Below are 102,520 nucleotides of genomic sequence, written 5' to 3' on the forward strand. Positions count from 1 at the left end.
AAAAAAAAAAAAAAATCCCTCACCAGGTTAAGAAGCACCTCTAGCACAGACTTCTTTTTATTATTTTTTTTAAAGATTGGCACCTGAGCTAACAACTGTTGCCAATTTTTTTTTTTCTGCTGCTTTTTCTCTCCAAATCCCCCCAGTACACAGTTGTATATTTTAGTTGTGGGTCCTTCTAGTTGTGGCATGTGGGACGCCACCTCAGCGTGGCCTAAGGAGTGGTGCCATGTCCGCGCCCAGGATCCGAACCCATAAAACCCTGTTCCACCAATGTGGAGGGTGTGAACTTAACCACTCAGCCACGGGACCGGCCCCCAGACTTCTTTTTTAGCTGCTTAGAAAAACATTTTTCTGTTTGTGTTTTTGTTTTTAATTTTCCAGGGCCCTCTCTTTCATGGGAATGAGTATCTGTCTGGCTCTGATGTTCATTTCTTCCTGGTATTATGCCATCGTAGCTATGGTAATAGCTGGTATGATCTACAAGTACATCGAGTACCAAGGGTGAGTCTGTGGAAATGACCTTGATCGCTGCTAAAAGTATCAAAACTGGCTAGTTTTTGTTAGAGCCAGCCCAATAAAAATTGCATGAAGGATCCAGATAACTTCATTCATTTGTACTAAGTTTTGCACAGGCCCTAATTCTCTTAACCTTCTTACAGACAAAAGCTTTTAATCACAAGGGGAACCTGTCAAGAAAGTATGAACAGATCAATGAGAAAATTACTAAAATGATGAGTATTAAACAAAGTATAACACAAATATAAATATTTTTGCTTATCTCTTCAGTCAAGAGATTGTCTCCAAAATGACATTTAGTCCTGAATAACTTTTTAACAACTAAGACATCACCAACAACCTCCAAAAATTAGGAATAAATAACATTCTGATTCAGAAGATTACATTGTTTTACTTTCTCCCCATCTTTTTCAAAATAACTTAAACTTTGGATCTGCAGTAATTTCCTAATCCAAATTGCTATTTTGCTTTATTGCTTTTGAGTAGTTACATAGAATGATGAGTAAGTGACTGTTCCAGGCTTTATTCTGAACTGTTGTGCAGTGCAGTCTCTTCTGCTTACAGCGGGTTCATTATGTTAGGAAAGAGGATTATATAAATAATTAATATGAGTTTTAATTTTCTACCTTGTGCATATGTTACTTTTAGGTAAAGAAAAAATAAACTTTCTTTTTTGTAATTGTACTTTCTATAGTTTAAATCTGTGTCTGCTCTTTTCTCCTTTTGTCACAGAGCTGAGAAAGAATGGGGTGACGGTATCCGTGGTCTGTCCCTAAGTGCAGCCCGGTTTGCTTTGCTTCGGCTGGAGGAAGGACCTCCACACACTAAAAACTGGAGGTAAAGAAATCTACCAAGCTTAGTGGTGGTTGGCACATAGTTGACACACAGAAATGTGTGCTTCATTGATTACAGGATAAGGAGATCTCGTGGCTCCGGAATTGGTGTAACGGACCTGCTTCGAATGGTCTCAAATCCTTGATCCTTTATTCCCTTTTCTTCATGTGATATATGATCTAGACTTCTACCATTTTTATTCCTCACTGAAGATTAATCAATTTGAGATAATATTGGGAAGATTCAAAATAACTCTATCCTCTCATCCTATCATTTCCTCTAATCTCCTCCTTCTGTCGGGTCATGTTTTTTACAGAGTTCCTGAACTAAAGGGTAGAATTGTGATTCTTTTTGCCAGACCCACAGTGTTTTCTCCCTTCCTCCCCTGCCAACCTCTTTACAGGCCTCAGTTGCTTGTATTACTGAAACTGGATGAAGACTTACACGTCAAGCATCCTCGCCTCCTCACCTTTGCTTCACAGCTTAAAGCAGGAAAGGGTCTTACTATCGTGGGCTCTGTCATCGTGGGGAACTTCCTGGAAAACTATGGTGAAGCTTTAGCTGCTGAGCAGGTAAGAGTCAAGGCTTATTGGCTTACTGGAATTTAGCTTATGGTTTTGTGATGTTAAAGAATAAGACCTCAGATTTCTAAGTTAATCCCTTTCCTGAGTGATGTAGGAGGTTTCCTTCTTAGTGCTGGCTTTTGAACAGTCATATTTTCCAAAATAATAAGAGGAACCAGAAGATGGTAATTTATTCCTTCTTTCATTTAAAAAGCATTTCTAAACTATAAGATAATCAAGGCTAAGCATTATTTCCAAATTGACTCTAAACATTTACTCAGCCATGAGAGAAGTCACGTACACAGATCCGTCCCTCGAGCTGTGGAGATGGTTCCTCTCAATCTTGTGACAAGGAGCAATGAGCAACTTTTCTTCCTCTTTACTAATCTATGTGGTATCGTGAGCAAGATTCCTTTGCTATTTCTGATTAGCTTACTGAATATTAAAGTTCTCCATGAAGAAGAAAGTAGTTTTCACTCTAATACTTATTATAAATGATAGAACTAACCCTGTTGTTTAGAGAAATTTTCAATTACATTTCAAAATTTTTACTGGATTGCATTTTGAAATGCTTTGAAACCCTAAAAACTAGAAATGCTGAAGAAACATTAGTCCAGAATAATGATAAACATAAATAAAAAGCTCAGGATTGGAAATCAAGAGACCTCACTTATTATCCTACCTGTGCCACTGACTTAATCTGTGCCTTTGGGAAAATCATACCCATTTTCCACATCATTTCCCAAGAGGGTGGAGTAAGAGTAAATGAAATATTATCTCCAAATTGGCCTGAATAAATGAAAGAATAGTAAATCAAATACAAGTGTCATCAATAATCACTAAATATCAAAAAGGATATGGAAATAGGAGAAACAAAAAAGAAAAACATACTGAGAAAATTCTAAAGTGAAACTGAATCATAGATTGAATTTCTAGCACTAGAAGTCTGGGCATGCCTGGGACTAAGGAAGGCAGGAGGTCATGTTCACCTTTGGTCAATGAAGAAAGAAATATTGAGTAGCCCCTTGAGGAAGGTCCCTGCTCTCAGTTTTTTTTGGTATGTTACAAGGAAAGAAAAGCAGAAGAGAGGAAAAGGCAGAGGAACTACACATAGACCCCCCAACTGTCTATGTTGTAAGTACTTAGAAAGCAAAAAAGACAAGGGATAATGCCATTTCACTGGGAAAATTTTAACTGTTTGAACTTTTCTTTAGGAGATAGGGTTTTATGCAGAGTTTGGAAAGAGGATGAGAATGTATTATAGGGATGGAGGAATAGGTTAAAAGGTCCAGTATGAAACAGTTCAGTGTGAGGTTCTGCTCTCTTTCAGACCATAAAGCACCTAATGGAGGGAGAGAAAGTGAAAGGATTCTGCCAGTTGGTGGTGGCCGCCAAGCTGAGAGAGGGCATTTCCCACCTCATCCAGTCATGTGGCCTTGGGGGCATGAAGCATAACACAGTGGTGATGGGATGGCCTAATGGCTGGCGCCAGAGTGAAGATGCTCGAGCTTGGAAGACTTTTATTGGTACAAAAACACTTTTCATATTATCCTGAGGGCCCAAATAAGGGATATAGTTAAATCTCTGTCACCCTAACCCCACCCCCTAGCCTCCTAAAATAGAGACTATGCCATTGCTGAAGCATGGTCTTATAACTGGTAGTCATAACCTGATTCTGCTCACCCCTCCAGCTATACATTATGTCCATAAATTGTTTGTCTCCGTCAAGTCCTATGTGAGGAGTTATCACTGAAATTGCCATGTCTTCATTTGTGGTCTCCCACATTGACATCTGTATAGGAATTGGAAGGATTGTCCTTCAGCATCAAAATCTCCCAAATTCATATATCCTCCCCTCAGAAATGTAGTAATCAGAATATATCCAGTAATGTAAATCATGGTTCTCGATCTAATTCTGTTAACTATTGGTTTTTCTCAATGATTTTTGTTACTTGATGTAACCTACGGTGTAATAGGACACTTTGCTCAAAGAAATGTAGAAGAGTGTTATCCTTGCTTTCCTGACATGGTAGGAAGTAAGGCAAGCCTAAGGATTCTTCTCTGCTTATCCTGATTCTGTTTTCTCCCTAGGCACAGTTCGAGTGACAACTGCTGCCCATCTGGCCCTGCTAGTGGCTAAAAACATCTCCTTCTTTCCCAGCAATTTGGAGCAGTTTTCTGAGGGCAACATTGATGTGTGGTGGATTGTGCATGATGGGGGGATGCTCATGTTATTACCATTTCTACTTAAACAGCACAAGGTATTTTAGACATCTATTTCAAAAAGTCTTTCCCCCTTAATGTCTGTCCTGGTTGACTAGACAAATTCTTCCTCTTTGATTCTGTAGTGTTGGGGCTTAGAATCAGAAGAGTTGGGGATTATTCTTGGCTCTTCAGTGATCTCAGTTTCAACCTTATGAGAAATAGTTTTCTTTGTAGTTGATACCTACCTATCTCCAGGTGAAATTCAGCAAATTAATAAAGTTCTATATGAGCCCTTGGAAAAAATATTAACAAATGAACACATCCTTTAAAAAAAAAAAGACCAAAGTCTCTCAAACACTGGAAACCTAAGGGTATGTATCTTACACATATGTATGTTCATCCTTTGGTAAGACTAACTAAACTGAAATTTAAAATAGCAAACATTATAGTCTGCAGGCTGTCATCAATATGCTATCTGCATAAAGCACCCTCTTAACGTATAACATGCCATCTTGCCCTTTTTCCCATTTTTTGTTATGAAATTAAAAACTCCTTAAAAACTGTATTTAATGTGTTTTTTAAATCATGCTTTTGCCCTAGTAAATAATATAATATAAAAAGCAGGAAGCTAGGAAGAAATACCCTGATAATATAGCAAGATTGCTTTAGGCAAAAATGCCTTGTGTTTTAGGAAATAACTCTCTTTTGCCTCCTTGCATCTAATTTTCCATGAATGTATGGTACTTTCTCAGGTGTGGCGAAAATGCAGCATACGGATCTTCACAGTTGCCCAACTGGAAGACAATAGTATTCAGATGAAGAAGGACCTGGCCACCTTCCTCTATCACCTGCGCATTGAGGCAGAGGTGGAAGTGGTGGAAATGGTGAGAAAGCTGAGTTTGAGATCAAGGAGACCACACCTCCCTCCACCCTGTCTTCCTAGACCCTTTTCTGGTTTGGGAAATTCTTCAGCTGCAAATGTGGATTAATCCGTTATTTCCAACAAAACCGTACCATACTGATCTAGATGAGTAGAATGTGTATATGATGAGTATTTGGTGGTGGTTTTTAATTTTGCTTTCTTGTTTGTTTTTTACACAGCCCTTATATTTCTGCCAGATTTTTTCCTGCTTAATATTCATGCTAAAATCACATATAGCTTTTTTTTGTTTTTTTAATAACCTGGCAGTATTAAAAAAATAGAGAGACTAGAGTTTGTGTTTTGTGATTCAAGGAAACACGTACGTAATGGTTAGATTATGAAAAAGACTCTCAGGGCTTCTGGATTTGACCTACAATCCACAGTATCGTATTTATGTAGCTCAACGACTAAATAAAATAGGAGTGAAACTTAGGTTGATATTGTGGTACTTTCTCTGGTTTAATTTAGTGAGTGGAAATGAAAATGTATGGTTTATCCTTTCTCCTTTGTGCTTATTGCCCACTCTGCATGATATCTTCGGCAGCACGACAGTGACATATCAGCTTATACTTATGAGCGCACCCTAATGATGGAACAAAGGTCCCAGATGCTCCGGCAAATGCGACTATCCAAAACAGAGCGGGACAGAGAGGTGAGACCTTACTGCATTGATCTAATCCTAGCCCTATGAAGTCTGTCACTGAAAGCAATGATACTGTATTGTTCTCATAGATGACAGATACTTTCCTTCTTGCTTTATCAGTTATTCCACTATAACCACATTATTGTTTCAAAATAATTAAAGATGAAGCATGAGAGAAAATTGGGTATAGAGTCATAGCATGTATTGGGCCTTCCTCAGGCACAGTTGGTGAAAGATCGGAACTCAATGCTACGATTGACCAGCATTGGCTCTGATGAGGATGAAGAGACAGAAACCTATCAGGAGAAGGTGCACATGACTTGGACGAAAGACAAGTACATGGCATCCCGGGGGCAAAAGGCTAAGTCAATGGAAGGATTCCAGGAACTGCTTAACATGCGTCCGTAAGTTTTCCAACTCACAAGCTTATCATATAACATAGTATCCTGGTCGGTGCCACAAATGTGACTTTGCCTGGATACACAGGATGGAGTCTGTTCTTCATTTCACCCCAAATCTGGCCACCTTTCTATGTTTGCTTATGCATATCAGCTACCAATTAGCATTCAACACGAACTAACCATCCTTCCTCTCCATACTGTGTTCCTGGTATAAAACAATGAGAAATTGTAGAGTGAGAAAACCCAGGATGTTAATATTACAAGGAAATAATTTGTTCATTACATTATTCATATTCAAAGCAAAACTCTCTATCTCAAGTTTTTTAAGGTTGACTCTATGCCTGGTTTTCTCTTTGCCTTAAACACCTCTATTTCTCTCCCCGACAGGGACCAGTCCAATGTGAGGCGGATGCATACAGCAGTGAAGCTCAACGAGGTTATAGTTAACAAGTCCCATGAAGCAAAGCTGGTTTTGTTGAATATGCCAGGGCCACCTCGAAACCCTGAGGGTGATGAGAACTGTATCCTTTCCAAGAGTGGAGCTACCAGTAGGGGAAATCTTAGTCAGTTTCTTGGATGAGACCAGTGGATAACTGTAAAAATCACTGTCTCTGCCCCCTTTCCCTCGTGAAGAGGAAAGACTGTTAAAAGTCTTAGGCAAAGGTTCTTACAGAATAGTGAAATTAATCTCCTTGTGGGGAGTTGGGGGTGTAATATGTTTTCTCTGAACCCTAAAGAGACTTTTTAGGTGGTACATTTGCAACATGACTTCTAATATTCAGTATATGGAACCCTTTATGACAATCCTAGAGACAAAATACCCACATTCTTTCTCCTTTTCAGGCTCTACCCACTTTGCAAAGCCTCTTTCTTTTGGATGGAGTTAGAGGAGAAGCAGTTGAAATGGAAGCTCCTCTAACTGAGGGGAAAAAAAGAGATAAGGGTTCTTCCTCATACCCTGTTCCCAGGATTCTTTTTATGGGACCCTTTAAGCACTGCAGTGGTGTAGACTGGCCTATTCCCACCAGTACCATTAAAGAAAAGAGGTTAAAAGAAAAAAGAAAAATCTGACTTGAGCAGCTTCTTATTTATTACTTGGGTTCTCTCTCGGACTCTTACAAGCTGCCGTGTTGTGGCTTTTTCTTTTTTTTTGGCTTATTTTACTATGTAGAGATAACACATTACTTGTAGGTTTCCCCTATTTTGTTATAACATTTAGAAAAAAATCTGACAAACGAGAAAGGAGTCATATATGCAAAAGTACTAGATCCCTGGATTACTTCACAGGGTTAAATTGAATTTAACACAGAGTTCAGACTTCTCCAGTTCTGAGTATATAATAATTAAGCATGTTGATTTTGCAGCTTTACAGTAAGATAAACTCAGATTATCATGATGCCAGGTTCTGAAGTATGCTCTTCTCCTACCTGTTTGTATCCTTGACAAATTCTGAAGACATGGAGTTCCTAGAAGTGCTCACTGAGGGACTAGAGCGAGTCCTCCTTGTCCGAGGTGGTGGCAGTGAAGTGATCACCATTTATTCCTAATCTACTCCTGAATGACTTTACATGACCTCACCTTTCCTAAAAGGCTTCTAACCTCCATGGAAGAGCCAGCTCTTTACCACCACTCCCATCAACTAGAGGCCTGTGTTCTGTATACATCACACCGAACTCTTGACAAGCTGAGCCTCAAGTACTTGTGCAAAAAAGTACAAATAGATTGCTCTTTGCTTCCACATGATCTGCTGTCCTTACAGAAGCAAATATTCCCTCAACATCAGAACAATGGTCAGGTCCTAAAAGCCATGTCTGTACCAGTTGAAGGCAAGTTAGGATTAACTAGCTAAATCAATAAAATGAATTGGCAAAAGGGATGCTAGAAATTCAACTCAAGACAAAAAGCAAGTACATATCCAGCATTAAAGACGAGTCTCAGAAGTCATGATTCAATAATGACACCATGGGGGTGACAGCCAGAGACACAGCCTCATCATAACTCATGACCAAGTATAGGGGACCTAGCATTCTTATGGAGGTAACCTGTGGCAAGCCAAGATGAAAAACTTTTTTAGCTAATTTTCTTTAGTGCATCCACTGCTCTCTAGAGCTCTAATTTTATATTAGGGTACTAATATAAAAAACTAAAACATGGCTGCAGCCTCTACTTCTTCCTCCAAAACAAGATTCCCCCAAAATACCAGGTTTAAGTACACATATTGTGTGGTGTATATTTCAGCTGTTTCTCAAAACCCATTCTGTGATTAAGATTGTAACATAGACAGTGTTACCATGGAAATTATTTTTTAAAAGGTGGAGTAAAAATAATTTCTTTCAGGTTCTTTTCAAATGGCCAAACTAAGGGAACTCCAAAAAGTAGCTATTAAGATTTACTGAAATACAGTCTGTGGTTACCTATGTGACATGGGCAAAACATACAAGCTGTTACTTAAGAAAAACAGATGCTGGTGCACAGTGACCAATAGGTTCTCCTTTCCTTCTCCCTTTTAATGCCCTCTGGGTTTGTAGGCACAAGTCCAAAATCATAGGAACAAACACTAGGAAGACTGGCTAAAATCCTTCCCTAAGAGCTTTAGACTGTCTTTTAAAGGGAGAATCCAGCAATGGAATTCAAAGTTCTAGAGCCATATTCCTTCCAGAGTACCAAAGTTACTGAGCTGCTGCTATTCTCCTTAACTATGTCACTTAACTAAGTGGCATACAGTTGGCATTGTCCTAATTCAAGAAAGTTTTCTTTCACTAAGAAACCTGTGGACTCGTTTCCAAAGCCATAGCAAAGACTTGAGGCACCCACCTAAATGCCCAGAGTATGAGCATTTTTCTTTTTCCTTCAATTTCATTCTTCATTCTGCCTGCAGAAGCTTGGCTCTGAACTAAGAAATTATCCAAGCCAATAGACTTCTGCTGTTTCAGTTTTGTTTTCTGAAAGCTCTAAATGTGTCAAGGAAATACTTGTGCCAGCTTAGCTTTTTATTTACTAATTTACTGATTACAAAACACCTGGCTTTCAAGCATAGGAAAAACTACCCTGTGTGGCAGAGTGGTAATTTCAAAGATGTGAAATCTTTCTTTTACAGGATAGCTATATAGAAAAACTATCTTGCCTGTATTCATGGCTGCTTTTCAATTTCACTATATTATTTATAAATAGTGCCACTCTTTTTTGATTACCCAACAGGATATGGGGCAAGCTGACCTGTGTGCCAGCAGACTGTTCATTTGACCCTTATGGACAAAGGAGAAATATGGCTTAAGAAATTGAGTTATTTTGATTTTGCTCTTCTTTCAACGTCCAGGCTCAGGGTAGCAAAGCAGACAAGATCTGTCAGTCTTTTTTTCCTGCTCCTTCCTGCAGAAGGTAGAAGCATTGTTTACAACTTCTATTGCAACACTCCATTGCTTAGTTGAGTCCAGCAGTAGTGGGACCGGTCCCCTATGACCCAAGATATCAAAGACCCATGCTCTAAAGGTCAGCCTGCCCAGGAATTCCTCTACATTCACACACACCCTCTGGCCCAAGTGATAATTATAGGTACATTTTCCTCCATATAGAAAAAATATGAGCAGAAAATAAAGTTAGTTTTACAAGAGATTTTTGTGGTAGGAGCTCTGTAAGAATCCTTTAAAGGGATAAAAGAATTAGTGGCTACTAACAGAGCCACTACTTCAGCCCCTAAAACACAAAATCACCATTACATTGGGAAAATGGTTGTTAGGCCAGACTTAAGGTCATCTTTGTCCTGAGCATTTCATGTTTGTGCTGCTTATGTCTGTCTTTAAAATGTCTTGTCTCTTAATCACTGCAAATAAAGCAATACCGAAAACCTGAGACAGAATGCACCTTAGGGGAAGGGGCTTTGTGTTTCAAGAGGGAAGAGAAAGGAAAGACTTCCTCCTGCCTTTTGAATAAGATCTAGCTTTTAAGTCTTGGCTATGACTTTACCAGGGCAGGTTATAATAATATCCATTCTCTAACTGCTGGCCCTCTGCCTTCTATAGCTATCTTAAAAGCTGACGTTTGGATTGTGCAGCATCTGTTTGACAGGTGCCAGGTTCCTCTTGGCAGGGGAAAGATCACTTTGTATCTTCCGTTGCCTCAGATTCCTGTGGTCCCAACAATCCCACCAATCTTCATTCCCCCTAAATGTGTTAAAAATCCATTATTGTGGATATTAAAGTAGCAGTTACGCTGTAAGCCTATTTTTGTGCTCTTTTTGTCTGGTTTATTTTTCTTTTCATCATGTATAATCTGAATCCAGCATTAGTTTCTCACATCTTCCACAAGTGTCTCCAACAGAATTTTTATGTCCCAGCTTATGTAAAATAGAAGTGAAATATTAAGGCAAAATAGATTTAAGGGAAACTTGTGCAACTTTTTTTTTAAGCATTATTCTCCATTTAATTTATTGAAAGGAGATGCTGCTGTAAATCTTGATTTAGCAGCAACCATTCTTTTGTTTACATAGAGTTGTGGTTTTATTTGTTGTTTTGCTCTGTACTGGAAACATAAATAAAGTTTTCTACATTATTTTCGGTCAAGGGTTGTGGTATAGTTTCTTTGTGTTTGTAGTGATATGTACATTGTCTTTCCAGGATTTGTCTCCTCACCATGGAGAAAAGAGAGCTTTTGGTTCTTTTCAGCATCAATGATAATGTTAAGGGTTAGTATGCTGAGGAGGAGCCCACTGGGCATAAAGAAGGTTGTAAATGAGACACCAAGTGCTGCTTTCTCAGGTTCACAAAAGTAGTCCTCCGCCACTGAACTCCATCCTCTGAAACAAGAGAAAGGTGAGTGGTGAATGAGTGTAGAAATAACTTCTTGAATCAAGTACTCAGTACTTTAATCACAAGATGTATTTTGCTTTATCCTTAAAAAATAACTTCCAAACTCCTAACAGTTCTTATTTCTTAAGAAAGGATCTCTAATACCAACCCTCATCCTCCACCATCAAATGGGCCTGCTATTTACTGTATATTACAACTGCCCAAAATTTAACTTTTCTTTTGCCTTACCTCTGGGGGCTCAATGAAGGCTAACCAATCTGATGCATGTGTAGGCAACAGTCCCATTGACTGGCACTTATAAACAGCCAATGCCAAACCCATGAGGTTCCCAATGAGATATACCAAACCCTGAAGAAACTTCTGGCTTGAACTTTCTAGCATCTTGAAAGCTGTTGGAGTAAGAGAAAAGTGTCAAAACCAAAACAACTTTTTTTTTCAATATGAGTCAGGCTATATATTAAAGTAATATAAATAATATGGACAGACCCATAGTAGGAGAGCAAATAAGATCATTAAAGGTGAACAAAAAACCATGATAAGCACTGCTTGCCCCTCCATGCCACCACCATTACCATGACCACCCTGCACACCCTCGCCCTGCAACTAACCAAAAGCTGTGCCAAAGATTTCTAATACAGGTTTTGCCTAAGAATTTGGCTTTAATTCTTAAAACTTAGGGAAAAGTTATTTCAAGAATCCTGGGAGCCGGCCCCGTGGCTGAGTGGTTATGTTCATGCACTTGGCTTTGGTGGCCCAGGGGTTAGCCGGTGTGGGTCCCAGGCGCATGGCACCACTCGTTAGGCCATGCTGAGGTGGCATCCCACATACCCCAACCAGATACACTCACAACTAGAATCTACAACTATATACTGGGGAGCTTTGGGGAGAAGAAGAAGGAAAAATAAAAGATTGGCAACAGATGTTAGCTCAGGTACCAATCTTTAATAATATAATAAAAAAGATACTTACTGGCTGAAATGGCCATAAGTGCCTGAATGGGTCGCCAGGCCATCATACACACCATCATAGTAGGGAAGATGGAGATGGTATTGCCTGCCATGTACATGATGAAGAGGTTCATGGGAATCTGTTTGAGGGGACCCAAGGCGATGTCCCAGCAGCGCTAAAACACAATTTTAACCTCTGATTATTATCTTCAGTCCCACATTTATCATATCACTGATGTCAAATGAACACAATTCCCAAATTTGTGCTTCTGACTGAGCTAACTCCTCAATTCCACCACCTTTGCCCTTCCCCATGTTACCAGCTGAAGCTTTTTCTACAAAAGAAAGATAAGGCATCCTCACCATTTGTTGTTTTTCTCTAACGGTTTTCCAGATGTCATTTTTCCCTATGATTTTGGCTAAAGACAAGATTTCCCGAGCCAGCCCTGACAGCCTAGCAGTTAAAGTGTGGCGCACTCTGCTTTGGTGGCCTGGGTTCGGTTCCCAGGTGTGGAACCAGACCACTCACCTGTCAGTAGCCATGCTCACATGGAAGAACCAGAAGAACTTGCAACTATACACAACTACATACTGGGGCTTCGAGGGGTAAAAAGGAAGGAAAAAGGAAGAAGACTGACAACAGATGTTAGCTTAGGGCAAAACTTCTCTGGAAAAAAAGCGACTTCCCTACTTTTGCTCTTCTACTTCTGTGTCTATCACTGTCCCATCTACATCTGAAGAAACAGATAAAACCACATAGTAGATTAACATACCTCAATAAGAGAACAACAGACAAATCAAGACACACAAGATTTGAATGACACTATTAACAAACTTAACCCAACTGACATAGAACATTACACCCAGCAGTTGCGGAATTCACCTTCTTTTCAAACATACATGGGACATTTACAAAAACTCACTACTTGCTGAGCCATGAAGAAAGTGTCAGTAACTCTCAACCCAAATCATACAAAGCATGTTCTTTGACTACAAGGCAATTAAGCCAGAAATCAGTAACAAAAAGGTAACTAGAAAATCCTCTATGTGTTGCAATTAACAAATGTACTCTAAATAACCCAAGAATCAAAGAAGAAATTACAAAAGAAAATAGAAATATCATTAACTGATAACAAAAAAGCACACATTGACACTTGTGGGACACAGAGCTTTGAGAAATTTATAACCTTTACAACCTTAAATACGTATTAGAAGACCAAAGTATCTAAGCATCTATTTCAAGAAGTTAGAATAAACCCAAGGAAATGAAAAGGAAACAAAAATGAGAGCAGAAATTAATGAAATTTTCTCTAAATCAACAAAGCCAAAGGAGTTTTGTTGAAAAGATTAATAAAATCAATACTGGTGAGTCTGATGAAGACAAAAGGACAGAAGATAAATACTCATCAGGAATGACAAAAGGGACATCTCTATAGGTCTTGCAGGTACTCAAGTGATCATATTATGACTTTTGGGAAATGCATAAATTCCTAGAAAAAATACAACACCTAAATAGCATAAGAAATTGGAAATTTAAATAGTCTTATAACTTTGAGAAATTAATTCTGTAATTAAGCTCAGATGCTTTCCTTTGGCAAATTCTAAACATTGAAGGAAAAAATAAAGCCAATCTTATATAAACTCTTTCAGAGAATAAAAAAATTAATATTCTACAACTCAGGGGGCCTCATAAATACCAAAACCTGACGAGGACATTAGAAGGAGAGTTTATAGACTGATGTTACTCATGAACTTAAGTGCAAAAATCCTCAACAAAATATTAACAAAGTAAATCTAGCTATAGAAAAAGAATGATATACCTCTATCCATTTGGGTTTATTCACGTTAAAAGAATAAATGGCCATATTTGTAAACAGTTCCCTAATTTGTCATTGACATAGAAGACCATTTATCTGGGAGTTTAAAAATCAAATCATCCATACAACAAAACTGTTCTAAAAGAAGTATTTTATGATAATGTACCTTTAAAATAAAGCCACTTTAATAAGATTTTACTATCATATTATTCATATTACACTTTGACGTACCAAGATGAAAAATGATAGGTTGATAATTATCAAAAAAAGCACTCATAATGGCTCTGTCATTTTCATGTTAAAAAAATCACTGCATTTTATGAAACAAAGATCATTTAGTATTGAACAATATTAAGGCTGAGAGGAAAGAAAGTGCTAGGCACTGTTCTAGGCACTTGGAAGACAAAATTCTGCTCTCATGGAGCTTACAAGAGCGAAAAGCCAGATAGGTAATAAAATAAGTAAACTATATCATATATATGAATGTTAGGGAGAAATATAAAGCAGGGAAACAGGATAGAGGGTGCCATGAGGGTTGGCTTCACTAAGAATGTAACATTTGAGAGACCTGAAGGAGGTGAGAGAGCAAGTCATACGGGGATCTTGGGGGAAGAGTATTCCAGGAAGACGGAAGAACATACAAAAAGCCTGAGATGGAAGCTTGCCTAGCATATTTAAGGAGCAGCAAGGAGGCCATTCTGACGAGAGTGGAGCAAACAAAGTGGAAAGTGGTAGGATATGAAGTGGCTTAGACTAAGACAATAGATGAAGGTAGTAAGTAGTAGCAATAAGTTAAGTAGTAAGATTTGAATCTATTTTGAAGGTAAAGCCAATAGAACATCCTGACAGATTAGTTGTGTGGGGCAAGAGAACTAGAGTAGAAATGGATGACTTCAACGGGAAGGCGTTGCACCAAGAGATAATTTTCAACCTACTTTCTTATGCCTTATGTTCAAACATCTTTTATTTTTCCAGTCATTAAGCCTTTGGGGAACTGATATGTAAATGACTGTAACACTAATCTCAAGCAACTTAGCTACCAAATATTCGGGATAAGGGCCATCCATAGTAAGATATTCATATGCTGCCTGGGAGAGGAGGGTGGATGTGTAGGTCAGGACTGGCCCAAGGACGACGGTGACACCAATACCTCTGTACCTTCTCCACCAGGATCCGGTCTGTCTCTTGCACGCTGGTATCAGGCACTTGCTTGTCCAAGTAACCAACTGGGTACAGCGAGTCTCCCTGGCCACCGCCCCGGTCACTTCGGCCCCTAAAGAACCAAATCAAGAAACTAAGGCTGCAGCCTGTCACACTTCCTATCCCACATTTCCTGTTCTACTAATCAGCAATAAAGATCGTCAGATGCGCCCAGCCAGATTAGAACCTCTCGTGGGTTCGTCAGACCCTGGCCTATTGGGAGGACTGAAATAAGCATCCTTCGGACACAGAAACCGACACGGCAAAGAAGCCCCCCGCTCCCCAGGAGACGTCTTTGTGCCACCCATCCTTTTCAGAGAGTTGTTCCTGAGGGCTCAGGTCCTATTCCTCTGGGGCAGATCTGGGGTGAAGGCTCTGCTGTCGAGCTTCGCCCAGTCTCCTCACCTGCTGCCTCCTCCAGGCCCGCTCAGCTCGATGGCCCACTTGAAGCGCCGGCCTCGGTTGGCCACCAGGCTCCCCTGGGCCGTCATTGCAACGGCCACGAACGAAACTGGCGAATCTCTTTACTCTACAGCTTAGCCGGGGCTCGAGCCCACAGCTCCCGCAGCTTCTTGGTGTCGCCCTGCAAGCCCACTTCCGGCGCGTTGTGCGTGCGTCACTTCCGCCCCGGAAATTGGCGGGTGGTGGACGGAAGAGAGGGTACTTGGAGCTAGAGAAGCAAGGAGGAGGCAAGAGCAGACGGGAGTTAGCTTCCTGAAGCGACTCCAGCGCGCTTCCCTCCTTTCTAAAGAGGCCAGTTGTGTGTTCCCTGACTTTATCCCCACGGGATAGAAGGAAAGTCTGTCCTGACTCTGCGTCAGGAGTTGAAGCAAGAAAAGCTTCTTGAGCTCCTGTGTGCTTACGGGAACGCAAGATTCAAATCTCTGTTTAGATCCTGGCTTCCCCAAGGATTGTGTGATCTTGAGCGAGTTATTTAGTAGCTTCTTTCTGTTGAATGTCCACCGTGTTCCAGGAGCTTTGTGTTTATTACTTCATTTAATTCTCACAGTAATCCCGCGAGGTAAATAGTTCTGTCCGGTGCTGCTCAAAAGCTGAGAGGCAGTGTGGGCATGGCAAGGTTCGTGGGCTGGAGATTCAAATGGCCTCCTTTTGAATCCTGGCTTTATTACTTAATAATTATGTGACCTTGGGTAAGTTAAATCCTTTGTGTGTAAACTTCATACGTAAAAGTTGGATAATCTACCTACTTTCAAGTCTTGTGAGATTAAATGGATGAATGCCCGCCACATATGCATGATGTGTTTTTAAATAATCTATATTATTTGTAGCGATTGGGTTTTGTATTCAGTTGTCTATCTATATAATAATTTAACCTATTATTGGATATTTGTTTCCTGTTTTTTTCTCCTTTATAACCACTATTGCTGTGAACATCCTTGTATGTCTTATTTTCCTAAATACCTAGAAGTGCAATTGCTGGATCAAAGAATATGCACGTTTTTAAGGAATTTTCATTTGAAATGCCCGCTAGGATAATTACACCCATTTACATTCCATAAGCTTTATAATTTTCTTAAATTGCCAGTTTGAAAATGGTACTGTATTGTTTTTAGTTCGAATTTCTTTGATTCCAAGTTATTTGATATGGCGGGAGTCGGGGGAGAGGAGAAGTGCTGTGACTGTGGTTAGGATGTAAGGTTGAAAAGGGCCAAGTAAAGAGTTTGGACGCTCGAATATGATGGTGATCTGGAGATTTCCAACCCCACTTTGTTTTCTGATTTTAGAAATATTATGTGTTCATAGTGGACTGTTTGAATAAGGCAGGAATGAAACAGGCTTTTCCCTTTCCAATCCGTTTTAAAGTGTACGTGTATCTGTCTGAGCATAGGAAAACCCAGCTTGTAGACTGCTTTCCTGCTTCTTTCTACTTTTCTGCCTTTATCACGTTGTCTCTCATGAACCTCTGAGATTCATCTCAAGCTTCACGAGGACCCTGGCCCTGTTTGGCATTCCTCTTTGGCCCACTGTATTCTGCATAATAGCACTTAACCACATTGCATTGTTTGTTGACATCCCCTGAACGCTTATTTCTACCGTGCCGCCCTCCCCCCACACCCTACCCTAAATTCCTTGAAGGTAGAAGCTGTGTGTTAATTGTGCTTAATTCCACAGCCTATTGCTTTGTACATAAAGCATTGAATAAATGTTTAGTGAATGTGAGTAAATTAATTAAAAATAAATATAATACAAAACTGTGACTATAATTAGGTTTATGTAAATAAGAAGTAAAAAGTAGAAGGAAATACATAAAAAATGTTAAATATTGTATCTGGGTAATGGTTTTCATCAGTTTTGTCTGATTTTCAAGCTATTCTTGTTACTCTTCTTTAATACGTTTTAAAGAACCACTTTTGAAAACATCAATTATTCAAATCATATATTCCTTCCCTTTTAAAGTACTCTCCTACTTGCTATAAAAAAATTTAAACCATAACTCAAAATCAGAGTTGCTTTGGCCTCAATAGGTTGCTCCAGGTCATTTTTCCTTTATCTTAGGAATCTTCAGTATTATTTGCTAAAACATGTTCCAAAGAACATAAGCTATTGGGACTGAACCGAGGAAGGGTTCCAAGGTCAAATAAATTTGAGAAATACTGCAGATCATATTCTGCACATGCACCGCAGAGATTCTCAATGGGGGCTGTTAGTATAACATTAAAGCCGTGAGAAATGATTCAGTAAAGACTTTCCTTTAATTTTGTTTCCCAGTCTACCTGAATAAGAAACCGTTTGTGGTTTTTTTTTCTTATCATACCTATTAACATCCAATAGAGTCAGTGTCCCATAGAATACGATGGAGGCAACTTGCTGTATGAATGCTAGAATTGTTCAGGAGAAAGATGAAGGCACTCCCCGTAAAGCTCTGCTTGTTTGTTACAATTATAGAATCTCATTAGAAATAATAGATCCTTTATGGAAATTGAGTTTCCAGGTGACATTCAACTTTTGAGGATTCAAGTTTTTGCACAAGTTATGTTTTGCAAGACAACTAAAGGGAAACCTAAATTCTAATCCTGACTCCAAATGAACTACCTAAGTTACTTTGAGTTAGGAACTCGACCTTAATTTCTTCATCTATAACATAAGGGACTTACACTAGATGACTTCTAAGGGTAACTCCTAGTTCTAAAAATGTTTCTTAAAACAACATTTTGCATATTATTCTTTCATATATATTCATAGAAAAAAGAAATGATAAACATAAAAAGGAGTAGTGGGATTTCAGATCATTTTTTTAAAATTGTGCTTTTCCATACTTTTCCTAGTTCTCTGCATTGTGCAGATACCAGTTTGGGATTCAGAAAAATATAAATGTTAGTAGTTATAACATGACATGATTTTAAATCTAGAAGTATAATGGTTCTCTGTCATGGATTCACAAGAGAATCACCTTGGGAGCTCTTGAAAAATACTGATGCCTGGGCCACACCTCCAGAGATTCTAATTCATCTGATTAGGGTGGAACATGGGCATCAGTACCTTGATGGCTCTCCAGGTGATTCTGCTGTGCAGCAAGGACTGAGAACCACTGACTTAGAGCATTTTGTTGTTCTAAAATAACAAGGTTTGAATTTACACAAAGTAATTTAAGCCATCAGTTTTCGAGAGCCTCCTTGTACCTCCCACTGGACTAAACTTAAATTAGAAAATAATGGGAATACTGAAATTGTAAAAATAAATATCCAACTTCCCTTACTTTATGCCTTTGAGTATATGTGATTTTCATTAAAGAAATTCTGAGAAGGCAAACTGATTCCATAAGTCATATGAGTTGCCTTGTTTGACTTTTATAATTTGTGCCACCTGCACAGTTTCGTATTTGTTTTTGTATCTCGCTCTCCCCACACACCTCTTTTTAGTCTAAAAAACTATTTCTAAGACTTCATGCCACTCTTCTGAGCAGTTGCATTTGGATTGAAACTTGAACAAAGAAATTTTCTATTCAAACAACCAGATTTATAAGAATGGATCCCTCTAAAGGAAAAAAGCTTTTATAAAGCATTGTCTTAAGATATGTCTTAAGTTTTTAGTCTATGCCATTTAACAATGTCTCTACAATAATTCTGTTTGACTGTCTTCCCTGGTCCAACCAGTTCCCCGAGTTGTCCTCTAAAAGCTCCTAAGCCTTTTGGCAGCTTCAACAAAATGGGCTTCCATTGCAAGTCCCCAGTTATTTGTTATTTAACTATAGTATCATTATTGCCTTCTGAAAAGGACCACCTTAGACTATTTTATTCATGATGCAAGTTAGTCCATGTCAGTAAAGGAGTCTTAACAAGAGGAAACTTTTCCTCCATTTTGTCTATTTACATTTTCAAACCCCTTGACTGAAAAAAAATTTTTTTTTTTTTGTAAAATCCTACCTTGCCCGTTATTGTTGGGTTTCTGCATCATTTCTATGCATATTACAAATTTTTTCTATTTCTGCTTTATGACTGCGGTGTCATGAAATGCTCTGTCAGCAGTGATATGAACTAGTAATTAGTAATACCATTCTTTCTTCGCAATTACCTTTTTTTTCATTTCAGCAGGCTGTTGTGCAATTCACATTTTAACAAGTTCCCATTATAGCACTTCCCGCCAGCACTTGCTTAGGAAGCTGGGAGGATTGCCATTCCCACAGATCCCATTAAAGGATAAGAATGACAACCACAGCATGAGTCACAATCAGACATCACTGATGGCCTAACATGTTTCTTCAAGCTGGATTACTCTGAATTCGTTCTCGTGACTAATTTCAGCTCTCTTGGAAGTGGGCTGATCTGTCTATACATCAAGTATCTGAATGACCAGTGGAGGCCCTTTGTGGCATTTTTTTCCTATGTGCTAATTTTAAAAAGCCTCAGTTGGTTCAGATATAAAGCATTGTTTTATAGCCTAAATTTTTTGGAAGGAGGATTGCTACACACTGAATGTTAGTGTCCTCCCGAAATTCATATGGTAAAGCCCTTACCCCCACTGTGATGGTATTTGGAGATGGGACCTTTGGAAGGTAATTAGAGTTAGATGAGGTCATGAAGGTGGGTTCTCATCATGCGATTAGTGTCCTTATAAGAAGAGACACGAGAGCTTGCTCTCTCACTCCACTATGTAACGACATAGTGAGAAGTTGGCTATCTACAAGCCAGGAAGAGAGCTCTCACCAGGAACCGAGTCAGCTGGAACCTTGATCTTGGACTTCCCAGCTTCCAGAACTGTGAGAAAATAAATTTCTTTTGTTTGAGCACCCAGTCTATGGTATTTTGTTATGGCAGCCCAAGCTGACTAATATGAGGATGAAGTGGGATTCAGAAGAATTAAAGGAGAACAATAGGTACTTTTGGTATTTGAAAGACAAACTCATCCCTTAAAACATATATATAAATGTAGGGTTGTTTAATTTTTAGGAGCTTATTATGTAAATGGAAACATACTAAACACTGTCCACTGACTTGTTTTTTTCACTTAATCTATCTTGGATGTCTTCCATGTCTGTCATTCAAATTACCTCATTCTTTTTAAAGAATATACATGGCATGGATGTATGATAACATACATTTAGTTAACCAGCCCCCAACTGATGGGTATTTAGGTTGTTACCACTTGTCACTATTACAGAAAATGTTGCTGTAAACATCCCCAGGTACCTCATCAACACAGTTCTATAGGAAAGTTACACAATTAGGATTGCTTACCACAGAGGTTATACAATTAAAATGTTGATAGGTTCAAATACATCCTCCAAAATGTGCTAATTTACACTTTTAAGAGTTTGTGAACTAAATATTTCTAGAGTCTTGTAGTGAGTTGAATAGGGTCCCCCCAAAATTCACATCTACTCAGAACCTCAAAATCTAACCTTATATGGAAGTAGGGGTTTTGCAGATCTATTAGTTAAGATGAGGCCGTATGGGATTACGGTGGGTCCCAAATCCAATGACTGCTGTCCTTATAAGAAGAGGAGAGGATGCACAGATACACAGCAAAGAAGTCCATGCGACAATGGGGGCAGAGATGGGAGTGATGCAGCTACAAGCCAATGATTGCCAGAGCCACCAAAAGCTAGGAAGAGGTAATGAACAGTTCCCTAGAGCCTGCAGAGAAAGCGTGGCCCTGCCAACACCTGAATTTTGGTCTTCTCACCTCCAGAAGTGAAATGGATTACATTTCTGTTGTTTTAAGCCACCCAGTTTCTGGTACTTTGTTACATCAACCCTAGGAAAATAATATATTTATTTCAAAAAGAGGTGCCATTCAAAGGAATTAAGCTAAGGTTAGTTTAAGCCAGAAAAAATAACAACTAACAAAATAATATTGTGAAACCTGCCAAATCAAACCCTAAACTTTCAAAAATTTGCATGAAAAGTTTTAATTTCCTAGTTGCTATGATTGGTTCCTTTAGTAAAGTGATTTTTCTTTTTTTTTTGAGGAAGATTAGCCCTGAGCTAACATCCGTGCCCATCTTCCTCTACTTTATATGTGGGACACCTACCACAGCATGGCTTGCCAAGCGGTGCTATGTCTGCACCCAGGATCCGAACTGGCAAACCCTGGGCCGCCAAAGCAGAACATGCAAACTTAACTGCTGTACCACCGGGCCAGCTCCCTAGTAAAGTGATTTTTAAAAATTACTTTAATTACAAAAGATGGACATTCATTGTATAAATGGAAAATACAAATAAGTAAAAAAGAAGTTAATCAACAAATCCTACCATGCAAAAAAAAAATCTCCATGGACATTTTGATTTAGACTTCCAGACATTTTTTATTTATATTTAGACTTATTTAACATACAATTTTATAACATGCTATTTCATGAAGAGCCATATTTTTATTTTTAAAAATGACAGAGAAAAAAGTATAGCTAAATCTTTATTTCAGTTTTTAAAAATATGTATTGACTAATATCCAACAAGGGACTAATCTCCAAAATATATAAGGAACTCATACAACTCAACAACAACTCAAAAACAAATAACCTGAACAAAAAATGGGCAGAGGATATGAACAGACATTTTTCCAAATAATATATACAGACGGCCAATAGGCACATGAAAAGATATTCAACATCACTCGTCATTAGGAAATGCAAATCAAAACTATAATGAGATATCATCTTACACCCATTAGAATGGCTATAATTACCAAGACAAAAAATAACAAGTGTTGGAGAGGATGTGGAGAGAAGGGAACTCTCATACACTGCTGATGGGAATGCAAACTGGTGCAGCCACTATGGAAAACAGTATGGGGATTTCTCAAAAAATTAAACATAGATTACCATACTACCGAGGTATCCCACTACTGGGTATTTATCTAAAGAACTTGAAATCAACAATTCAAAGAGACTTATGTACCCCTGTGTTCATTGCAGCATTATTCACAATAGCCAAGATGTGGAAGCAACCTGAGTGCCCACTGACTGAGAAATGGATAAAGAAGATGTGGTCTATATATATATATATATATATACAATGGAATGTTACTCAGCTATAAAAAAGCAGCAAAATCGTCTCATTTGCAAACAACATGGATGGACCTTGAGGGTATGTGAAATAAGCCAGACAGAAAGACAAACGCCGTATGATTTCACTCATATGTGGAAGATAAACCCATGGACAAAGAGAACAGATTAGTGGTTACCAGAGGGGAATGGGGTTGGGGGTGGGCATTCGGGGTAAAGGGGCACATTTATATGGTGACTGACAAATAATGTACAACTGAAATTTCACAATGTTATAAACTATTATGCTCCCAATAAAATAATTTTTTAAAAAGTATGTCTCTTCTAGCTCTGCCAGATGTTCAGGCTATGTGGCTTTCATCCAGCCCTGGCCAAGGTCATGATGCACCCCCCCCCACCCCCACCACCACCACAACTTTCACACTCCTTCCCACCGAACCTGCAGCTGGAGACCACCCCACTTCCCAGGACCTGGACAGTCCTGCTGCTCTTTAGATAAGAATAATTCTTCAGACTATTTGTGCTCTCCCCTTGAAAGGATTCAGAGTTCAGGTAAGTTTAGGCAGCACCACATAGATCTTTCTTTTAGAGATTCACAATTAATGTTAATATTGTAAAGGCTCTGAGAAGTGATATGGTAAAGAAATATTTGTTTAATCGAGCCATTACCAAACTTCTGTGGCCAAGGAAGCCTTTTCTTTTTTTCTTTTTCTCTTTTCCCCTTTTTTCAATCTATCAACATCTTGAAGAACTGCTGTTTTGAAGAACCCAGCTAATTTGGGGTAGGAATTTGAGAGAGTTTAGCTTCAGATTCAATTTTGTTGCTGCGAGGGTGGTTTGCCTTTACGTCCAGCTCCATAAAGTGGACTCCAGTCTAGGTAATTGTGCTACTGCTTCCATCTCTCGAGTCTGGGGACCTGCTGTGCTCCTTCAAGTCCCCTTCCCAAGGACATCATCCTGCTTCTGATGATTGTTGCCCTGCCCATTTCATTTCTTTCCTACCTGCCCCCCGCCCTTGAACTCCTCTCCACGTTGCCAGTTTGTTATGAGGCCCCAGTAGTAGCGAGCCCCCTAAGCAACTGCATGATTGGACATGTTTTGCATATGGTCATAGCTTTCAGATGCCCTGTACTGACTCCCAGGCCATCAGCACTGCTGTGGGTCTGTCTCTCCAGCATGGGCCCCCCTCCGCAAGCTGGTCTAATCCCAGGACTCCTGCTTTTCCAAGGCAGCAGTCAACCACATTGTGTTCTTTTCTCTCTTGGAAAAATCACTGAACAGGTAAAATTAGGGGTGGGGATGTTTTGCAGAGAGAGACACAATCACTGTGCGAATTACTAGTGTAGTGTTTTACGAGGTTATCCTATTTCCTAACATCTCCCAAGAAAATAGTATTATTATCCCCACTGTGCAGGTAAGGTAAAAATGGTGCAGAAAAGGCCCAAAGGCAATGCTCTAGGCTTCTGATAGAAATGAGTCTTGCTCCAAAGCTAGTGTTCTTTCCACTCTAACATGCTGCCCTCTACTTTCTTCCGCTTGGTGACAGTGTACCGTAATTGCAGGAAATCTACTTGGGGGTGGAGGGAAATGGTCTCCTAGGATTCAGATTTGAAAATCTATAAATATCAAATATTGTCACCTGTTTCCCAGCTGTTGAGGTGTGACAGCTGCATCAGAAACAAACTATCTTAACAGGAGGCTCCCCTACCACTCAACACCCTCCACCACTCCCACCCTCTACCCCCCCAAAAAGCCCCAAACAAAACTGCTGCTTCTGCCACCAAGGAGGGCGCCAGTACTGTGGTGGTGTTTGAAACAATCGTGAACCTTGTAAACTAGGAGTGAGATTAGCTCATTCCCACCACTACTGCCTTATCTGAAATGTCCCCCCTGCCATTACTTCCTTCCACAGACTGCACAGGAAGGTAGGGAAGGCTAGGAGCAAAAAAAAAGTGATTGACTTCTCACGTGGATTGTCAAAGTCAACTGCCTGGAGCTTTCCAAAGGTTCTGAGGCTGAGTAGGGGATGTAGTTACCTTTAGAGTGGATGAGCTGTTGCTGTCTCTTAGGTCTCTTCAAGCATCCTCTTCAAGCATTGTCCAGCATCAGTCTGAGTCGATGAGAATGACAGACGGCACAGAAAATGCTACGGCTCCCTGAACCTCCGGCCTGAACTACAACACTTTCACACCTAAGTTCTTGCCATCAGGCCTCCCCCCCTCCCCCTCGCCATCCTGTATCCTGGTGACAGATTAATCCTTCTAAAGTACTGATTTAACTCTGTCACTCCCCGCTCAATAGTCTTTACTGTCTCCTCACTGATTATAGGATAAACTCCAGACACCTTTGCTGGATCATTCCAGATCTTCACAACCTGTCAGGTGACTACATACCTTTACAGTCTTCACTCCTGCTACTCTCCAGAGCTCTCTCCACCCCACTCACACAGAGATAGACAGTGGTCCTGGAACTGACTTAGCACTTACCCCTTTGTTTGGAAAATGCTGCCTGTCAAATCCTGTCCAGCTTGTCAGGCCCGGCTCAAAGCTTCCTCCATGATCCCTCCCCTGACTCTCCACTCAGAAGGGTACATATGACTATGCATGAGACTTCTTTTCTCGTCTGGGTGTTTATGGGTCCAGGTTACTCTACACACTGTCCCTAAATTATGTCCATACCCTTAAGAGAGGGGGATGTGGGGCAGAAAGGCTAACTCAGCTGTCTGTTCAGTCAGATGGAAGGAATATTTAAGGTAGTCAGATGGAATGAGGGAACGGCCAGAGGGGTAGAGCCCCTCAGAGACTGCCCACTATGAAGGCTAGCCAGGAACCACCTTTCTCTGCACAAGGACTGGTGCAGGGATGATAAAAATATGTACAGGCTACATTTTTAAAAATCCATTACAAAACAAAACTTGATTGAGCCCCAAGGGAAAAAAATTCAATTTCATCGACTGAAAAGTGTCAATGAAAAAAATTGACCTGCATTTTCATCAAGTGATATATATTGCAAAAGCAGCAATGGGAAGGCAAATTCCTTTATTTCCACCTTAAATTATGTTGACACTTGGCAGCCACATGAGATCTAAGGGCCAGGGCTGCTCATCACTGGTGTGAACCTCAGGACCTGAGTCTGGAGACGAACCTGCCTGAGACCCTGTGCCCCAATAAGCTCTAGAAATGAGAATATCACGACTTTCCGGCCGTCAGACAACCTGAGGCCTTGTTTTAGCTGAGATCCTTCTATGTGAACATAGCAGGTTCCCTGAGTGCTAGGACTCCGTTATTTGTCTGACCTCAGCATCCAGCCTCCCTTGAGGGTAAGTGCCATGTCTTGCACCCTTTCCACCCTTTCCTGCTGAGGGCCCAGCACAATGTCTTTTGCATAGTGGGTCATCAAGAAATTCCTGTTTACGATGATGGTGATGAAGAAACAGTTTGAGAGAAAGTGACTTCACCCATGTGTGTGGAATTTTTATTTTCTTTAAAACAATACACCTACTTAGTGGAAGTCATACTCAGGAATGTTCTACACTACACACCCCTGGAACCCAGGGCTCCTGCTCCCTTCACTCACTCACCCCGCTGGACTCCCTCAACTGTCCCACCTGTGAACAGGTGTGGCCCCACACAGAGGCATGTGCCTGCTTGTGCTTGGTATGATCTGAGAGGTTCTCAAACATATTGCTTGTGCAAAATATATCCTAAAAATATTTCTCCCACCGACCTAAAGTAGGGCTCAAAATTTTCACCATCACTTAATTTTTTGGAGTAAGCAAGTAAGAGCTCTGTACTAGGGAAGAAAGGTACATTGTTATTCTCACCTAATGACATCTTAGCTCTGATCAGTTTATCTGCCAGGACTTCCACAGCTCCGAACTCCCACGGCATTTAGGATAGACATTTTTTTTACAAGGTCAGAGTATATTTATTTTTACATATTACATCATTAGCTTTGATACAAATGGGATGTGTTAAAACATGATGAAAATACATTAAAAAATTCATATTGGGAGGGCCCACCTAGTGGCATAGTAGTTAAGTTTGTGTGCTCTGCTTTGGCAGCCCAGGGTTCGCCGGTTCGGATCCCAGGCACAGACCTACACACAGCTTATCAAACCATGCTGTGGTAGGCATCCCACATATAAAATAGAGGAAGATGGGCACAGATGTTAGCTCAGGGCCAATCTTCCTCAGCAAAAAGAGGAGGATTGGCAGTGGATGTTAGTTCGGGCTAATCTTCCTCAAAAAAAAAAAAAAACAAAACCCTATATTGGCAATAAGCAATTACATTTTAGAGTTAACATTTTTAAAATAAAATTTCCCAATATAGTACAAACATGTCATATTATTCAATATCTCTATTCTCATTGCATTCACTTTTCTTACTCTTGGGATTTAATCTCTAATGTCTTTCTCGGGTGTCTCATGTGCTTCCCTCCTTCATCTTTTCCATCCATCTCTCTGGTCTTCTTTTTCACAACTATATAACCTGTAACAAATATGGACATTTTTTCAATTTCTTGAACTACACCACGATAAGTCTTCCTGCAGACCCAGTGAGATCCCTAAACTCACAAGTTTGACTGATATAGTCAGCTGGCTCTGCAAATACTAAAAAGGACACTCTAGGCCTTGTTCCATGCATCTCCAGAAGAGCACAAGGCAGCAGGCCTGTCTGATCCACAGCTGAGTAGCATTGGGTCTTCTGGAATAGTACATCAGAGTCTGCACAAACCCATAGCATAAAGGAGAAGCGAACATACAGCCTGAAAAAGGTTGCAACCAGAGCCATCACAATGCACGGTTAGCCAACTCCATAGGCACATCTGTAAGCAAGTGCAGTCCACGAACCCTGTAAAATTATAAGCATGGTCTGTCGAGCATAAAGCCCCTTTATATGACTTTATATTGACCAGGCTCTGGAGGATAGACCTTTTATCACTGCACTCACCAAAGTGTTGTGGAATGATCTCTTTCTCTGTTTGTCCAAGCCACTGTGAGCTCCTCCAGGCTATCTCCAGCACCTGGTACAATGTCAGCCTGGCACATAGTGGGACTTCAAAAATACTGTTGAACCAAACTTGTTCCTTAGTCAGGCTCTGGAAAGTTCTGAAAGGAGTGCCTAACAAAGTAAGTCAAGACATATAGGCTTGCAGTACAGAAATGATCCAACAAATGCACTACTTGATTGGCGTCTGCAGAGGGTAAGAGGGCCACCAGAGACAAACTTGCTCCTGTCACCGTTTGGTTAACCTTGACCAGTGGCTTGCCTGTGAAGAGGCAGACTCTGGCTCCACTAAAACGAAGAGAGCTACCCTCAGTAATTAAGAACACTTCAGGGACAGACCCACCGCTAACCTCAGACTCTAATTTAGTGTTTCCCACCCCAAGGAGACTGAGCCTGCTTCCTGATGCCAGGGTCCGCATCACAGACATTTCTTGTGTTCATAAGAGTCTAGCACAGGGTCTGGTACATATTAGGAACTAGAAAATAATAGTTAACAATTATATAGTGCTCACCATGTGCCAGATACATTTCTCTAAGCATCTTATATGAATTAACTCATTTAACCCTCACAACTGTGAGGCAGATACTATTATCATCCCATTTTACAGATGGGGAAACCAAGGCACACACGAGTGTCTGCAACTTGCCCAAGGTCACATAGCTCCAGAGTCGAGGTTTTAAGTACTTTTCCTTAGTGCATTTAAATGGTAGCGAATGAAGAAATCTCACATTTTTACAGCAAATTGTTTGCACCTCCTGGTACAACACTTGAGGCACGGTCTCCCGCACTAGGCTGTCACGGGCGCAGGGTCCTTCTTTGACTTTTGTCCTCCCTCAGTTCTTTGCGCAGTATTACTTGCCTCGCCGCAGTAATGCTTCCGTGCGTCCCTATGGCCACCAGGGAGCGCTGCGACCACACGTCCTCTTTCTCCTCCCTCCGGCGCTTCGCGACCCGAGAGGGGCGGAGCCGGCGTGGGGCGGTGCCTGTGAGACGCCCACAGGGGAGCTATCCCAGCGGGCCGCGCGCGGTGGCGTTTGAATGGCCGGGACTGGGGCTCGGCCGGGGAGCCGAGGGACGTTCTAGGCTGCGGCGCGCACTTGGTCACCGCCGGGGCTGGGCGGAGGCGCCGCGGTACCATGAGGCGCCGGTAAGTGACGGCCGGGCCCGTGCGAGCCCCGCGCCCGCCGGGGCAGGGCTTCTCCTCGGGCCGGGCCGCGCCCTGGGCCCACCCGCAGGCCCCGCGGCGGCGTCTGCTGGGCCTGGCCCGCGGCGGGGCTCTCGGGGTCGAGGCGGCTCCGGGGTGGAGCGCCGGCCCGGCCGCGGTGAGGAAGGTCGGGGCAGCGGGCGCTGGGGGCAGCTCGGGCGGGCCGGAGGGTCCGGGCGGCAGAGGCGGGGACGGAGCCCGCTGTCACTTATTTACCTTCGGGTGGAGCCGCCGTCCGGGCCTCGCGGAGAGGGCAGGACGAGCGCGTCCGCGGCGAGCTGTCGAGGACAGGGTTTCCCGAGAGCCGCCTGGGCCCGGCCGTGGCATTTCCTTATTTTCTGACGGGTCCTGGTTCCCTGACAGACAGGCTTTTGTTTCGCAGCACAAAAACTTGACATAACTGCATAAGAATTGCTGGTTGCGACTTTAAAAACCTCATTGTATTTTCTGAAAAGTTGTTCTGTAACAGTACCTAGGCTTTTACCACGCCCTTAAATTGGCTTAAATATGAAGATAACAAAGAGTTGATTTGTTTTCTTGTGGTTTGTAAAGCTCCTTGAAAACAGAGGGTCTATGTCAATTTCTTTGCGGATTAAAAAAAAAGAACTGTAACAGAAATTCTGTAAGAATCACCAGTTTGGCGCTGGCAGAAATTCTGAGAATCTAGTCCACCTAATAGCTTAAACTTGTGTAAATAGTTTATCCTGCTTTTTTGTTTTAAATCAGCTTCAAACTTGAATCAGAACTTTATACATTGAGGGTTTTACTTGGCCAATAACTAGCTTTGTAATCATAACGATGGTTAGTATTTATTTTGTGCTTTCTGTATGCTAAGCACTGTTTTGAGAGCTTTGCTTTGGGACAGATACTGTTATTATCCCCATTTGGCACGGAGGAAACTGAGGCACAGAGAAGTTAAGTGACATGTACAAGGTTACCCAGCTAATATAATTTGGACCCAAGCAGACTGGCTCCATGCTTTGAACTATGCTATTCTGCCTTCTTTGTTCATGGCTCTTTTTAGTTTACCAAGTGCTTTCGTTTCATTTACTTTTCTCCCCTGGGGATATAATATATGTGTGAAGTGTGTTTGTGTACACACACATTCACGCACTGTTAGATCAGGTTGTCTGCTCTTGTTGGCCGTACTTAAGTTTTGTACACTAAGCAAAACAATCCATTGGACATTTTAAGATAAATGGAGTTCATAAAGTTCATGCTTGTGTTGTAGTTTATAGTTTTAATTCCTTTGTATCGTTACTTGAAAGTGTAGAGAACAATTCAAAACCTATATATTCCTTAAAATATACTATTATATATTAATGTTTTCACCCTGAAAACGTATCGACCCCTTACTCTGTACTTGAAATGATGACACTTAACTAATAGCTCCATGACACCAAAGCAAAACCATTTAGTAAGAAATCAGCAGTTTACACTTATTTACAGCAGAGTATTTAAATTTCGTTCATCAGTTATTAAGCTTTTGGTTGCCTCTATGCCCAGCACAGGGTTAGGCCCAGTTGGCTGTACAAAAGAAATGGGCCAGGGCAACAGGGCTTAGGAAGGTTAGTCTAGTTTGGGATATGAGATTAACAAAAATATACATGTATATGATATTCTTCATTAGTACAGTGGGTGTATGCTGAACTGAGTGGATCCATAAGCTTCTGCAAAGAACTGACAATTGAGGGATGGGTGTAGGCCTTTGAATAGAAGTATGAATGGGGAATTTTAGTGAGGAAACTGTGTTCAAAGACTTGGAATTGAGAATGAAGATGGATTTTCTAGGCAACAGTAAGTCTGGTCTTTTTAGAAAGTTCCTATTGAGAAAAATAAGATTTTATGGGTAAGACTGTGCGGAGTGTTGTATAAGACACATGTCAAAGAAGTTTAGTTTCTGATATATATGTATATGAGCAGAGACAGATATGATTTGGGGAGTTTTAGAATTTTTATTTATTTTAAATTTTTTAATTTAATATATTTTTTTTTTTTTGAGGAAGACCAGCTCTGAGCTAACATCTGCCACCAATCCTCCTCTTTTTGCTGAGGAAGACTGGCCCTGAGCTAATGTTTGTGCCCATCTTCCTCTACTTTATATGTGGGACGCCTTCCACAGCATGGCTTCACAAGCAGTGCATAGGTCCACACCTGGGATCTGAACCAGCGAATCCCGGGCTGACAAAGCGGAACGTGCGAACTTAACCACTGCACCACCAAGCCAGCCTCAGAACTTTTAAATCAGTGGTTCTCAACTGGAAGTAAATTTGCCCCCTCGGGGACATTTGCCAGTGTCACAACTAGAGACTGAGGGAGGCGCTACTGGCATCTAGTGGATAGGGGCTGGGAATGCTGCTAAACATCCTAGAGCAGGACAGCCCTCCATAAGAAATAATTACCCCAAATGTCAGTGGTGCCAGCCTTGAGAAACCCTGTTTTAAGTTGATTGTTTATACGGCCAGCCTCTGCTTCCATGTGCTGTAGATAAATATGAATGATAAATTTTAAGATCATAACTACAAACAATATTAAAGTTGGGGAGATGCTGGCTTAGAGCCCTCAAGAAGGAGGCTGTTGTTGGAGTGCTAGGGGAAGGGAGAGGCTGTAAGGAGAGAGTATGCGAGCACTGAGAATGGACAGGTAGCGGTAAAATGAGACAATTATTTAAATGGTATTTTTTCCAAGTTTGAAAATCATGCATGTTCACTGTAGGAAATTCAAGAAATATAAAGAAAGTGTGTGTGTGGGGGGATTATAAACATCCTCCCCAAGCAGAAAGAACAACTGCTAACGTTTTCATATGGTAGTTCCTTTCAAGACATTTTTTGTGCTGATAACTATTTTCCTTTTTTTTAAAACTAGGCGCATTCATTTTTCTCCCTATGGGGTTTTTTGTTTTTTGTCTTTTTGTGGGCTTTTTTTTGACTCAGCGTATCATGAGTATTTCTCATTCTTTGAAAAATATTCGTTTTAATGGTCAGAGTGTTCTTTGTTTTTTCTGTGTGTCCTTTTGAAATTGGGAATTTTGCTTTGCATTCAAAAGGGAAATTCTGAAGGAAGAAATATTAGAATATGATGACTGACTAACTGTAGAAGACAATGGGGGGCAAAGTCTATGTTATCTCCAAGGTTTTAAATCTGGGAAGCTAAAAGAAGGGTGGAGCTACTGAAATAAATTGGGATTCTCATAATAATTTTCATTTTAGGTATGTAAACTGCCATTCACAGAGACACCTAATGAGATTTTAATGAGGCCCCTGGATGCCTATCAGCTTACATTCTTCCCCAAACTCCTATGATTAATCGTCCTTTTCTTTCTTTCTTTTTCTTTTTGGTTTTTGTACTAAGCTTATTTTTCATTTCTTTCTTAGCCAGGCTTCCCTTTTCCCCTTCTTGGAAAGGTTTTTTAAAATGTATTTTCTATTAGATTACTAAATAAGGCTCAAGTTTGTTGGTCATGAGTCTGTATTTTGAGAGATTAAAGGACTAGGTTGAATTTCCTAAATGTATAGATTGCTACAGTTTATAAGCAAGAAGTGAACATAACTCTTTTTTTGGGAGAAGGAGGAATTATCTTTTAAAAATGCTTGCCCAGTGATGGGGTGCCTCATAACATCACACAGTCAATATTACATTGCTGTGTTATCAATCATTATGGTTATTGATCTATATCAGTTAATTTAGTGCTTTCTGGAAAATGTATTTAGGAAAGTAAATTTTTTTAAAAACTCTTAAACCAAATACACATGGTAGTTTCAGTGGGAGCATGCACTTTTCAAATTGAATAGGATATAAATCGACTTGGCTGGATTCAAATGCTGTGTTTACTACTTTGTGTTCATCTCCAAGTGTCTTCTCACTAATAGCTAATATACACCAACTTTGGAGAAATTTTCTGTTTCCTTGGGACATGATGGGGTAGAGATGGGAGAAAGGGTCTTCTGAAAGGTCCTCCCACTTTGCCTCCCTATGACCACCTCTCTCTCCTTCAGTTTTACACATTGCCTGAAACTCTTTTTGCCTTGAACAAGTCACCCAGGAACGTACCACCTATGTGTGGATCATGAATGCCCTTGCTAGCATCTCTTCTTCTTGCTAGTATAATCGTAAAACAGGCAGCTTGGTCTTATATGGGAAAGGCATTAACAATGGAAGTCATAGTTCTAAGCCTGGCTCTCCTACTAGTAACTGAGTGTTCTTGGGAAAATCCCTTAATCTCATCTGTAAATTGAAATTGTCTCCTAGGTCATTTCCAATTTAAGAGTCTGTGAATCTGTGAAGTATTTACTTTTCAAGATTAATTACCTCTGGGGAGACTGTTAGTTGGTCTTTCAATTCTTAGTGTGAATTAGTCATAGACAAATTTCTTCTACAGGGATTTGTAAAAGCTGCTTCCATATAGTAGGATTGGGGTAGGAATTATAGAATGGAATCTAAGTGCCACTAGAATATAAGCACCAGGAGGGCAGGGACCTTTGTTTTCCTCCTGATATTTCCCCAGTGCCCAGAATGGTAATTAGCCTGTCACATGTGCTTAATATTTGTTGAATGAGTGAAAGAATGAAGGAATGGGTTCTTGTTGAGGAAAGACAAGCTTTTTGCAGATGCTCTGAGTGCCTTGAAAGAACTCAGGATAGAAACCAACCTGATTACAGCCCAGTCATTCCTACAATATAAAAATACTTCCTAGTGGTAGTAAGTGTCCATTGTTCACTTGGGTGCCTTTCAGAACTGCTAAGTAGTTACTGCCCTAACTGCCGCTTATACTCACAAAGTAGTTTTGTCCGTCAGCAGATCTTACTTTAGTACCAGCTTGACTTTTCAGTGTGCCTTTTCTTCTTTCTTTTTTTTTTTTGTTTTTATTCGATTTATTTAAACTAGAAAAAAAGTAAAAAACCCAGTTCACCCATTTCTCCCACTGCCCTCCCCATCCCCTGTCTCTTGCAACCACCAGTCTACCGATCTATTCTCTAAATCTATGAGCTGGGGGTTTATTTATTTATTTATTTTAGATCTCACATAAAAGAGAGATCATACAGTATTTGCCTTTCTCTGTCTGACTTATTTCACTTAGTGTAATGTCCTTGAGGCCCACCCATCGCAAATGGCGATATTTCATTCTTTTTTGTGGCTGAATAATATTCCATTTTGTGTTTTTGTGTGTGTGTGTGTGTGTGTGTGTGTATCTCACAATTTGTTTCTTTCCAGTCATTGGTGGACACTTAAGTTGTTTCCATGTCTGCTGTGGTAAATAATGCTACAGTGAACATGAGGGTGCATATATCTTTTTGAATTAGTGTTTTTGTTTTCTTTGGATAAATATCCAGAAGTGGAATTGCTGGATCATATGGTAGTCCTACTTTTAATTTTTTGAGGAACGTCCATATTATTTTCCATAGTGGTTGCATCATTTTCAACATTTCCCACCCACAGGGTACAAGGGTTTCCTTTTCTCCACATCCTTGCCAGTACTTGTTATTTCTTCTTTTTTGGCTGAGGAAGATTCACCCTGAGCTAACATCTGTTGCCAAGTTACCAATCTTCCTCTTTTTGCTTGAGGAAGATTGACCCCGAGCTAACATCTGTGCCAATCTTCCTCTATTTTGTATACAGGTCGCTGCTACAGCATGGCCACCGACAAGTGGTATAGGTCCGTGCCCGGAAACTGAACCTCAGCCGCAGTGGTGGAGTGTGCCAGGGGGCCAGCTCCTATTTTTTCTCTTTTTGATAATAGCCGTTCTAACAGATGTGAGGTCATATCTCATTGTGGTTTTGATTCGCATGTCCCTGATGATTAATGATGTTGAGCATCTTTTCATGTACCTGTTGGCCATCTGTGTGTCTTCTTTGGAAAAATGTCTGTTGAGACCTTCTGCCCATTTTAAAATCAGATTGGTGTTTTTGCCATTGAGTTGTATAAATTCTTTATATATTTTGGATGTTAGCCCCTTATCAGATATATGATTTGCAATTATTTTCTCCCAGTCAGTAGATTGCCTTTTCATTTTGTTAATGCCTTTATTTGCTGTGCAGAAGCTTTTTAGTTTGATGTAGCCCCATTTGTTTATTTTTGCTTTTCTTGCTTTTGCTCTTGGTGTCAGATTTAAAAATCACAGGCCATGACCTGTTTCAAAGAGCTTCCTGCCTATGTTTTCTTCTAGGAGTTTTATGGTTTCAGGTTTTATGTTCAAGTTTTTAATCCATTTTGAGTTAATTTTTGTGCATGGTGTAAGATAGTGGTCCGGTTTCATTCTTTTGCATGTGGCTTCCCAATTTTCCCAACACCATTTATTGAAGAGACTATCCTTTCCCCATTGCATATTCTTGGCTCCTTTGTTGTAAATTAATTGACCATATATGTGTGGATTTATTTCTGGTCTCTCTTCTGTTCCATTGATCTATGTGTCTGTTTTTATGCCAATACTGTACTGTTTTAATTACTGTAACTTTGTAATATAATTTGAAATCAACAAGCCTGATGCTTCCAGCTTTGCTCTTTCTCAAAATTGCTTTGGCTATTTTAGGATTGTTTGTTCTATTTCCAATGGTTCCAAATACCATTGGAATTTTTATAGGGATTGCATTGAATCTGTATATTGTTTTGGGTTGTATGGACATTTTAACAATATTCTTTCAATCCATGAGCACAGAATATCTTTCCATTTATTTGTGTCGTCTTCAATTTCTTTCATTTATATCTTGTAGTTTTCAATATACAGGTCTTTTACCTCCTTGGTTAAATTTATTCCTAGGTATTTTATTCTTTTTGATGCAATTGTAAATGGCTTGTTTTCTTAATTTCTTTTCCTGATCATTCATTATTAGCATAAAGAAACACAACAGATTTTTGCATGTTGATTTTGTATCCTGCAACTTTATTGAATTTGTTCACTAATTTTAACAGTTTTTTGATGGAGTCTTTAGGATTTTCTGTATATAATATGTCATCTGCAAACAGTGGCATTTTTATTTCTTCCTTTCCAATTTGGATGCCTTTCATTTCTTTTTCTTGCCTAATTGCTCTAGGTAGGACTTCCAATACTATGTTGAATAAAAATGGTGAGAGGAGATATCCTAGTCTTTTACCTGATCTTAGAGGAAAAGCTTTCAGCTTTTCACCGTTGAGTGTGATGTTAGCTGTGGGCTTGTTGCCTTTTACTCTTATTTGCAGAAACCTGTGCCCTGCCTATTCCCTATACCACTTAGTATCATAATTAACAGTATGTTTAGTGTTGTATAATAAGTAAATATGTATTGATTATAAATAAATCATATGATTTAAAGTTTGGCTTTTCATCTATGGAGGATTCATGGCACATCATTTGGAAACTTGTACTCTTGGTCTTCCTATTTCAGTCATCCTAATTCTGCAACTGCCATACCAAATAATCTTCAAGAATGGTGTTTAGTCATATGATTCCTATGCAGAGTTTCTCAGTAAGTCTATTTTGTCTACAAAATAAAGCCCAGATTCCTGACCCGGCATTCACGGACTTCTGCATTTTAGCCAGTCTACCTTTCTAGTCTGTTTCTCCAACAGTGACTTGGACTCAATAACTATTTAATTATATAGTTGGTATAGATAATAATGAAATGAAAAGCACAGTTATTCTCACCTAGAAAGTATGTTTCCAGATAAGGAAAGCTTGTCAGACTATTTCTCAAGAAGCCTGGGTAGGATGGCATTCATTATTTGGATGAATTAATTTACTGAAAAATGTCAGGGACAAGAATCCTTAAAACTCAATATAAACAATTTTTTCTCTCTTTGTTGGCAGACCTATTTGGAACCTAAGTAGTCAGAAGGAAATTATGTGTGTATGTTTAGTGGCGTCAGTTGATTGCTTAGTGAGACTGACTGCATCATTCTGTGCCCTCAAGATTGCTTGATTTGTCAGTCTGGATGGGCTAGGTTATTTTGCAGTAACAAGTAACTACCAAATTTCAGTGGCTTAAAATAACAAAGGTTTATTTCTCCTCAATTCATGTTACATGTGAGTTGTCTGGGGGCTCTGCTCTATTGTCCTTGCTCAGGAATGTGGACAGATGGAACCTTAACCTCTGGCCTGTGCTGGTTGCCATGATAAAAGGAAAGTAATAGTGAATTACACAAAGTGGCTCTTAAAGATTTCTATTTATATTTCATTGTTCACAGCAAGTCACATGACCGTGCCTAACTTCAAGATGATGTGCAAATAGAAACCTATATCTGAAAGGAGAGCTGGAATATCATGGCACAGTTTTGTTTGTTTTTTTTAAAGATCTTATTTTTTTCTTTTTCGCCCCAAAGCTCCCCAGTACATAGTTGTGTATTTTTAGTTGTGAGTCCTTCTAGTTGTGGCATGTGGGATGCCGCCTCAGCATGGCTTGATGAGCGATGCCATGTCCACGCCCAGGATCTGAACCTGGGAAACCCTGGGCCGCCGAAGCGGAGCGCGCAAACTTAACCACTCTGCTACGCGAGCCAGCCCCTCATGGCACAGTTTTAAGGTTTACCACAGTTGGGCACTCTTCCTTTGATGTTTTGAATATTTTGTCACTATTCTCTCCTAGCTGACCATTATCTTTCACAGTTGACATAGTGTTTCTTTAAGTATGTTCCTTCATTCATCAGCTATTTATTAAGCACCCACCATATGCCAGGCACTATTCTAGATACAATGCATATGGTTCCTGCTCTCATGGAGCTCTCAGTCTAGTGGGAGGACAGACAATAAGCAAATAAACTAATTTCAGATAGTGATAAATGCTATGGAGGGAAAAAAATGCAAGGTACTGCTGTAGAGAATAAGTGGAAGTGAGGGTGGGGTTATTCTTGATTTGGTGGTCAGGGAAATCCTCTCAGGGGAGTGACATTTGAGCTGAGAAGCAGCAGCCCTGAGAATATGTGGGAGGAATATTTTAAACAGAAGGAATGGCTTGACCACAAAATGGAAATGAGCTTGACATGTTTAAGGACAGAAGGCCAATGTGGCTGGAGCATTTAGGAGGAAACTGATATTATACTCCAAGGGAGAGATGGAGTAATTTGGTCTACGATGGTAGTAATGGAAATGGAGAGAAAAAGTTTGGGAATATCTTATAAAGCCAGAGTCAATGGATTAGATGTAGGGAATTTAGGAAAATATAAATCAAGGATGAATCCTTTGTTTGGGGCTTGAGCAACTGGGAGGATGATGGTTCTTTTTACTGACTTAGGAACAGTTGGGGGGAGCAGATTTGAGGGGGTGGATATTAAGGGTTCTGTTTTCAGTATGTTAAGTTCAGGAATAGCTGACTGTTAGACATCCATGTGGAGCTGATTCTTAGACAGTTGGAGATATGAATCCAGAGTTTAGGCGAAACATTGAGATAAGCGATTTTTTTTAAAAAAATAGGGTTAATATGTTAAATTTGGTTTAAATCTTGGACCTGGGAGTCATTATACCTCCTTAAGGCAGTGTATGAGTCCTCTACTGGAGAGGGGAGTGTTTCCTAAGAGAAGGGGGGCATTTTCAAACTTCAACATATATACTGATTGCAGTCCAGGAGACAGAGTGGTAACAAACCGCTGTAACTGATAGGGATGTGTAGTAATCCTCATAAGCATGGGAGTACAAGAAGGGTTAGGAACCATTGTTATAAAAGCACTCTAGCATCATCTTTTGTTGATTTCTTTGTTTAGTTCTCAAATGGCAGTCTCCCCTTATTTTCAAAGTCTTAGGGTATACTTCACCCCTCTGACTTCAGGTACTACAAAAATTAGGCACAAGTGTTAGAGATTGGTAACCTTAGTTCAAATTATGAAGATAGAATGTTAAAATTAGTTGATATTAGCCTGTCTTTTTGAGAGTTGTATGTCTTATTGGTATATCCTTTCATATATAGAGAATCTATCCTGAAAGCATCAGAAATACCTTTAGCAGCTAAACAAGGGGTCAAAAAGAATCCTTAAGGTGACATGTTTTATCTGTGTGTGTGTGTATGTATATATTTCCATTTCTGAGTTTAAGAAGACAATTAGAAAGGATTAGAGTATTTTTCTTCCTTGTGAATATTTCCAGAAAAATACTAGAATATTCTAACAGAGAGAGTAAGGGATATTTGCCAGAACATGCTAAGATAGTCATCTACTTGTCTTAAGAGACCCTAGTCTTCTTAAAGATTCAGGTGTTTAGCCATTTAAGAAGAAATGCTTATTATATTATTAATATGTTTTAATTTAGTTAAAACAATACTTGCATTTGATACAAAATTCAAAAAATCTAAAAGGGAAAAGTCTGCCTCCCACCTCATCTCCAAGCCACATATATCCTCTGTCCAGCTGTGACTTGTGTCCCCAGTTTCTTATGTATCCTTCCAAAGATTGAGTGAATATACAAGCAGTCACTCACATACACATTTTTTTTTTACCTAAGTGGTAGCATACTGTTCTGCACCTTGTGCTCCCCCCTCCCCGCCCCCTCCCTTTTCCAGTGTAAGGTGTAAGGTCACTGAAAAAATTAAGTCTGTAGATCCAGAATTACTCATAAGGTAATGATAAACAGCCACCTAGCTCTCAAAATTTAGCTAATTTTCTTTTCCCATTATTAATCCCAATTCTTTAGTATAGTATACTCAATGGACTTAATTATTAAAATTGAGGAAGAGGTGGTGGGAATGGTAATTCCCACTTAGCATTAATTTTGTAATTTTTATTTCAGGGTGACTTAGTCATAAGAGAGTTGGAATTCAGTTTGGTCTAATTGATTGAAATGATGTATCATCATATTGTATCCACTGAATCTCCAGAAACCTATATTCTCATGCTTGACCTGCCTTTCTGAGTTTAGCATTATTTCTCAAACCAGCTTTCCATGGGAAACTGAATTAGCAGAAGGTGGTGGGATGAATCATCATTCAGCAACACTCAGCATTCAACAACGTTCAGCAACAAAGCCCTCTGGGTTTATTCCAGGTACTAGCGGTTTTGAGTTGTTCTGAACATGGAATCACAATAAGAAGACTTAGTTTTATGATTTTGAATAATTAATGATATCAGGCTCTGAGAACTTGGTAAATCCATTTTCTCAATAAGAATAAATTGAGGGGCTGGCCCCGTGGCCGAGTGGTTAAGTTCGCACGCTCCGCTGCAGGCGGCCCAGTGTTTCGTTGGTTCGAATCCTGTGCACGGACATGGCACTGCTCATCAAACCACGTCCCACATGCCACAACTAGAAGGACCCACAACGAAGAATATACAACTATTTACCGGGGGGTTTTGGGGAGAAAAAGGAAAAAATAAAATCTTTAAAAAAAAATACCTATGTACCGGGGGGCTTTGGCGAGAAAAAAGAAAAATAAAATCTTTAAAAAATAAATAAAGATATAAAAAAAATTTTTTTAAAAAAAGGAATAAACCGAGCAAGTATACTAGACAATCCAGGTAACCTGACAGGACACTCTTGCCCTGGACAGGGCATGAGTAAGCACTGCTTTTATTTGTTTTCTCTGCTGCTCTTTCTCTTCTTCTTCTCCATTCTTGTTCACCTCCTCCCCTGCATCCATTGCCCTGTCTAACTGACACATTCTTTCAAAATGTTAACCTTCAATCAGATTAGAATCTAGAAAGATTAAAAGCCTCCAAACAAAACTAAACAAGTCAATAGAATGTATCACTTTACCAGTGTAATAGCGTCTTATATAAGTATAAAAGGCACAGTTAACATACCATTAACTTTGTCACTTTTTGAGTACAAGTATTTGCCCTCTTTGTAACTCTCTCCTCTCCCGGCAAACCACTCCCCCCATCGCCCCTGCCCCTGCCCCTGCCCAAATAGACCTGTGAAAGGAATGTCAGAGTTAGGGAATCGTGTAATCTTTTTCTGAATCTGGCTTAACTTTGAAGTACAGTTTTTTTTTAGTTCTTATGATAAATTGTACATGCGCTTCACTGGGTCACATAATCTGTTCAGCCCAGCATTTTTGAACACCTTGTAATAGTTATGAAAATAAATTTTGCACATTGATTAAAATTTAGTGAAGCACTCATTGAGAATCACTGGGCAAGACCTACTGGACTAGAAACTATTACTCTGTAAAATGACTGTCTAAATATCTTTGCTCTAAACCACTATCTTCTATTTCATAGTTTAACTCGAAGAGCAATTTTTTTTCCCGTAAGAGCTTAGATATTGCCATGCTTAACATACTGTATTATAATTGCTGGTTTATGTTTCTCCCAATATCAACTTTGTGGTGGTGGTGAGAATTTTGCAATAGGAAAGGTTGGGAATGTTAAGGGGATGAGCAGGAATGACGGAGGAAACTACTAGTTGCTGCGATGTAGCTGTATGTAACACCAAGAATTCTTCTACCTTAAAATGATTCAGGTCACTGAGTTTTATAATTTTACAATTATTTTGTATTCCTTTACATCACTTAAGAATTTGTTTCAAGGCTTAAGAAACTTTGTCATTTCCTATTAATGTGTCATCCTCCTATGTTAAAAAAAGTTTTCTTTTATTAATTAAAATTTTTTACTGTAGAAAACTGATACAGAAAAATAAGCCAAAGAAATGATTCAATCTTAATACTGTAGAAAAATAAACAGGAAAAAAAAAAAAGGATTAAACTGGCATACCACTCTTTAAAAAGAACTTTTATCCCTTCAGTCTTTTCCCCCCCTCTACTACATGTGTGCATATGGAAGAACACAAAACAAGTTTAGGAACTGGTATTAAAATGTGCTGACACCATGAATCATGTTTCTTACACCAAAGGTTTACTTGTTTCATTAGTGATGTTTCTGTATAGCTTAATGATAGCTACAGAATGTTTAACCATGTGCCACACATTGTGGTAAATGGATTATTTTATTTAATCCTCACAACACTATTCTGAAAATAGGAGGTTAGGTAACTTCCCTAAGATCATGTAACTAGTAAATGGTTAAAGCAGGACTCAAACTCAGGAAGTCTGACTCCAGGATTTGTGTTTCCCTGTTACAACATACCGCTTAGTCCTTTCAGTTTAATCATATAAGAAAAGTACAACTTCATGTTAAATCTTTCAAAAGCAAACTAAAACATGGTATTTATTGTCTGTCAAATTTTCAAAGGTGAAAAATTGATAATACAGAATCTTCTGTTATCAAGGGTGCTGACAGTGGTCATCCCCTACCTCTGTTGGCACAAGTCTGGATCTTTGGGGCAGCTGTCCATCTCTGCCACATTTGCCAAACTTATGTAGTTACCCAATTTAGTAAATATAACAATTTAAAATAGTTTAAAAACATTGTTTCTATGAAAACTAATTGGAATGCTTTGGAGAGACTGGTTGAAGGCAAGTGACTCAAAAACTTTATCAAATCTGATATAGGTTAGAGGGCTAAAGATAAATGGAGTAAAACTATAACCATTTAGGATTTTGCACCTATAATGCTTTGCTGAATATCATTAAGTTCTTGAGCCACTTTAAAGAAACTCAAAAGAGAAATTATAGATGATGCATATGCATTATTTTTAGATTTTAAATTAAGATGTTTAAGGTACGCATGTAGATCTCTCTCCTTTTTTAAAATAAATCCTCATTTTAAATGATTGTTTTTGGCCAACCACCTCTCCCAGTCACATTACATGAAAGGGTTTTTACCATATATTTCAAGAGCTCTATAATCATATATTTTAACCCAGTAATATGCTTATCCAAAGGAAATAATCAGATATGTATAGTATTTCTATATATGGATGTTCATCAAAGTATTTTATGTAATAAAAATAAAAATAAACAGCATCCATGTGATAAAATGAATTCATTTAAATAATTTTCAAAAAGACTTTTTAATATGTAGGAAAATATAATGTTAATGACAAAATGCAGCATATAAAACTAAACTTCACGAGAGGTAAAGCACCAGAATATTGTTGGTGGTTGTATTATTATTGATTTAACATTTTAATTTAATTTATTTTTAAAGTACGTGATACTTGTATGAAATGCAAAATTTAATGTGAAGGGAGCATAAAATAAAAGCTTTCTCTACTGTTCCCCAGCTTTGCAGTTCACCTCTGTGGAAACATTCATTGTGTTTGTTAGGATATTCTAAAGTGAGAGAGAGTGTTTTTATACATGGTTATTTCTGATTTTTTTTTCTTTTGTGCAACACACTTTCTTCTGCCCCTAAATCCAGGGATATGGAGTGAGAGAGAGAGGAACAGGACGTAGTCTTCATGCATCTGTTTTGTTTTTGTCCCTTTTACCCTTCCCTGACTTTACATTCCTCTCATTGAGACAAAGTTGACTGCATCTACAATCATTAAAGGGAATACTACCTCAAGCCCAAAGAGCAAGGACATGCCATTTTAACTGTATCCTTGCAGAACCCTGCTATATATGTAGCCCATAAATGAGCTTTGCTTACTGAAGTAGTCTAGTATCTTATCTATTTCTTTTAACTTATGGGAATTTTTAATCATAGAGAAAAGTAGAGAGGATGGTATGATGAACATTCCAATTACCCATCTTCAACAGTTAAGAACATTTCTTGTTTCATTGATTTTCAATTGTTTTATTGAGTTCTGTGCAACTCCTAAACATCATCTCTCTTCATCTGTATGATGTACATATCTCTAGAACATTCATCTTAAAAAAGAAAAAGACATAGCCATAATACCATTTAACTAGAAATAATTAACAATGATTAATAATAATTCCTGGGGCCGGCCCGGTGGAGCAGCCGTTAAGTGCACACATTCAGCTTTGGTGGCTCGGGGTTCGCTGGTTCGGATCCTGGGTGCGGACATGGCACAGCTCATCAAGCCATGCTGTGGTAGGCGTCCCACATATAAAGCGGAGGAAGATGGGTATAGATGTTAGCTCAGGGCCAGTCTTCCTCAGCAAAAAGACGAGGATTGGCAACAGATGTTAACTCAGGGCTAGTCTTCCTCAAAAAATAAATACATAAATAATAATTCCTTGCTCTCATAGCCTGCTGTTGGGAATATAAAATGGTAGAACAACTTTTAAGAGTTTGGTAATTTTCTTAAAAAGTTAAGCATACACCTACCATACGACCCAGCCATTCCAATCCTGGTATTTACCCAAGAGAAATGGAAAGTATCTGTTCATGCTAAGACTTGTATATGGCTATTTGTAGCAGCTTTATTGGTAACAGCCCAAACTGGAAACAACCCAAATATCCATCAGCAGGTTAATGGATAAACAAATTGTGGTATATCCACACAATAGAAAACAGTTCTGCAATAAAAAGGAATGGGCTGTTAATACATGTAACAACATGGATGATTCTCATAATAATTATGTTGAATGAAAGAAACCATACCCCCCCTTCACCCCAAAAAGAGAGCATATGTTATATGATTCCACTTATATAAAATTCTAGAAAATGCAAACTAATCTATAGTGACAGAAACCAGATCAAGTGGTTGGGGAGGATTACAAAGGGACACAGGAAATTTGTGGAGATGATGGATAGGCTCCTTATCTTGATTATGGTAATGGATATATATGTATGGGTTTATACATAAATACATTTTAAATATGTACAGTTTATTACATGTTATAGTTTGGATGAATAATAACTCCTTAATATCACATATTCAGTCAATATTCAAATTTCCCTGATTCTTACACATTTTAACAGTTTTTTAAAAAAACTAGGATCTAAGCAGTGTCCACACATTGTGTTAAGTTGGTACAGTCTCTTTTAATATATAGGTTCCTCCTCATTTTTTTTTCTTGCAAAGTATTTGTTGAGGAAACTGAGTTTTGTGTCCTAAGGAATTTCTCTTCTCTGGATTTTTCTGATTATATCCTCATGGTAGTGTTTAACAGGTTCATCTCTGTCTTCTGTATTTCCTTGAAACTGGTAGTTGGTAACAGGTAGTTTAGGCTTGATTATGTTATGGTTCAATTTTTTTGGCAAGACTCTTTAACAGTAGTGCTGTGTAGTATTTCCTGTTGTATCACATCAGGAGGCATATAATGTCTGGTTGTCCCCTTTTTTGTGATGCTAAAATTGGTTACTGATTTGAATGTTGCCAACCTGATCTATCCATTATAAAGTTCCCCATCTGTGTCTGTATCTATTTTTGCTTTCTATTCATGCTCAAATTGAACAACCATTTCTGGAGAACTGAAAATATGGAAATAAGGAAAGCTCTAGATTCTGATTTTTGAGTACATAAGAGTTTTTACCATGGATGCCTAAGTAGAGAGCTTCCCTTCATTTCATTTTTACGATTTCCTGTTTGTCTTCAAGACTCAGATCTAGTGTGACCTGAGATATAGTCCTGGATGCTTTGCTGCCTCTCAAGTTAGATGCACTGCTACTGCTTATTTAGCAAGCTGTACTATCTATTCCTCTTTTATAGCACTTATTGCTTTATATTTGTTGGCTTTCTCGTCGTTCTTCCCCACTAGGCAGTAAGCTTCCTGAGAAATAAGACATGTACTTCTTGTTCATCTCAATACATAGTATGTGCTCAGTAAATTCATGTTGAATTGAATACGTATGCTTTCTTTCCTTTAATTGTTTAGAAAATGAACCTTAAAGTAGTAGTACTTTGATTGTGATGATACTCATTTGCTCACTGGAGGATATACATAACATATCTATATCTATGTCTGTGTCTTTGTATATATGTAAATGAACTAAGAGGAGTTGAATTGCCTTTTAGGTTGTGTATATAAAGGTATGAAATGCAGTCCCTGCCCCTGTTTTGCAGTCTAGTTGGCAAGAGGGGATACATCTGGATCAGTTAATGCTCAGTCATGTCTTACATTTAGACCCTCAACTATTTGTTGATTATTAAAGTCCTAAACTATGTAATATTAACTAAGTGCCATAAAAAGTTGCTGAATTCGGAAGAGATCATTGAAGATAGGGATCAAGAAATGCTTCAGAGAGGAAGATTTGAACTCAATCATTATGATCACAGAGGCTGTGATGAAATGGAAGGGAGGGAAAAGCAGATTTCAGGGAGGGGAAACATTTTGTTTCGATAAAAATGAAACATCAGGAGGAAGTATTAATAGGGCAGGTTTAGAAAATGAGACCTAATGTTACAAAGTATACTTTCTGTGTTTGAGGATGCTCACAGTGAGCTTAGGAGTCTCTACCCTTTTCCTTGTTTCCTTTCGTGAAAGCTTTAATGTGGTTAGTTTCTTAAGTTTTTGCCATCTTCTCATAAACTAACTCCTTTGATCTCTCTGCGAAGTTCCATTGTTAGCCCTCTGCTTTCCCCAAAGTTTGCCTACTACTTTGAAGTCACTTTGATCACTCAAAATATTCTCTCCTTAAATTTTAACAGTTTGGTAATTAATTTATTTATCCTCCATTCTCTTTATCCTAGTTTCCTCCTGTATTTTTAAAAAACAATTTTATTTTCTGCAAGTTTCCTTATTCTTTTGGAGTGAGGAGGGTAAATACACAAACATCTTCACTTTTATAGATGAGGAAAATGAGGCTTAGCTATTTCCAAGGTCGCATAGCTAGTGAAGTGGGAAAGCTGGGGATTTGAACATGGGTCTGTTTGACCTAATCTTTTAGCTGCACTAGCCTTTAAGATGGGATGAGTCTTTAATTTTTTACCCAGGTAGTGAGTTGTGATACCTACTGCATAGTGAGCAGAAAGCTTTCCCGAGAGCTGGGAGAGGCAGGAGGAGCCTGGAGGCTTTTGCAGATTAAGCTTTTAACTGCTACCAGCCTCCAGGTGGGAGCACTCACCTCACATCATTGCACACAGAGGGTGCTGAGGGCAGGGCCAGACTCACCCTACGTGGCTGAGCAGAACAAAGAGAAAGCAAGAAGGGCAGGCCTTAATAATTACTAGTTAAAACAGGTATATATGCCAGGTGCTTTGAAGAACATTTCTGGAACTTCTAGGACTGAAAGTTGGACCAATTTCCTAGTGAAAAGAGAACAGATGTGGACCCAGCGAAGCTGTATTTCTCACTTCTGTCAAGTGAATGCTGAGTGTCCAAGGAGGCTATTGAAAGGCCAAGAATGACATGTGCTCTGGACCCCAGTTTTTTTAAGTCAGGCTGTTGATGTATTATTTACATTGGTTTTGACATACACGCAGTTGTAATCACTACCACAGTCAGGTTATAGAACACATCCCTCATTGCAAAAGTTCCCTCTTATCTCTTTGCAGTTAACTTCTCCCTTCCTCCAGACTTTGGCAACCATTGGTATTTTTCTTTCTCTATAATTTTGCCTTTTCTAGATGGTCATAAAAATGAAGTTTGTATAGTATGTAGCCTTTGAGTCTGGCTTCTCGTTTAGCATAATGCATTTGATACTTATTCATGTTGTTGTGTGTATCAGTAATTTGATCCATCTTATTGTTGAGTAGTTGGTAATTTTTATAGAAAAATCAATCTAGGAAAGTAAACATTTTAACCGAGGCAGAGTGCCCAGACATCCTAATTTACTTGGGACAAACCTGGTTTATGCCTGTTGGCCCAGCGTAATTTTTAATAATATCTCCTTTCACTCTCAGATATGTCCTGGTTTGGATGATAAATGATATGGTCGCTGTAAAAAGTGACAAGAGACTGACATAGTTTACTTTACAGTGTTGTCAAATTTGCCTTCCAAAATACCAAAATTGGATATACAGATGGTTGTCCCTGGTTATCAGTGGGGGATTGATTCTAGGAGCCCCTGCAGATACCAAAATCCCCGGATGCTCAAGTCCCTTATATAAAGTGGTGCAGTACAACAAATAGAGTTCGCCCTATGTGCCTGCGGGTTTCGCATCTGTGGGTACAGAGAGCTGACTGTATTTATATTTTGTATCAATATTAATAAATATTGTGAGTGATAATAGCAGTAATAAGTTACATGTAATGCCATTTTGATCTTCACAACAATATTCCCATTTTACATTTGAGAAAAGATTCAGAATAAAATAAATAACCTGCCAAAAACTATGAGCTAGAAAGTGATGAAACGTGCATCGTCTATCTACACATTCGCTCTTAATCTCTCGTGTTAATTGAGAGGCAGTTTAGTGTATTCGTTAAGAGTGGAGGCAATGGTGACAGAATGCTTGGGTTCCAATCCTGACTCAACACTTTTTTGCTGTTTGACCTTGTGCAAATTATGTAATCTTTCTGTGTCTCAGTTTCTTCACCTATAAAAAGGGCATATTATGATATATCTACAATGCCGATGGCTAGCACATGGTAAGCTTTTGATAAAGTCCAGCTTTCTTTTTTTTTTTTTTTTTTGAGATTAGCCCTGAGCTAACATCTGCTGCCAATCCTCCTCTTTTTGCTAAGGAAGACTGGCCCTGAGCTAACATCCATGCCCATCTTCCTCTCCTTTATATGCGGGACGTCTACCACAGCATGGCTTGCCAAGCGGTGCCACGTCACACCTGGGATCCAAACTGGCAAACGCCGAGTCGTCAAAGTGGAACGTGCGAATTTAACTGCTGCGCCACCCCAAATAGTTTAGTCTTGATGTAGTAAATCAATTCCACAAAGTATGTTCCTTGGATCGTCTGCATCTTTCAAATTTTATATGCGTCTGTCAAAATAAAAAAAAAATGTAGGATGGGGGCCGGCCCCGTGGCGGAGTGGTTAAGTTCGTGCACTCTGCTTTGGCGGCCCAGGGTTTTGCTTGTTTGGATCCTGGGCACGGACATGGCACCACTCATCAGGCCATGCTGAGGCGGCGTCCCACATACTACAACTAGAAGGACCCACAACTGAAATATGCAACTATGTACTGGGGGGATTTGGGAAGAAGAAGAAGAAGAAAAAAGATTGGCAACAGTTGTTAGCTCAGGTGCCAATCTTAAAAAACAAAAAAAGTAGGATGATGGCTAAGTTTGAGAATCAGAGTTAAATAAAATTTTGCAGGCTTCTCAGAGCCTTTTTAATGTATTTAATTAATTTCCAAGAAATGGCTTAACATGCAGCATATCCAAGCTTACTTAAACAGAGTAAAACGTCCATTAAAATCTATGTGGATACTCTAAACATAATTTGGGAAATTTTGTAGTAAACATTAGGAAACTACTGAGGATTTGGGGATTTTGCCGTCAACACTATAGGCAGTGGTTTTAAAGGATGATTTATGGGGACAGAAAGAGACTTGGTCACAGGAAAATCAGTAATTTAGGCTTGAAGTGGCGAGCTAGAGTTCTGACATGGAAAGGGGAAGATCAGAATGGATCTATGAAATATTTTGAAGGAAGATTCAGGAAGACTTAGTGATTGCTTGGAAGGAAGGAGAGAGGAATCAAAATAACTCCCAGGTTTCTATTCTGAGAGAACTTTGATGTCAGTAATTTAAAATGTGGTAGCTAGGAAGGGCAGCTAGTTGGTTTGACATTGGAAGAGATTGAAGAGGTTTGTTTTGGATGTGTTGACTTGGACGTAGCAATGGCAGATCAAGAAGCCAAGGACATAGAAGTTAGAGGAGAGACTGGGTCTAGAGAAAAAGCTGAAGCCATGAAAGCATATTTTATCAATTTTAGTGTAGAGAGAAAAGAGTTGTTGAAGGGCAAGTAACTAAAAGGGAGTAAGGGAACAAGGAGAGTCAAGATAGTGCTCTATCATGTGAACAGAGTGACTGGGTGGAGGGTGTGATGGAGTGATGAAAAAGCTAAATGGTGGTGAAGAATGAGCAAAGACTTGTAGAGTTGGCTTTGCTGACCTTCGTGAGCATCATCAGTGCTATAAAGGCTCCCTTACAGCTTCAGGTGACCTTGAAGATGCAATTTTTTCAAATGAGAGGGCAGAATAAAAGCAAGGTTGTAAAGGGTTAAAGAGAAAGTGGAAACTAAAAAGCACTCATTGTAGAAATTTGGCAGGAAAGAGAAGTAGAGAAAGAGTATAGGAGTTGATAGGGGAAACCTGAGCATGTTTGAAAGCAGAAGGGGAGGAATCAGTTCAAAGGGAGAAATCGAAGATAGAAAAGTGTGGGGGAGAGCTAAGTCCCAAATGAAGTGAGAAGGCGAGAATTGAGAAAATTAGATGAGGTTGCCCTAATTTTGGAAAAGTTAAAATGGATCCTATGATGTAAGTTACCTTTGTGTGCTGGCATTTAACCTTTTTCACTTTGTTACTATAAGGGAGTTATATAATTTAGCTGCTTTTTATAAGACAGTGACCTCATTAAGTTAAAATATTTATTTCTTTAGATTATGAAAATAATTCATGTTCATTGTAGAAAATAGAGAAACGTAAATGAAGAAAAAAGTCAACTGTCATCCCCCTGGCAACGAATAAATTCTGTTAATGTTTTGATAGAGCCCTTTTGAATGGATTGATCATATATATGTATCATATGTATACATATATTACATAGAGAGAGAGAGATCTCTTTTGAAAAACCAGGACTATACTATACATTCAGTTTTCTATCCTTTTTATAATAGCATTATGTTTTGAACCTTCTTCCACTTCACAAAATATTCTTCGTAAATAGTGTGTTTAATATTCCATTGTAAGCACTGATCCCATTTAGATGAACCTTGGCATTCTCAATTCCCCTTTTATCACCTTGTTTTTTACCTGATCCAAATTCCATTATTAAACAAGTGCTACAGCTACCAAAGCAGTTACTGAGAATATGGTATTTGAATTTAGGAGGAAGGAGTCAGTAGCCCCAGACCCTAAAGATTGTCTTAGAAAATCTCATCGTGCTTTCTATTCCTCTCCCCTTCACTGAAATTCTTGAAGAAAAAGTCTGTGTTCATCCTTCCCTTTCATTTTTTGTGTGGCAGCTGCCTCATGGAGAGACCTACGGTTTGTCTGTAAGCCTTATAAATCCCCTGTTGAGCCTTAGAAGAGAGAAGAAAAGGTTACCCTGATAGGGTGAGAGTAGGATTCCCTTATACTTTATGTTCATTTGTCCCTCTCTTGTCATCTCCTCAGAAAAATTAGTACTCATCTTATTTGGCTTATCTGGCTATTAAGGATTGAAACTCTTGACTCTAGTTGAGAATGAATTAGATTCAATTAATAAAAACAAAGATATGATAGACTGGCAGGGATTCTGTGCCCTGCACTCTGCCACTAACTAGCTAAGTGTCTTTGGGCAAGTGACTTGATCTCTCTGGGTTAAAAAAAAATTAGGCTGAAGTTTTAAATTCTAAAACCTCTTTATTATTTATTTATTTTGTTATTATAAGATAGTGGTCATAAACTATTTTCAGCCTCAAGACTCTTGGGGAATACCATACACACCCTTTGTAATAGTGACAGTGACTCTGGTGGTGGTGATTACAGGAGAATCATTGATACCAGGAATATTAATTATAATTCTTTATACACAAGCATGGGTTGTTTTTCAAGAAGAGGAATGAAATTGGCGTGATGAAATTGCACAGTTAAATATGATGTAAATAATTGATATACTCTAGTATATTCATGTGAAAAAAAAGTTTAAGTTAATTTGATCTAAGCTGTAACTTAGAGGCAAAAGTCCAGACATGTTTCATTCCTGTATGATGAGCTTTTCTCATTATGAGTAGGTAGGGAGTATCTGAACACTTAGAGCTATTTAATCTCTTGATTTGGCAGCCATGGTAGTAAATTATATGAATAGATCCCTTTTCATCTTTCTGGTAGGAGATAGCTATTATATAAAGGGAATTCATCTCTCCAGCTCCTTCTCCGTGCCACATTTTTTCTCCATTCTCAAGAATATACCCATGGCATAAAGACTGTATTGTCTTTATTTAAGAAAAAATATATATACTATATCCATTGTTAAGAATAGTTATAAGTAAAATTAGTATTTTGGTCTCTTCTCAGTATTTGCTAGCCCTTGCTTTTATTCTCTTAGGGCCTTGGTTTCCTTTTATTCTTTTTTCATTAAGAGATTATTCTTTCTATTTTCTATAGTCACTGTCTTCAACCACTCAATCCCATTTCACCTTATTCTCTTTTTCTATATTATCAAGTGGCACTTCACAAACGCCTATGAACCTCAACAATTGCTTTAAACTATTTGAGTAGCACTGTCAAATGCTCTTTCAGGAAAATGATTATCCTATATTATTGCCCAAGAAGATACTACCAAGTGCTTGAGGCATAAAGCAAAAGGGAATTGGTAGTGTAAAAATCCTTTGTAATGAGTATTTGCCATTACAATTTTGATAGTTTCCTTCACTTTTTTAAGCTTTATTAAAGTATAATTACATACCATAAAATCCACCTGTTTTAAATATATGTCACTGATTCTAAGTATAAAAAGAATTGTGTAATCATCAACCCAAATCAAATTTTAGGACATTTCTGTCACACACACCCCCCCCAAAGAAACCTTGTGCCCATGTGTAGTCATTCCCACCCCCACCCCAGCCCTAGGCAACCACTACTCTGCTTTCTGCCTCTATAGATTTTACTTTTATGGACATTTCATGTAAATGGAATCATGTAATATGTGGTCTTTTGTGTTTGGCTGCTTTTACTTAGCGTGACGTTCCTACATATTGTAGCATGTAACAGTACTTTATTCCTTTTTGTTGCTGAGTAGTATTCCAAATGAATATACCACATTTTGTTTATCCATTTACCAGTTGATAAACATTTGGGTCTATCACATTTTTGGCTATTGTGAATAATGTTGTTATGAACATTTGCATATAAGTCTTTATGTGGACATAAAAGCTTTCATTTTTCATGAATAAATATGTAGGAGTGGAATTGCTAGGTCGTATGGTGTATCTATATTTAACATTTTAAGAAACTGCCAAACTATTTTACAGAGTTACTGTACCAGTTTACATTCCCACAGTAATGTGTAAGGGTTCTGGTTTCTCCACATTCTTCTCAACACTTGTTATCATCAGTCATTTTTATTATAGCCATTCTAGTGGTTGTAAAGTAGTATCTTTTTGTGGTTTTGACTTGCATTTTTCTAATGATGTAAAGTCTTTCACTCTTCAAAAAAATGTGACATTGTTGGTTCTTTAAAAAACTGTTTTAGCCTATGAAAAAATGAATATTTTTCCCATATGAAATGGAGACAGACTATCAATAAATGTTATCTTCTAGAAGAAAAAATATTTGAATTCTATAGACTTAAAAACATACATATACACGTGTGTGTGTGTGTGTGTATATAAATATAATAATCGGTTAATCTATGGATAAAGGATTCTGGTAGTCTGTACTATGAAAAGATTGAGCTAAAGACAGAAGGTGAAAGTTGTTTCAACTAATTATTATTTTTACATAGTATAGAGTGAAATTTTTACTAATTCATTCAACATATGCACACAGAGTACTTTCTTTGTGCCAGATGGTGGTGTTGGCCCTGGGAATATAACAGTGAACAAGCAGGCTAGGTTCCACCCCTCATGGAGCTTACATTCTAGTGGAGAAGACATATGATAAACAAACAGACAAATATATATGTCTAGTAGTAGTAAGTATTTTGAAGAAAAATAGGGTGGGGTAGGGAGCTAGAGAAGTGAAGGGAGGTGCTTCTTTATAGGGCAGGTCAGGGAAAGCCACTCTGAGGAGGGAGTATTTGAGCAAGAACCTACAAATGTTGTAAGGAAGAAAGCCATAAGAATATATGAGGGGAAAGCGTTCCTCAGTTACAGAGTACAGCAAATACACAGAGCCTTGAGCTGAGAAATTTTGTAATCCATCCTCCACTGATCAGGCAAATTTAGGCCTAAATAAAGGTACAACATCTTTGGTACATTAGACCATGTTACTTAACTTCTCAAAACCTATATATTTTTTAAATGAGTATTATAATTTCTGCATCAGAGATTGTGCTGATGATTAAATGAGATCCTCAATATAAAGCATCTATAACTCCACATTAAGTGATAAAATGGTGGTAGCTATTATTTTACTGCAAATTATTGTTATTGTTAGACCACCCTTTTTTAATTATTTTATTGAGGTCATAATAGTTTATAACATTGTGAAATTTCAGTTGTACATTATTATTTGTCAGCCCCTTTATCCCTTATGCCCACCTCCAAACCCCCTTCCACTCTGGTAACCACTAATCTGTTCTGTTTGTTCATATGTTTGAGTGAAATCATACAGGTTTGTCTTTCTCTGTCTGGCTTATTTTGCTTAACATCATACCCTCAAGGTCCACCGATGTTGTTGCAAATGGGACAATTTTGTCTTTTTTTTTATGTCTGAGTAGCATTCCATTGTATATTTATGTATACCACATCTTTATCCATTCATCAGTCGATGGGCACTTGCATTGCTTCCACATCTTAGCTATTGTGAATAATGCTGCAGTGAACACGGGGTGCATAAGTCTCTTTGAATTGTTGATTTCAAGTTCTTTGGATAAATATCCCCAGTAGTGGGATAGCAGGGTCGTATGGTATTTCTATTTTTAATTTTTTGAGAAGTCTCCATACTTTTCTGTAGCGGCTGCACCAGTTTGCATTCCCACCAGCAGTGTATGAGGGTTCCCTTTTCTCCACATCCTCTCCAACATTTGTTATTTTTTGTCTTGGTAATTATAGCCATTCTAGTGGGTGTAAGGCGCTATCTCATTGTAGTTTTGATTTGCATTTCCCTAGTGATTAGTGACGTTGAACATCTTTTCATGTGCTTATTGGCCATCTGTATATCTTGTTTGGAAAAATGTCTGTTCATATCCTCTGCCCATTTCTTGATCGAGTTGTTTGTTTTTGTTGTTGTTGAGTTGTGTGAGTTCTTTATATATTTTGGAGATTAACCCCTTGTTGGATATATGATTTGCAAATATCTTCTCCCAGTTGGTAGGTTGTCTTTTCGTTTTGTTCCTGGTTTCCTTTGCCTTGCAGAAGCTCTTTAGTCTGATGAAGTCCTATTTGTTTATTTTTTTCTTTTGTTTCCCTTGCCCGAGTAGACATAGTATTTGAAAAGATCCTTCTAAGACCAATGTCAAAGAGTGTACTGCCTATATTTTCTTCTAGGAGTTTCATAGTTTCATGGCTTACCTTCAGGTCTTTAATCCATTTTGAGTTAATTTTTGTGTATGCCGAAAGATCATGAGACCACCCATTTTAAGCTTTAAAAATTAGTTTTCCAGCTAGTATTCTTTAGTAATCTTTCCTTTTTGTATCTTTTATAATTTGTAGAATCTTAAAGCAGATACTGCCATTTTAAGAATATCATAATCTTGATGAAATAGGACAATTACCCCAGCTTCAAACTATTATACTTTTGATTATCATCTACTGTATTTATTTATTTTTAAAATATGAATGACATTGGAGACTTATTTTTCTCCGATTTTATTTCTTAAGGTTCATTTACCATAAAGGCAACTATAGATTTATTGATAAGTAGGATTTCAAAAAGTCAACTTTTTATAGATTGTTTAATAATCTGATTACATCTTTTGACAGAAACAAGGGTCTACTCTAATAGTTATTAATTTCTAAGCCTAGGCCTTAAAAGCTTGTTTAGAGCTGAGCCAGTAGTACTGTTTATTGGATTTCTGTGGGAAAATGCAACTTGAATCCAACTCAGGATGCTGAGAATACATTCTTTCCTAAACATCCCCAGGTAGGAACAAAGGTGGAGGGAGGTACCTTGTAGTAAATGCCTTTTGTATACAGTGGATTTAAACTTATTCTTTGGATACCTATACTAATAAATAACCAAGTGATTCCCACCTCGTACAATATTGAGATATTTGGTATTTTTCCTGAGGTATAGTTTCCATCGTTCATTTTCTGGCCTTAAGCTCTCACTTAGTCCTACCTGAATCCTATCCATCATCAAAAGTTCAGTTTAAGCCTTGCTTCATTCCAAGCCTTTCCTAATCGTGGTGGTCCATAGAAATTAGTTATATCCCTCTTTGAACTCCTATACAACTTAATTTTCTGTAAGTTTAGTGTGTATATTATGGAGGTATACAGCCAATAGAATTAATAACTATCATGTGTCTATGTCCTCTCTCTATTAGATAGTAAGTTTCTTAGAGGCAAGACATCCTCTTTACTTTCATAACTTTGCTTCATTTACTCAGTTATTTGGTTTAAATACTATATTCTAGGTTTAAACCTTGTAAGCAGAGCTTTATTTTCTTCTAAATCTAGACATCTTTCTGAATTTGTGTCAGATCGCAAATGAATTGTCTTTTACTAGGTAGGTTTTAGAAATCTCTTCTGAGCAATGCTCTGTTCTTTGCATACTGCATTTTTTTTTTAATGTTATGTCTAATTAGTATCTCTTAAAGAAAATGAATGAAGTAGTTCCTCTCATTTATTTTCTTCTGGCCTCTCCAGTTTCATAGAGAGTTATAATAGTTAGATATATTTATCTTCAGTATTTTGACTCAGTAGCTATGTACCTTGATCATTTTTACTGAGAGGGCAAAGTTTTGACTGTCATCGTGATTTCCCTACATGTCCAGTTCGAATTCAGAACATTTTGCGGGTAGGGGTGCTAATGTAAATGGCAATGTGTTTTTAATTTCAAATTCCACTTGTTCATGAATGGTATATAGAAAAGTGATCGACTTTTCTATATTAACCTTGTATCCTGCATCCTTGCTATAATCGCTTGTTAGTTCTAAGTGGGGTGTTTTTTTGCTCTATTCTTTTGGGTTTTCTACATAGACAGTCATGTCATCTGTGAACAAAGATGGATTTTTTTCTTCTTTTTTTGTCTTATTCATTAGCTAGGACTTCCAGTGTGATGTTGAAAAGCAGTTGTAAGAGGGGGCATCCTTGCCTTGTGTCTGATTTTTGTGGGAAAACTTTGAGTTTCTCACCATTAAGTGTGATGTTAGCTGTAGGTTTTTTGTAGATGCTCTGCTCTTTATCAAGTTGAAGAAGTTTCTCTCTATTTCTGTTTTTCTGAGAGTATTTATCATGAATGGCTGTTGAATTTTGTCACATGCTTTTTCTGCATCAATTGATATGACTGTGATTTTTCTTCTTTAGCCTCTTAATACGGTGGATTACATGGATTGATTTTCAGTTTTTTTAAAGATTGGCACCTAAGCTAACATCTGTTGCCAATCTTTTTTTTTTTTTTTTTTATTCTTCTCCCCAAAGCCCCCCAGTACTAGTTGTATATTCTATTTGTAGGTTCTTCTGGTTGTGTGATTTTCAAATATTGAACCAGCATTGCATCCCTGGAATAAACCCCACTTGCTCATGGTTTATAATTCCTTTTCTGTATTGTTGGATTTCATTTGCTAATATTTTTAAGTTTTTATATCTACAGTCTTGAAGGGCATTGGTCTGTAGTTCTCCTCTTTTTGTACTTTTTTGCCTTATTTTCGCATCAGGATAATACTAGCTTCATAAAATGAATTGTCAAGTCTTCCCTACTCTTGTTTTCTTGAAAAGATTATGTAAAATTTGGCGTTCATTCTTTTTTAAATATTTGGTAGAATTTTCCAGTAAAACCATCTAGGCTTGGTGATTTCTAGTTGGGGAGCTTTATAAATTATGAATTAAATTTCCTTAATAATTGTAGGGCTACTTCAAGTTATCTATTTCATATTAAGTGAGTTGTGGTAGTTTGTGCTTTTTGAGTAATTGGCCCACTTCCTTTAACTTGTCAAATTTATGTTTGTGGAGGTGATTGTAGTATTTTCTTGTTATCCTTTCAGTGTCTGCAGAGTCTATAGTGATATCTCTTCTTCATTTCTGATACTGGTAATTTCTCTTTTTCCTTTGTCACTCTCCCTGGAGTTTTCTCTTTTTTTAATCTTTCCGTGAACTAGCTCTTATTGATTTTTTTTTTCCTATTGTTCTTCTTTCAGTTTCATTGGTTTCTGTTCTTTATTGTTTCCTTCCTTCTGCTTATTTTGGCTTTATTTTGCTTCTCTTTTCCAGGTTCTTGAGGTGGAAGCCTAGATTCTTGATTTGAGACTTTTCCTCTTTCTGCATTTCAGTGCTATAAATTTCCCTCAGCACTGTTTTAGCTGTGTCCCACAAGTTTTGATATTTCCATTTTCATTTTGTTCAATGTAATTTTTTTTATTTCCCTTGAGACTTTCTCTTTGACCCATGAATTTTTCAGAAATGTGCTGTTTAGTTTCTAAATGTTTGGAAATTATCTTTTCTGTTATTGATTTTTAATTTGATTTCATTGTAGTTGGAGAACACACTCTTTATGATTTCACTTATTTTAAATTTGTTATGGTGTGTTTTATAGCCCAGGATTTAGTCTTGGTATATGTTCTGTAGCATTTGAAAATAATGTACTGTTGTTGGTTTGCATGTTCTAAAAGTGTTGATTTGATCCTGTGAGTTGATGGTGTTGTCTTATAGCCTGGCTGAATTTCCATCCGTTGTTGAGAGGGATATTGAAGTCTCAAGATTATTATGGATTTTTTTATTTCTCTTTTCAGCCCTATCAGTTTTTGCTTTATGTATTTTTTTAGCTGAGGTGTTTGGTAAATACACATTTAAGATTGCTGTGTTTTCTTGGTGGATTGGCCCTTTTATCATTATGTAATGTTCTTCTATATCCATGATAAGTTCCTTGGCTCTGACATCTTTATCTGATGTTAATATAGCTTCTGCTTTTTTTATTAATATTTGCATGATAGATCTTTTTCTTCCTGTTACTTTCTCCCTCCCTATATCATTATATTTGAAGTGAATTTTTTGTAAACAGTGTGTCCTTAGATTGTGTTTCTTAATCTACTCTGCCAATCTCTGACTTTTAACTGATACGTTTATGTTTAGATCATTTATATATAATGTGATTATTGATATGTTTCCCCCATTTTATTTTTGTTTCTCTTCTCTTCATTTTTTCATTTCTCTGTTTTCTTTTTATTGCCTTCCTATGGGTTACTTGAACATTTTTTAAACATTTCGTTTTCATTTCTCTATAGGTTGTTTTTTTTTTAAGATTGACACCTGAGCTAACATCTGTTGCCAATCTTCTTTCTCTCTCTTTTTTTTTTGTTCTTCTCTCCAAAACCCCCCAGCACATAGTTGTATATTCTAGTTGTAGGTCCTTCTGGCTCTGCTGTGTAGGATGCCACCTCAGCATGGCTTGATGAGTGGTGCTAGGTCCATGCCCAGGATCCGAACTGGCAAAACCCTGGGCCGCCAAAGCAGAGCATGCAAACTTAACCACTTGGCCACGAGGCCAGCCCCTCTGTAGTATTTTTGAGTATAGCTCTCAATACAGCTTTTTTAGCAGTAGCTCTAGGTATTACATCACATATGCATAACTTATCACAGTCTACTGGTGGTGTCATTTTACCAGTTTGAGTGAAGTGTGGAAACTTTACCTCGCTTTATGTCCCTTTGCCCTTCCCCACTTGTAATCTAATTGTCTTAAATATTTCCTCTATGTATATTCTGAACCATATCAGATAGTGTTATAATTTTTGCTTCAACCGTCAAATGTAACTTGCCTTATGATTTTCTTTTTGTCTCCTTGATGTTCTAAGATTCCTTCTTTAATTTTCTTCCACCTGAGAATGTCTTGGTTTCCCCTTCATTCCTGAAGGATATTTCTTCCACATATAGGATTCTGGATTGACAGTTCTTTCCTTTTAGCACTTAAAAAATGTGCCGTCTGACTCTCCCTCAGTTCTCTTTGTCTCCTCTCTAATGAGCACCAAGTATTATAAATCAATTTCATTTACGTGGAGACTTCTCCTCTCTGCCTGTTAACCTGCTGCAATGGTTGTCCTCTACTCCTGATGCATTACCTTCATCCTGGGATCTTCCTTCTTAACCATCCTGGGAATTCCCTTCCCATCTCTCCTGTTGGATCTCCATTTCTTGGGTTTCTCATTTTTGTTTATTATTTCTCTGATTGCTACTGGGAAGAAATTTTTTGGAACTTTGAATGTCTGAACATATCTTTTGCCCATACTCATCCTTGATTGATAATTTGGCTGGATATAATATTTTAGGTTCCCTAAGAATTTTGAAGGCATTGTTGTATGTCTTTATCATTTGTATGTGACTGGTTTGGATTTTAGGCTTTATTTTTTGTTTTGTTTTTTTTGTATGTTTACACCCTCTCTAGCTTCTCTAGTCCTCTAAAATTTGGCAATGATGTGCTTTGTAGGTCTATTTTCATCCACAATGCTGACCATCAGTGTGCCCTTTCACTTTGGAAATTCATGTCCTTCAACCCTGTACAGTTTTCTTCAATTATTTCTTTGATTTCCTCTTTGTTTCCTCTATACTTTTTATGAAATTCCATGTCCTTCTAAGCCAATTTTATGATTTTTCTTTCTTTATCTTTTTACTCTGTAAAAAGGAGATACCCTCAACTTTCTCTTCAACTTCTGTTCAGTTTTTCTGCTATCTTATTATATCCTATTTTTAATTTTCAAGAGTCTGTTGGTTTGTTTTTTGTCTCATTTGTGTTTCATGGATGTGATTTGTTCTAATCTCTTGAAGATTTTTGAAAGTCAGGTTTATTTAGATATAATTTACATGCAAGAAAAAGTCACCCTTTTTAGTGCATAGTTCTATTAGTTTTGACAGTTGGGTCTACTGCCATAATCAAGATATAAAACATTGTTCTTTGAGCACTTTCACCATCACTGATGTCAATATTTTTCGATGTGTGTGTATGTATATATGTCTTTGTATGTAAGTATATATGTCTCTCCCTCAAGGACTGATCAGAGTTCCCAAAGAAGTATCTTCTGCAGTCTTCTTCCCTGTATATAAGCCTGGCTGCAAGCCCTTGTGAGGCAAGAAGTAGAAAGAAGGTTAGAGGTCACAACATTTAGTATGTAAACTTTCACTTGATCCCCGTTTTAGAATTTGTTCCTCTCACACTCCTTTGTGCTTGGCGTTTCCCATCCCAAGGACTGTGTTTTAAAATCTCCATACAGTAAAACCATAGTCTTTTACTGGGATGAGGAAGGGTATCTTAAGTGGATATTCAGTCAGTCTGCTTATTCTTAAGCCCAAATTTATCCCCACTTCTTGAGATCCTCAGTATTGCCAATTCCTGAACCTTTGGGGGATTCTGCTTTTCACCTTTCCTCATTGCTGACTTAAGATTTGGCTTTCTCAGATCTGCTGTCATTTGTCACTTCTGCTTTGCAGTTTTGCATCAACTCATCTTCTCTTCTTTGTCCTTATGGGTTTTATGCCTTTAAAAACTCCTTACTGTCATTGTAATGGAGTTTCAGGGAAGGTTAGAAGTAATAGCATATGTTTAGTCCATTATCTTTAAATAAAAGTCCCCTTTCTTTAAAAAAAAAAAAAAAAGTGGGCAAGATCCTTTATGATCTAGCTTCTGCCTATCTCTCCAGTCTCATTTCTCACTCCACTGTAACCCACCCCCAGCCTAAGCTGCAGTCACATGCATCTACTTAAGAGATTGCCAAACAAACCATGTTGCTTCATGCCTTTCAGTTCTGCACATGCTGTTTTCTCAGTGTGCTGTTTGTCCTTTAAGACTCTCCTCACCGAGGCTTTGCTAGCTCACAGGGTCCCCTCTGTCAAAATGCTTATTGCATTGCTGCAATTATTTATTTACTTTTTAAAAAGTCTCATCCTAGAGATTTCTTAACCTGGGTGTACAGGTGGAAGGCTGTCCATGGATTAGCAGTAGAAAATCTTAGAATACCCTAAAATTATTTGCAGAATTTCATGTGTTGTGCATACTTTTGGAGCATTCTCTAAGGCAGGTTTTCTATTAGGAGTGTGCATCAGAAATACCTGTGGAGCTTTTTAAAAATATAATTGCTTTGGGCTTTACTCCAGAGACCTCTCCTGAGTTATAGTCTGAAGTTAGGGACCAGAAAGGTATGTTTTCAAAAGGCTTCCTAAATGATTCTTTAGAACAGGGTCTCAGTGTATCATCTGCATTAACTCCAGGGCCTGGCATATAGTGAACACTCAGTAACTGTTTAAGGAAAGAATGAGGGAGGAACTTGTGTTCAGGGCATGATCTGAAACAAATTTCCTGTGTGAAACCTGAGTACAAAGGGGAAATTTTTCACTGATTTCCTCTGTTATATTAAATGAAGTCATAGCATCTGTTTTCCCCCTTTGGGTATAATTGGAGGAGTAGGAGAGTATGGGTTACTTTTTCAAAGGTAGAGGAAAGCTTTGGAGAGCTAGCTGCAAGAGTGAAAGAAGAATTTAAGGATTTGGCATAAAACCAACTCAGATGTATATAGTCTGATTTTGGTTCCTCTAGCTGCTTGTGGTTGTATTTGACCCAGTGATTTGGTTCCAAAATTTTAGGCTTCTGTACATTTGGATGTCACAGATACCACTACTATATAGACCTGATTTCATAACCTGTAAATTTAAATTTAATATATGGCTACTAATATGGAAAATGGGGAGATTGACATGTTGCATGGGCAAAAAATACATTCCATATTATTGTAACTGGTTGGAACTGAAGACTGAAAACAGAAAGAGCCTTGATTTCCTGGAATGCCCTCCTTGTGCTTCCTCCTGTTTAAGGTTTTTAAAAATGTATGAATTAGAACTATGTCCTCTGTTTTACTCACATACCTCTTTTACATAGCATGGAGCTGCTGTTGTATTTTTGTATGTGTATTAAGGAAATAATCAGGCTCTTTTGCTTTTTGTATTTTCCATTTATTATTTTTATTTTGATGTCTAGGTATTTAAGAGATTATGGCATCTGAAACCCACAATGTTAAAAAGCGGAACTTTTGTAATAATATTGAGGATCATTACATTGATCTTCCTAGAAAAAGGATCTCTAAATTCACTAATAAGAACATGAAGGAGGTAAGTCCATAGTTTCTAGGTTTCTTACTCTGTTCAGGCTGCTGTAACAGACTATCATAGGCTAAGTGGCTTATAAACAACAGAAATTTACTTCTCACAGTTCTGGAGGCTGGGAAGTCCAAAATCAAGGTCCTGGCAGATTTGGTATCTGGTGAGGGCCAGCTTCCTGGTTCATAGATGGTTGTCTTCTTGCTGTGTCCTCAGATGGTGGAAGGGGCAAGAGCTCTCTGGGGTCTCTTTATAAGAGCACTAATCCTATTGTGAGGGCTCTGCCTTCATGAACTAATCACCTCCCAAAAGCCCTGCCTCCTCTATCATCACTTTAGGGGTTAGAATTTCAAAATATGAATTTTGGGGAGGCGTAATCCTTAAGTCCATCACAGGTAGTTTAAACTGTTAGGTCTATGGATAGTTCTAGTTAAACCATAATAAACAATGAGAGAGTGATGAGTCTGCTTAATGTCTCAGAATTAAGTAGAATTAATGAAATATTGAAAACTTTATATTCTGAAAGCTCTAAAAACTTTTTGGCCAGTGTACTGTTTTGATATGATATAATTTGAATGTTTTGGTTTAATATTAAAGAGGAATCTCAGAAATGCTTTTTGTTCACTGTTCACTGTTGCAAGGCTCATTAGCACTGATATAGTTTCTTTAAAAACCATAAAACTCAACTCACTTATTAAGCACCTTGTAAATATAATATGTGACTAGTGGTATGGAAAATAGATGGATATGTTGCTTTGTCAAAAATGCCTGCATACAATGTTGTTGTAGCAAATGGTTGAGACTACAGTCTTAGAACAGAAAAAGCTTTAATCTGAAAAATTTAACAGTTGAATTTCAGATTTATTGGTAACAATCACGAAGTTTACATAGCCTCATTAAGGAACTTAAGTGTGCTACAAGTAACTATTTTTATTTTTCAGGTTAAGAAATCTCCAAAACACTTGGCTGCTTATATAAATAGGTAAGAGCTTCTTTAAAGTTTATGGGAAGCAGCAAATATTGAAAACTGGGTAAGAGTGAAAATAGATAAAAAATAAATATTCTCTGTTATTATAATAATAATTAATATATTGTCAAACAGCTCCTTTGTTCCAGGCACTGTGCTAAACACATCAGTATTATCTCTACTCCTTAAAATGGTCCTACTAGTAGATAGCATTACCCTAACAGTTGATGAGAAAAACTGAAGATCAGAGAAGTTAACTGATTTGTTCAGGGTCATACACCCAGAAAATGGTAAAAATGGCATTTATTCTCAGACCTGCCAAACTCTAAAGGCACTTTCTACTAAGCTACTGGTTCTCCAAGTGTGATCTGAGGACCCTGGAGGTCCCTGAAGCCTGAAAAGGGAGATTGTGAGGTCAAAACTATATTCACAATAATACTAAGACATATTCACCTTCTTCGTTTTCCCTCTATTACAAGTGTACAGTAGAGTTTTCCAGAGGCTCCATGATATTTGATATCACAATAGACTGAATGCAGAAGCAGATGTGCAAATCCAGGAGTCTTCTGTTAAACCAGATATTAGAGATTTTGCAAAAATGTAAAACAGTACCATTCTTCTCACTATATATATAGGACTTCTTTTAATATAGGACTTTTTTGGGTAAAATATTCTATATTAATATGTAATGAGTCTTTTTTTAATGAATTAACAAATTTCCTCAGTTTTACTTTCTGTTGTAAATATCAATAAATATTGCCTTCATAAAACAATTATTTTGAAACCTCAAGAATATTTGAGTGCAAAGCATCCTGAGGCCAAAACATTTGAGAACCACCATACGAAACCATGAGGTTTGCCCTATTGTGGTTTATCTGATTCAAACAAAATTAAATATACTTCAACTTAATCAAAATAAACTTTAAGATATTCAAACTTACATAATTATTGTGTCAACTTGTTAGAAAAAGATTAGGTGACTAGAAATTTTTATAATTTTCTTACTCCCAAAATGGCCTGTAATATTTCACTTTAAAAGCATGTTATGCTTCTTTTCATTTTCATTTGGTATAAAGTATCATCCTTTCATTGCTTTCCAGATGGTTTGTAATTTTTCTCTTCGATCTAAGAGTTAAGAATTTTTTAATTCTATTTACTTCTAATTTTAGTGGATTGTGATCACAAAATGTTACGTATTAAATCTTTCTCTTAAAAACTTCTAAAGGTTTTCATGTGCTTCTTTTTCATTTAAGAAAATCAATTGTTTTTACAGAACAGTTGGACAAGCTGTGAAAAGCCCAGATAAACTACGTAAGGTGATCTATCATAGAAAGAAAGTTCATCATTCTTCTCCAAATACTTGTTACAGAAAAAAACAGTCCCCTAGAAGTGGGGGCTGTGACATGGCAAATAAAGAAAACGAACTGGCTTGTGCAGGCCACCTGCCTGAAAAATTACGCCATGATAGCCGAACATATTTGGTTAACTCCAGTGATTCTAGTTCTTCACAGACAGAAAGCCCATCATCAAAATATGGTGGGTTTTTTTCTGAGGTAAGTCATTTATATAAGCTTAACTTTATTCCTGTTACACTATTGGGGTTTTTTGTGTTTTTTTGCCACATTCTGCTAGCAGACTAATTCGCCACCCATTGATTTCAGACTTACTTGAATGATTTTAACTCCCAGTACAATTTTTCTATATTAACCAAATTTGAATCAGCAGTTTATTCCATTTCTCTAAGTCAATGATGTCTGAAATGGAATGAAATGATTGACAAGCTGCTGTATATATCCAGAATGGCAAATGGGCCAGTAGAGATTTAAAGGAAGGGAAAAGAAATCTTGCCTAAAAAGTGGACCACCAAAGCCAGTCATGCAGGCACATTTTGCTGCCCTGTGGAAGCTTTGTTCAGGCAGACCTGCTAAGGTGTGCTGCTCTTCTGGCTCAGACAAAATTACTTGTTTGAATAGGCCCAAGGGAATTTTTTTGGGTGACAGAAATTCTCTAAAACTGGATTGTGGTGATGGTTGCACAACTGTATAAGTTTATTTAAAATTATTGAATGATGTATTTTCAATGGATGCATTTTATGGTATGTAAATTTTACCTCAAAATAGTCATTTAAAAAAAATTGGTCTTTTGAAGGAATGATTTGATAAAATTTATAAACACACGAGTTTATAATAAAAATTATTATTACATGTTTACTGTATATGTTGTAGTAAATAAACCCAAAGGAAAAAATTATCCATAATCTCAACGTTTGGAAATAACAGTATTAAGTTTTTGAGATCTCTTTTCTCTTCATACTGTATATATTGTTTAATAACTTGATGTTTATGTTTAATAAATTTGGATATTTTCCCATGTGATTAAATAATGCTGCTACAGTTTTTTAATAGATACATGTAACATTGCATTGCTTGAATGTACCTTAATTTTTATAACTATGATTTGGTTAACTTAGTATTGTTTCTCTCTGGCATGATAGCTTAAAAAGCATCTTCTGTGGTGTATAAGCAGAAAAAAATCTATTTAAAGTAAAATGGTCATAAGTCTGTATAGGTGAATGAAGATAAGCATCATATTTAGGGTAAAGAAAGGTAGAAAATAAAGCGTTATTAATTAAACCGTAATGAAATGATGCAAAAAAATATTCTTTTTACTAGTGAAATATTATTGTAAAAATTAGGTCCTGGAGTAATAGAAAGTTAACAATGTTAGGAGAAGTGAAGGAAGTGTGTGTCGTATCTGAGAAAAGAGGAAGTAAGGAGAATTTGATTTAATAGTGAATTATAATGGGCCCTGGAGAGTGGTAACAAAGGTAAAAGAGAATCACTGTCATACTAATTCATTCACAGATACGTATTGAGGGTTTCCTCTTGTGTAATGCATTCTGCAGGCTCTGAGGAGATAAAGATTGGTGGGCAAAAAACACACCAATCCTGGTTTCACATAGTTATAGAAGTGATGAGGCCAACACTGATGAGATAATCATAGAAGCTACATACCCTGAAGGAAAGAACATGTGGCTTATAATCCAGAAATCTGGTCTACATTGTGGCCTAGGTTGGTTCTTCAGTTGAACTGAGGGAATAAACATCCTGAGTGTAAATGCCTTTAAAAAAAAGATTTCAGTTGTGCATTTGAATTAGTGTCACAGTGAGACATTTCCTTTGCTCTCTCATTTTCACTACTTTTTGCAAACCTTCCTTAACCTTGCACTTAACTAATAGATTTATTGATTGCTCTGTTGTTGTTTCAGACCTTTTTTCCTGATTGACTAGTGCCTGCTCTAAAAACCTAAATCTAAAAGTGATACCACATTATTTTGTCAAAGTTCAGATATCTGTAACCTTTCATGTAGCTGTTCCAATCCTAAAATTAATCCTACAGAAGTATTTGTACAAGTGCACATATTTGCATAAATAGGATGTTCATTGATGCATAGTTTTAATAGGGAAAAACCAGAATAACTCTAAATAAATTATGGTACATAAAGACTGGAGAATATATAAGTGTTTTTTTTAAATGAGGTGGTTCTATGTTATGATACTGAAAAATCTTCATATATATGTGAAAAAGCAAGATTTTCAAAAATGTAGTATTATAAGATTTTAATTTTTTATGTACCTAATTTGTCTTTGTCTAGAAAATGGTTTGGAAAGATATATACTAATCTGTTAACTCTGATTACTTCTAGGACGTGATATTAGATGTTTTTGTGGGGAGGTAGAGAGTATTCACTTTTTATTTTATACAGTTCTAAATTATTTAAACTTCTTACAACATGAATATATTACTTTATTATATAGAAAAAAATGAATGAATGAATTTAAATACTTGTCACAGAACTGAGGTTTTATGGTTCCCTTCTTATGCTATTCAGTTGGTAATAACTAGCCTACATGTTTACCTTTTCCTTTAATCCACATTACAAATTGAATCCTAGGTTTGTAGGTGAGCTAAAAATAATTTGTTTTACAAATTATTGAAATTTAGAAGAAAAATGGTAGCAAATAAAAAGTATTGGTAAAATATAAACAGGCCCTAATTTATTCAGATCATTTTGTTTACTATGTTCAATTGCAATATTCTTTTTCTGGGTCAGTAAAAGGAGTCATCTTTGCATAATTTTAAAATATATCTACCGGAATAATTTATTTGGAAAAAATAGCTTCATATCACATTTCAATGTGCTTTATAATAAATTAGATGTCTGCCTTTCAGGTTTCTCAGGACCATGAAACAATGGCACAAGTTTTGTTCAGTAGGAATTTGAGATTGAATGTAGCTTTAACTTTCTGGAGAAAGAGAAGTATAAGTGAACTTGTAGCTTATTTGGTAAGGTAAGTGTGACCTTTTATGCTTTTTGTTCAGTAAAAGTAATTTTCAGTGGGCCGGCCCAGTGACATAGTGGTTAAGTTTGCATGCTCTGCTTCGGCAGCCCAGGGTTTGGGGGTTCAGATCCTGGGTGTGAATCTACACACCACTTGTCAATCCATGCTGTGGCAGCATCCCACATACAAAATAGAGGAAGATTAGCACAGATGTTAGCTCAGGGCCAATCTTCCTCAACAAAGAAATAAAGAAAAGAAAATTTTTTTAAAAAAGTAATTTCAAATGTGTTAATCTAGAAGCGCCTCTTCTTTACTGGCTAAAATTTTAAACTTCTATATTTAGCTTCAATAGAGACACTATGGTTTAACTTACCTTCATCATCAGTCTAAGAGTAACCAAAATACAGAAAACCATCTGTTCTATCAGACTGAACAAAGCGGTTACCTTCTCTAAGATTCTTATCCATTAAACTAAGAGATACTGGTATGGGAGACTAACCTTTTAAAAATCTCCTTTGAATGAAAATCCTGAGAATTACCCTCCTCACTGTATTCAAGTCTCTTACCTTAGTTAGATGTTACCTTAGTGAGGCCTTCCTTGACCACCTTATTTAAAAATACATATTTCTTCACTCCCTATCTCTCTTTCCTGTTTTATTTTTCTCCATAGCACTTACTGCCATCAGTGTGCTCTATGTATTTTACTTGTTTGTTTCTTGTCCGTCTCTGCCTTCTCCTGCCCCCTCCCACACTCACATACACACTGGAGTGCAAGCCCTCTATCTGTTGACTGCTGTATCCTCAGCACCTGGCTCATCATAGACACTCGGATTATTTGTTGAATGAGTGAATTTCTCAAAAGCAGTGTGAAAGTTATCACATGAAAGTAAATAAGGAATCTGCTCTCTAAGCAAGGCTATCCTTTTTGTACCCACAGGATAGAAGACCTTGGAGTCGTGGTGGATTGCCTTCCTGTTCTCACCAATAGGTAAAAAGAATATCTTTAAGAAAAAAATTAGTTTAAAAAAGGAAAAATTATGGCCTGTTCATATTTTTATTACTGAGTATTTCTTTGTTTTAGTTTACAAGAAGAAAAACAATACATCTCACTTGGCTGCTGTGTGGACTTGTTGCCTCTAGTAAAGTCACTACTTAAAAGCAAATTTGAAGAGTAAGTGCTAGTCTGAATCTCGTTCACTTTTCTCTTTCAGCATCCTTGATTTTGCGCCTTGTGCATGCATTGTAATTGATTGAGCTCCATAAGATGTACGTGGTTTCTGTTTTCAAGTTGCTTATAGTCCAATTAGGAAAAGAATATAAAATGACTAAAGAACAATTACAAAAGCATCTATAAACAAGTTACATAAAATACAGTGTTGTGAAAGTAAACAAATTTTTAAAAGGGGGAAAAATCAATGTGTGTATGTGTTTTTTGAGAGCATGGATACCATCTTTTGTAAAGCTGAAAACACTTGAATTTTCTAACAAACTGTCCTTTCAGGTACATAATAGTTGGTTTAAACTGGCTTCAAGCAGTCATAAAAAGGTGGTGGTCAGAACTGTCATCCAAAACAGAAATTAGAAATGATGGGTAAGTATACTTTTAAAGATAAATTCATGCTCCTAAAATCTTTTTTAGAAAAGCAGCTTGATTAAACTAGGTGATAATTTTATTCCAAGATTGTCAGTATATAATATTTATTCTCTTCATTTTTCAGAGAAATGTTAAATTGGGACACTGTTCGCATGTGAAAATTGTGCATGGAAGTTGAATTCCAGAGCCCAGTAACCCCCTGTATCTCTTCTCCTAGTAGAACCCTGCCCTTCACTTTAGAAGGGAGAAGTACAGCCTTCTCTTAACCCTCATGTCAGTTATAATGAGTAAGGGAGAGAAAAAGACATGGGCTTGAGTGGGATAAGTATTGAGGCACAGAATGGAGGCGTCCTGCAGGGTCCTTTGGCTACGTAGACGTTAACCTGAGAGTCCAGTGTGCATGATTACAATTCTAAAAACTGTATTATAATCATAATTTGACTTTGTCTTGATGTGAAAATGTGTGGCTATTCTACCAAATGAGTTAGATTATCATGAAGCTACAAAAAAAATCTCCTAATAGTCTTCCTAAAGTTCATAATTTTCTTTCTAGGCTTTCAAAATTTCCCACTTCATACCCAGGAACAGGTTGTCCAAATGCTCCAAATGCCTAGTTTTCTTACCTGGTTTAACAACGAAGTAACCATTAATTTCCATAATTGGCATGTACTATTTTAAAGAGTTGCTTGACTTCAAATAGTATAATTTTCTCCTGATAAATACTTGAAAAATTTAACACTGTTTTCATTAAGTGTATTTACTACCAAAGTCCATATCATACTATATTTGTGTTGTAACTTTTCTTCTTTTTTTCTCCTAGAAATATTCAGATTTTAAAACAACAGTTAAGTGGATTGTGGGAACAGGAACACCATCTTACTTTGGTTCCAGGATATACTGGTAATATAGCTAAGGTAATCTATATTTAAGCTTAAAAATTTAAGCTTAAAGTCTATATGAAAGCTTAATTAAAAAATAGAAATAATGTATTAGTATTATGCATTTAAAAGTGAATTCTTTGAAATCTCTAGACAAAGTAATTCAGTACTACTCTGATAAGGTAAAGTCAATTTCATATTTGCAAATGCTTAAGGTCCTCTGGGTATGAATGTGGCAGGGAACACAGGAATTAGCCATCAAGTGCATTTCAGATACAGCCACAGAAATAATGTGCTAGAAGATATTTAATGACCTAGTTCCAATTAGAGAAAAATATTTGAAAAAACGTTAAGAAATCCGGTAAGGAAGGCAGCTGAAAACACAGTGTCACTCAGGAAGCAAGAGGTGAGGAATACAATCAAATGGTTTGAGGGTATTCATTTTTACTTGGCTTTTGCTAATGTTAGGCTTTTTGGGAAAGTAAACTGTTCAGATTACAGTATGAGTTTGACGGTGGTCTTTATTGATTTGCTTGTCTCTTAAAGGAATTCTGAATTTTAATATTTAAACTCCAGAAAACATTGGTAGTTAAAATATAATTGCAGAAAAAAGTCATTGTTAAGAAATATTTCCACCCTTTTACTGGGCATTCTACCATCATAAATGGGTATTAGCCAGAAATATAAAAACATTCTTTGGTTTAAAAAATATAATATTCTAAATAAGAGGATTTTTGTCATGGACTTACTTGTAAAAGTCTTCTTGGATTCCTTCAGTAAAAGAAGCAAAATGATATATCAAGCAACTGTGTTACCACTGAGTATAATTTTACTCTGTAGAATTCTTAATAATGAAAATCTTATAAACAGAAATCAATTTCCCAGAAGTTTTGTTGTTGGTGTTCTTTTGATAATGGGGAGAAAATGAAGTAAAGGTTGGTAGAAAATGGAGTACTCTTAGAGCATACATGATAGATCACCTTGTTCTGGAGGGGCCTTGTATTCTTGGTAGTAGACCTGAAAAATTATTGTTTCCTTTGAAATTTGCTCTCAATTGTAATTTTGTATAAAGCGAGAAGCTTGATTGTGAACATGACCTTAAGATACTATATTTATTACTGAAGATAATATTGAGTGATTAAAAGTTCTATGAAGCTCCTTAAGCTACGATAAAACCTCTTTTATAATATTAAACCCTCAATTGTAATTTTCTTGAGGGTAGAAATCAGAGAGAGAGGCTATCATCAAGCTGGGCTTGAGTTTATATAGCACTGGACGAATTGTCGTGAATGATTTAATGATCTTGCTTAACTATAAAAGCAGAATTGCTTCATCATAGGAACCAGATCATTCACTCAGCCCTTAGCAAACATTTGTAGAGCACATGCTGTGTGCCAGGCCCTGTGCTAAACAAATGCAGATAAAAAGTTGAGTAAGATACATCTTTTACCCTCAAAAGATCACAAAGGGAAACTAAGGCAAATCAAGTGACGAAACGGGAGAAGAAAATGGGTTCTGTATATGTGTATTTACTGTACTTACTAATGAAGTGTTTTTGTTTTGTTCTCTAAGGATGTAGATGCTTATTTATTACAGTTGCATTGAGAAACTTCATCTACTCTAGAGCATGTGGTTATTCACAACATCCCTGGACTATATGATTTCCCAAAAAATGTCTTATCTGAGAACTGTGAACTGTGGAAGAAGTCAAAACCATTTTTTTTAAAAGCCACATAATGAAACCACTAAAGAAATCCTAACCATCTACTTCACATTGAAGTGGAAAAATATCCAAAAGGAGCAGCTTCAACTTCAGTGAGGTGAAAGTGCACTATGAAGATTGTTCGCCTTTGCTGCATTTGGGATTTATATGGTTATTTGGTAACATTGTTTAAAAACTACTGGGTCTTAATGCAGTCCTGCGTAAGAATATAATTTATACTATATGAAAAAAATAAGACAAGACTTATTACTAGGAACCACAAAGACCAATCATCACTACTTTTTTAAAGACTGTGTTTTATAAGAGAACACTTAAATGTGTGCAGCTATTTTCTTATGTTGAAAAGACTTTGAAAGCTTAAAAGATCATAGCAAATAATCAATACTAAAAGTTTTTTGTCCACACTGAGATACTGTGTATACAAAATGCCTTAATTATTAATAAGCCAATGTGTATGATACCAATATCTGTTTTAAAAAAACTAAAACCAACCATGCTCTGGCATGATAAAATCATGGAATTAAATCAGGGGTTTTCATTCATGTAGAATGTTGTTGTTAAAACTTATTCCACACCATTTTTAAAACTTGACAATATTTTTAGCATCTCTGATTTTTTTTGCCAGAATCATCATGTCATGTGTGTATGTGTTATTCCTATATAAAAGAGAAAGGTGAATATGTATTTGTATGAATGCTTAAGTGGAAATGTTCATGGAGTTGGCTAATTTATATTCACTTTTTATTGTACATAGATTTCTAATATTTTCAGTTCTGTATCCTTTAAGCTTCCTTCATTTGAGTAAATTCACTAAATATTTCTATTTTTTGCTTTTTTTAATTCTGATTTTTATATAAATTCTAATTCTTTTTCACTACATATGTTTTAAAGAATTACATGCAATGCTTTAGAAATGTTTACAGTTAGTGCTGACCTTGTATTTTAAATTCCAACACTTTACATTACTACCTCCTCCAATGGTTGGTATGAAATGCCAGCAGAATGAGGTCTTTTTTTTTTTTTAATACCACTTTTAGTGTCAGTGAACCCGCTTCTGGAATGTCTTAACAGCTGTATATCTTACCTATCTTGAAAGTGATTGGGATTTAAATACCACTATTGGTTCGTACATCATCTCACTGTAATGAACCCAAGAGGCATCTGAGCAAAGATTTTTTGGTAATCAAATTTCTATGCAGTACTCCTTCAAGCACTTGAATGTAAATCTTTAGCATTGACCCAATCAGTGACTACTGATGTGAATCCCAAACAAGCATCTTTCTTGCTTTAAAAATGTTCTCTTTCATTGAGTTCTCTTTTTGTGTAGCTATATTTCATATAGCTATGGATTCCTCACAGTAAACATCAATTGTAGTAATTGGCTGTTTTCTTTAAGTCTTTAGATTAGAATAATTTCAGATTACTGCACTTTTGTGATATGAGAGTTGAGTTATTTAAGAAGTTGTTTTTCAGGAGGTGGGAATTTGAATCGTAAACCTGTGTCATCTCTGTGAAACCTGACAATGATGAAATATAACCTTCCTTTGTCCTATTCTTTTAGTTATCACTGTCTTATCTAGCAGTTTGAACCAGTTAACATGGAGCCTGGTGCTAATGAGGCTAAGGACAGGAGTTCGATCCTTCTATACATACATGCACCTACTCATGGCTACAGATTGCACCTTCTCTTAGCTATCTATCTCACAAATTCAGCTCTTGGTCACAAGGCAGATGGTGTGTATAGTTTAGCATAAACCCTTCACCTCAAATGGAAAGATAACTCAAATAATTTATGTGATATTGTAGACTTTTAATCTTCAAAATAATATATTAAAATAATATATCTAAAATACTGTGTCACTATAATTTTCTCTGAGATCATTGACTAAACAGTATCTTCTAAAAATTAAACTTCAATAAATCAAACTTCAGTAAAAGCTAAGTATAAATACAAATGAAACATACTAAGAAAAGGTACTATCCTGTTAACACTGAGTTCTTGTGCCTAAGTTTGGATTTGTTGAATGAGAGTAGACAACACTCCATTTTATATACTCAGAGGAATATAAGGCAGCAGAGTCTTTAGCTCACAAAAATTATTCAGTAGCACACTCCTAATTTCTGTTCTTGGCCTTTGCAGTTTACCTTAGTTCCTACCTCTCTCAGTTACTGAGTTATGAGTATTAGGTGATTTTGAGATTCTTGGATAAAAGATGTTAGATAAGTAAATATTGTTGAACACTTCTGTTGCTATTAAGCTCTTCTCATGCTATTTGATCAGAACAGTGTTGATCTCCAGAAGGAGCCAAAGAAAGTGTTTACAAAGTATTTTGGCTGTTGTATTGACCTAGATTAGGACAATTGCTGTCTGTCATTGCTCATTTGTTGCTGTGCTGCTAAGCAGTGTACAGAACTGAGGGACTACCTAAGGTCTCCGTGCCCTTTTTACCTCTTCTACCTTCTTAGGTCTTTTGTACTGGGCTTTGCAGACTTTGCAAGTCTAGAAACAGGTAGTTTATTGAAGTGATAGAGGGTTATAATCAAGTAATTTGTTTCTACCAGGAATAAAGTAAATGGATTTTGTAATGAGTCATCATGATCAGAATAAGGGTTAAAAGTTAGGAAGCAAGCATTATCAGATGGCTTTTTTAATTAATCTTTTGGCAGTAATTTCAAAAGTAATTGACACAGATTATTTACATGAATCCTAAGATATGAGAATATAGATATAAATATCTATATCTGTTTTGAGAAATCATTAATATCAGCACTGAACTCTAAGGGATATTGAGGAATTAAATCCTAATGCTCCTAAACAGACATGTACATGTCATGTCCTAATCTTAAAAATGGTTGTGTGGGTTCAAAGCTGTATTTATGCCCTTTGAAATAGTGGTCTTCTCAAACTTAGAAGATTTCTGTCTTTGGCAAGTTGTTGATATAGTTAACATTAATGGTAACAGATTTGAGTAATGAGTATTAGCTATTAAATACTGATAATAGACATCATATTTAAATGTTTATTTGGTGGTTATTCAAGGAGTTTGAAAAAGCAAAATTTAAGTTAATATTTCATCAGTCATTCCCAGTTATCTGTCTTCGTATTTAAGAATAAGATGGTAATGTCAGTTGCCTTTGTTTATTTAAAGAAAAAAAATAGAATCACAAGCAGCTGACTCAACTGGAGTGATCCGTTTGGATGCACTACTACTTATCTTTCGTTACAGATTTTATTTTCTGGATTACTTCAGATGAAAATAGTATTGGTGAACATTTATTGGTAGGTATTTACTCCAATCTTATTCTTTTTCCCTTAATTTCTGATTCTAGCTTGAAAATTGTCATAAAACTTTATGACACACTATTCCCCCTCCTTTTTGATTCTGTGACAGGAATATAGAGTAAAAAGTTCATCCCTAAACACTATATGCTTCTAGTTTGTAATATAGCTTGATTGAGTCAATAACAGCACCAAGTATAACAATAAAAATAAATACTGTATATCATATGCCCAGTATACTAAGTACCTTTTCCAATGCTGTACTAAAACTATTTAAAATAATGTAGTCATTATAATTTTCTCTGGGTCAGATCATTGACTTAGTATCTGCTAAAATCAAACTTCAGTAAAAATTAAGTACAACTACAAATGAAACATAGTATATATAACAGTATTTTCCCTTATAGACTATAATTAATCATAAAACACAAAATTACATAGTTACTGTCTACAGTAGTTCTGTGAAAGGGCAGCCCCACAGCTGCCAGTATTTTCCATAGCAAAGCTTGTTATCTAGTACTGTTTCGATATACAAAATTAATATTCTCTGAACTACGAAGTTTTCAGATGGAAGATGCCAGGAGTCTAGCTAAAGATTCAGCCCCCAGATATACATGAACTAATGTTAATTCTATGCTTTACATATTCTATATTTTCATTCAGATTTAAACCAGGATTCTTTTTTTTTTTAACATCCTGGACGCAACTGAGACTGTTATGACACTATGGATTTACACCAAAGCTAAGATGAGTTGATCCAAAGTATTTTCTATGGTAAGAAAGAGTTGTAATGGGAGTTTTGGAATAGATGAGTAGTCAGAATTGCTTACTTCCAGAATTACTGTATTGTGTTTATCAATCAAACCTGCAACATGGAGCCTGGATTGGAATTAGACCTCACCTTCCAGGAGTCAGGAGCAGAGTTAGCATCCGTTTACTTTTCTGTTTTCATTTTTAAAAAAAGAAAGAAAACTTCATTAGCCCTCTGTATAAAATTAATTGAACAGGTGAATGGGGACCTACCCCACCTCTCACTCGCCCTGCAGTGTTCTCACCATTTCCTCTCTGTAACAGCTTAGCCTCAACAACAACAGAAGTGAAGGTTGATGGCTTTCTTTTACACAGGTTCTAAAGCTTACAAAAGCCAGCCCTGCTGGTCTAGTGGTTAAGGTTCCATGGTACATGGCCTGAGTTCACTTCCCTGTCGGGACCACACTACCCATCTGTCAGTTGTCATATCATGGTGGCTGCATGTTGCTGTGATGCTGAAAACTATGCCACTGGTATTTCAGATGCCAGCAGGGTCACCCATGGTGGGCAGGTGTCAGCAGAGCTTCCAGGTTAAGACCAACTAGGAAGAAGGACCTGGCCACCCACTTGTGAAAAAATTTGCCATGAAAACCCTGTGAATGGCAGCAGAGCATTGTCTGATATAGTGCCTGAAGGTGAGAGGATAGCACAAAAAGACCCGGCAGGGTCCTACTTTGCTGTACCCAGGGTCACTAGGAAATCAACTTGATGGCACTAATAACAACAAAAAGCTTACAAAAGATTTGGAAGAGGCTTATCTCTTCCAGTTGCCATCCAAATTCCTTTTCCCCTACTTAGAATAGATAATAAGAAGTCAGTAAAGGAGAGAAACCAACTCTCTCAAACTCTTTTGAAGGCTCCTCTGCCTATCCCTTAGACAGTGATGTTCTGCAAAGTCTTGTCTTAAGGTCTTTCTCAATCTACCATTTCCCTGAAAAATGTTGTTTATTCCCATGGCTTCCTTTACCATCTACATTAATTGTTCTCATTTTAGGGGTGAAAGGGAGGCTGCTTTTGGTTGATCACATGACATGGATTTTTTAAAAGTTGAGAAAACATCGAACTATATGTTTATCATTCTCAAATACATATCTTGCCCTAAACGTAACTCTTCCCTCACAAGTGATACATCCAGTTACCTACTGGAAGCATCCATTCGGGATATCTTGTAGACCTCCTAAATTCAATATATCCAGAATTGACCTCCTTCTTCCACCTCCACTCCCTTCCACTGGCCTTACCCCTTCTCCCCCTGCACACACAGGGATAAAAAGTCTGTTCTTACTGAGTCCTGGGTTTCCAGTCTCGTTGAATAGCCCTAATAGCAGCAATTACTAAGCCACAAACCTGTGAATCATCTCTCCAAGTCACTCATCAAATCTTTTTAGTGCAAACCCCTAAATTTCTCATCTTTCTACCCCTCTCCACGTCTCCTGCCATTACCTTAGTCTATATTATTCCAGCAGCCTCCTGACTGGTCTCTCTGGCACGGGTCCTACATCCCTACAACCTGTTCTCCATACATGTTGCCCCATAATAGTCTGTAAAGCACAAATCTTACCATGTCACTCCTTAAGGCCTCTTAGGAGAGAGTCTAAACAGTATGGTTTACAATCTCTCAACAACACTTCCTCCCCTCCACTCCCAATGCTCTAGCTAGAATGAACTTGTTTCAATTTCTGGAAAACTGTAGACTTTCTCTGCAAGGCTTCATTTGCCTGAACACACTTTACAAGTTCACCCAGTTATCACTTTCTTAGCCTTCAGGTTTCAGTGAGAAGAGTTCCTCTGGGAAGCTGCCTCTGAAGCCTCTTTGGCTGTTAGAGGTCTCTGCCATAACTGTCATCTCAACCCTGTTCTCTTAACACTACTTATCAGTGTTTTCTAATTGCTTATTTGTCTTCTTAGCTAAATTGATAGCTTCATGTGGCCAGAGACCATGTTCTCTGTCACATCTCCAGTATCTAGCACAAAGTCTGGCAAATAGCAGGCATTTAGTTCTTATGAATAAATACAAGGGTGTGGCATCTTTGGGCATGCATGGTATGAAGAAATAATTTAGTAATCTAAAGCTGTTTGTGATAGCATAGCAGCTAAAAATGAGTAGTTCTAGAATACTATCCAGTTTTCTTCTCTCACTTCTTTGTTTTAGGAAGTTGGTTTATAAATGTTGATGCTACAACAAAAATAAAACCTTAGCTAAAATGTGTTTGATTCTTAAAGTTTGTTACATTTGTTTTTCTATTGTATGGTTTCTACGTTCCATACAAGATCCATGCAAGTGAGGACCATCTATAAAGCGCAAAATTAAGGTATTTTCATGTAATGTGTAAAATATATAAATTTTATTGGAATTGAGGGTGTCCCTTTGGTGTTTTATGTTTCTCTTCTGCTTTGATCTTAAAATGATTGAGACTCATGTGAGATAGTGTTTTGTTCCTATAAGTTCCTTTTTTAAAAAAATTTTTTTAAATTAAATTTAAAAAAAATTTTTTTGGAGGAAGATCAGCCCTGAGCTAACATCCACTGCCAATCCTCTTTTTGCTGAGGAAGACTGGCCCTGAGCTAACTACTGCCAATCCTCCTCTTTTTGCTGAAGAAGAGTGGCCCTGAGCTAACATCTGTGCCCATCTTCCTCTACTTTACATGTGGGACGCCTGCCACAGCATGGCTTGACAATCTGAACCGGTGAACCCCAGCCTTCCAAACCAGAATGTGCAAACTTAACTGCTGCACCACCGGGCCGGCCCCTACAAGTTCCTTTTTGAAATTACGAAAGTAGATCATTCTTATTTATGAAAATAGAATAATAGAAGAAAATTAAATACCCATAATCTCATCCATCTAAAGGACCCACTGTGTGTGTTCTTCTGGATTTTCTTATATGTGTATGCATATTTTTAATGCAAATGGGTTCATATTCTACATAGTGATATTTGGTATATTGTTTCCTACTTTCCAAACACTAGAAAAGCTTGAAGGTAACTGAAAAATGTTTTCACCGTTTTTTTTTTTTTTTTTGAGGAAGATTAGCCCTGAGCTAACATCTGCTGCCAATCCTCCTCTTTTTGCTGAGGAAGACTGGCCCTGAGCTAACATCCATGCCCATCTTCCTCCACTTTATATGTGGGGCACCTACCATAGCATTGGCTTGCCAAGCCATGCCTGCACCCGGGATCCAAACCAGCAAACCCTGGGCCACTGAAGCATAGTGTGCGCACTTAACCACTGTGCCACCAGGCTGGCCCCTGTTTTTGCCTATTAAAGCTGTATATTCTGAGCAGTTACTGATAACTTGGGGAATTTGGAAGAAGCCGAAAAAAATATTTGAGAATTACTTTTGAAGCATTCTTATTAAAGGATTCTGTTTTCTTTGACCATTGCTAATCATTACCTTTTTCTTTTAATGTTAGGGAGAGGTCTTGTAAGGAATATAACTTCTCTATTTTGAAAAGAAACATCATGTAGATTTGTTTCAATTATCCTAAATATTTGGGAACAAAGTTTCAACTTATACTGTGGTGTATTTCCTCTAGCCATAACACAATTTTCTAAATAAATAATAGTTCAGCCCTTATGTATGAAACTGACATAACATTGAGCAATACTATGACTATTGAGTTGGGATAGAACTAAGATTTGATTTTTAAGATTCAGCCCTTTCCAAATAAATTTCTAATAACTTGACTCTCAAAACATTTTCTATAACGAGTCTATTTAATGAGGTGCTTCTTTTTTTTTTTTAAGATTGACACCTGAGCTAACAACTGTTGCCAATCTTTTTTCTTCTTCTTCTCCCCAAAGCGCCTGCCTCCCCCATACATAGTTGTATATTCTTGTTGTGAGTGCCTCTGGTTGTGCTATGTGGGACGCCGCCTCAGCATGGCCTGACGAGCAGTGCCATGTCCGCACCCAGGATGCGAACCAGCGAAACCCTGGGCCACCGAAGCAGAGCGTGTGAACTTAACCACTTGGCCACAGGGCCACCCCAGGGCTGGGCCCAGGATACTTCTAACTGAATAATTTTCTGCCTAAATAATTGTCGTTTAGATTCTATATCCATAATTAAAAAGTAATTATTGCATTCTGTCCTGGAGGAAAGTCACAGTGTTAGAAAAAGTTAACTAATGGTGAATAATAGTAACAGAAGTAGGTACGGCTAATAATTATATATGTGTGTACATACACACACATACCCATATATATTAAAAATGAATATTGTCCTATGCCTAGGATCACTCTCTCATCCTATACTATAATCAACCATAAAGATTATTATATCTTTATGTTGAGAAAAGGAAGGGCAGTTTTCTTACAAATGGGTGCACTAATGACTTTTATTGAATGATCATTCTATAGCATATTAGTGTTTTTACACTACTAACTAGGCGAAATTCCTTAGTCTTCATCAACTCTAAGGTCACACTTTACATTGGCTTGTTTTCACAAAGAACGATTTAAATGTTTGTTTTAGAGAACAGCAATAAAACTTTATTCTTCACATAAATTATTGGTGATTTAACCTGGTATAGTTTTGTTTTTTGACTTACACTTATTAAGCCAATTTAACAGCTAAACAGATCAACAGAAAATTGTTATTACCCTTGTAATTAATAATTTTTAAGTATTCAAAAATTTTTTATTTTTTGGTTTTGAGCCTTTTAATTAAAGATAAAATTAGTTTTTAAAGGTGACTATAGCAATTGAAACAAAATAAACCTAACGTGTTAGGCTTTTAAGAATGCCTGATAGCATTGATTCAGGGCCATGTTATTGTTGCCTTTGTCTAATAATTTAATTAATCATTTCTGCTTTGTCAGGATCCATGTAGTTAGATTAATGTGTGATGACTTCATCCTACAAATCTTCAAAATATGAAATAGCAAAAGTTTTCTTTAAAAGTTTCTGGTGATAACTAGAAATTATACTTTGGTAAAATTATCTAAACTAGTTATTTTCTATAAATTTCATTAATTATTTAAATACTGACATAAGTTTGGAAATAATGAGAGCTACAGTGATTATAATAGTTGACGTGTGTTTGGTGTAATCTTCAAGAGGGTAGCTAATGTTTGAGAGTAGTATACCATATATCTTCTTAAGATTTTTTTGGACAAATGATAGACTTTCGTAATTTGAATTAAGTGAAAATAACATGACTTTCTTTTTCTATGATCTTTATTGGGTAATGGGACCTAATCTTTGAAAATATAAATTGGTATGGGAGGACTCAGTTATAAGTTTTGTGTTTAAATGACATAAAACTTAGTGCTTTTGTTCAAAATGTTAATTCAGCTGTTGACTACTGTGATATTTAAGGAACTGCCTTATATCTTTGAAATCAAATACCTTAATTAAAAGATATTTATAAAATATACACAGCTTCTAGGAGCCGCTTGTAGCAGCTGGCATACCCTCATTTGTCGTATCACATGTGGTATGAGTTTCTTGTCTGCTACTTTTATCTCTTGATCCGTCTTTTCCATCTTTTTTTAAAGAAAAAATCAACAGCTGACTATATAGAAGGAAAAGCTTCCTGAAGTACATTCTAATAATATTTATTAGCAGTGATCTGAGTTGAGAAATATATGAATACAACTATTATAAGCAAAATGTTTAAAGATACAAAAGAAACATATTTGGTTCAACATTCAACAAATAAGTTGTTAACAAGTGTTAAATTTGTATGAAGAACAGAGCTTCAAAATTAAAGCTGAATCTATGGAATTTTTTTTCTTTAAGTTCGACTAATAGAAATTTCTTTTCTCCTGTTAGTTGTTCTGATTATACAGCTCTTTAAAAGTCATATTTCAAGTAAGTTTCCCTAAACTTTTATTGGAAAATTAAGAAGGTGGTTTTATGTCCCAATGAATGCTAACGGGTATGATTGAAGCTTTGTCTAAAGTTCTCTATTTACTGCATGTCATTGTTTCCAGATGCTAAAGAGGCCTTGAGCTACCAGATACCCAGTGGGTAATAAGATGTGAACTGGCTCAGGGAGTGAGGCTGTTTATAATCAACAGATTACTTGCTATATGCTTGTTGATGTTAAGCACATAGTTTAGGTACAGTCCCTGTCCGCAAAGAGTTCTAAACTACAAAATGTACTGTGATTCTAAAACCAGACTACTGGGAAAGAGTTTGAAAGCTTTAGTTCTTATATATACTTTCAGGAAGACCCAGATCTAAGCAATTTCATACTCAAATGCAGAAGGTAGTATATTGAACATTTTAAAGTTTTTCTTTATGTAGTGCACGTTACTTTTTACGAGATGGCTAGCTGCAAAAGAGGGAAGCTACTTGCCTTGGTGTTGATAGGTCCCTCAGACCTTTATAATGAAAACTCAAGTAATGATTAAGTTTAATAGGGAGTTTTGTATACCATGGCTATCACTTTATTTCTAAATTAGTATATGATATCCATACTTATATATTAATTCATTATCCACACTGATGTCTTTGGAGAATAGTGGCATCAACTGGATTGAGGTACAACTTTCAAGGACATTTTCTCTTGTGTTCTTTCCACCCTTTCCTGCATATTATGACCTGTTTAATGGGTAGATGCTGGGAAGTTATCCTTACAAGAGCTTGACCCAAAAGAATTCTGATTACACCATTTCCAGGTCATCTTAAATTTATTCTAGTTTTTTACGGCTTTATTCAAGTATAATTGATATACAAAAGCTGCACATATTTAATGCGTAAAATTTGATGAGTTTGGACCTATACACAGGTGATATATACCTGTGGTACTATTACTACAATCAGAGTAATAAACATATCTCTCACCTCCAAAGTTCCTTGTCTCCTTTTTGTATATGTGTGTGGCAAGAACATCTACCATGAGATCTGCCTTCTTAACAGAATTTTAAGTGCACAATACAGCATTATTTACAACAGCCAAGATAAGGAAACAACCCAAATGTCCATCAGCAGATGGATAGATAAAGAAAATGTGTTTTATACATACACTGGAATATTTTTCAAGCTTTGAAAAGAAGGAAATTCTACCATTTGTGACTACATGGATGGACCAGGAAGACATTATGCTAAGTGAAATAAGTCACAGAAGGACAAATACGTTATGATTCCACTTACATAAGGTATCTAAAATAATCAAACTTAACAGAAGCAAAAAATAGACTGGTGATTGCCAGCGGATGGGAAGAAGGGGAAATGGGGAGTTGTGTTCAATGGGTGTAAAGTTACAGTTCTACAAGATGAGTAAGTTCTGGAGATCTGCTGTACAACATAGAGCCTGTTAACAAGAATGACTATCTTGTTCAGCCATTAATACCTTTGGAAGCTGAGGTGAATATTCCATTAAAGAAACTAATATAGTTCAAATTTTTGCTAAAAATAAAGTTGACTTTTTCCAGCTTGCTTTATAATACTTTGCTTTTTGATTTTCTTCTACATGCCATGTACATCCTTGTTCGTATTTAATTTAGACTGTAAGTCTGCTAGACTACACATGCCCTCAGAGCTTGTGTCCTGCATCGTACTAAGTAAATGGCTGCTTGGCAAATTCTAAGTATCCATTTTTCACTTTTTCTTTCCTTAATTGTTGCAGCAACATTCTTTCTAAATGACTGCTTTTGGCTCTTCAAGAAAAGGTCACATTTTTAATTACAAATGATACGCAAAAACAAAACTGTAGATTTCCTTTGGGTTTGCGATGCCATCATCTTGTATTAAAAAAAAATTTATATATAAATTATGTAAAATCATAGCCTTGAAAATATACCCACCCCTCACCTTCTCCCTGAGATAAGATTTTAACTAACATGGCCTGGTGAAATGGGCATGGTACAGTGGTTACGCGATGACGGCAGATTGCATTCCTAACGCACAAAATAAAGCTATATGCCAAAAGCACTCCTTTTGTAGGGGTGTGGTTAGCCTAGAATAAATACATTTCCTGAACTGTCTCAAATGAAATTGCTGAACTTTTAATTCCAGACAGAGTTGCTTATGTTCTGGGGAATTTGAGTTTTTCCTTTTAAGGATTCAGAAGGAAGCTGTTCCGTAGCAAATGCACAGTCACAAGTAGTGTGACAGGGGAAAGAGCACTGGACTAAATCAGGGGACCCTGAGTTTTAAACACTTAGGAAAACTGAGGCTCAGAGAGATTATCAGGTGAAGTAGGTTTTATTTGTGTGGATTAGGAGAAATGAGTTTGACTTCAGCTCAGTACCTCAAAATAATAAACTCTGGTCCGTGATAAGTCCTCAGTATAATATACAACTTCTGCTTTGACACCACAGAGCAAGATTATCTTGATAAAGCTAGGTCAGATTAGGCTTGGAAAGACGGTAGACAATATTTTGTATCAACTGAAACCTTTTTTATATTTCTGAAGGCTGGGCCAGAAGCTGAGCTAAATCCTTAATCCTTAATAAGCTTAGCTCCTTCGCTGTAGCCTGGCCTGCCCATATTTGTATACCTAAGATATTAAAGATCTCAATAAATACACAACAGCTAGTGGATTATAAGCTTTGAATTTCTGTATTTATAGAAACATTATAAAACTTTGTTTGGAAGACTAATCAATAAATGCATTGCCTTCTAACAGGATTTGCTGAATCACTCCCTTCAGTTTGTGGCCTCTTCTGCACTTTTAGTGAACTTAATGTTATTTCTCTGAAGCACCAGCAAAGCTGTAATCGTATCCCACAAGCACATTTTTGACTCCTACATACAGATCTTGATTTCCACTCATGAGCTCTTCCAACATTTTAAACCTATTTACCCAAGACAATTTGCCCCAGTCAGAGATTTGTGAGAATCAAGTGATTTTTTTCTCCTCCCCTCCCTTTATTTTTCTCCCAAGAGTTGTTACTATTCGATTGCAGCTTTACTAATGCCTCTTCCCCCAAAAGTGAGTCTGGAGACTGAATTCTGAAGTTAAGCCAATCCATTCCAAGCTTTCATTTCTTACCCTCTCCTCTTTGATTTGTACACCATTTACTGGTGTGCTAGTGTTTGGAATACAAAAATCAATCACTTGGTCTCTGCCCTCAAACGGTTTCCACCTTCAGCGTAGTGTTAGGCTCAGTGTAAGGAAATATAGGACTCTATGGGCTCACAGAGAAAGAACATCTAAACAGATGGTGGGAAAGGAGACTATAAAGAAAAGATTCACAGAAGTATCCTAAGTTGAAGGAAGATGGGTAGGAGTTAGCTAGTTGAGGAAAGGTAGTCCGGGCAAAGTAACCAGTGTGTCTGAAGGCATTCTGATAGGAAGCAAAAGGTACACCATGGAAGGTGACAGGAGAGTTATAATGAGGGGCCAGATAATAAAAGTTTTTGTGAGCTTTGAGAATAATATTTCAAATCCTTGAGTCTGAGTTAATATTCAGTGATTCAAAGCAAGTAAATTGCATGCAAATTTATGTTCCAGACAACTCATTCTGGCAACAGTGTGGAAGAGGAATTGCAAGGGGCTCAAGAGAAGCAGAAAGCTCTGTTAGAAGGCTATGGGGATGACCCAGGCCAGTAGGGGAGAGGTCCTGAACTAAAACAAAGGCAGTGGAATAAGAATAGGATATGAAAGAGATTAAAGTGGAAATTGTAGGAATAAATGAATGATTGGTGTTCCAGTTATCCATTGCTCTAAAACTTACTGGCATATCAGCAGGGTTGCTGAATGCGAGATCAACATAGAAAAATCTGTCATATATCTATACAGTAGCAATGAGAAAATAAAAAATGAAATTAAGAAAAGTATTCCATTTACAATGGCACCAAAAAGAATAAAATACTTAGAAATAAATTTAGGAAAATAAATTTTATACTCTGAAAACTACAAAACATTGTTGAAAGAAATTAGAGGACCTAGATAAATGGAAAGACATCCCATGTTTATGGTTTGGAACACACTGTTAAGACAGCAGTACTCCTGAAATTGATCTACAGACTTAACACAATCACTGTCAGAATCCCAGCTGACTTTGCAGAAATTGATAAGCTGATCCTAAGATTTACAAGGAAATGCAAAGAAATCAGAAGAGCCAAAACAGTCTTTGGAAAGAACAAAATTGAAGGACTCACAGTAATTTTTTAAATTGTAAATCATAGTAATCTTTTCAAGAAATGTTGCTGAGACAATCAGATATCTACATGCAAAAGAATGAATTTGAACCTCTTACACCATCCACAAAAATTAACTTAAAATGGATCAAAAACCTAAATATAAAAGCAAAAACTATAAAACTCTTAGAAGAAAACATAGATATAAATCATTGGCCTTGGATTAGTCAGTAGTTTCTTATACATTACACCAAAAGCTCAAGCAACAAAAGAAAAAAAATCAGATAAATTGGACTTCATCAAAAAAACTTTTGTGCTTCAAAGGACACTATCCAAAACGTGAAAAGATAACCTACTGAATGGGAGAAAATTTTTGCAAGTCGTATATCTGATAAGAGACTTTTATCTAGAATATATAAAAAACTATTACAACTCAATAATAAAAAGACAACCTAATTAAAATATGAGCATAGGGTCTGAAGAGACAGTTCTCCAGAGAAGATATACATGACAAATAAGCATATGAAAAATTGCTCAACATCATTAGCTATCAGGGAAATACAAATCAAATTCACAATGAGATACTACTAATACACACCAAGATGGCTATAATCAAAAAGAGATAATAACAAGTGTTGATGAGGATGCAGAGAAACTGGAACCCTCATACACTGCTGATGGAAATGTAAAATGCTGCAGCCACTTTGGAACACAGTCTGGTAGTTCCTCAAACAGTTAAACAGAGTTACCATATGATCTAGCAATTCTGCTCCTAGGTATACACCAAAGAGAAATGAAAATATGTCCACAAAAAAACTTGTACACAAGTGTTCATAGCACCATTATTCATAATAGCCAGAAAGTGTGATAAAGACTGAATGTTCATATGTTGAAATCCTAACCCACCCAAAGGTGATGGTATTGGTGGGGGGAGGGGGGTAAAGGAGGAGGGAGGGGCATTGGGAGGTGATTAGGTCATAAGGGTGGAGCCATCATGAATGGGACTATTATGAATGGGCCTCATAAAAGAGACCCTAAAGAGCTCTCTTGCCCCTTCTGCTATGTGAGGACACAGTGAGAAGAGAGCAGGCTGTGATCCAGGAAGCAGGCTCTTACCAGATACCAAATTTTCCAGGGCCTTGATCTTGGACGTCCCAGACTCCAAAACTGTGAGAAATAAATGTCCATGTCTAAACCACCCAGTCTATGATATTTTTGTTATAGCAGCCTGAATGGACTAAGACAAAGGGTAAACAACCCAAATGTTATCAACTGATAAATGGATAAATAAAATGTGGTATTTCCATGCAATAGAATATTATTTGATAAAAAAGGAATGAAGTATTGATAAATGCTACCACGTAGATTAACCTGGAAAACATTATGCTAAGTGAAGGAAGCCAGTCACAAAAGACCACATTGTATGATCCCATTTATATGAAATGCCCAAAACAGGCAAATCTATAGAGACAGAAAATAGAATATTGGTTGCCTGGGATGTGAAAAGGGCCGGGCGGGGGGGGGGGGGGGGGGGGGGGGGGGGGATGCAGATTGGGAAGTGACAACTAAGGGGGATAGGATTGAGGGGGTAATGAAAATGGTTTAGAATTGACTATGGTGATGGATATACAACTCTATACTAAAAGCCATTGAACTGTATGCTTTAAATGAGCGAATTATGTCTCAATAAAGCTGTTTTTAAAGAAAAACTTCGTGGCATAAAAGAACAACTTTTATTATGTTCACAATTTTGGGAGTCAGGCATTTTGGCAGGGCACAGCAGGAACTCCACCATGACTGGAGCCTAAGCTGGGGTGACTCCAGTCTTCTGGTATGGCTCAACTCTGATCATATGCATTGGTATGCTAGAACCAGGTTGCATCAACTTCTGGGAAAGACAGCTGTGCATGTCCCAATACCACCCTCAGTGGTATGACATGATAGCTGTAATTGGTCATGGTGGGAGTATTTATACCACAGAAATGAGAAAATGCTACAAATCAGGATTTCTTGATTTGAGTATTAGAGCAAGGTACCAAGAAAAAATGAAACGGAATGACATCAGGAGCCCCTCTAAAGAAAGTCTGCAATCATTTTGTGCTTTGTTGTTTTTGTTTGTTTTTAACTGAGACTTTAACATAAGTTGTTAACATGTGTCTCTCCCTAAGATGGCAGAATGAAAATTAAAAGTAGAACATTCTCATGCTGAAGTAATGCAGCCCTCTACCAGCCTGTGTCTTAGGTTTTCCATGTGACCACCACCATGTGACCTGATCTTTCAGCAAAAGTAAAAGATGGTAGCCTAGGTCAGGGGTACCAAAGAGCACCATGGAAAGCCAAGGAATCTGTTATTTATTCTTGAAGGATAGCAATTAGAATTTCACATTTTAAATCTCAAGTTTTTGCAATGGGAGGGGCACAGGAAATCAGCACAATTAGGGTCCTTTGACAATCCTCTTGCCCATGTCGAGGATGAAATCCTTTTGGTTGATCTGTTTAGAAGTTCCTACTACACTTTTCCTCTCTGTTTCAACACAAAAGTTTGGAAGAGTATGAACTCTGAATTAAATTTTCAAGTGTGTGGTGGCCAAAAGATTCTTATGCACATCAGCAAAGAGATTTAAAACCATACCTTCATTGAAAAAACACCCTATTTTATGTGCCTGCTCTGTGCAAGGCTTGGTGGGCTCTATAAGGAGGCACACACATGAAAAAAAGTGAAATAAGTGGCATAAAGCACGTGGAGGGAGGGATGTGATTGTGAGTGTTGTTTTTAAGTTTTTCTTTTTGGTGGGTGTAGCTGGATAGAGATTGATTACTTTAGTTGGAAGGATTCTGGGAAACATGGTCTCTGTGCTCAAATTAGCAATTTTGGGCAGTATATAGTAAATACTAAATTTGTTCAGACAAATACTTTATAAGCTTACTGTTGATAAATAAATGATAAGCAATAGGATATTTTGGAGTAGATGAAGAAGCCATTTGGGTTAGAATTAATTTGGCCTGACCTTTTCTAAAAGGGCCTGACGTGGCCTGTTGAGCATTCATTGTACATCTGCTTTAAATATTTACTATGTCCCAAAGACAAGAATGATGCCCTTAAAGATAGGGAAGTAAGTTTCCCCAAATCAACATTTCTTTTTCTTTTTAAGATTTTTTTTTCCTTTTTCTCCCCAAAGCCCCCCGGTACATAGTTGTATATTCTTCGTTGTGGGTCCTTCTAGTTGTGGCATGTGGGACACCGCCTCAGCGTGGTTTGATAAGCAGTGCCATGTCTGCGCCCAGGATTCAAACCGACGAAACACTGGGCTGCCTGCAGCAGAGCGTGCGAACTTAACCATTCAGCCATGGGGCCAGCCCCATATCGACATTTCTTTAAGGATAAGCATCTCTCCCTAAACTAAGGATTAATTACTGGCCTGCTGTGCTCATCTTGTGACCACTCACCTTGTGACCCCCCAACCTGCTGTGTTCATCGATCTGCTGCACCAGCAAAGCAATATTGTCACTATTGTAAAAGGGCCATTCCTATCATACATGATGTATGCTCTTTGTTCCAAGGTGGTATAAAACCACTCTGTACAGCCCACTTCTTTGGAGTGTTTCCTTCCTTTGGGAAGGGACTCTCCCGGGCTATATGGTCCTCAGGGTTGGCTCATAATAAACTCACCCAATTTTAATTTATAGATTGTTTATGGATTTTTTTGTGTTGACACTGGATAGAATTTCTTTATCTTTGTCATCTAATTGAAATAGTTTTATTATTGTGGTCAGCCAAACTGCTGTGTTCTTCGTATCTTACAGTTAATCAGGATTAGATTGGCTTTAGAAAGATAAAGGGTGAACCCACTAACACCTACAGTAGAAACAAAAAAAGCTTAACCCTCTTCAATTTGGCTCTGAACCTGCTCACATTTAATCTCTTCAACTCACTACTGCTAGTGACCTAATCGTACCTTCCTGGCACCTTAATATGGTTTTAGGAAATTTAGAAAATACTATGAGGCTACTACTTTGGATGGCAAAACTTTATGAACCTATTTGGCAGTTGTCTTTGAGGCACAAGTTTAAGAGAATTACTAAATCTTCTCCCTAAATAGAAGGATCTTTCCACTTGCAAGAAGATGAAATCATTTCCTGACTTAAAGTGCTTCAGTAGTTGTCTGCTGCCTCAGGATAAAGTACTTTGGTTACTGGGCCCCGAATGTTCTTGGCTTTGCTTTCCTCTCCAGCCTCATCTTGCCTTGACATCACACACACACACACACACACACACACACACACACACACACACATACACACTGGGTGCCAGGGTACTCTTCGGCCAGTTCTTCTGACACGTCCTGCAATTTCAATTCCAGGCTTTCAAATTTGTTATTCCTTCTGCAAAGAACACTCCTCCCTCTCTCTCTATTTCCACCCACCACCCTCCCTCTCTTTTCCTAAAATAACTCTTCCTTGAATCTTTGAGTCTTAGCTTATTCTTCACTTCTAGTTTTTGGTTATGTCAGGTGTTCCTGCTTTGTGCTCTGAGAGTACTCTGCACTTCCCCTAACATGGTACGTATGTACAATTGTCTATACTGCATTTTACCTATTTTCTTGTCAATAGCTTCTTACGTAGGATCAATCTTTTAACTCACCATTATATCCCAGCTCTGTGCATCCTAAATAAGAAATGTTCAAGGCAAATTTGTTGAATAAATTAGTAAACAAAGGAACAAAGGGCTACTGGGTGTTTTTACTAAACCAGAGTATTTAGATAAGACCCAGGTGCCAGTACTTATCAGTCATCCATTCTTCTTGGCTGTAGCCACCAACTAGCACCTGTTTTTCTATCAAAGGAAGATTCATTCAGTAATAGAACCCCTGTAACAGGACCCTGCCATGCTGTCAATGAGCACCTCTGCAAACCCTCTGTTATGGCCATTGGGATTTGACGCCTCACACATGGATCATTAATTGTAGGACTGCATATTTTGTTGCAGAATTAATGTAAGATGCTTGCTCAATAGGTACGCAGCACAGTACCCTTTACAGTTTAATTGTTTGGTAGATATGCGCTGATAATTATGATAAAACCCAGGGGACATCCAGCAGCTCATCAGGATCTCTATTGCAGATCTGGTGTGAAGGTCATTGCCCCCACCATATTGGTTGCTCCTCTAACCAGTTCCCAGAGAGGGATGGGAGTACGGAGCTCAGCAACTATCCACCTCTGTTCAAGAACTTCGCTGTTAACTTCTGGGCCTTTTTCTGCTCTCAACTCACCCCCACCCATACCCATGCAAAATCATAAAGCGTCTGAGAAATGAAAAGTTGTTTATATAGAAAAAGATTAGGGACCGTTGAGAACAAAGAGTTGGGTAAGTCTGGGATAGGAGAACTGAACTGCTCTAACAGAAATGTAGCTGTTGAAGAGTCCTTATCTGAAAATTACTCATATTCATTTTAATTTAATGGGTCAGAGTTTTCCAGCTAAAAGAACAATGATTAATGCTGTTTGCTGATTACTATTGTCACTTTTCTGTCTGGTAATAGGACACATGACCCTCGCCACTGTGAGACTAATTAATTTTTTCTTTTAGCAAAGCTTTCTGGTGTTGATGGAGAACTTTGGTCTGGGATGCAAAATCAGTCTCCCAAATCTTGGGTTTCCATAGCTGTGTTTGCTGTGTGGCCTAAAATATGACACAGGTGGCCATTTTAAGCCATTAATTTCTTTCTGTAAAATGATATCCCTATGTGATTATAGGTGACTTTATTTCTAAGTGACGTCAGCAAATGAAGATTGAAAGGGACTAGATAAAATTACTTACTTTAAAATAGATAAAACATTTGATTGTATTGTGTACAATGGAAATGGAAACATGTTTCACCCTCCCCAAGAACAAATATATGGTCACAGAAGCTCCTTAAGTTGATCCTATTTCTAATCCTGCATTAATCACAGCAAGGTCACACTGAAATCATCTAGTGACGAATCACCATAATAATAATAGGACTTCCATTTACCGAGTGCGTTCCACATGCCTGTAGCTGTGCTAGATGCCTCGCTTACATTATCTCAATTAATCCTTATAACAACACTGTGGGATAAGTACTCTAATTCCTGTTTTTTCCACATGAGGAAATCCACGCTCAGCAAAGCAAAGCCACTAGGCCAAGGTCTCACTGTTAGCAATTGACATAGCCAAGAGTCAAACCCTGGTTTGACTCCACAGCCTGTGTGTGTATTCTTAACCCCCACACTGTTTTAAGTGTTGAATTGGAGCTGAACAGAAATTCATTAGTATCCTGATATATAGACATAACAATTTCAGCTTCTGGAAATTTACTAATAATTAACAGCCACACATGAAGCATTCTGCTTAAAAATAAAGTCCAGCATTTATATTATACTTAGCTTTTAAGAGCTTTACTAGATTACTTATTTGAAGCAAATATTTTCCCCTAAGTCAACAGCTCTCAAACTTGGGGTGCATCAGAATCACCCAGGGAGCTTGTAAACATAGAAATGCCCAGGGCCACATCTCTGGCCCACTGAGTCAGAATCTCTGTGGGCAGATCCCGGCATCTGACGTTTAATAAGCTTCCCAGCTGATGCTGACACACACAGAAGTCTGAGAGTCACTGAGGGGTGTGAATGGTGGGAGGGTTTTTTTAAGGGATGATAATTCTCAGGTTTGTAGTCTTACTTAGGGCCTCAGAGGAAGTTTGGGAATGGCTAAATCATAACGCATAAATTCCAAACCATTATCCTATCTAAATTTATCACATAATTGTCAATTGGCAGCATCTGTGGTATGCCCTTTCATAATGGAACCATTTGTCATCTCATTTTTCTTTTTTCCTTTTGAAAGATTGTTTATTAAGGATAATAGCTAGCATTCTGTTTTGTATGTGTTGAGTCTTTTTCACTTGGCATGCGAGAAATGGTTCCATTTCCAGTAACCACTATTAATAAAATTTCAAGCAGTTTAAACAACTGTTCAGACTCCAAATAAAGAATCACAAAATCCCAAGATTAAAGTCGTTGTGTATGGCCATATGTTACTTGAATTCTCCTTTACGGCGTCTCCACCAAGTGGCTCACTGGCCTATTCCTGTTAGATAGCTGGCACCTCCTGGGAACAGTCTATTCTGTCTGACTTAAAAAGTTCTTCCCTATAATAAGGTGAAACCTATTTCTCTAGTTTCCACGCATTGGTCCTAGTTCTAACCCCCTTGTCAGAACTTCCTACTCAAATCAGCCAAACTCTTTGCTCAAGAAAGTAACTCCCTGATTGCTGTTTTCCGGAAGTTCACAGAATGCCTCACTATTTATGTTGTCTGTGTTTGTTCCATGGCCAGAGCATGTCAGGCTATTTTCTGTACAGATGCACTTACAATTATAGATCTTAGACTAAATTCATGATTCACATAGGTTTTGTTAAAAATAAAGTTTAGTAATTCCATAGAGAGATTTGTTACACTAATCACAGGTGGAAATGACACTAGCATAAAAGAAAATTTGCAGTTCAATTATAATTTACAGTGAAGGGCAGCTACGCATCCAGGAAACAGTCCCTTCTCTATTCTCCTTTTCCTGAGACCAGAACGAGAGCCCAGCATTCTCCTCTCTCCGCCCTGATGCTTCCAGACATTAGTCCTTCTATCATGGGTCTTCTTTCCTGAAACTACTGTGATCTCTTTTTGTCACTTGTAGCCAATCTATTCAAGATATTTTGCCACCATCTTTTTAGCATCTGGTTCTACCTAGACTGCTACCATCATTGATAATGTCTTCAACATTCAAATTGATTCTTCCGATGTAAAACAAAGTACAAAAAAACTCCTTCTATGAGTCACTTGTACTTATTTCATAAGAGAAGAATATGAACTTATAGACATGCTCTAACAACTGAAAATTACACCCATGGGAAATTATATAGATGCTTTAATACATATCTTAAAGTTTGGTTTTTGGAAATTTATAGGCAAAAATATATCAATTTGTTTCATTAAACTCTCTAGGGTTAACTTCCACACAAACAGATAAAATACACCAACAGTGATTTATATTACAAAGCAGAAAGAGCAGCAGTTGAAAATTATGACCAAGTTGCGACAACACTGCGGGTGCAGCATTTCAGACAGCCCCCTGTCTGAAAACTGTAGGAATTCTATCTGCCTCTGCTCATTAATTGTGGAGCTCAGCAACCTGCCAAGTATTGTATGTCTGCCAGTCTTCCTCATGGAATTCTGGTTTACAGTCTGGTAAATCAGGGCCAACTTATGCATTAAGCACAGTGCCTAGGGTCCAGGATACTTTCAGGAGCCCAGAAAAACCTCTTAATTTCTTTGAAAATAAGATGAAAATAAAACAATAGTGAATATACAATAATAAACGTGCTGGATTATATTTGTCTTTATACCAATTAAGTTATAAAACAGAATTTTAAATTTTTTTATGGAGGAAAGGATCTACAAAGGCAAAAGTGCCGAGAGCCCCCTAAAACCATGATGCAGCCCTGTGGTAAAGTCTAATACTCTGCTAATGTAGCTCATGGATGCCAAATTTTAATGGCTCTTAATAACTCACAAAATATAGTATTTAGTGCTATATGAAAATTTATGGAGCTGCTTGTCATATGATCCTGAGAACTAAAGAAGAACTTGTATTTTAGCATCTGGACTGGAGGATCCCTATGGTTCACCAATGATCAGAGGACCATACTTTGATTATCACAGCTCTCCCCCGATCTCTCTACTCAAAGTGTAGCCCATGGACTAGCAGCATAAGGAATTTGTTAGAAATGCAGAACTTCAGGCCCTTCCCAGAACTTCCTAATCAGAATGTGTATTTTTAGGAAATCCTCAGGTGCTATGGGAAAATTGAGAGGCTCTGTCAGTTTTAGAAGAATCTATACCTAGGAAATACTCTGCATTTTAATAGGAAAGACTTATGCAAAAGTGATATAATTGAGTAAAAAAAAAATCCTTGATCAACAACTCTACCCATAAGAAAATGAGCAGTTCAGATCCCACTATAAGCAGAGGAATCTTCCAACAAACGTGGAAAAAGTGGTTATAAGAAGACAGCAAGAGGGCAGACCCCATGGCCGAGTGGTTAAGTTTGTGCGCTCCACTTCAGCGGCCCAGGGTTTCGCTGGTTCAGATCCTGGGTGTGGACCTAGCCCCACTCATCAGGCCATGCTGAGGTGGTGTCCCAACATTAGCAGAGCCAGACCTACAACTAGAATATACAACTATGTACCAGGGGGCTTTGGGGAGAAGAAGAAGATTGGCAACAGATGTTAGCTCAGGTGCCAATCTTTAAAAAAAAAAAATGTAGCTGTGCCAATAAAACTTTATTAAAAAAAGACAGTAAGAAAACTACAAAACTCAGAAGAAAACACAGAGGATAAACTTCATGACACTGGATTAAGCAACGATTTCTTAGATATAACACCAAAAGCACAGGCAACAAAAGTAAAAATAGACAAATTGGACTACACCAAAATTTAAAACTTCTGTATATCAAAGGATGGTATCAACAGAGTGAAAAGGCAACCCATGCAATGGGAGAAAATATTTAAATCATATATCTGATCTTTGTAAATCATAAATCTGATAAGGAGTTAATATCCAGAATATATAACGGACTCCTACAACTCAACAACAAAAATATCAACTCTATTAAAAAATGGGTAAAGCATTTGAATAGACATTTCTCCAAAGAAGATATGCAAATGGTTAACAAGCACATGAAAAGATAGTCAATACCACTAGTTGTCTCAGTCCATTTGGGCTGCTATAATAAAATACTACAGATTGGGTGGCTTCTAAACAACAGAAATGTATTTCTTACAGTTCTGGAGACTGGTTAGTCCAAGATCAAGGTAGCAGAATGGTCTCTTTCTGGTGCGGACCTGCTTCCTGGTTCATAGATGGCTGTCTTCTCGTGTGTCCTCACATGGTAGGAGGGGCTAGAGATGTCTGTGGGGTCTCTTGTATAAGTAGACTGATCCCATTCATGATGGCTCTACCGTCATGACCTAATCATCTCCCAAAGGCCCCACCTCCTAATACCATCACCTTTGAGAGTTAGGATTTCAACATATGAATTTTGAGGGGACACAAACATTCAGGCCATAGCATTAGTCATTAGGGAAATACAAATCAAAACCACAATGAGATATTGCTTCTCACCCATTAGGATGACTATGTAAAACAACAACAATAACAACAATAAAACAGAAAATAACAAGTGTTGACAAGGATGTAGAGAAACTGGAACCCTTGTGCATTGCTAGTGAGAATGCAAAATAGTGCAGCTGCTGTGGAAAACAGTACGGCGAGCGCTCAAAAAATTAAACAGAATTACCATATGGTCCAGCAATCTCACTTCTGGGTATATACTCAAAAGAAGTGAAAGCAGGGACTTGAACAGATATTCGTACACACGTGTTCATAGCAGCACTATCCACAATAGCCAAAAGGTGGAAGCAACCCAAATGTCCAATGATGGATGGATTTAAAAAAACGTAGTTGGGTCCGGCCCTGTGGCTGAGTGGTTAAGTTCGGGCGCTGCGCTTCCGCGGCCCAGGGTTTCTCCAGTTCGGATCCTGGGCTTGGACATGGCACCCCAGGCTGAGGCGGCATCCCACATGCTACAACTAGAGGGACCCACAACTAAAAAAAAAATATATACAAGTATGTACCAGGAGGCTTTGGGGAGAAAAAGGAAAATTAAAACCTTAAAAAAAAAAATGTAGTATACACATAGAATGGACTATGACTCAGTCTTAAAAAGGAAGAAAATCGTGACACATGCTACAACAGGGATGGAACTTTGAGGACATTATACTAAATAAAATAAGCCAGTCACAAAAAGAAACATACTGTATGATTCCACTTATATGAACTATCTAGAGTGGTCAAATTTATAGAAACTGAAGAGAGAATAGTGGTTCCCAGGGGCTGGGGGTAGGAGGAGTTGGGGAGTTGTTCAAAGAGCTTCAGTTTTGCAAGATGAAAAAATTCTGGACCCTGGTTGCACAACAATGTGAATGTACTTAATACTACTTAAGTGTACACTTAAAAATGGGTACGATGGTAAATTTTATTTGTATTTTACCACAATTTTAAAAAAGGTAAAACTCAAATCAAGGCATGAAGAAGATCCAGCTTTTACACTTATTCTGCACAGATGTCAATAGAGGCCTAACGCGTTAGAAAGGCTGGCATGTGAGGCAGACAACACAGGGAAGGAACAAGGAGGGCGTAGGGATGAATTGTATGGAGCTGGCGTTGAAATCCTGTGCTTCTCAGGTTCTCTGATGGGTCTTGGAGCCGCCCCTGTAACCTAGTCCTGGTGGTGCACTGAACATTGCTAAACTGCAGCCACAGGCCGGAGAGAAGCTGGGTCCACCAGGCCAGAAGAGCCCAAAAGCACAGAGGGTACTTAGTGTCACATAACTCCCATAGTCTAACACTTTGGCTTCTTATTCATTATTGCTCAAATACAGTAACTAACAATATTTATATTTTAGTATTTACAAAGCACTTTTGCTTGAATATCCCAGGATGTTTAGAATTTTGCCTCTTTTCTTACTACCAAAGATGATTATTTCCTCCTCGTGTTTATAAGTTGTTTAGTATGTCCTCACACTTCCCCAATTTATTTTACTTATGTTTTCTACAGAATTTGGTGGAAGGGATGAGAACTTAGAGTAAAATGAAGAAAGTGAAATCTTTCCTTGTAATTTATTTTTGCAGGACTCTAAGGCAAGTTAGGATGCCACTTGACCACCTCTGAGAAAGGTGGATGACACATCCTGTTTCAGAGGACTTCGATAGGAAGCTTCAGAAAGCCAAACCTGGGGTCCTAGCAGATGATAGGCATTTTTAAATATTAAGAGAATTGGCTCCAGTTTACTTGAATGAAAAAGATTAGCTAATCTACGTGAAGTAAACGAGGTTTGAAAACTCAAAGGGCAAAAATCACTTAAATAGCAGGGTATACGGGGGATGAACACAGCTGAAGTTTCCCAAGCATTCTGCTAGTATTACTCTATTTTTAAAAAACAAACCTATTGATACTAAGAGATGCTGACAAGCAGAATACTGAGACAGAGGGGAAAAAAAGACCAAGATCACCACCAAACATGACACTTAAAATGATAATGAAAGCTCTAGGTAGAGATGGCAATGCTTTTTGGTTGATTCAAATCTTGAGTCCAAATTAAATTTTATTTTATATTGTTAGCAATTTTAGCCTGTATCTTTAGTTTGAAAAATAGCTTTTTATTTTTATAGTTATAAAAATATTTATTATATTAAAATATTTACAATTATAAAAATATTACAAAAAATCAGAAACATAAAGAACACTTTTTAAAAGAAGAAAATAAATATTACCTGGAAAGCTCAGTTAACCTCTGTCGGTATAATCCAACATTTATAAAAATTCTGTAAGTGTGGTTTTTGAGTGTTGTCTCTGTCCTTATCCTTGTTCACCCCCTTGTGGCCATAATATGAAGAAGCCAAGAGTCAGGCAGCAAAAAAGAAAGAGAAAAGTAAAGGGCCTGGATAATAAACTGATCACCTCTCACTTTAACACTATTTTCCATAATTAAACTAAGTAGGTCTGCTTGAAATCTATGTGGGTCAGGGTCCTGGCAGGAAATAAATGGACGACTTGAAGGGGTGATTGCAAATTATGCCTTCATTAAAGTTTCTGCAATCCTTCAAGGTCCAGCCTTCCAGGGCACGAAGCAGAGTGAAAGGTAGAAAGTAGAACTGGCTGGGCAAGCAGAGCAAGTCCAATCAAAAATCTTTCCCAAATATTTCATCACAATTATAGTTTCTTTTATAAGGCATACATCCAAGGGCTACATTATGGAATAACTCGTACAATTTGGAGTTGAATATCTACGCAATTCCTGTGGTCTACCTGGAAAACTAGAGATAACAGAATTTCACACTCCCTGAAAAAACAACTTCAGCTCCTCTCCTCCATGCAAGGCCTGTGCAATAGCAGCCTGACATTTGAGGGGTTCAAGTCATTGGATACTTTGGTACTGGAGTGACAATAAGGTAGAAGTAGAAAGAGAAAGGCAGAAATGGGGCTACAGAGAACGCTACAGAGAGCTCATTTGCTGTTTGCTGCTGGGCCTCTTCCACCCTTTGCCCCACATACAAAGCAAACATCCCAGCTCCTACCTGGAGTATGAAGACCAGCGCTGATTACCTATTACTCATTGAACACATGTCTAAGACAACAGGGAAGCAGGGTCACCAAAAATATGTGAAAGAACATCAGAAAAATTTGGGAAGAAGGCATTTTCATTCAGTGTATTTGTAACTTTTGTACCATTTTAGAAACGTGGGGGCCACCCTGAGTGGCCTAGTGGTTAAGACTGGTATGCTTCACTTCGGCAACCGGGGTTTGGTTCCCACTACACCACTCATCTGTCAGTGGCCATGCTGTGGTGGCAGCTCACATCCAAAAAAAACAGGAAGGTTGGCAGCAGATGTCAGCGCAATCTTCCTCAGCAGAAACAAAAAAAGGAAAAAAGGGAAAAAAGAAAAGTGAAACTTTCATAGTTTAGCATAGTTTTAATGGTTATTGTTGGTGGAGAGGGTTGTAGCACATGAAAATCTTTTTACAGCAACGCTGCTTCTTCCAAAGATCAAATGTGAAGAAATGGCTTGTCTTTAGAAGACTTAGGGAAAGTTACCCCTAAACGGCAGTTGCTGACCCTCAAGAGAATAGAGTATGGGGGTGGCCCCTGGAGCTGCAACCCTACCTCCCAGCCAGGGGCTCCGAGTACGTGGCTCTTGGATCTCTTTGTCCAGTTTTTGTTACTCTTCCCTGCGAGGCTAACTCTAAGAGTGCACAGGGCAAAAACATGCATTTCCCTCAATAATCTTCAACAGGGATTCGTAGAAGGTAATGCTTAAGGCCAACAGAAATCTTGGGCAAGTCACTCCCCTTTCTATCATCAAGAAAATGGAAGAATTGGGGCAGACGATCTCTGAAATCTTGGCTTAGCCCCCATGATCAAGACTGCCAGGTTTTATGCCCTAACGTGGTGGTTATGCTCACGGTAAGACATTCAAAACAGGACGAATGGTGTGTGTCAGATAAATGTCCCCCAACTCTTTCCCCTTCTACCAGAGGCAACCCTTAGTAAACAGTTTACGTATTTTCCCACCTATTTTCTATCCAGAGGCATTATCTCCTTTAAACACACAAACGAGAGCCCTTTCATTCCATTTCACTCCTAGACAGAGATTCTCCAGAAGTTTTCTTTTAAGATTGGCACCTGAGCTAACAACTGTTGCCAATCTTCTTTTTTTCTTTCTGCTTTTTCTCCCCCCAACCCCCCCCCCCCCCCCAGTACATAGTTGTATATTTTTTAGTTGTGGGTCCTTCTAGTTGTGGCATGTGGGATGCCGCCCCACCGTGGCCTGATGAGCGGTGCCACGTCCGCGCCCAGGATCCGAACCGGCGAAACCCTGGGCCTCGGAAGCGGAGCGCGGGAGCTTAACCACTTGGCCCGGGCCGGCCCCCAGAAGTTTTTAAACGCTCTCTTCCGGACCTGTTTCTCCCGAAGCGGAGCCTTATTTGCAGACGCTACTTCAGATCCTTGTTCCTCTCAGTCTTATCATCTTCTACTCCCGTGGGGTCCCGGCCTTGGCGGCTGCCACAGCAACACTAACTTAAACACTGTCAATGTGGGCGGCACCTGACACACTCCCGAGGCCGCCTTGCACCCCCATCGCCTGGATTTCGCTGCCGGACTTCCGCCTCACTTTCGTCTCGCAAGCTGATTGGCCAACGCCTTCTTCACTCCGGTTTGACCCACAGCGCTCGCCAGAACCCGGCGCTCAGCGATGACGACATCGGCCGGCGGCGGCAGCGGCGGCTGGGAGACGGGGCGGGTTTCCGGGGCTGCCGGCCTGACCTCTGAGAGCTGCTGTCATGGCGGCTGCTCCGTGGGGCTTCTTTTTCGTCCTGCTGCTGCTGCTATCAGGGGATGTCCAGAGCTCGGAAGTGCCTGGGGCTACCGCCGAGGGCTCGGGAGGGAGTGGGGTCGGCATAGGAGATCGCTTCAAGATTGAAGGGCGGGCAGTTGTTCCAGGGGTGAAGCCCCAGGACTGGATCTCGGCGGCCCGAGTGCTGGTAGACGGAGAAGAGCACGTCGGCTTCCTTAAGTGAGCATCCTCAGCGCAGCGGGAAAGCGGTTGGGATGGAAGCCGGAGGGGAATTCCCGTTAGGAGAGCTAAGTGTCAAAACCTCACGACGTCGCTGTCGGAGGGTAGAGGGGCGGGCGCTGCCAGCGGTCTGTACAGGGAGACCTGGAGAGCCAGTCGGACACTTTCCCCTTCCCGGTCCCGTACCTCAGAAATGAGGATGGCAGGTGCTCTCCCCGGGGATGGAGCAGTGGGGTCGGTTAACTTCAACTCCATTTCTGCCGTATCTGGGGACGACCACTCCTGGGCCCTGGGGACAAGTGGACCATTTGTCTGTTGCTGAATTCTTAACTTTGCATCTCATCTGGTTGCCCTGAAATCTGCCCGCTTTTTGCGTTCATTTCAGTCTTGGTAGCTTGATGTTGTGTAGAAAGTTGCTAAGCAATTGGGAATTCTCAAAGCCCAAAGGGCTTCTAGTGATGACAGAGACTAGGAGGCTAATGTTGCTGCTTCTAAAATTAATGGGCCCTGAAGTCCCTAATCAAGGCACCTTTTTTGCCTGGAGGTGGGATTGTTGTTCTTTTTTACAGTTGAATTCATCGAGGGATTTGTAGCGTCACACTTGCCATTTTATGTGAGACTAGGGTTTCTCCACGTTGCTTACACGCTACTGCCCTTTCTAACTATTAGGAGAAATGGGATTTCAGCCTGTATTAAAAGACGTGGTGAATTTATTAGCACTCTAGATTGGTAGCAGCCTGATTTTCAGATGTCTAGGCACAAGTACGATGTTGTAAATCTTTCTGTCGCTGCTTGGAAACCGAAACTACGAACTGGAAGAAAATATTTCGGAAAGAAAGTGTTTCTCTGATGGATTTGTACACCAGCAAATGGTGTCTGAAAACCAGACAAGTTAAATGTGGACATTTACTTCTAAATCTCATTTGCTGATATTCAGATTATCCAGGTGCTGTTGAATGAGAATTCAACCTCAGATTAATAAATAATGACAAGAAGCTGACAACTGGTATTTTAATGCCATTTGTCATTAAAAATCTGGCATTAGGGCTTTCTTTAGGGTTTACCCTAATTAATGATGTTTCTTTAAGGTTTACCCTAAATAATGATGTTAATCTTTGGAAAATTAGCCTTAATTGACCATTTGGCCTCTCTTTTCTGTAGTATATAATTCTTTTAAGAAGCATTTTTATTTTAAAATAATATATAAGTAGTATGTTTATTGAATAAAATATAAACAAGAAAGTAGAGATAACAACCCTTACCATTTTATTGTATCTTTTTGGAATCATATGACCTATGTTTTTAATAATAAAATACAGCATATAGTATTTTGTAACCTGGTTTTTTTCACTCAATACTTTGTGAGCAGCTTCTGATACGGTTTCATGTTCTTCCATTTTTATATGGGAAGGTCGATTAAGAATTAATGTGGGGGCCTGCCTAGTGGTGTAGTGGTTGAGTTCGCATGCTCTGCTTCAGCAGGATTTGCGAGTTCGGATCCTGGGCA

At 37.9% G+C, this 102,520-nt stretch overlaps 4 protein-coding genes across 5 annotated transcripts in view; 3 read left to right on the forward strand and 1 right to left on the reverse strand.

Annotated features, from left to right (window-relative positions):
- Positions 1-10,635, forward strand: part of SLC12A6 (solute carrier family 12 member 6) — an 82,225-nt gene extending 71,590 nt beyond the window's left edge. For both annotated transcript variants that reach the window (XM_046652177.1, XM_046652179.1), the window contains exons 16-25: positions 385-504; positions 1,252-1,356; positions 1,757-1,925; positions 3,247-3,442; positions 4,008-4,177; positions 4,874-5,005; positions 5,588-5,695; positions 5,906-6,090; positions 6,475-6,608; positions 7,543-10,635. In XM_046652177.1, coding sequence (XP_046508133.1) covers positions 385-504; positions 1,252-1,356; positions 1,757-1,925; positions 3,247-3,442; positions 4,008-4,177; positions 4,874-5,005; positions 5,588-5,695; positions 5,906-6,090; positions 6,475-6,608; positions 7,543-7,634 — 1,411 coding nt within the window. In that variant the 3' untranslated portion in view covers positions 7,635-10,635. The remainder of the gene's footprint in view (positions 1-384; positions 505-1,251; positions 1,357-1,756; positions 1,926-3,246; positions 3,443-4,007; positions 4,178-4,873; positions 5,006-5,587; positions 5,696-5,905; positions 6,091-6,474; positions 6,609-7,542) is intronic.
- Positions 10,308-15,455, reverse strand: EMC4 (ER membrane protein complex subunit 4). Its single transcript, XM_046652180.1, has 5 exons — positions 15,262-15,455; positions 14,815-14,929; positions 11,862-12,015; positions 11,121-11,281; positions 10,308-10,879 (listed from the first exon to the last, which is right to left on the reverse strand). Exons 1-5 carry the CDS (start codon positions 15,345-15,347, stop codon positions 10,844-10,846), a joined length of 552 nt encoding a protein of 183 aa, XP_046508136.1. The 5' UTR covers positions 15,348-15,455; the 3' UTR covers positions 10,308-10,843.
- A 12,898-nt stretch (positions 15,456-28,353) lies between these two features.
- KATNBL1 (katanin regulatory subunit B1 like 1) lies at positions 28,354-73,532 on the forward strand. Its single transcript, XM_046654427.1, has 10 exons — positions 28,354-28,479; positions 62,059-62,189; positions 63,119-63,159; positions 64,418-64,697; positions 67,378-67,496; positions 68,425-68,475; positions 68,569-68,658; positions 68,989-69,078; positions 69,902-69,995; positions 71,532-73,532. The coding sequence occupies exons 2-10, from the start codon at positions 62,073-62,075 to the stop codon at positions 71,562-71,564; spliced, it is 915 nt and encodes a 304-aa protein (XP_046510383.1). The 5' UTR covers positions 28,354-28,479; positions 62,059-62,072; the 3' UTR covers positions 71,565-73,532.
- A 27,205-nt stretch (positions 73,533-100,737) lies between these two features.
- EMC7 (ER membrane protein complex subunit 7) overlaps positions 100,738-102,520 on the forward strand; it is a 12,105-nt gene continuing 10,322 nt past the window's right edge. Inside the window, exon 1 of the mRNA XM_046654708.1 lies at positions 100,738-101,013. Coding sequence (XP_046510664.1) covers positions 100,781-101,013 — 233 coding nt within the window. The 5' untranslated portion in view covers positions 100,738-100,780. The remainder of the gene's footprint in view (positions 101,014-102,520) is intronic.

This window comes from Equus quagga, chromosome 2 (assembly GCF_021613505.1).
Source record: "Equus quagga isolate Etosha38 chromosome 2, UCLA_HA_Equagga_1.0, whole genome shotgun sequence".
NCBI classification, from domain to species: Eukaryota; Metazoa; Chordata; class Mammalia; order Perissodactyla; family Equidae; genus Equus; species Equus quagga.

Coding starts and splice junctions, on each gene's coding strand:
- EMC4 (XM_046652180.1), bottom strand. CDS start 15,347: ATGACGGCCCAGGGGAGCCTGGTGGCCAACCGAGGCCGGCGCTTCAAG. Junction 12,016..14,814: donor ACCGGATCCTGGTGGAGAAG/GTACAGAGGTAT, acceptor ATTGTGTTTTAG/CGCTGCTGGGACATCGCCTT. Junction 11,282..11,861: donor ACTTATGGCCATTTCAGCCA/GTAAGTATCTTT, acceptor TTACTCCAACAG/CTTTCAAGATGCTAGAAAGT.
- KATNBL1 (XM_046654427.1), top strand. CDS start 62,073: ATGGCATCTGAAACCCACAATGTTAAAAAGCGGAACTTTTGTAATAAT. Junction 62,190..63,118: donor CTAATAAGAACATGAAGGAG/GTAAGTCCATAG, acceptor TTTATTTTTCAG/GTTAAGAAATCTCCAAAACA. Junction 64,698..67,377: donor ATGGTGGGTTTTTTTCTGAG/GTAAGTCATTTA, acceptor TCTGCCTTTCAG/GTTTCTCAGGACCATGAAAC.